Source organism: Halichoeres trimaculatus, unplaced genomic scaffold (assembly GCF_033239565.1).
Source record: "Halichoeres trimaculatus isolate MK-OKI-2021-1 unplaced genomic scaffold, fHalTri1.1 fHalTri1_scaffold_10, whole genome shotgun sequence".
Classification (NCBI taxonomy): domain Eukaryota; kingdom Metazoa; phylum Chordata; class Actinopteri; order Labriformes; family Labridae; genus Halichoeres; species Halichoeres trimaculatus.
Genome location: NW_027437187.1, coordinates 36,497,392 through 36,641,570, shown reverse-complemented (window position 1 = coordinate 36,641,570; position 144,179 = coordinate 36,497,392). Strand labels below are relative to the sequence as shown.

At 38.6% G+C, this 144,179-nt stretch overlaps 3 protein-coding genes across 6 annotated transcripts in view; 1 reads left to right on the top strand and 2 right to left on the bottom strand.

The window, feature by feature from the left end:
- Nucleotides 1–44,824, top strand: part of ppm1h (protein phosphatase, Mg2+/Mn2+ dependent, 1H) — a 45,606-nt gene extending 782 nt beyond the window's left edge. Inside the window, exons 2-11 of the mRNA XM_074678087.1 lie at nt 10,671–10,836; nt 15,041–15,397; nt 23,204–23,316; nt 23,418–23,502; nt 23,614–23,732; nt 31,225–31,288; nt 35,691–35,798; nt 39,982–40,133; nt 40,388–41,573; nt 42,186–44,824. Coding sequence (XP_074534188.1) covers nt 10,671–10,836; nt 15,041–15,397; nt 23,204–23,316; nt 23,418–23,502; nt 23,614–23,732; nt 31,225–31,288; nt 35,691–35,798; nt 39,982–40,133; nt 40,388–40,535 — 1,312 coding nt within the window. The 3' untranslated portion in view covers nt 40,536–41,573; nt 42,186–44,824. The remainder of the gene's footprint in view (nt 1–10,670; nt 10,837–15,040; nt 15,398–23,203; nt 23,317–23,417; nt 23,503–23,613; nt 23,733–31,224; nt 31,289–35,690; nt 35,799–39,981; nt 40,134–40,387; nt 41,574–42,185) is intronic.
- A 13,394-nt stretch (nt 44,825–58,218) lies between these two features.
- On the bottom strand, nt 58,219–127,051 carry mon2 (MON2 homolog, regulator of endosome-to-Golgi trafficking). 2 transcript variants are annotated; one of them, XM_074677134.1, is made up of 35 exons: nt 126,731–127,051; nt 111,199–111,262; nt 106,822–106,949; nt 98,952–99,083; nt 98,533–98,662; nt 96,336–96,433; nt 95,970–96,095; nt 95,681–95,875; nt 95,310–95,434; nt 93,531–93,670; nt 93,296–93,449; nt 92,796–92,986; nt 91,371–91,452; nt 89,195–89,376; nt 88,414–88,526; nt 85,992–86,096; nt 85,506–85,586; nt 85,346–85,419; nt 85,163–85,253; nt 84,959–85,060; nt 81,662–81,772; nt 79,591–79,766; nt 79,333–79,495; nt 76,781–77,074; nt 76,414–76,612; nt 71,316–71,959; nt 68,644–68,787; nt 66,110–66,127; nt 65,505–65,633; nt 61,830–62,020; nt 61,695–61,755; nt 61,496–61,619; nt 61,075–61,282; nt 59,048–59,130; nt 58,219–58,926 (listed from the first exon to the last, which is right to left on the bottom strand). In XM_074677134.1, exons 1-35 carry the CDS (start codon nt 126,836–126,838, stop codon nt 58,763–58,765), a joined length of 5,130 nt encoding a protein of 1,709 aa, XP_074533235.1. In that variant the 5' UTR covers nt 126,839–127,051; the 3' UTR covers nt 58,219–58,762. The 2 variants fall into 2 exon arrangements, with proteins under 2 accessions (XP_074533235.1, XP_074533236.1); XM_074677135.1 differs by lacking the exon at nt 66,110–66,127.
- A 4,029-nt stretch (nt 127,052–131,080) lies between these two features.
- Nucleotides 131,081–143,059, bottom strand: LOC141796944 (proton myo-inositol cotransporter-like). 3 transcript variants are annotated; one of them, XM_074678288.1, is made up of 12 exons: nt 142,989–143,059; nt 142,842–142,884; nt 140,334–140,791; nt 139,827–139,986; nt 138,378–138,583; nt 138,182–138,290; nt 137,923–138,086; nt 136,467–136,581; nt 136,242–136,367; nt 134,409–134,527; nt 134,179–134,331; nt 131,081–134,109 (listed from the first exon to the last, which is right to left on the bottom strand). In XM_074678288.1, the coding sequence occupies exons 1-12, from the start codon at nt 143,050–143,052 to the stop codon at nt 133,883–133,885; spliced, it is 1,944 nt and encodes a 647-aa protein (XP_074534389.1). In that variant the 5' UTR covers nt 143,053–143,059; the 3' UTR covers nt 131,081–133,882. The 3 variants fall into 3 exon arrangements, with proteins under 3 accessions (XP_074534389.1, XP_074534391.1, XP_074534390.1); XM_074678290.1 differs by lacking the exons at nt 142,842–142,884; nt 142,989–143,059 and adding an exon at nt 141,798–141,939; XM_074678289.1 differs by lacking the exons at nt 142,842–142,884; nt 142,989–143,059 and adding an exon at nt 141,798–141,933 and having other exon boundaries at nt 140,334–140,794.
- Between the last annotated feature and the right edge of the window lie 1,120 nt (nt 143,060–144,179).

Below are 144,179 nucleotides of genomic sequence, written 5' to 3'. Positions count from 1 at the left end.
GAGAAACATCATAAACATCATAAAGTTGGTGATTTTAAGGTCAGAGCTGGTGCTGACTCCTTACACATGTCTCATTGTGTCAACAGAAAAACTGCTCCCTGAGGAAATGAGGCTCAGATTGTAAAGTTACACACAACAAAAACAACACCAGTCCTCCACATTTAGCTCTGAAACATCACCTTTTCTGCAGATTTAGAGAAATATTTATGAAATATATTTATCAAATATTTTATATAAATGTTGAATGTTTTATCTGAATGTCAAATGTTAAAGTTAAAGGACACAAGTTAATGCACTGGCTCTGGATGTTCAGCTATGTTTCTAAACTTTTAGGTTTGTTTTTTTTAATTGTAAGCAAACATTTTTGAATATGTGCCACATTTCTAAAAATTTAGTCAAGATTTCAAATCTTGAGCAAAGATTTCTACATATGTAAGTCAAGATATCTAAATCTAGAGCAAGTATTTCTTAGTATTTGCAAAGGTTTCTAAATGTGTAGCCAAGATTTATAAACGTGTTGTCAAAATTTCTACATGTTAAGTCAAGATTTCTAAATGTTAAGTAAAGATTTTTAAAAATGTAGTCAAGACTTCTAAATATAAAGTCAAGATTTCAAAATATTTGGTCAAGATTTCTAAATATATGCTAAGGTTTTAAAATATGAATCAAGATTTCAAAACCTTAAGATAAAATTTCTAAATATTTAGTCAAGATTTCTAAATGTGTATTCAAGATTTATAAATCTTGAGCAAAGATTCCTTAACATGTGCTAAAGTTTCCAAATGTGTAGTCAAGATTTCTAAAATTTAAGATATTTTGTATACATATTTAGTCGAGATTTCTAAATCTTGAGCAAAGTTTTCTACATATCTAAATCAACATATCTAAGTCTTGAGCTAGGATATCTTAATATTTGCTAAGGATTCTAAATATTCAGTCAAGATTTCTAAATCTTTAGCAAAGAATTCTTAATATTTGATGAAATTTCTAAATATGAAGTCAAGATTTCTAAACCTTAAGATACTATTTCTACATATTTACTTGAGATATCTCAATCTTGAGCAAAGTTTTCTCTATATTGAGTCAAGATTTCTAAATCTGAAGCAAGGATTTCTCAATATTTGCTAAGGATTCCTTATGTTTAGTCAAGATTTCAAATCTTTTGCACAGATTTTAAATATTTGCGAAGATTTTTTTAATATTTGCTAAAAATTTCTAGGGTTTCCATAAGTTATTTTTATATTTAAAATTCTAAATGTTTTGTCAAGATATTAAATCTTGAGCATAGATTTCTATTTATTAAGTCAAGATCTCTAAATTAGAAGCAAGGATTTCTGAATATTTGCTAAAGTTTCTTAATGTTTAGTCAAGTTTTCTAAATCTTGAGATACGATTTCTACATATTTAGTCGAGATATCTCAATCTTGAAAAAAGTTTTCTACAATTTTAGTCCAATTTCTAAATCTGGAATAAAGATTTCTCAATATTTGCTAAGATTATTTATATTTAGTCAAGGTTCCTTACTGTGTACTCAAGATTTCTAAATCTGAAGTGAAAGATTTCAAAATATTTGCTAAGGTTTCAATATTTAAAATTTCTAAATGTTAAGTCAAGATTTCAAATCTTGAGCATGGTTTTGTAAATATTAAGTCAAGATTTCTAAATATGAAGAAAGGATTTCTAAATATTTGCTAAAATTTTTAGTAATCAAGATCCCCTAATCTTGAGGTCTGATTTCTAAAGCTTATATGCAAATTCACACCGCTGCCAGAAGCACCAAAATAAAAGTTGGAGGAAGCGATTCAGCCAAGTTGGATTTTGGGAAAGTCAAACAAAGTCGGCCATATCATCTGTTAGAAAGGAAACGTACCAAGTGCTGTGATGATATAATATTTGACAGATGTATTTCACTAAACCTGCAGGAAAGGTGATGTTTTGGAGCTAAATGTGGGGACATTTTATTTCAGAAGGAGGATCTTCTTTGATAGCGGACAGGTTTTATGGCTCTTTATTCACCTGTTCCCCTCGCTGTGTGCTCCGTGTTTGAAGTCTGTGAGCAGGTAAAACCTGACCCCGCTCTGTCAATATCATATGAAGAAGTCACCTGATGAAAAACAGAACATCCGTCCTTCATTTAGGATTGTAAATTACATCCTAGACCAGAACCCCAGTCCTCCAGTCCCCCAGTCAGACCAGAGACTGTGATGCTGGTCCAGGATCCATGTGGCTCCCTGGGTCCGCCTTCAAAGCTCCCGTCGAGCGGCTCTGCTGTTTATCAGTGACACATCACAAGCAGCAGTTAGTGCTGACATGAAAGCAGAGTGTGTTATAATCACAGCTGGAAACACACACACACACACACACACACACACACACACACACACACACACACACAAACACACACACACACACAGAAACAATGTGGTGACTTCATTTGCATGCAGGTGCTGCTCTCCAGACTCACAGAGACCAGCAGGGACTAAACAAAACCAGATTATGTCTCAGTTTATGATGCTCTGAAGGCCTGATCCATACGAGACATTAATTAGTATTCATTAAAAGGTAAACCTGATATATTAACACATCATAGTTTACAAACCAATATAACACAGCATGGTGTTTATAGACTTTAATATTAGCTTCAAAGACAAATGAAGCGTGTGACATGTAGATCAGAAAGATCAGTACAGAGAAACAGCAGCTCCAGAGAATTCAGACACTTCAGGGAAAAAGGAGGCAATGCAGTTTGGTCTTTGATACGATTTCTGTGATTAATTTTGTAGTGATGGTGGACACTGGAGCCTAACAGTCAGACAGAAAAAGGACAGAAGAGCAGAAGAAAGATAAACAGGAGAGAGATAGAGCACGAGCTACAGGCTAAAAGAGCTAAACTGTTTGTGCTAATGTTGTCTCCACCCCACAGTCAGCAGTTATTCTGCAGTGGTCTGTTCAAACTTGAGAGTCTATCAATAAAATGAAGAGCCAGGTTACGTTAGCTCTGCTTGGTGAGGTTGGAGTTGGTAGATGAGCTCTGGTAGGACAGAACCAGGATTCACTAACGTTACACGTTACAGACACGTCTCAGAGCACCGGGCTGTGAGGAGAGAGAAATATAGCAGCTGCTAAACTACGCTACAAACTGACAAAGTTAGCATGTTGGTACGTTAGCCTATGGATACATTGGAGCACCAGGCTGCCGATAGCACTACGTATAGCCGGCTACTACAACTATACTGATAAATATCTTACCTCAGCACACTGTATCCAGTAAAAAGTTGTCTTGAACAGATAAAATTTGTTTTGATCGGATCTCCTTTTAATTCCAAAACAAACACACACCTCACTGAAAGCTATTTTCGACAGTGTGCGTGAAACTCTGGACCAGAAGGTGGCGAGGAAGAGCAATTAAACAGATCCTCTTCATAACATCTTTAATTATAAAACCTGAAAATTATTTAATTTAATATGTGTATATCTCAATAAATCAACTTGCAATGCTGTGTTTAAGTCCAGCGTGGAAAATAGCCTACTCTTCCACTTCTTCACAGTCACAAGGATCCATCCCTGTTTTTTTTTTTTTTTTCTTAAACTTTAAAATCTCTGTCAATTTATTTACTTATTTATTTTTAGAATTATTTTTAAACTTCAACTTTTTTTGAAATTTTTGCAAATATTTTAAAACTTATATATATATATATATTTTTTGATTTTCTAAAATTTTAAAATCTTTCCAAATTTTTTTTTATTCAAATTTTTTTTGTATTTTTTTTTACTTCAGTTACTTCACCTTTTTTGAAATTTTTGCAAATATTTTTGTACTTAAATTTTTTGGGGGGGGGGGATTTTCCTAAATTTTAAGATCTCTGCAAATTTTTTTAATTTCAATTTATTTTGGATTTTTTTAACTAAAGCTTTTTTAAAATTTTTGCTAATATTTTAAAACTTCATTTTTTTTTTTCTTAAATTTTAAAATCTTTGAAAAAAATTTTTATTCAATTTTTTTACGTATTTTTTTTTTTACTTCAGCTACTTCACCTTTTTTGAAATTTTTGCAAATATTTTTGAACTTTAAGTTTTATTTTTTAGGTGGGATTTTCCTTAATTATAAAATCTCTGCAATTTTTTTTTTCAACTTCAGCTTTTTTTTTTAGTTTTGCATATTTTTTCGAACTGAAAAACTAAGACATCACATGCTTGATTTCTTGTATTTAAAGACTTCTCGTGTAAATAATTGGAATAGAATAGGATAGACTAGAATATACTTTATTTATCCCTGAGAGGAAATACCTGCAGATACTCATTTACAGAACCGTCACTACAGAGGTCAACAGTGCTGAACACACTGTGAGTCACTTCAGTTCAGTGTCCTGGATTCAGGAGCTCTCAGCGAGGAGTCTGTTTGTTCTGTGCCTCCCTCTTCACATGGACTCTTGCCTCCTCTCTCAGTGATGGGCTGTAATGATAGTGCGCTCATTTCCCACAGCTTAATTGTTTAATCGATGATGTGAGTTACTCAGTGAGAACGCTGTGTGCACACTCTTCCTCCGTCTATTTGCATCTAATGTTTCAACTCCAGCCGCTCTGCTGTTAACCTTCTGAGGAAGCACACAGCTCTGCAGCTCAGTGTTCCCTTATCCAGGAAATAAACACCACCAAATAACATGAACAGAGTCCAATCCAGTGTCCTATATCTGATTTTCCTGACTTTATTTCTGCTGATTGTGATTCCTTTTTGAGGTTTCTGTGTCAACCTAAAAGTGAAACTGCTGCCAGGCTTTACGTGCAGCTCCGTGCACATGCAGCAGCTTGGCGCAGCATCAGTCGGGACCGAGCCAAACCCAGGATTTGTAAACAGCTGGTGGAGCAGCAGGCCTGGTTGTTATAGCAAAAAATCTCCCTGTGAACGTGGAAAACCTGATCCTGTATGAGATGAAGTGATCCATACAGATCCACAGGAGGGACTCTGAAGGGTCTGATGGATCCGTTATCAAACCAAGACCAGAGTGAATCTGCAGCTTGACTAAAGATGCAGAAACACAAGCAGTCCCATAAGGATTAGACCAATCAGGCCAGTGACGTATGGAGAAAAAATAAAAGTAACTGCACTGCACCTCCAGACCAGTAGAGGGCAGAAAGCCTGTCAGCATAGAGGGTATTACGCTTGTGCTGGTTCAGATCGTAAATAAAAGCTCTGCAGACAGATTTGCAGAATCAATATTTGGAATCAGAAAAACTGTTTCAAAAAGCCCAAACAACCAATTTAAAGGGTGGAGATGGCGGAGAAAGAGACACTTTTCAGCTTTAAAAGGAACCTTTTTTTTTCATTTCTTTTTTTTTTTTGCATATACTTTTAAACTTCAATTTTTATTTATTTATTTATTATTATTTTTTTATTTTCTTGAATTTAAAAATCTCTGCAAATTTTTTAAAATTTTTTTGGAGATTTTTTTTTGCTTTATTTACTTCAGCTTTTTTGGAATGTTTGCAAATATATTTAAACTTCAATGTTTAATTTTTTTTATTTTTTATTTTTTTTTAAATCTCAGCATTATTATTTTTTTTTAGTGTTTAATTTTTTTTACTTGTTTTACTTAAGCTTTTTTTTTAAATTTTTTGCAAATATTTTTAAACTTCAATTTTTTCATTTTTTTTCTTAAATATTAATATCTCTGCAACATTTTTTAATTTATTTTTTTTAGTATTTAATTTTTTTACTTCATTTACTTCAGCTTTTTGAAATTTTTGCAAATATTTTAAAATTCAATTTTTCATTTATTTTTTTTTCTTAAATTTTAAAATTTCTGCAATTTTTTGATTGTTTAATTAATTTTTTCTATAGGCTGCTAACAGCTGATTTCACATGTAAACAATGCAGCCATGGTTACATGTAGGATCTCGAGACAAACACAGGAGGAAAAATAGTAGAAATATCACTGACTGAAGTTAACTTTTCCAGCCTATGAACATTGTTGATGTATAGTTTATATTCTGTAAAGGTTTGGGGGAGTTAGTTTCCTCCTACATGTTGGATCCTGTGCGTGTTTTCTGCGTTGTGTTGAGCTGATACTGGCAGATCCTCTGCGGTGGAATGTGAAATCAGAGTGTAGGACCCCACAGGAGGATCATCTCGTGCTGCTCTGCTGTTTTCCTCCTTCCTGCGCCTGACAGTGAGGCCTCTCTCAGCGTGCAGCGGGGTTATTCTGGGTTATTGTGCTTTTCCCCGTGGAGACGGGAAAAACAGTTCTCCTAGACGATGAACGGCCTCCGAGTGCGTGCACTCTCCTGTCAGGTCCACTGAGCATGATCATTTGAATGGATCACTGAGGATTGCTCAGTCCAGCTCTGCCCGCTCTTTCTTCTCCAGCACACTTTCAGGCGTCACTTTTACAGACAGGCTCCTTCATCGCTGCCTCGTCTCCAGAGTCGGTGTCTCTCACTGTGCTCACACACCAGCTCTGACCTTTCATTTATCTCCTCTGTGAGATTTATCGTTGCTGACTGTCCTGTGACCAGGAAACACAGAAAGGCCGGCTGGAAACTCCGTACTTTATCAAGGTCAGGCTTCCTGGACATGTGATGGATGGTATATTTCTGTGAATTCAAACAGGTTTTTATCCCTGAAGTTAGAGTTTATGCTCCAGTTGAAGTCCAGCAAAACTTTTAAAGAGGGGGTACTTTTAAAGAGGGGGTACTCTGCTTTTTCATATTGTAAACATGGATATATAATAAAGCACCAATACGAGATCCAGTCACAAGATCTTCACGAGACTAGCTAAAATGATGCAGTTGGGCTGGCCAATCAGAGGGAAGGGGGTTTGTGAAGTGGGGAGCCTTAAAGAGACAGTATCTAAAACAAAGCTTTTCAGACAGAGGCAGAAATAAGAGGGAAAAAAGTAGTTTTTTTTTAGCTTATGAACAGTAAAAAGTAGAGGTGGGAGAAAAAAAATCGATGTATCAAAGTATCAGGAGTTTTTGTTTAGGGATTTTAAATCTGGATTTTTTTCTTCCAAGAGTATTTTTTTACTTCCTAATTAAAATCTATTTTAAATCTTTGACAAAAAGCTGGGTTGGAAAAGTCAAGAAGTCCAGTTGCATTTTTTGGGGGGAAAACATGGCTCCTGATATAGTCTGTTGACATGTTAAAAAAGTAAACCAAAAAATTCGAAATCGCAATTTAAATCAAATCTGCACCCCAAAAATCATAAAAGAATCAAATTGGGAGAAAAGCATATCATCCCAGCCCTAGTAAAAATCCTTAAAAAAAAAACTCAATAGCCCCTCTTTAAAGTAAATACTCAAAATAATTTAGCAGGGAGGAACACTACTGATGAAAAAAACACGTCTTACAAATTTATATCGGTGAGAAAAATGACCCCAAATGTCACAGGGGCAAGCTCTTTAGAACACTTTTTGAAATGATGAGGTCATAACATGCAGTCTACCAATAGCTCCGCCCCTGATTGGAGGGGAGGGGGAGCCTTAAAGAGACGGTAACTAAAATGAAATGTTTCAAAGGGGTTTTTAAACACCAGGGAGAGAAATTAAGGATTATTTTGACTTGTAAATCATGTTAAGATACTAAAGAGGCACCAATGAAAAGTTAAAAAAAGCAAAGTACCCCCTCTTTAAACATGCAGTGAACTTGTGTTTCCAGTTGTACAAAAACTTTCAAAGCACTGTGAAAAATTAGCATGATGAAAAGAGGCCACATAATGCCTCATGAAGCGCTGCAGGGGCTGAGGATCACTGATCACATGATTGACATCAGCGAGGCTTTGGAGGAGAAACCATCCACACCCTGAGGCCGAGCTGTGAACAGGAGCAGGGCTGTCGTTTTCACTCGCTGGGTTTCATTTCTCCGTGTTTGAGACGATGGATTGACCTTAATTATCCTGTCAGAGCTGAACTCTGCAGCGAACCTCCTCCAGGACTCAGATGCGGTTTCAGGTTAGCTCTCACAGCGTTTGATGATGTGAAACATTAAACTGTAGTTAAAGCTTATAAAGAGGATTCACAGTCTCTTCCAAAAGTTTGAGAATCTCACATCAGAGCTTTAATCCAGATGACGACCAAGCTGGATTATGGTTTTACTCCAGAATCCTATTTTGTGTTTTAAACAGCCTATTCTTCAGATTTAATCCACCATGATAGCTGTAATCCCACCGCGTTATTAGCTGCCCCAGAATCTGAGCTTCCTTCAGTCACATTTTAAAACCAGGACCAGGTCCAGGAACAAGCAGCCGCACAAACAAACCGCTAATCTGTCACAGCGCAGACCAAACAGTCTGTGCTGCGGTTCGTCTTACAGACACGCTTATCGATCAGGTATCGATCAGGCTGCTGCTGAGGTTTCAGAGGGTTTCCATACAGGTGGGGGATCAGGAGAGGCTGAATAAATAAATGAATGAATGGGTGATAAATGGGAGGGAGAGCTCTGTTACAGCTGGTGCCAACAAGCAAGTCCAGGCAGGAGAGGAGGGGAGAGTCAAATCCTTTAATACCCCGCTTTAATGATTCTTAATAAAAAGTTTCAGCAGACTTTAACCACAGCTACACATGACTCCTCTTGTTGCATACCATCCCTGATCTCCATCCAGAAAGTAAAGGAGAATCAAAGAGGTCTGAATAAAGGACACAGAGGCAGAAAAGTGAGACCATCAAGCCTGGACTGGAGGCTAAAAAGGCGAGCCAGCAAGATCTGTGTCAAAGGGCTTCAGACTGAAAGCAAAGATTATTATTTTTATAATCTCTAAACAAACCAAAACCCCTCTTTAATCTACTGATCCCTGTGGGAGAGGGGAGAAAATCAAAGTGTTGCAAAAGTTTGAGCTGTATGAAATAACAGACACAACGTCAGCTGTCCTGGGTGAGGCCAAAGCTTTCAGAGCTCCTCTGACAACACAAGGGTCTTCAACCTGTGGCTCTGGAGCCTCATGCGGCCCTTAGATTCCTTTGCAGTGGCACCTTGTAGCTTTAAAAAAATCTTATTTGAATCAAGAGTTTTTATTATTCTTACAAAGGGTAGTGATGATTAAATACAGTAAAACTAAAATTCATGTGCAACAAATTTTTGAAATTTCAAAATTGGTTAAAATGTTTGCGTGTTTTTTAAGTTTGAGGATTTTTTGGCAAATTTTTTAATTTTTAAATTCAAATTCTAGATTTTTTAAATTTTTGCAATTTTTACAAATTGAAAAAATGGCATCTTTCAGATTTTTTTTCAGAGTTTTAAATTTAAAGTATTTTTAAATTTTTGCAATTTTTTGAAAATATTTATTGAATTTATTTATTTATTTTTTTTTCAATATTTGCAATTTTTTCAAACAGAAAAAACTAAGACATGACCTGCACTGGCTCCTTGTAGCTTTGAAATATTATTAAAATAAAGGTTTTTTTGATTTTTTCTTACAGAGGGTATTAATGGAAACGACACAGACACTAAGTAAAATCATGATTCAACATTTTGTACTAAAAATGCATTAACCCCTTTAAATAAAGCTTTTCATTTTTTGTCTATTTTTGCAACTTTTTGAGATATTTAGATTTTTTTTTTTTCAATTTTTTGACATTTTTGCAGATTAGGAAAAAATAATTCCCTATTTTTTTGGATTTAACAATTTTTTTTTATATTTGAAACGAGGCAAAAATTTTGAAATTGCATCATTCAGGTTTTTTTTTTTGTTTTACAAATTAATGACATTTCAGCAATTTTTTTGAAATAGCAAAATTTTGCACATTTTTAATTTCATTTTTTTTTATTTTGCAAATTTATTTTATTTTTTTAAATATTCAACTAATTGAATTTTCATAAATTTTGCTTATCTATTAAATCCATCACATTACAGATTTTTTTTTTTCCTTAAATTTGCAAATTTATTGAAAATGAAAAACTAAAAAATTATTTGTACAATTTTATTAACACAAAAGCTTATATAATTATTTAATAGATCATAAACTTTTTAGTTTTAATGTGAAGATAAAGTAGATTTTGTGGCTCCAAAATGACTTTAATCCTCGTGAGCTGAGGGAAAACGGCTCTTTGGAAAGTAAACGTTGCAGACTCCTGCTGTAAAGCAAACTTTCTGTACAGAGAAAATTCACAGAAGGGGCCGATAAGAGAATCCATAAAGAATCAGATCGATAAGTTCAGTGTGTCCACTGTTGACTCATCTCATCCCCCAGTGTAAACAGAAAACACCTGAAGGATCATAAAGCAGAGGAACAGTGTCTGTCAGGTGTTGTACAGGTGTATTGGAAGAACAGTATATGTGGGGTAAACCTGCAGCTGTCCATCGTATCGTAAACTCAGGTGATTTGGTTTCCGTGGCGATAAATGCAGAGATGCTCCGTCACTTTAAGAAAGGTTGAGTCAGAGACACAGCTGCTGCTGCTGCTGCTGCTGATGATGATGATCTTGATTGAAATGGTGTGAGTCAAGATGACAGCTGAGCTTTAAAATAGTTCATCCTCAGAGCCTCCGGGCTGTAGGATGTTTGTTTACGTCTGTGTGTGCAGCTCGGGTTGGAAACCGTTTCAGTTGCTCTTACTTTTAAGGATAGAGTCCCCGTAACACAGAGGTGTAGTTTCTAATTTCTCCTGTATCTTACTTTTTCTTTTGATACCCAGAGTTGAGTTTTCTGTCTGATTCGTGTCGTGCTCTCTGTCTTCAGGGTGATCAATGCTGGGAAAAGCACATTAAACGAGGACCAGGCCTGCTGTGAGGTTCTGGTGGTCAAAAGGAGACCTACAGGAAACTCCACGCCCAACCGGACCCCCACGGCCCGCAGGAGGTCTTCCCTGCCGAATGGAGACGGTCTGAACATCAGAGACTACCAGGTGGGTCAAACTGAGTGGGCTCTGCTTCCAGGAATAGAGATGTGTCTGTCCTCAACTGTTGTTGGCATCTTTCATCGTCCTGTAATTTCTATGGCAACAGAAAAAAGCTGAGTTAAATATTTCAGCTCAAAGATGCAGAATCGGATCAGCCTGAAGTTTTTTATGTATGTTTTTATTGACCGCTGAAACGGTGTCAGGGATCAGGGTTCGCTGCAGAGACCCACCGTCCCCTCTTCCTGCCCCATCAGCTGATTATTGGGGCGTACAACGCAGCGTCCTCACACGTCAGCGAGGTCTTCAGCAGCCTCAGAGACAGCCAGGTCAGAGCGTGCTGGTTCACTGACCGTCCGACAGGGAGGAGAATTCACCAACAAAGCAGCTGGTCCAAGTGATTTTGGGTTGAAGTCAATCTTTCCTCCTGGATCATGCTGCAGTTTATCTTTGCTCAGGTGCGCAGGAGGCTTCTGGTTTCCAAACTATTCTCAGCTGAAGCACCGAGTACCATCTGCTCTCCTGCTGCTGACGGTGCAGGATTTCATCCTGGAGTCGACTGCTGCACAGATCCTTCATTTCTGGGTCCAAACAGCGTTTTTCAGTATCCCAGCAAAAACTATCCACGACATTTAACGTCTTTGCTGTCAGAGAAAAGGCTCATGCATGAAAATCCTTTATAGTAGATATACCCAACAAGATCCCTCCTTCCCCTATTTAGTAAAAACTTAAAGAGATTATTTTTAAAGCAACTCTTTAGGAGGATGGATGTAAATTAAAATTGTCCTCAGATGCTTCTCCTGTGGATAAAATCCAAATAAAGTCTCCTCCAGATGCTCTACTGGGGAAGTAAATTTAATAATACATATTTTATTATAAAACCTACTTTTTTAATCCCTGTTAGCCATTCAGGAGCCACAAAATCTACTTTGTCTTCACCATAAAGACAAAAAACTGAATAAAATTTAAGTAAAAAGTTATCTAAATGAGTTTTTTGGATGTATAAAATTGAAAAAAGTGATGTTTTAGTTTGTTTTTTTCTTTTAATAAATTTGCAAATATTTCAAAAATTTTTAGAATTTAAAAAATTGCAAAAAGATACATGTATATTCAAATATTCAAATATTTGATAAATTTTTTGAAATGTAAAACATTTTAAATTTAATTAAAAAAATCATAAATTTGAATTAAATTCAAAAAATGAAAATAAAAAAGACGGAATTTTTAAAACAAAAAAACAATAATTTTCAAAAATTAAATTTAATTCAAAAAAATATTTTTTTAAAAATTGGAATTCTATAATTTTGAAAAAAAAAATCAATTGTTTGCAAAAATCAAATTTAAAAAATAAATTTAAAAAATGGAATTTTAAAAATTTGAAAAAAAAAATAATAATTTGCAAAAATTTAATTCAATTAAAAAAATGAATTAAAAAATTGGAATTTTGAAAATTTGAAAAAAAATCAATAATTTGCAAAAATAAAAAAAATCTTTAAACTTAACAAAATCTGCAAAAACTTCTAAAAAATGTGAAATTTCAAAAAATCTGCAAAAACTAAAAAAAAAAAAAAAAACATTGTTTAATGAAACATTCCCTGTTTAAATTAACTTCAAACTGAGAGTATCAGGGTTTAGAGGCAGCCCTTGCTCAGAACGTCCTGTAAAAACAAACTCGAACAGAATGAAAAGTGAACTCATCACTAACTGCTCCTGTCGGTCAGTAAAAACCATGTTCACACTGAATCCCCTCCCTGACAGTGGTTGTTTAATCCCTCAGAGACTAAAAAAAAACTCCCACAAAGTCTCCCTCCTGTCTCTGACTCGGTCTCTCTGATTCTGCTCATCCTCCGCTTTCTGCATCCCAACATGAAGACGCGCTGTGATTTCACCTGGAGTGACACCACGTGTTTATTTTCAGTAATACTGCTTCTTCAATTTCCTCTCAGCCCACCAGTGCTCTGCTCAGGTCCACTCACAGCCTCCAGCAAAATCATGCAAGTACCTCATGACTCACTGCTGCAGCGGGTCCAGACCAGTAGAGCTAGATCAGAGCTGTGCTGAGCTCTTTGTTTAGGCTCCTGCTGTAGGATCCACCCAGACCGTGTTCTTAGAAAGACCAGTTTTAGTTTAGTTTGTAGACCCGCGTGATAGAGATGACTCACACTCAGAAAGATGAAGTTTAATCCCTTCCTACAGGAAGTCAGCCTTTTTTAACGTGTGTGCTACAAATAGTGCTTTTTGTTTGTGAATAAGTGTTTTAAACATACAGTCTTTCAAATGACCACCAGGGGGCGCTTCATTGACTGCAAAAATAGCCAGACTACACTCAAATCTATGAGAAGACAAGTTGTCACTGTTTATAGTTTCAGTAGATGTTTTTTTGGTGGGGTCTCAGTAGCTTTAACTTTCAGGTATTTTCCAGTTTGTGTAACTTCTCTTCCAGGAACTTAATGGTTCCTGTGGCCCATTGTTTTCCACCTTTACACCAAAGCCCAATAATGATTATAAAAATCAGAAATAAAAGTAGTTGCACTACACTAATAAACCAGTAGAGGGCAGTAAAACAACAGCAAAGGTGACACCATAGAAGGAGACGGGGTTTGATGGTTTTTTATTACACTGCAGATGGATTTGTTAAGTCAGCACTTGAAAAGAGACAAACTCTAGAGACAAAGCTGTTTTAAAACACAAAAAAAAAACTGCTGGACTGAAATCGTAAAGACTTCAGAGAAAAAGCTATATTTGAGCTTCAAAAAGAGCCTGCTGACGGAGGAATGTGACTGGGATGCATCCTTTTCCAACAGCTTTTCAGAAATTTTCAAAAATGTATGAAAATTTGGAAATTTTAAAAACTTACAAAAACTTGGAAAAATAATAATAATTTAATAAATTTACAATTAATTAAACTATTTAATAAAAAAATATTTTTAAAAATTTTGATCTATTTTCAAAATTTGAAAAAAATGGATCAAAAAATTGCTAAAAATTGTAATTTCAGAAATTTGCAAAAGATATGAAATTTAAACAATTGGTAAATTTTTCAAATTTATTAAAAAAAAAAAAAAAAATATATATATATATATATATATATATATATATATATATATATATATATATATATATATATATATGTATATATTTTTTTTAATGAAATTTTATATAATGCAAAAATTTCATTTTTTTTTATTTAATATATTTTTTTACTATTTGAAAAAATTGGATACAAAAATTGCTAAATATTTTGATTTCAGAGATGTGCAAAAGATATTAAATTAAAACAATTGGTAAATTTGTCAAAGTTATCTAAAAATAAAAAAAATCTTTTTTTTTAATTGAAATTATATATTATGCAAAAACTTCATTTTTTTTAAATATTTTTTTTAACATTTGAAAAAAATGGATAAAAAAATTGCTTGATAATTTGATACCAAAAATTTGCAAATGATATGAAATTTAAACAATTTGTAATTCTTTTTTACATTATTTGAAATAAAAAAAATGTAAATCTTAAAAAAAATGAAATCAAATATACATATTTTGCCATTATGTCAAATTTTTTTGAAAAGAATATTCGAGTTTGATAATGTATTTTTCATTCCTAAGGATCATATTATTAAACTCATTTTTTGTTGTTTGCTTGTGTCTTGCCACATACCAAGCTTGTATATTAAGCTAGCACATTGTCAGTTAAATGAATCCATCCACACAGAATTAAAATCTGTATTTTTTTCAGATTTTTTGTCAAAGAGCCAGAGGTTGCAGAAACCTGGATTAGATAAATGAACCCAGAACTAAATTTGGACTCTAGTTCCTGCAGCGGAAAAGCAGCTTTTGAATTCACGTTTCACATTTCGTGACTTTGGACTCGTACTCTTGTGACTTTTTTTAAAGAGTTAGGACTAAAAGCTGAATACTGTTAAGAATAATGATATAAAATGATCAGTTTCACTTTAAATGGATTTCATTTCTGCAGACAGCCTCTGGTGGAAACAGTTTTTAACACATCAGCATCAGCTTCATATCGAGAGCTCACAGTTTGCTGCTTGGTGCTGAGTCACTGAATTCATCTGAAGTGAAATAAAGCAGCCACGTGTTTTCTTACCGGCCTCTACTGATCCAGTTTCTGGGATTTAAGATCCTGGTACTTCTGGTTGAAAAGCCAGGTTTAATCTCCACCTGAACTGATGGATGTCTTGTGTTTGGGTGTGTTCAGGACAGCACCGAGGACCTCACCCTCCACTACTGGGCGCTATTTGACGGCCATGCCGGCTCGGGTGCAGCCGTCGTCGCCTCCCGCCTTCTCCATCACCACATCGCCCTGCACCTCCAGGAGGTGCTGGAGATCCTCTGCACCCCCAACCTGCAGCCTCCGACGTGCCTCGGGGAGGAGCCCATCAATCACCTCCTCACCCCGACGTCTCAGCGGGCGCTCACCAGGGCCGCCTCTCTCAGGGGGGCCGCAGGGGCTCCAGGATCCCCCAACCCAACACCTACACGCTTCTTCACAGAGAAGAAGGTGTCCCACGAGAGCCTGGTGGTCGGCGCCATCGAGAACGCTTTCAAAGACATGGTAAGGAGCAGACCAAGCTGAATACACTCAGTTCTTTAATGTCCTCATCTCTTCTGACCCCGATAAAAAGTAAAAGGTAAAGACACCGCCTTCGCTTCACTAAACTTTTCTGCTTTAAACTCGATGAAAAGATTTGTTTCTGCTTTAAAAGTGAGCAGGAAGTAGATTTACCCTCCACACTTTGTTTCTGAGATGCAGGAACAGTTTCAGGTATCTGTTCAGGATTTCCTCTCTGCATTTTGAATCTCTGGTCTTTAAACCTTGATCAGGTGTGTGTGTGTGTGTGTGCATGTGTGTGCATGTGTGTGCGTGTCACACTGAAAGCATGTGGTGCAGTCAGTCATGAAGTGATTTACTTTCTCCTCCTCTCTGCTTCACGCGCCATCTGGCCACTGCGTAAGTGGATGCTGGAGACTTAACTCATGCAGAGGTCGAGAGTTCAAAACCGCGGCCAATCAAAACAGTGCGGCCCCGGCTGGACTGGCTGAGAGAGGGAAGGGGTCAAAGGTCACTGGCCTGCGTTTCACATTAGGGTTTAAAACTACAGGCAGGAAGTGATCTGATGAAGAGTTTGAGATTACGCCTCAGAGAAGGTTTACTCAAACAGGAAGTTGTGTCAGAGGGTTTGTAGAAAAAAAGCCCAGATCCAGATCAGAAGGAGAAACCTGAACCAGAACCAACAAATCAGCTTCACAGGAAAAGACAAAAAAAGTGTATAAAATTCTGAACATAATAAAAAAAACTAGTGAATAATTATTAGAAAAATAGTTTTTCATATTTACAAAATTGTACATTTCATCCTTTAGTTTTACGTTTGGATAAATCGCAAATACATTAAAAAATGGACATATTCATGATATCACAAATTTCAAAAATTTGCTTTTTAATTTTAGAAAAAAAACTAAAAAATGTTAAAAAAAAATTCTAGAATATTTTAAAATTTCAAGAATTTGCCAAAATTTTATAAAATTGCAAAAATAATAATGTTTGACCTATTTTCAAAAAATTAAAAAAGTTGGCAAAATTGCTTCAAAAATCAAATTTAAATAATTTGCAAAAAATTTGCAGAAATTCAAAGATAAAATGATATTTGCAAAAAAGAGTACAAATTTGCTAAATTGGAAAATAAATGGGTTTTTTTTTCGCAATACAAAAAACATTGCATCAATTGTCAAAAAAATGATATCAAAAAGAGTTTGCAAAAGTAGAAAAAAAAATATGCAAAAGTGATGCATATTTAGTTCAACAAAATGTTAAGGAATGATTTTATTTGCAAAAAAAAAGAAATTTAAAGAATATGCAAAAATTTTTTAAAAATCTAGCAAAAATCAGAAAAACATTTGAAAGCTTCATTGCAAGTTGTGATATATTTTTAATTCAACAGAAAGTGAAAGCATGTTTTTTTTTTGTTTTAATGTCTTTAATTAGCAATACCCTCTGTAAGAAAAACAAAAATATATATTTTAATAATAATTTTTAAACCTTTAAGGAGCCACTGCAAAGGAGTCAAAGGGCCACATGAGGCTCCAGAGCCACAGGTTGAAGACCCTTGATAATGACGCACTCTTTTCTCTTTTTAATCATGATTATCACCTTTTTTATACTCCAGCTGCTCAAATTAACATGGATCAGGCCTAAAGAGGGCAGAAAAAGCTTTATCACAGTGCATCCTGGTGTTACCGCTGTTTCACCACTAGATGGCGGTGTAAGGTTAGACATCATTACCAAACTGCTCGGCCTCTAAAGGAAGGGAGGTGCAGCTCTTCATCGTTTTTAAAGACTCTGTGAATGAAATCAACGGTTTGCTCTGAGGATTTATTTTGAATCAGAATATTATTTTAATTATGTTTGATTCTCTTTTCAGTTTTATAAAACATTCACTGTGTCGTATTTCCTCTGTCCTCTCGTCAAAGTCAACAACCTGCACTCTTAGCTATCAGACAACATCTCCTCTGCTTCCTGTCTCTGCTCTCACATACCTCTCTGGCTTTATCCAGCTCTGGATCTGCACAGCTTACCTCAGGTGTCCTCTCCTCCTCCTCCTCCTCCTCCTCCTCCTCCTCCCCCTCCTCCTCCTCCGCCTCCTCCTCCTCGCCTTCTCTCTTAAAGGGCCAGTGCACCAAAAATCACAGCTAGCTCTGCAGATAGTGTCACAGTGGATGTGCATCAAACGTTACAGCTCCAGAGCTGACGAACCCTGGTTCAGAGTGACGCCTCAGACGGCTGTGAGGCTCTTTGGGGTCAGGGTTTCATGGTTTTCCCTGCACCTGCTCCCCTCCTCCACTTATATTTATAATAATTATAATAGTAATAATTCGATTTATATAGCACTTGTAAAACAGAAGTTTACACAGTGCTTTGACAACAGTCAGGTTATAAAAACAAGGAACAAAGCTTCAGCACAAATAAATAAAAAAAATAAAACAAAAGTTAAATTTTATTATTTGTCATTTCTTCTAATTTAAAGTTAGATTTTGCACTTCAAATATTGTTTTAAAAACTGCAATTAGATGTTTTCCTTACACATTATCATGATTAATAACCAGGATGACAATACTGGCTCACACATTGGTGCACTCGTCTATGAGGCAGATCCTGGTCTGTTTCCCCACTGTTTATGTTTTTTTGTCATGCAGAAAAGTACTGTACAGTACTCTCTGCGTTCTCAGGACCTCGTTACGCTCTCTGTCCCAAACGCTCAGACAGAAAGTGGTAAAAGGCGTTAGGGTAGTCTGTACCCTCAGCCTGAAACCAGCTGCAGATCAACTTGAAGCTGAAGGAGCTGGTTTCTTAAATGTTTTTAAACTAAAATTAAAGACACAGAGGCTGGTTCTGTAATATGTCAGTGTTTTAGCTCAGTTGTTTGAAAAGTTGTGTCCTAGAACGTGACTTTAATCCATACTCTGTGTTTTGTTGACTGTTCTTTGTCTCTTTTTGTGTTTCCTGTCTATAACTTTGTGTTTTTGCTGCTGCCTGTCTCGTCCAGGTCTCCCTGGCTTTTTATCTCAACGGGACCAACTTGGTTAAATAAAGGGTAAAGAAATAATTTAATTAATTAATATTGGTCAAAATATTGGTCAATCATTTTGGCCTTTTGACTTTCTTATTTTTTAACCCTCATAATATGATTTTATTATTATTAATGTTAAAATTATTATTACTATTATTATTTCATTTTCTTTCTTTTTACTTTATCTATGTTTTTTTTTCTTTTTTAAAAATTATTATTATTCAATTATTATTTTTTGGAATTATATGCCTTTAATTGACTAAATATTAAATATTGGTCATAATAATCATTGTGGCCAGAATAGTGCAGTTCTCGTTAGCATGCATGCTAACTACAGGAAAAAAAATAAAATCACTTTTTCAAGCTTTCTGATTTTTTTTAAACACTCATAATATTAATTTACTCTGTAAATGTTTATTATTATTATTATTATTATTATTATTATTATTATTATTATTATTATATTTGTGTTTTTTTTTAAGTAATTAATTAATTTTTTTTTAGTTATTTTTGGGGCTTTTATGCTTTTAATTGTTAAATATTGGACATTATAGTTTTTATAATCATTTTGGCCAGAATGGTGCAGCCCTGGCTAGCATGCTACCTAAAACAAAAAATAAAGCCACTTTTTTCACACTTTTTTTACCTATTTTTATAAAGTTTTACTCTGTAAATTATTATTTTCATTATCATTATGAATAGCAATAAGAATAATGATAATTTATTTATTTCTTTATGAATTTTATTCCAATTTTTCTAAAGGTTTTTTTTTCTAAGTTATTGTTTGGGCTTTTATGCCTTTATGGATAGTAGAGAGGACAGTGGATAGTGGAGGAAACAGGCCGAGAGTGGCGTGTGGTAAAGAGGCCACAGGCTGGATTTGAACCTAGGCCGACCCTGGGAAGGTGAACCCCATGGAGCTGGACCTGGACCACTGGGCCTTCTGTGCTCCTATCATAATTATTATTACTGACATGTAATTATTGCTTTTATCTTCTGTCATTAACTCTAAAACCTGTTAATAAGTGAATGTTTACGGCCTTTTCCTGTTAGCAGGATATTAATCCACCGTATCAAAGTGACATTCGCTCATTTCAGAAAAGAATTCGCCCTGAGGTCTTTCCCTCGCTCCAAAACAGCTGATATGCAACAGATTTAGCTGATGTGATTAATTCTGTTAATTACCTGTCTTAATTTCCATCATCAAAGTTTTCCATCTTATCCAGCGTTGAACGGTTTTTCCCGCCGTCGGGCTTCTCTGGGTTTAGATCCTGGATGTTGTTTTCTTATTCTTACCTGACAATCACAACTTCACTTTGTCACATCGGCTGATATTTTGCTTTGATATCGTCTGATGAAGATTTTTTTACGACTTTAGATAAAGCAAAGTGCTGTTTTTGTTTCAGATTGTGGATTAGTAGAGTTGGATTTGTGCGTCTTGGTGTTACCCACCGTGTTGCCGTGTTGTGACTCCTGGCGGTAGACGTAGAGGAGGAAGGCGTCGATGTTCATGCAGACGTTTTCATTATTAAAGCCTCGCCCTGCAGCGCGGCGTGCTGGAGAAACGTACGGCTCAGTATGGATCCATGATTCATTCAGAGCGCGCTCAGTTCCCCCTACACACAGATTCCTCCTCCAAAACATCACGCCCTCTCACTGCTGAGAGCTGCCTGTTTATATGAGTGTGTGTGAGTGTGTGTGTGTGTGTGTGTTATGTAACCAGAAAGGACAATGCATCGCCTAAATATATCCATCACACACACGCATCTAAAAACATCCTGATTCTGTCTCTTTCACTACGTCTGCTGCAGAACAACGTAAACAAACCCACGAGTCCGTCGTCGTCGTCCTGCCAGCCGACCAATCAGAGCTGTTCATTACACATCCAGCTGACTGACACACACATACACACACAATGCATATGTTACATCCTCAGGCGTTCAGACTCCTGCAAAGTCTGCCGCTCTGCTCACGTTTTGATGAATGAACTGACGGGTTAATTAATCCTCTAATTAATGAACTGCTCACACAGATTTTTTCAAATCTCTCTTTTTTTGTTTAATTAGCAACAAATTAGTCTGGACTAATTAACTCCTGGAATAACCAGCGCTCCTTCCAAACTTCCTCTGCCATCCTTTAGCTCTGTGGCGCTGCCTGCTGCCTGCTGCCTGCTGCACGCTGCCTGCCGCCTGACGCACGCCGCTGCTGATGAATGGACTCATTATGGAGCTGTAATTGATAACAGCATCACAGCAGCTTTAAGCACAAAGGAAACGCGTTGTTCGGTATCAGGATCCTGCGTTTGTGAAATGTGGCGCTGCAGATAGTGAAGGTTTTTAGAGCTGAGTGATTAAAAACATGAATACGCTGAAACTCCTTTAGAAAGCTGTGCTCACACTGCAGACCTCACTGCTCAATGCAGGTTTATCTGGAGATCCTACATGTAACCATAGCTGCATTGTTTACATGTGAAATCAGCTGTTAGCAGCCTGTAGCATGTCAATGCTAACTGGTGCTAGGCCGGATGTTTCCCACAAGGTGAGGAGAAGGAGATGAGGATGACGTGCTGGTTCTCAGGTGTGAGCTAAGAAGTGACGACATGGACCTGTCCTTCCATCCATCGTTATTGGGAACGTAAGATCTATCTCCAATAAGATGGACGAGCTAGCCGTGCTAACCCAGCAACAGAGGGAACAAACTTTCTTACTTTTGTTTTCTTGTGTTGCTGCTGTGACCCCTGAATTTCCTCTCTGGGATCAATAAAGTATATTCTATTCTATCCTACTCTGTTCCAATTATTTACACAAGAAGTATTTGAATTCAAGAAATCAAGCATGTGAAGTCTTAGTTTTTCAATTTGAATAAATAAGCAAAAATAAAAAAGCTGAAGTAAACAAAAATTAATTACTAAATTTTTTTTTTCATTTTTTAATTTAAAAAACTTAAAAAATGAAAAAATTGCAGAGATTTTGAAATTTAAGAAAATCAAAAAATGTCAAAAATTGAAGTTTAAAAATATTTGCAAACATTAAAAAAAAGCTGAAGTAAATGAAGTAAAAAAATTAGATACGAAAAAAAATAAATTAAAAAAATCTGTAAAGATTTTAAAATGTAAGAAAATCAAAAAAAATGTTGAAGTTTCAAAATATTTGCAAAAAATTTCAAAAAAGATGAAGTTTATAAAAATTAAATACTAAAAAATATTTAAAAAATTTGCAGAGATTTTTGAATTTAAGAAAATAAAAAAAATAAATAAAAGTTGAAGTTTTAAAATATTTGCAAAAAAAAAAAAAAAAAGAAAAAAAAAAAGAAAAGAAAAACGGGTTCCTTTTAAGGCTGAAATGTGTCTCTTTCTACACCCTCTCCACACTTTAAATTGGATGTTTGGGGGTTTTGAAACGGCTTTTCTGCTTTTAAATGTTGATTCTGCAAATCAAATCAAATCAAATTATGATCTGGACCAGCACAAGCTTCATACTCTCTCTTCTGACAGAGTAGCATCATGCTATTCACAGACATGGCTAATGTAGCTAACATCAGACACCAAGGCCACATGTGAAGAGCTTCACCTGCTGTGAGCAGACAGGATCCAGGAGACAGAGACTGAACAGACTGCTGAAGAAGCTCAGTCCTGGACCCTGTGGAGGTGGAGGCTGGCTGACTGGACAATGATGGACAAGCTGTCAGCATCTATTTTCTTATGGAGCTTTTTGCACTTTCTATACACTTTCTTACTTTGGTTGATTACTGCTGTGACTCCTTACTATTTTGAAAACTTTTTTGAAAAAACATTAATTTGCTAAAGAATTCAGTTTCTGAGCAGGTTTTGCCCTGGGACATTGTTGAAGTGGTGTCTGTTAACTTCAATCCTGAAAGAACCAGGTTTGAAACAAAAAAAAGAATGAGAAACATTTCTGCTAGGTGTATTGGTTTTTTAAAGTTTGACCACAGCCCATCTGGAATGACTGGAGAGATGGATTTTTTTTTTTTTACCTATACCGCAGCCAGCCACCAGGGGGAGCAGTTTCTGTCCAGTCGAGCAAGATGACATCCATTTTTTACAGTCCATAGTTAACACATTGGCAACATATAATCTAACACTAAAATCTGCTGTTTCTTGATTTTCCACTTGAGACTGACTCTAGAAGTACAGGAAGTCACAAACACACCAAGACAAAAAGCAGAAATTAACGTATTTACAGCCTGGTTAAAAAAATGTCTCCTGTCTGAGCTGATTTCACTGTCAGCACACACTGTAGGGGGCTGAGTTATTTTCTAACTTGGCAGTTTAGAGGATATTACGATCGCAGGCTCGCCCATCAGAGGCACAGCTCAGCTCACGTGACTGACAGTCGCCCTATAGCTGTACCCGAAGCCCCGATCACTTCCAATATGGCCGTGATAGCCAATATGCTTCAAAAATCTGTTTCAGAAACAGACGGGTGGCGTCAGGGAGACTACATCCATTAATAGAACAATCTGTGGATCAGACCGACCGACAGGAGTCCAGAAGACAGTTGTTGACCCCCTCCACAAGGAGGGTCAGACCCTAAGTCAGGGTAAAGAAGAACAAGAAACAGGGAGAACTGTGGCTCCTGCCGACTGCGCCAAAAGAACCAGGAGCTGAAAATGACCGGGATAGTGTTTAATTAAACCAACTTTTCTGTTTTAAAATGCTTTTTATTGCTCTGATGGAATATTCAGATTTTGTTAGAATCACAAAAATTAAAAACAATGTGTGTGTGTGTGTGTGTGTGTGTGTGTGTGTGTGTGTGTGTGTGTGTGTGTGTCTCCAGGATGTGCAGATAGAAAAGGAGAAAGCGGTTTATAACATCTCAGGAGGCTGCACGGCGCTCGTGGTCGTCTGTCTGCAAGGAAAGCTCTACGTGGGGAACGCCGGGGACAGCAGGTGAGTCACACACACACACACACACACACTCTGCCATACTTAAATATTTACACGACACCCTTTTGGTGAACTTTTCGGTGTCTCTCTGCCTTTCCCCTCAGAGCCATCATCGTCCGAGCCGGCGAGGTCATCCCCATGTCGGCAGAGTTCACTCCAGAGTCAGAGCGGCAGCGGCTGCAGTTCCTGGTACGACAGAGTCCTCCTCACCTCCGTGCTCTCAGGAGCAGCTGTCAGATTGTTTATCTGTCCCCTGGGTGTGTCCCTGCTCTCCTCACTCCTCTTTCTGTCCTCTCACAGGCCTACATGCAGCCCCACTTATTAGGGAACGAGTTCACACATCTGGAGTTCCCCAGGAGAGTCCAGAGGAAGGAGGTGGGGAAGAGGATGCTGTACCGGGACTTCACCATGTCTGGATGGTGGGTTCACTCCTTCATCGATGCTTTAACTGACTGAATGTTTGGGTTTGTCTGAGTTAGAGTCTGGATGAGGCTTCTGGGTTTGATATTTGACGATCAGGATCAAGCAGCAGCCTGAGGTGTTGAAAACACACACACAGGCCTGTGTTCAGGCTGATTCAGAGTTTAAGTTATACACTTCAGATTTCAGTTACTGTGGGTGCAATAACTTTAACACTGAGTCTGTATTTTGGAAAAAGGTGGTATGTGTCCAAAGTACCAACTTTATAACGTCAGTTTTAACAAAAAGTTAATGTGTGCTGGAGATCTCAGTTTTCACGTCAGTCTCAAAACTCCAGAAAAAGTTTGGTCGGTCATCACTTTTTTCTTCATAAAAAGACGCTATGGGGTCTGGAATGTAACTTTCCAGCCAATCACCAGGGCATTATCAGAGCTTGGTACCAGGGGCTGCATTATGGGTGGGCCCAGAGATCCCAGGCCCACCCTAAACTTTTCCAATATTTTTTTTATTTTCAAATTGATTAAAAAAAAAAAAAGAAGCATGGTCATATTTTGTCACTTCATGGTTGTTTTGTTGTTGGTAGTGTTAGTTGCTCTATTATTAAAAAATAAGCCATGTCTTTTTAGCCTGCCGGAAAAAAATGTAAAAAGTTATGAAACATTCAGCTTCATGTGGATCAGGACATTATTCTGGAAAAGAGTGTTTATTTTTATTTATTTTACTTAACCGTGGTTAAAGTCCTCGATCTTACAGATAATAATGCAAAAATGCAAATCAAAAATTTAAAATAGAATAGAGTAGAAACTACACTATTTTTCTCTATTACAATATTCAGGAGCCACAGCAGAAAAAAAGAAAAGGTAAAAAAAGGTACAGATTTTTAAATTAAGGCTTTAAATAAATAGTTATTAAATAAAAAAATAAAAGATAATTATTTATAATTTATTCAATGAATTAATTAATTCTTTTTTTTTTAATAAAATAAAAATATTTTATTTTTTAATTAATTTTTAGATTAATTTCATTAAAAATTTAGTTTGAATTAATTAAAATAAAAATTATTATTGATAATTTTTAATAATAGGTTCTCAATAAAGCTGAAAAAGCAACCAAATCTGCTTTAAAACCACACAAAGTATATACTGTCAGTAATTTTTATTAGTTAAACTAATGATCTATAAACTTTTGTGACTGAAGGCCCAGCCAAAGTTTGTCTGGTCCACCCAGAACTGGACTCTTGGTTCTGTCCATGCTTAGTACTACTGAAGTGTTTTGGTTGGTGCCATAAGAGACCCAAAGTTCGGTACCAAACCTGAGTTACATGACATGACTTAATCGTTTCCATACCTGGTTCACCCCAAATAAAGATAAAACCTCACAGTAATCTCACAAAATCATGTTTTTTATGAGTGTGTGATCATGTCAGAGCAACGTCCAATGGAAAACCTGAGGTCACACCAAGACTGACTGGGTCAGATAACGAAGGAGTTTGGGTATTTTGGGCCTCCTGACTGTTGGTCTGACGGTTCAGGGTGCTCTTCATTTCCTCAGGGTTTGGTCGACTCCTGGCCTCCTGGCTTGGTTTCCCCCCCTGTCTGTTTTCAGCCGTCCTCTCCGCTCTCTCTGAGTTTCTCTAACTGGTGTTGGTGTCTGTGGATCGCCTCTGCTGGTCCGTCGTCCCACCCAGCGTGCAGACTGAGGATAATCTCGTTCAGTATGTGTGGTGGTAACTTCCTCCTCTCCTTCCTCCTGAATAATTTAAACCTGTAAACACGTTGTAGAGAGTAGCGCTCCTTTCTTTGTGCTCTCTGAGCATCGACTGTGGTTACAAGCCTTCAGAGGGAGAGTTATAAATGGAAATTATTCCTACGATTATTCCTCACATGCTTACGCGCTGCTGAATTATTAATTCTTTGCATTATCTGCGTCTGATTGATTTTCTGTAATGTTCCCTGAATGCAGATCGCCAACAGAGGCAATATGAGGCCAGCTCAGCGTGCAGCGGTTTAGAAAGCTTTGAGAGCCTCAGTGGAAGGAAGAGGACGAAGAGGAGGAGGAGGAGGAGGACAGGAAGTGGCCTTGACATTTCTGCTTGTGTGTGAGAAAAGGAGGAGAGGAGGAATCTGTGGGCACGGCGAGGACTCGGTCTTTATCTGAGAGAGGAGAGATAAGAAAGGTCAAAGAGGGAGGAAGAGAAACGTGTCCAGGAGGAGCTCAGCTGGTCTCACTGAGTACAGGTGCTTATGTTAGTTTTAATACGGCGAAAAGTAAACTTAAAGAGGGGGTACTGTGCTTTTCTCAGTCTTTATTTTGTCCCTCTGGTGCCCCCGTACCATCTTTACAGGATTTACAGCTAAAAAGAAACCCCTATTTTTCTCTCTCTGGTGTTTGAGCTGCTGTCTCTTTAAGGCTCCCTGTTCCTCAAACCCCCTTCTTTCTGATTGGCCAGTCCTGCCCTTCCTTTGCTATAGTCCAGCTAACATTCATTTCCTGTCTGATACCAGCTGAACTTTTTTATCTTTTTGAAAAAAACTTTTTGGATTTCATTTTTTTGTCTTTTTTTCTATATTAAAATAAAATGCTTTTTTAAAATTTTGCTAATGTATGAAATTTTGACAAATTTCCTTTTTTTTTATTTCTATAAATTTTGCAAATAGTTCAACTTTTGTTTAAGGATACAATTTTCATATTTTCTTATTTTTTAATTCTTTGAAAAATTATTGCAGATTTTTGAAATTACACTATTTTGCAATTTTTTTAGTTTTGGTCTTTATTTCAAATTTGCAATTTCTTGAAATTATATAAGTTTTGCATATTTATGAAATTTGTTTTATTATGCATTTTTCCTTTTTCAAAAAAATTAGAAATAAACAAAGCAGACACTAAATAAAATCATGCTTTCATGATTTGTTGGATTAACTCTATATCACATCTGTTAATTAAGCTTTAGTATATTTTTTAAATTTTTTAAATTTTTGCATATTCTTTAAATTTCCTTTTTTGTACAAATTTAGAAAAAAATCCATATTTTAAACAATTTTGCAATTTTTTTTGCAAATTCAATTTCTTTTTTTTAGTTTTTTTTACAGTTAAAAAATTACTTAAATTCCATCTTTATGGAAATAAATTGCAATTTTTTTTTCAATATTTGAAAATGAGGAAAAATTTGGAAGTTTTTGTAGTTGTTTCCAAATAACACAATTTTGGTAAATTTTTGAAAAGTTTTGCAAATAATCAAATTTTTTATAAATTTAGCTTTTTTACTCAATCTATGACATTACCAATTTTTAAATTATTTTAAAATATTTATATAATAAACTAATAATAAACTAACACATCACATGTACAATTTTATTAACTCAAAAATCTTCTTGGTTATATAATTATTCACTACATTATTACTGTGTTTAGATTTTTATTACACTTCTTTGTCTTTATTGTGAAGATAAAGTATATTTTGTGTCTCCTGAATGACTTTAATCCAGGTGAGCTGAGGAAAAATGGCTCCTATGAAAGTAAAGGTTGCAGACCCCTGGCTTATGCCTTTGGCGGGCTCTGTGTACGATCACCAAAGAACAAAAACAAAAACAAAAAAGAACAATTAACTCCCCAACAAACAAAGAGACATGATGAATGGCACAGCTAGGAGCTAACGTTATGCTAACTTAAGCTAATGTCAGAGAAAATCCCAGTCTGTCAGACTGCAGTGGCTGTTCTAGTGTTAAAGATAAGTTTATATTTCTTTACAGCAAAGTCACAATCAAAAAACTGACACCACCTGTTTTGTTTTATTTTGAAAGTCTCTGGGCGCTTTATGTCATTTCCTGTTTCTCTAGATGAGCTTTGTTTAAAGTGATGTGTTGGGATTTTTCCGTCAACGGACGCTTTAGTAAATGCAGTCTTCTTCCCGCTGTCTTAGTGTGTCATGCACATGCGTGCTCTGACGTGTGTGTGTGTCCATGTGGGTCATGGGTGCAGCAGGTGGAGATGTGTGTGTGTGTGTGTGTTTGGTCTTTACGTTGGTGTGTGTTTTGGTGCCGCTGGGTTCAGCAGATGTAGGTCAGTGTGCAGCTGGGCTCAGAACTCGCAGCCTGTCGTCCGCCTGCAGACGGCCTCTGATGTATTTTTAATCTGGTTCTACCCAGAATCCCGTTCTGCTGGCTTCACCCGGACTCAGTCTGGGTCCTTTCAAAGCCCGCCGCGGCTCTGATGTGAGATGTGATGTGTCATGTGGTATACGTGCGCTTCAGACGGTCTATAGGTGCAGAGGATCTATGCTGAGAGCCCGTGTGTGTGTGTGTGTGTGTGTGTGTGTGTGTGTGTGTGTGGGTGTGTGCTGGCATCCAGCTCCCTCAAAGGCATCCATGATCAAGGCCAGGCTCTAATGAAGGCATACAGGTCTACAGCCCACCTCTCCTCCCCCCTCCCCCCTCCCCGGCTTTCTTTAGGTCCCTTCCTCTGCGCGCAGACACATCAACCAGAATAGCTGGCGTTGGCGTTGAAGCTGTAATGGTCGTCACCTTGTGGCTCCAGACCTCTCAGAGTGATGGATGATGAGCGGGCGGCGGCGTTCGACATGATCCTAACAGCACGGGGATAAAGTGAGACGCTCAGGAGGAGGAGGAGGAGGAGGAGGAGGAAAAGGGATGAATAGGAGCAGAGATTGGAAGAAAAGGTGTAAACGCTGCTCAAGCTGTCGCTCTTTAACGTCCTCCTTTCATCATATAGACAGCGAGTGAGGAGAGGAGACATGAACGCCGCCGCCGTCATCACTGTCACACATCCCGCCCTCCCTCTCAGTACCTCTTTGATTGATGCCTGAGCGAGGACGCTGCCGTTTACAGCGGCCTCCTGAATGCATCACTTCTTCAACGTGAAGCACATCAGCGTCAGACAGGAAGCTGGTTTGAGTCTGAGCGTCAGTTTGGACGGGAGGGAAAGAAGCGCAGCAGGAGAAGAAGTTAAGAGCTGTTTCCAGGAGATGAGAAGTGAAGTGAGAGTGAGAGGAGAGAAGAAGTCTGTCAGAGACGGGAAGATAGAGATTATAAACTGGACTCTGGAAAGAAAACTAGAGAGAAAGATGTGAGTCTCTAAAGAGCTTAGAGCAGGGGTCTGCAACGTGAACTTTCATAGGAGCCATTTTTCCTCAGCTCACCTGGATTAAAGTCACTCAGGAGACACAAAATCTACTTTATCTTCACAAATAAGACAAGAAAGTGTAAAAAATATTCTAAACAAACTTAGAATCTACTGAATAATTATCTAAATGAAATGTTTTGAAATGAGTGAAATTGTACATGTGATGTCTTAGTTTTTTATTCCAAAAAATAAACTGAAAATTTAAAAAAATAAAATAAAATTTAAAGAATTGTTTGAAAAAAAAGTGCATAAAATAAAAAAAAATCACAGATGTAAAAAAAGAAGATTGAAACATTTGCAAACATTTCAGAAAATTTTAAAAATTTAAATAAAAAGTTGTTCTTTTTCAAAATATTGCAAAGAATTTTAAAAATTTGAAAATAAACAAAAAATAAAAAAATTATAAGATTGCAAAGATTGAAACAAATTTCAAAACCCCCCTTTGATTTTTATAAATTTGTATTATTATCATTTTTTAGTTTTTTTATTGCATTTGCAAAGATTTTATTGAATTCAAAAAATAAAATAAATACAATTAAATAATAACTAAAAAATTAATTAAAAAATGTGAAATTGCAAAAATTGAAACAAATTATCAAAAAACTTCAAATTTAATATATTTGCAATTTAAAAAAAAAGGTTTTTAATACAATTGCAAAGATTTTATTAAATTGTTTAAAAAAAATAAAATCAATTTTCAAAATGTGCAAAAACATAATCAAAAATCTTTGAAATTAAAATAAAAAAAAAAATAGGAAAAGAATACTTAAAAATGCACAGATTGATTGATTATTTCCCTCAATCCATGTGAATTTTATTTTTTAAAAAAAAAGATTGCAAAAAAATTCAAAAGTCAAATTTTAACAATTAAGAAAATATTTTTAAAAATGTGAAATTGCAAAAATTGGAACAAATTATCAAAAAACTTTAAATTTGATAAATTTGCAATTTTTTAAAAAAGTTTTGATACATTTGCAAAGATTTTATTAAATTGTTTTAAAAATAATAAGAATAATTATAAAAGTAATTTGCATTATTCACAAAGAAAAAATAAAAAATCTTTGATTATTTTTAAATTGTTAAATTAGGGAAAGAATACTTGAATTTGAACGCAATTATTGTTTTTTTTTTTCTGTCAACTCATTATTTTCTGACCTGTGCTTATGTCTTGCCACATATCAATCATGCATATTAATCTGGTACGTTGTCACTTGAATGAATCCTTCCTCACTGAATTAAATTCTGTATTTTCTTCCAGATTAGTCTTTTTGTAGATGTAGTTATCTTCCCAGGGCTGTAAAACTTGAGGTTAGCCACAGGTGCATGGAAAGTTGGTGGATGTTGATGTTGTAGGAGGTGAAGTAGAGCGGTGGCAGGCTTTATTGACAGATGGGATGAAGATTTAGTTCAACTAAATGTTAACACAGGATTTTTTTTAGTGTCAGTGTCTTTAATCATCAATACCCTCTGGAAGAAAAATAAGCCGCAGGTTGACGACCGTTGTTTCAGCAGCTTTATGAACATTGTAAACAGCAGAGGGAGGAAACTGGTCCACAGGTCGTGATCTGGAGCTGCAGCTCTCCTCTGTGTTCCTGTTTGTGGGCTTTGTTTGCCGTGCTGGTGCTCGCCCTGCACACTGTTAGAGAAGTGCTGAGCGCAGCAGATCGGTGCTCGCCTAAGGTGGAAACATATGGCCTCTCTGAGTGGAACCAGCAGTAATGTAAAAACCATCCCGGTCCCTGCTAGTCTTCCTCACAGCGTCTGAGAGCGCGGGGTGAGGTGTGTGAGGCCGGACTCAGACACACGCTGCTCAGAGCGATGACTGCGGGTCAGTTCAGCTGATACTTTCTGTTTGAATCTATTGTTTAATGACCTGACGTTAGTCTGCACGTTAATCTGCAGGTATGAAGTGTATCCTCACAGACACACACACACACGCACACACGCACACACACACACACACACACACACGCACACACACACTGTTCTCCACAGGCTGTCTTGCCGTGCTGCAGCTCAGTCTGGTCTCAGTCTGAAGGCTGTAAATTATTCATCCATAGGGGAAGTTTAAACACTGCTCCGAGAGTCGGGAATGTAAACGTGGATCTTCTTGCATCATTTAGCTCCTTTACGTTCTCCAGAAACACACACACACACACACACACACACACTGCCGGAGTGTTTCAGACGTGTACAGATGTCACATGGGAGACTTTTACGAGCTGAGGAGAGAATAATCTGAGGGTCTGTGATGTGCTCTGATGTCTGGGTGGGTTTTTATTTCTCTAGGGCACGTGTTCGCTGCCTGCCGTAAACCTCACACTCATTAAAGTGTCCTCTCTCCCTGTGCAGGGCGTATAAAACCGTCGAGGACGACGACCTGAAGTTCCCCCTGATCTACGGCGAAGGAAAGAAGGTGAGACAGAACTACTCCCACAGCTTGACTCAGAGCAAACCTCAGTTTTCTGCTGTGTTCAGCCTCCGCTGGAGCAGAAAGATGGAAATAATCGTTAAAAATCAACAATTAATGAATGACTCTCCTCTGTCACTTACAGGGTTTTAATGAGTTTGAGTTTAAAACAGCCATTTAAAGGTAGGATCTGCAGGAGTTTTGGTTACTTGTTGGTAAACACAACATTCAAACTGGGCTCCTCCTCCTTGGCTCAGTGCCAGCGGCAGCACACTCACAGCCTTCGACCAAAGTTACGTAAACACACACACCCAGACACCACCTGTAGCATCAGGTTTCTACAAGGGAGAGACCATTGTTCAACAGGGGTCTTCAACCTGTGGCTCTGGAGCCTCACGAGGCCCTTTGACTCCTCTGCAGTGGCTCCTTGTAGCTTTAAAAAATATTATTAAAATAAAGGATTTTATTTTTTTACAGGGGGTATTGATGATTAAAGACACTGACACTAAATAAAATAATGCAATACTGAATCACTTCATGCAAAAAAAGTTTTTTAAAAAAAGAAAGAAAATTTGTAATTTCATTTTTTTAAAGATTCTTCCAAACTAAGTAAAAAAAATCTAAATTCTTTAGAGGATAAGCCAAAATTTGACATTTTTACAATTATTTCAAATGTATACATTTTTATATTTTAGCAAATTTGAAAAAAATCTAAATTTAGGGAAATTTTGCACATTTTTAGATTCTTTTTTTTAATTTCTGAAATTTCAAAATTCTCTTTAAAATTTTTTGCAATTAAAAAATCTATAAATTTTGAAATAGATACAAATTTATCCATTTTTTATCAAAATAAAAAAACACAGATGTCACAATTTTATAAACACAAAAAATCCTTTCACTAATTTATTTTTTTTTTTAAATAATTACAGACTTTTATTTTTTTGTAAAGATCTTTAGAAAAATTTTGCAAATTTGCAAATTTATTTTGTTTTTTAAATTTACTCAAATCTATGCAAATGTATCAAAAATGAAAAAAAAAAAGTTTTGAAAATAACTTAAATTTAAAGGGTTTTTGAATTTTGCTTCAATCTTTGCAATTTCGTTTTTATTTGTATTCATTTTTTTAATTGTTGAAATTTTTACTTTTTTATATTCTTTGCAATAATTTGAAAAAGAAACTTTTCTTAATTTTCAAAATTTTCTGAAATGTTAGCAAATGTAATGAAACTTTTTTATACAACTTTCAGATTTTTTTTTATTTCATTATCTTGGCAAATTGTTTTGTGTCAAACTTGTCTTTAATCTTGACAATTTTTATTTCATTTTTTGAATTTCTAGTTTATTTTTAAACATAACAAACCAAGAAATCACATGTACAGTTTCATTCATTTCAGAACATTTCATTTAGATTATTATTCAGCAGATATTTACTATGTTTAGAATTTTATCCTCTTTTTTCTCTTTATAGTGAAGATAAAGTAGATTTTGTGGCTCCTGAATGACTTTAATCCAGGTAAACTGAGGAAAAATGGCTCCTATGAAAGTAAAGGATGCAGACTCCTGGTTTAGGACTAAACCAAGTCCATCACAGCTGGGAGTCATCATATTGTGGACGGAGGGAGGGGGTATAAAACTCTGTGGCTGTTCCACCAATCAGAAAAAAGTTCCTCTGGTAGAGACGCAGCGTCTTTTCTAACCAGGGGAAATATGAACTCAGACAAGCAGAGGTCAAAGGTCAGACCCCGTGTTCACCAGCTGAACTGATGTATGTAAAGTGGAAAACATGGCGGCTCCACCGCTGAGATCCTTCTGCGTGTTGTGACAGGAAACATAAATGAAAAGGTCGAGAGCTCCGCGCTCTGCTCATGACATTTCCCGTCTGCCGCTGACGCCCAACATGTGGCGCTGTGCGGCGTCTTGTCCATGTAGCAGTAAAAGGTCAGAGAGACGGGAACACAGATCGCTCTGATCTCCGTTTGGCCTCGTCTCGGTGTCAGACGCCGTCAGACGGTGGTTTCTGTTGGGCTGATGATCGAGGCGTGTCAGCCAGGGCGCCCTGTTCAGCCGGCCGTGCCCACGTCGCCTCCTCTCCTCTTTGAAGTGCGACGCAGAGATGGACGGCTTGATATTAGAGCGCGAGGGCTTTGTGCGAGGCAGAGGAACGGCAGAGCACTTCAAAGCGCGGCGTGCAGCTCGCCGGGCCCCAACGCTCAACAATTAATCCCAGGATGTTTCCCCTTTTCTGCCAGAGGAGCTTTGCCGCCACTTTTAAGCGCTCTGCCTTCCTCCACCTCTCCGGCTCCTTCCCTCTGCGTCTCTGCGCTGCATACTGATTCTGGCTCTGCGCTGCGAGGCCTCAGACGCCCTCACGCTCCTCGCCCTGTCCTCACGTGCCTCCCCTTCTCCGAGGTCGTACAGGGGATTCAATTAGCCCAGTTCCCCAGCAGCCATTTTGGGAGCGGCAGGGCGATCTATGCGTACGCCGGCGGTCAATAAGTGCTCTGTAAAGCTTTCAAATGAGCTCGATGGCGTCCGGCGCTCAGGGGACGGCTGTGAGGCGCTCAAAGAGGATGCTGACTCCGAGCGTGTGTGTGTGTGTGTGTGTGTGTGTTTCCTAAACGCTGCTGGTCCGTTCAGATCAGGACTCGTGCTGGGAGGAGTCTGCAGCTGTCGGCTCAGTTTCTCTGAGGATGTTTCACACTGAGGGCGTCTGCAGGGATGAGCGCAGAGCAATCAGGCTCATGTTCCTTTAAGAGAAGTCTGCACACGCTCAGTCACAGATTCTTTTAAATAATAAATATTAAAAGTCAAAGATTAATCAGAACTAGATTTTTCTCCATTTTTCCTCAGCTCACCTGGATTAAAGTCATTCAGGAGCCACAAAATCTACTTTATCTTCACAATAAAGACAAAAAAGGGGAAAAATTTTAAAATGTAGAAAAACTCTTGTGGATAATTATTTACACAAGAAGGTTTATTTTAATCAAAGAAATTAAACATGTGATGTTTTAGTTTTTTAATTTGAATAAATAAGTGAAAGTTTCAATAAATAGAAATTTTAAAAAATGTAAATTTTATAGAGGGGTTAAAATAAAAAATAATTTTAATAAAGTTGAAATTAAGCAAAGACGTAGCTTAACCAGAAGTTTTTTTATTATTTTAAAAATTGTACGTAGGATTTTTTATTTTTTTTCCTTTCAATAAATTGAAAATTAACAAACAAATATTTCAAAAATTTTGGGAATTCAAAAACAATTGAAAAAAAAGGAATATTTTAAATTTGCACAAATTTAATTGTTTTTTGAATTAAAATAATATATATCAAATTTGATTTTTTTTCTATTTCAATAGTTTAAAATAAAAAAAAAATGCTTGAACTTAAAATACATGCAAACATTTAAAAAAATGTGCAAAATAGAAGAAATATATTATTCATTTTTAATTATTATTATAAAAAAATAGGAAAAATATCGAATTCGTATTTTTTCAATTTCAATAATTTTCAGAAAAAATTTAAAATGCTTGAATTTAAAATATCTGCTTTTTTTAAAATGTGCAACATAAAAGAAAAAAAAGTATTATTATTATTATTTGTTTTTAAAATACGAAAAAATATCAAATTTGAATTTTTTAAATTTTAATAATTTACAAAAAAATAAAAAATGCTGGAACTGAAAAATGCACAAATTAAAAAAATGTGCAAATTAAAGAAAAATATTAATTATTAAATATTATTATAATTAATTTTATTAGCTTGTAGTTATTAATTCAGAAACGCTTTGGAAAGAACTCCTGAATTTCATAACACATATTGATTTTTTTTTCTTACCCCATCATGTTTTGTTGTGGCAAATTTTTTTCACATGTAGTTTTCTTCCCAGGGCTGTAAACTTGAGGTTAAGTTGGTGGGCTGTTCAAGTTGTAATAATAATATTTTTTCAAACCTGCAAGGAGCCACTGCAAAGGAGTCAAAGACTGCAGGTTGAAGACCGTTGGTCTAGAAGATTCCTCAGAAACATCTTTATAAAAAGGAAGCTGAGTAAAAAAATAAAGAGCTGGTTCGTGCTTTTTTTAGTCTCTATTCTGTCCCTCTGGTCCATCTGTAGTATCGTTAAACAATTTACAGCTTTACTTTCTGGGGTTTTGGCAAGTGATGGATGAGTACCGGTACCAGGAACCAGGTATTGGGCTGATACCAGCTTTATTTCCAGATATCAGGTACTTTTGAAGGCTTTGAAGACGTGTCATAAGTCAGAGTTTCTGCACATGCTCAGTCTGAACATCTAGGATCAGTACTTTAAATCCATGTTTAAAGGAAAATTCTCCAAATTTAACTTTACTCATTTTTTTTACCCTGCACGATGTTTGGTTGATTCTCTAACTCAGTCACTTCCTTCTTTTTTTTCAGGCTCGTGTTTTGGCGACCATCGGGGTCACCAGAGGTCTGGGGGACCACAACCTCAAAGTCCACGACTCCAACATCTACATTAAGCCCTTCCTGTCCTGCTGCCCCGAGGTTAGCGCCATGTTTATGATCTGTGATCTAATATGTGTTTGTCTTATTTTTTTGGTATAAATCATCTCATCAGACTTAACAGGAGCCACGTTCAGCTGATAAGACCAGAAAAAAGTCTTATTTCAGGATGTTAAAGAGAAAGACAACGCCTTTTTACTTAAAACAGGCTGAAACACGTAAAGGAAACATGGCTTCCTGTGTTTTACGTCCTGATCTCAGGTGTTGCTCCTCAGCAGTCAGCGTTAAACTCTGCTTTGACATTTAATGAAGAAGAATTTCGTCCCCTCTCCACCGTTTCTGTGCTCAGTCTCTTCTTCTGACCTGAGGATGAGAGCACAGAGGTAATGATGTAAAAAATGCCTTCAGCCATTAACGACTCGCTCTGTGAACTGCGTGGTCATCAGGCACATTAACATTTCCCGCCGGCCGCCGCTCTCTAACGACTCCGTTCCTTCCCAGACGCCTGCCGCAGTCACAGAGCGATTCTCCTGATCTTTAATTCATCGGCCTCCAAGTTCAGCCGCAGTTCAGCCTCGTCTCTGAAGCTGTTTTCACGCGTCGCCTCTCAGATACACGCAGAGCCTTTTGTTTCAGGATGTTAAATCAAACAGTAACATCCAGAGGACATCAAACGAGTCGAGTTACAAACAACAGGTCCAGTCGATTAATGAGAATTAAGAGAAAATCAGTCAAATCAAGAAATATGTCAAGAGTGACATATTTCAGTTTTTATTGTTTAACTGTGATGGTTTTGTTACAGGAATGCTGACTGACTGAAAGTTTGTGTATCTATAGCAGGACTCTGCAACTTTAACTTTCATAGGAGCCATTTCTCCTCAGCTCACCTGGATTAAAGTCATTCAGTTTTTTGTGTTTATAAAATAGTATATGGGATTTCTTGGTTTCAAGTTTTGATAAGATTGCAAATATTAAAAAAAGAAAGAAATATTCAATGTATCATTAATTTTAAAAAAATGTGAAAAATTGAAAAAAAGAAATTCAAAAAAATTCCCCAAAATGTTGACATTTTAAGAATTTGCCAAAAGTTAATAACTTTGCAAAAAAAAATGTTATTAAAAAATTTTTACTAAATTTTCAAAGAAATTGGAGAATACAAACATTTGCAAAATTAACCCCAAAACAGAATGAAATAATTTGCAAATTTTGCAAAATTTTCAAAGATATGAAATTTGCAAGAATTTACAACATAACACATTTTTTTTTGCAAAATTTTCCAAATTTTTGAAATCTCAAGAAATTGCCATAGTTCATACATTTGCAGAAAAAAAAGGTTATTCAAAAAAAACTTGCAAAATTTACAAAAAAATTACAGAACAAAAAAATGCAAATTTTACCCTAAAACAAATTTAGATCATTTGCAAAATTTGCGAAAATATGAAATCTGCAAAAAAAAGACAAAAATATAAAATCCACAAAAATGTACATGTGAAAAAAAAAGTTTAATGCAAAAGTTCCAAATTTTTTGAAATTTCAAGAATTTGCCAAAAATTCATAAATCTGCAGAAATTTTTTTTTTCAAAAAATGTGATTAATTAAAAAAAATGAGAATACAAACATCTGCAAAATTTACCCCAATACAAATTTTAATGATTTACAAAATTTACAAAAGTATGAAATTTCCCCAAAAAAAATTTGTTTGATTTTTTTTTCAAATTTCATTTGAATTTTTTTTGTCTATATACCAAAAATGACAAAAAAAAATCAAACAAGTTTGGCAATACGTTTTAAAAAGCAAAAATCTTTTAAAAAAATGAAAGATTTTTGCAAGATGTGATGCATGATAAGTTCAACGAAATGTTGACATTTACACTTACTTAGTCTTTAATCATCAATTCCCTCTGTAAGAAAAATAAAAATTCTTTATTCCAATAATATTTTTTAAAGCTACAAGGAGCCACTGCAGAGGAGTCAAAGGGCCACATGAGGCCCCAGAGCCACGTTGAGGCTAGTTTTGCCTGATTTACTGCATCAAACCACTTTTTGATTGTTTTGGCGTTGTCGGCAGGAACGTCCTCTTTCTAGTACTGTGTTTGGATCCAGCTCCCTGTGAACAGACAGCTTCTTTAGCAGGAACCTTTGGGTTTCACCCTCCATGTGGAGGGGGTCAATGACTGTTTTCTGAACTACCGTCAGTCTCTGGTCTAAACCATGATTGTGTTGTTGACTGAATCAGACTCAGGCTGTAGTCACTCTGAAGGCCTCAATGCTCAATACTGATTTTTTGTTTGGCTGTTCAAGTTAGGGCTGACAGTTTACGGCTCATCAGCTGATCAGAGTGTGACACCGTTAGTTAACTCCACTCAACTTTTCCACCATTTATCCCGACGCTGTAATCTGGAAGTCATGAGATTATCTTCATCATGAGATCAAATATGAGTCAACACGTCTTTCTGTTGATGTTGAAATCTCGGTTGTGAAATCGTTTCCCAGAATTCGTGTCTCTTTTCCGACTGATACCCTCTCTGCACTTCTCTCCTGAAAAGTTTGTATCAGGAGTTTTCCTAACAGACGTGTGAAGCAAACAAAGGTTTATCAGTGAGCTTCAGCAGAGCAGTCCAAGGTCAGCGGGTGTTTCTTCACCCTCTGTTTCTGTTCAGCTGTTAAAGAGAAAAACCTCAGGATGACTTCAGCTCTTTGTGAAACAGGCTGACTTCTCTGAACAAACTGAAGACACAGCGAGAGTCTGTGGAGTGAATTTATCACAGGGTTAAAACAAAAACTTGTTTCAATAGAAATAATAATAATGTTTTTTTATGTTGTTGTTCTGTTTCCTTTTTATTGTCTTTTTTCATTTTTTGTCCTTTTATATATCATTGTTCTGTTTTCTTTTGTTGTTATCCTGTTTCCTTTTAAAAGTCTTTTTCTTTTATCGTGTCCTTTTTTTTTGTCCTGTTTTTACTATTTTTCTACCATTCTTTTTTGTTCTTTTTTTTTTTTTTGTTAAGGTTTTTTTTTATTTTGTTTTGATACTAATTATTGTTCTGTTTCCTTTATTGTTGATTTGTTTCTCTTTGTTATATTGTTTCTTTTTTGTTGTTTTCTTTCTTTTTTTGTTTCTTTTTCTTGTTTGGTCTTGTTTCCTATTTTGATGGGGGATTTTGTTTTTTTGATTGCTATTTTGTTGTTTTTTTTGTTTTGTTTTTTAAATCCTAATTTGTTGTTTTTGTTTCCTTTTATTCTTGTTTTTTTTTTCTTTTGATGTCCTGTTTTGTTGTTGTTTTCTATTTTCATTGGAGTCTTTTTTGTTGCTTTTTTGTTTTGTTTTGTTTTATTTTTCTGTTTCCTTTTTTCTTGTTTTGTTTCATATATATAATCCTTTTTTTATTTATTTTTCACTGTTTTTTTGTTTTGTTTTTTGGCTTCCTATTTTGCTGTTTTTGTTTCCTTTGTTGTCTTGTTTTTTTTGTTTTTTTTGTTCTTCTGTTTGTCCTAGTCTTATTCTTAATTTTTTTCTCCTTTTTTTGTAGTTTTACTCTTTTTTATGTCATGTTATTTTGTTGTTGTTGTTGTTTTGTTTCTTTTTTGTTGTTTTGTTTCTTTTTTGTTGTCCCAGTTTCCTGTTTTTCCTTGGTTGTTTTGGTTTTTTAATTTTGTTTTTCCTTTTTATTTGTCATGTTTTCTTTTCTTGTTGTTTTGTTCCATTTTTTTTGTTTTGTTCCTTTTTTGTCTTCCTTTTTGTTGTTTTGTTTTTCTTTCTTTCTTCTGTTTGTCTTAGACTTATTCCTTATTTTTCTCCTGTTTTGTCATGTTTCTTTTTGTTGTTCCATCTCTTTTTTGTTGTTTTGTTTCTTTTTTGATCTCCTGTTGTTTTTTGTCACATTTTCCTTTTATTTCATCTAATTTTTTTTTGTCACTGTTGTCTTTTGCACTTCAGGGCCACCATAGCTCAGCTCGTCTGGCACCAACAGGCCTCAGTCAAAGTCTCTTAAATCTCCTTTATTCTTCCTCCTGATGCTCAGTTTAAACTCCGGCAGCTTCATGTTTACCTGTCTAAATGCTGCAGAGCTGCTGCGCTGTGATTGGCTGGTTAGAGTTAATGAGCAGGTGAACAGGTGAACCTGATAAACAGGAGGATGAACAGGAATTTCTCTCAGGGTTAAAAGTAAAACTTGTTTTTTACCACCTGTCTCCTGACCCTCTCCTCTCCTCCCTGCTTCTCCAGGTGAGGGTTTATCCTCTGGCTCAGTGCGAGCACGGCGCCGATGACGTCCTGGTTCTGGGAACAGACGGTCTGTGGGACGTCCTCTCCAACCAGGAAGTGGCTGAGGCGGTCACCTGTTTCCTGGCGAACTGCGACCCAGACGACCAGCACAGGCACGTCTGGCTGAACTTCCTGTCACCCCGTCTGCCTTTCCTTTCTCAGGGGACGCGCCGCGTCAGCTTGTTATGCAAATTTCAAACATTTGGATAAAAGTCGTTTCTCTGATGTGGAGGAAAGCGTTTGAGTCTGAACGCTGTGTTCTGTCTCGTTAATTTGAGGCGGTGAAGATCAAAGATTCAGACGTCGTGCTCCGGATGTTTCTCATTTCTCTGTCTCATCTTCATCTCTCATCACCGTGTTTCCTCAGGTACACGATGGCGGCTCAGGACCTGGTGATGAGGGCACGAGGAGTCCTGAAGGATCGAGGCTGGAGGATTTCCAACGAGAGACTGGGCTCCGGGGACGACATCTCCGTCTACATCATCCCCCTCATGTATGGGAACAAACCGATGTAGAAACCCTCGTCTCCGTGCTTCGGCGTGGGCTTCCTCTTCCTCGTCCGATGTCGGCGAGGGATCTGACACACTTCTGGTCCCGGTGTCATCCCGGATGATTCCTTTCCTCTTCTTCTTCCTGAAACTTTTAGAAACCCTGAAATGAAGCCATCTTGAATCCCGCTGTGGAGCGATGCCTGAGGCGGGGAGCGTGGACTCTCACGTTGCGGCGTGCACCTCAGGATTGCTGTTATTGCACAATATTTATAAGTGTAAAGATGTAAATACTGTGAGGCGTACGCTGTCTGAAGAGTGTGTGTGGTTGTGTGTTTACCTGTACAGTGTAAAATCTGACCTTCAGACTGATCCACGTCCTGGTTTTTAAACCCCTGGTTCCTCTGGAGCTCTGTAAAGTCCCCCACGTCACTTCCTGTCGCTGCAGCTCCTCTGACATTCAGGCGACACATTAACGAAGGAAACGCTGTTCGTGAGACCCTGAAAACCTCATCGTTCATCTCATTAATCTGACGCTGTTTTCCTCTGAAGCCGCGCTCTGAGTGAGAGGCAGCAGAGAGACAGGAAACAAGGAGCTGTTCTGCTGTTTTTAGTCTTTATTTTGTCCCTCTGGTGCCCCCGTAGTATCTTTACAGTAGAGCTTCTATGATAAATAGCTCAAAAGAATCCTCTCAGTAGACCGTCGATGAACGACAATGAATAACTTCAAAATAAAATCACTTTCCCATCCCGATTTATAAATTCTATTAAATTCACGTTGGTCCTGTGTTGACGTTTCTAGAAGCAGCTGTTTGTCTGAAAACAAAATCAGGAAGTCACCTCTAGTTAAATGTTTTAGTCATTTATGTAAAACGCTCTGAAACTTTATCTCATTTACATGCTGAGATTCTTAAACTTGTCAGAACGAGAGATAAACTTCACGGTGTAAAAATGATTTAAAGAAAAAAACAGCTGCTGAAGAAGCTAAAGGCTTAAACACTAGTTTAAAGCTCTACACAAGCTAAAGGCAAAAGCTGGAGGTAAAGGCTAAAATTCAAGCTTGAGGCTAAAACACTAGCAGAAGGCTAAAACTGGAGCTAAAGGCTAGAATTCAAGCTACAGGCTAAAACGGAGGCTAAAAGCTAAGGCAGAAGCTAAAGGCTAAAACACTATCTAAAGGCTTAAGCAGAAGGTAAAAGCTAAAACACTTGCTAAACACAAGCTAAAGGCTCAAATGCATACTAAAGGCTTAAACACTGGCTAAAGGCTAGAGCCAGAGCTAAAGGCTAAAATTCAAGCTAAAGGCTAAAACAGGGGCTAAGAGCTAAAACATGTGCCAAGGGCTTAAATATAAGCTAAAGGCTAGAACAGAATCTAAAGGCTTAAACAGGAGCCAAAAGCTAACACACTAGCTAAAGGCTAAAATACAAACTTAATGGTATAACTGGAGGTTAAGGCGAAAACACAAGCTAAAGGCTAAAGCACTAGCTAAACGCTTAAGCATGAGCTAAAGCCTAAATTGGAAGCTTAAGGCTTAAAAGTTAATTAAAGGCTATAACACAAGCTAATGGTTGAAACACTTGCTAAAGGCTAAAGCATGAGCTAAATGCTCAAACATGAGACAAAGGCCAAAACACTTGCTAAAGGCAAAGCTAAGAGCTAAACCACAAGCTAAAGGCTAAAACAGGAGCTTAAAGCTAAAATTCAAGCTAAAGGCTAAAACACTAGCAGAAGGCTAAAACTGGAGCTTAAGGCTAGAATTCAAGCTACAGGCTTAAACGGAGGCTAAAAGCTAAGGCAGAAGCTAAAGGCTAAAACACTATCTAAATGCTTAAGCAGAAGGTAAAAGCTAAAACACTTGCTAAACACTCAAACACAAGCTAAAGGCTCAAATACATACTAAAGACTTAAACACTAGCTAAAGGCTAGAGCCAGAGCTAAAGGCTAAAATTCAAGCTAAAGGCTAAAACAGGGGCTAAGAGCTAAAACATGTGCTAAGGGCTTAAATACAAGCTAAAGGCTAGAACAGAATCTAAAGGCTTAAACAGGAGCCAAAAGCTAATACACTAGCTAAAGGCTAAAATACAAACTTAATGGTATAACTGGAGCTTAAGGCTAAAACACAAGCTAAAGACTAAAGCACTAGCTAAACGCTTAAGCATGAGCTAAAGCCTAAACTGGAAGCTTAAGGCTTAAAAGTTTATTAAAGGCTATAACACAAGCTAATGGTTAAAACACTTGCTAAAGGCTAAAGCATGAGCTAAATGCTCAAACATGAGACAAAGGCCAAAACACTTGCTAAAGGCAAAGCTAAGAGCTAAACCACAAGCTAAAGGCTAAAACAGGAGCTTAAAGCTAAAATTCAAGCTAAAGGCTAAAACACTAGCAGAAGGCTAAAACTGGAGCTTAAGGCTAGAATTCAAGCTACAGGCTTAAACGGAGGCTAAAAGCTAAGGCAGAAGCTAAAGGCTAAAACACTATCTAAAGGCTTAAGCAGAAGGTAAAAGCTAAAACACTTGCTAAACAATTAAACACAAGCTAAACGCTCAAATACATACTAAAGGCTTAAACACTAGCTAAAGGCTAGAGCCAGAGCTAAAGGCTAAAATTCAAGCTAAAGGCTAAAACAGGAGCTAAGAGCTAAAACATGTGCTAAGGGCTTAAATACAAGCTAAAGGTTAAAACAGAATCTAAAGGCTTAAACAGGACCCAAAAGCTAACACACTAGCTAAAGGCTAAAATACAAACTTAATGGTATAACTGGAGGTTAAGGCGAAAACACAAGCTAAAGGCTAAAGCACTAGCTAAACGCTTAAGCATGAGCTGAAGCCTAAATTGGAAGCTTAAGGCTTAAAAGTTTATTAAAGGCTATAACACAAGCTAATGGTTAAAACACTTGCTTAAGGCTAAAGCATGAGCTAAATGCTCAAACATGAGACAAAGGCCAAAACACTTGCTAAAGGCAAAGCTAAGAGCTAAAACACAAGCTGAAGGCTAGAACAGGAGCCAAAGGCTAAAACATGAGCTCAAGGCTTAAAAAAAATCTAAAGGCTAAAATGTGAGTCAAAGGTTAAAACACCAGCTAAAGGCTAAAACACTAGCTAAAGGCTAAACCCAGGTTAATGTGTTTGTGCTAATGTTGACTCCAACCCACAGTCAGCAGTTATTCTGCAGTGGTCTGTTCAAACTTGAGAGTCTATCAATAAAATGAAGAGCCAGGTTACGTTAGCTCTGCTTGGTGAGGTTGGAGTTGGTAGATGAGCTCTGGTAGGACAGAACCAGGATTCACTAACGTTACACGTTACAGACACGTCTCAGAGCACCGGGCTGTGAGGAGAGAGAAATATAGCAGCTGCTAAACTACGCTACAAACTGACAAAGTTAGCTTGTTGTCACGTTTCAAAGCATAGCTCTACCTAACTGTAGAAGAAGAAAAGTTGAGTTAAAAAGGTGAAAACTTCCAGCGTGGCTTCAGGGGAAAATGGCTCCATCATTTCTTCCTAAACAGGAAGCTGTCTTTGTTTTGTTTGAATCATTTGCAGTTTAACGTCTACCTCATCATTTTCTTCTTTCTGCAGCGTTCGTCACGATGTTTGGGAAAAGCTCTGAAGTGTGAGGATCTGCAGTTTCACAAACACAGATTTTAATGTTTTGTGTTTTTTCAGGCCCCATGCTCATATTTCCACCTTTTCTGAAACCAGTCGCTCTTTCCCTCAGAGGTTAAACCTGTCGGCGTGATGAGCTGATGGCTCCTTCCCTCTCTCTGCTCCTGATCTTATTTTTTCTGGTTGTTTCATATTTTCTCTGTGGGAGCGTCTGACCGTGGTGGAAACTTGGATCCAGTGTATAAATGTAGATAAGTTTTCAGTGGACACTTCTCTCCTTTCTTTTCGTCTGCAGACTGAATCTGACTGAAACTGAAGATGTCGTTTGTACCGTTTGGTCGTTTAGTGACTTTAACATGATTTACAGGCTCTCTCTGATTTTTCTGCTCCATTAAAAACAAACTGAACGTTTCTCAAACTCAGCGCTCGTTCATTCAGACCGTTTCATGGAGGCTGTTTTTTTATGTTTAATGAGGAGTTTTACAGAAACTTTACCCTCAGCATCAGGTTAATTAGGTTCACCTGTTCACCTCGTTAACTCTAATCAGCCAATCACAGCGCAGCAGCTCTGCAGCAATTAGGCTGTACAAGAGAGTTTGGACGAGGTCTGGTTGTTGGTGCCAGACAGGCTGAGCTACGGTGGCCCTGAAGTGCAAAAGGCAACAATAACAAAAAAAATAAAAGGAAAACAAGAGAAAAGACAAAACCACAGGACATCAAAGAAGAAAGAAGAAAACAAAAACAAACAAAACAAGAAAGACAACAAAAAAAGAAAAAGTACAAATTAAAAAATAAAAAAGAAACAAAACAAAAAAAGGAACAGGACAACAAAAGGAAACAATATAAAAAAAAGGAAACCAGACAAGAAGAAGAAACACAACTACAATAAAAGAACAGGGCAAAAAAAGAATGACTGCAAAAAGGAAACAGGACCACAAAGAAAAAACAGACCTACAACAAAAAAGGAAAAACAAATAGGAATCAGAACAATAAAAAAAAGAACAAAGAAGTGGGACAACAACAAAGAAATGAAACCAAAAAAGGACAAAACAAGAAAAAACTGAAATAGAAAAAAAAGGAGCAAAACAAAAAAAAAGGAAACAGGTTAAGAAAAAAGAAAATGTTACCTGGAAAAAGAAACAGAATGACAACAGCAAAAAAAAGAACAACAAAAAGGAAACAGAACAATAAAAAACAGAAAAATAACAACAAAAAATGCAACAAAAAAAGAGAACTGAATCTGAAAAAAATGAAAAGAAAAAACATAAAAGAAACAGGACCACAAAAAAATAGAATGACAAAAAAAGAAACAAGTTGACAAAGAAGAAAACATGACAATTAAAAGCTGAAGAACAAGAAAAAGAAAGACTACAAAAGGAAACAGGACAACAAAAAAAGAAGAAGGAAAAAGAAACAGAACAACCACAACAAATAAAAGGAAAAACAAAAAAGGAAACACAACAAAAAAAAAGTATATACCAAATGGCAACAGAAAAGAAAATGTGATCAATCAATAAAGAAGACGCAAAAAAAAAAAAGAAACGGAAAAACACAAAGACACAACCACAAAGAAAACATGACAACAACAGAGAGAGAACGCATCTTTGTGTTTTTGTTGTTGTTTTGTTTTTTTTCCTGAAACATGACGATGAGCTCCCTGTCCCCCAGTGGTCTCCACAGTCCCCAAACCTCAGTCCAGCAGATCCTTCAGGGTGTGAGGATCAGGAGACTCTCCAGCAATGTGTTGAAGCTCCGCCCCCAGAATGAGATCATCACCAATCTGGCAAACTGACCCTTCAGGCCCAGAGACGTCTGTGGATCAGGGTGTCAGAAGGAAAGCCTAAAGAAAAACCACGAGGCCTGTCCCTGGTCCCTGGTCTGTCCCTGGTCCCCCTGAGGGAGCAGGTGTGAACAAAGGAGACGAATGTCTTCATTCCTCAGTGACACCTCAGGACTCAGATGTCACCGTGAAACCAAACCCTCCAAACACCAGAGGCAGAGGAGTGTGGACGTCATTGTTCACGGCTGAAGCCTCCTCAGTCTCTGTCAGAGACCCAGGGTGAAACCTGAACCCTGGCCTCAGGTATTTCAGGTGTCCCCCCGTGTTCCTGTGCTTTCCGACCCTTCCTCCAGAAAGCAGCGTCTCTGGGCGTGTGTTCCTGCGCCTGTGCTCATTTTTCGTCCCTGAATCATCGGGGAAGCTTGCGTTCAGCTGAAAACTCTCCTGTGAGGCTGACAGAAAAACACGGAGCTGCTGCTAAGAATAGCTGGAGTCTGGCAGCTCTCCCTGCAGGTTTCTCTCTGCCAGATACGACACAGGTGGTGTGAAAATACAGTTATTTTTGTATGGATACTGACGTGAAGCAGGAGCGTCAGGCGCTTTAAAGAGGCTCACACACAAACTGACTCCATGTTAAAAGTCGTATGAAAAACAGGCACAAGTGACATTTCTGTCACTGTCAGCGAATAAAACCAGATCAGCCTGAGTCCAGGTTTTCACCTTCACTGGTTTTATTATGGTTTTGATTAGAAAGTTATAGACATGCATCAGAGGGTTAAAATCTTTTCAACTTTCAAATATACTGAATAAAATGTGTGAAAATATTTCTTTTTTTTTTTGCAAAGCAGAAAAGAAGGAAAAATTATTTATGAAAATACCAAAAACCGGGGTTAACTTTCAAAGGCCTCAGCTGACCTGGATTAAAGTCATTCAGGAGCCACAAAATCTACTTTAACTTCACAATAGAGACAAAAAAGTGTAAAAAACTTAAAACATGGTAAAAACCGAGTGAAAATCTAAATGGGAAGTTTTTTAAATTTATAAAATTAAACATGTGATGTCTTTGTTTTTTTTTGTTTTTTTTTTAAATGTAATAATATTAATAATTTTCAAATATCACAAAAAAATGCTAATTAAAAAATTATATTCAAAACATTTGGAAAAAAATCAAAAAATTCTGAATTTAAAACTTGCAAAAATTTCAAACACTTTGCAATTTTTTAATTACAAAACTTAAATTTAATACAAATATAGCAAAATTTCAAAAGTTGCAAAAGTTTAAAATTTTTGAAATCACAAAAATATGCATAACTTAAACAATCAAGAAATAAAAATAAAATAACAAACAAATATTTGGAAACTTTGAAATTTAAAAAAAAAAGCCGAAAATCTGAACTAAAAAGATATGCAAAAATTTCACAGTAAAGAAATTTTAAAAACTGTAGAAAAAATTATAAAGATGAATTTTAATTATTTTCTAAAATTAAGAAAAATACTTTAATTTCATAACATAAAAATACACATTTGCTTAACTTATCTTGCTTTCTTGTTATCCAATTTTAAATCACCAAAAATAAAGCTAATTAAAAAAAAAAAAAAAAACAATTTGGGAATTTTGAAATTTTAATATACATAAAAAAGCATTACTTAAAAAATATGCAAAAAAAATCACAGTAAAGAAATTTTTAAAACTGTAGAAAAAATTTTAAAAATGAATTTTAATTATTTTCTGAAATTAAGAAAAATACTTTTATTTCATAATGTTAAAATATACATTTGCTTAACTTAACTTACTTTGTTGTAATCCAATTTGAAATCACCAAAAAAAATTGCTAATTTAAAAAAAAAAAAAAATAACAAACAATTTGGGAATTTTGAAATTTGAAAAAAAAAAAATCTTATCTTAAAAAATATGCAAAAATTCACAGTAAAGACATTGAAAAAATTGTAGAAAAATGACAAAAAAGGAAATTAAATTATTTTCAAAAAATTAAAATAATAATAATAATAATAATGATAATTTCATAACATAAAAATATACATTTTCTTAACTCGTAATGTTTTGTCGTTCAGGATTCAAAATAAATCTGTGTTGTTGTCACATTAGAGCTCTCCTGATAGTTCGACTCCATCTACAGCACAGGAAGTGACGTTCCCACCGCGCCCAGAGATCAGAGCTCACAGACATCTCTTTAGGCCACACCCCCTGATTCAGGATGATATACTCAGGACTTTATCAAAGGACTTTTTACTTCTGTAGATTAGTTCCTTCACACTTCTCTTCATCTTTAAAGTAAAACGTGTTGTTCTGGGATGAGAGAGCAGAGAGCTGGAGTCTGACAGGAAGTGCCGTCCTCTCCTCATTTTAATCCCAGTTTTAACCCGTCACATACACTCCTCTCCTTCCTGAAGCAAACCTGCCTACACACTCTGAGCTGAAGTCCGTGGTGGGACTGTTTCTCCTCATCCTCTGCAGGAGGTGCAGGAGCTACAGGAGCAGCAGGAGCTGCAGGAGCACAGGGCCATCTGGTTCCCACAGACCGTCCTACATCCTCCTCCAGTCAGGCCAGCTCTGATTTGGCTCTGCACTCCTACTCCACTGTGTGTGTGTGTGTGTGTGTGTGTGTGTGTGTGTGTGTGTGTGTGTGTGTGTGTGTGTGTGTGTGTGTGTGTGTGTGTGTGTGTGTGAGTGTGTGTGGTCCAGATTGGATGACGGCACTGATGACACAGTCATTCCTGTGGGTGGCTTGTTTTTCCAAGGTTACAGCTCTCCCACCCCACCGTGGACCGATCTGAGGGAGATGCTGAGTGAGATACTCGTCTCTGGACGAGGAGCCGAGGAGTCAAGGAGCCGAGGAGTCAAGGAGCTGAGGAGCCGAGGAGTCAAGGAGCCAGTGAGCAGAGGAGCCGAGGAGCCGAGCTGCTGGGGGGGGCGAGGGCGGAGGAAAGATTGTGATTTCTTTTCAAATCTGAGTGAAAAACAATCGTTGAGGTGTTGTTTCCAAATCAGATTTAATTCTCAACAATTAACATGAAATTAATTTGAGAGTCCAAACTTTCCTCCAACATGAAAACGTTTTTTTTTTCTATTATTTCTGTAAAAATCACTCAATGTGTCACAGACTGATGACATCACAGCTCACCTGTCCCTTAGGTGTCTCTGATCCAGATGATCAGTGGTCAGTTTTCTGCAGTGTTACCTGCTGTGTAAACATCAGCAAATTCTGCTTCTGACCAAGACCCCATTAGGGGGCGCTACGGGAGAAATATGTCAGGATGTTTTTATGACAGGATCAAGATCTGGATTTGATCAGGACTGGTTTTCAGATTCAGACCACTCTGACCTTAAATATGACAGAAGGAAGGAAAGAAAAGGATAGATTAGGGGAAGGAAAGGAAGGAAGATAGGAAGAAAATGATGGAAGATAGGGAGGAAAAGTGGAGGAAAGGAAGAAAGAAAACCATGTTTTTCATTTCCTTTCTCCCCCTCCTATCTACCGGGCAGATTGGAAGGAAAAAAAGGAAAGAAGAAAGGCAGGAAGTGAAGGATAAAAGAAAGGATGAGATAAAGGAAGAAAGGGAGGAAAGATAAGGGAAGGAATGAAGTAAGGAATTAAGGAAAGGGAGGAAAAAAGAAAGGAAGGGAAGGAAGGACAAGAAAGGAAGAATGAAGGAAAGAAAGAAGGAACCTGAGGTAGATAAGAGGGAAAGAAAGGAAATGACAAAGAGGGAAAGGAAGGAAAGGGTGAAAATAATGGAGGAAGGAAGTAAAGGATGGAAAGGGATGAGATGAAGGAAGTAAGGGAGGAAGGAAGGAAGGAAAGAAGAAGAGAGGAATGGAAGGAAGATTGAAAAGAAAAAGGAACAAGGAAAGGAAGAAAGGAAGGGAGGGGAGATAAAGAAAGAAAGACGGAAAGAAGGAAAGAAGTAAGAAATGAAAAGAAAATAGGAATTAAGGAAAGGGAGGAAGGAAGAAAGGAAGTGAATGGTGGAAGAAAGAAGCAACCCCAAACAACCCCAACCCCATTTTACCCTTAAACATTTTGATGTCTTCTCTTTTAAGCTCCTCTTTTTGTCTTTTTTGCTCAGACATGTTTTTTTAACCCTCTCCTGATAAAAACTGATTTACAGTCATCAGCTGTGGAGCTGTGGGTTTTGAACCAGCAGCCTGTGAACGGTCCAGATGGAGGTCAGAGAGACGCTGTGACCCCAGAGGAAACTCGTGGAGGTTTGTTGCAGACTCACATGAAGCTGAGCGGTGTCTTCAGGAGGGCGAGGCCGCCTGTGATCCCCATCTGAGCGGCTGAGCGGGCCCCTGGGGGCCCCGAATCTCTGCTCCTGAGTGATTTATCAGATTAATCTGATTTATCAGATTAATCTGATTTATCTGAGGGCCCGCTCAACCAGAGTCTGACAGGAGACAGGTGAGGAGGACAGGAGCTGCTCTCTGCTCCACAGAGACGCTTTCTTTCCACTCTGAGGTGATGGATGATGCTGGGTCTGACCCTGGAGCTTCGACATGAGACACTCTGTGGTGTCAGGCTGTTTGTTTACCAGGAGAACCAGAACCAGGACAAGAGGAGGGACCCCATCAATGTTTCACTGGAGTCTCCCTGGATCACGGCTCTGCAACCTTTACCTTCATAGGAGCCATTTTCATCTCAGCTCGCCTTGATTAAAATAATTACGTTTTTTTTATTAATGAAGTTGAACATGTGATGTATTGATTTTTTCCTTTAATAAATTTGCAAATATTATAAAAATTTAAAATTAAAAAAAACAGCAAAAAAAGAATATTCAGAAAAATTAAAAACATTTTTGAAATGTAAAACATTGCAAAACTTTCAAAAGATTTGCCATTATTTTAATTTGAAAAAAAAAATCAAAAAATTTAAAATTTAATAAATGAGCAAAATTTTCAAAGATTTTGAAATGTCAAAAAATTGCAAAACCAATCTTGAAATTTAACTTAAAAAATTTAATTTTTTGTTTTTTTTAAGATTCAGTAATTTGAAAAAAATCTTTAAACTAAAAAAAAAAGAGCTTAAATTTTAACATTTTTTGTAATGTTAAAAAAATTGCAAAAATTTCCCCCCAAAAAGTGAAATTTGAATTTAAAAAAATTAGAGTTCAAATGTTTTTTTGATTAGATAATTTGAATTTTTTTAAAAAAGTCTTTAAACTTTAACAGCTCAAATTTTTAAAATTTTTGAAATGTCAAAAATTGCAAACATTTTTAAAAAATGTTGAAATTTAATCTTGAAAAAAAATGGATTTTTTTTAAATCATTAGATTGCAAAAATAAAAAATAAATAACTAAAAATTAACTTGAATTTTTTTTTAAATGCTACCAATGGAATTTAAATTTTTTTAGAATAAATAATTTGCAAAAATTAAAAAAAAAAAGTCTTAAACTTAAAAAAAATCAGCTCAAATTTTTAAAAAATTTTGAAATTTTAAAAAATTGCAAACATTCAGAAAAAAATGTTGATATTTAATCTTGAAAAAAATCTGGACTTTTTTTTTAAATCATTAGTTCGCAAAATAGAAAATAAATAACTAAAAATTAACTTGGAAAAAAATGCTACCAATTTTGACATTTTAAAATTTCGCCAAAAAATAACAAAAACTTGCTACTACTTTTGCTCAACTCATCATGTTTTGTTGTTTTGCCAATTTTCTACATTTTGCTGTCTCCTCAGCGGTGAACTTCTTATCTTTATTTTTACCATAACTTTTTAAAGCTACAAGAAGCCCCAGCGGAGTCAGTATGAGGGTCCAGAGCCACAGGTTGAGAACCCTTTGCCCTGGAAGGTCAAAGGGAGGATCCAACATCGAGCGCAGGACTGCAGCCCCTGCACGGTTTCATCGACCCGGGCACGCTGCCTGCCCCCTGCAGCCAATCAAAGCTCATTACCCCACCCCCCACCCCCACCATGAGACCCCTGACTGCCCATGCTAATGTGACACAGAGCAGAGCAGATGCTGGCGGGCAGCAGAGAGAGGATTTCAAAAGGTTAAGTCACAACAGCATGACCCACATCAGCGCTGAGCTCAGAGCTCAGTGAGGACACCGCTGCTCCAGCGCCGTGGCTGGGGGGGGGGGGGGGGGGGGGGCAGGGTAGGGGTGGGGGGTGGGGGGAGGTCATGTGGTGCGTCTGTCTGTGCATACCATCGAGTTTTAGGAGCGAGGCGTCCAGATTTAGCATAATAATCAGATTATTAAAGCCAACAGTGCTGCACAGATTTACGTCTGAGCTCCGGCCCTGCACAGGACACACACACACACACACACTCTCACACACACTATCTGCTCCAGTGTGATGGTATGCAGCACTATCAACAAAGGAGGTTGGGGAGAGCCATGAAGCCAGCCTCAGTGTGTGTGTGTGTGAGTGTGTGTGTGTGTGTGTGTGAGCAGATGTATTGTAGGATACCTCTGTGGGCAGCAGGAGCCACGTCACTCCTCCTCTCATAGCAACAGTACAGTTGACCTACATGCTTCTTTACACAGCCCACTCCGCCTCAGGGGCTGCACAAAAACCATGCAGATCCAGAGCACAGCGTTTTAAAAACACTCCCCAGCATGCACAGGGGGGCACGCACAGCTGGAGCCTCCATCCTGCAGGGAAAAAGGACATCACGGTGCGTAAACAGTGACTGAGGCGGTGTCAGATTAAAAACTGCACACAACAAAGTGCTTTCCCCATCACTCCTTCTCTGCTTTATTGGATCAAATGTGGTACAGAGGTTTAAAATGCAAGCACAGGATGCTCCGGATCAGAAAGAGCAGCTCGACGCGTCCGAGCGCGCCCTCCCAGGCTGTCCGTCCCTTCCCGAGCTGGAGCCGGAGCGCAGCGAGCAGCGCTGAAGTGGAGGCACCAGCACTAGCAAGGCAGTAGCTTGCGCAGTCATCTCCATAGCGGGCAGAGTCACAACCCAACCAACAGCACAAACTACTACCTCAGCCAGTGCTGGGGAGACGCAGGGGGAGCGGGATCCAGCGACAGGTCGACACAGACAAAGAGAAACGTCGTGAAGGTTAAAAAAAAAAAAAAAGCTGCTCCGTGCGCGTCCACATTCCCACGCAGCTCCGTCCTCTCCTCTTCCTCTCCTTCTTCTGTGCAGACTTGAAATAAGAGGGAAACCCCGCCCAAGCGGACCCTCCGCTCTCCTCCTCCTCCTCCTCTCCCCTCCCTCCTCCTTCCTCCCTTTCTTCAATGCAAACCACAAACTGGTCCTCTCCCCTCGTATGACCCAGTGGATAATCCAAAAGCGCAGGCTCGGGGACCTCCGCGGGGACGCGCAGAGGGCGCATGGGTCCGTGCAGCCCGCAGGGATTAAAAGCCTGGATGTGGAGCGGGAACAGAGAGAGCAGCGAGAGCAGAGAGAGGGGTGGATGTGAGGAGATAAGAGGTGTTTTCCACTGCAGAGGTTTCCTTATGACAACACCACCTACTGCTCACTCCACCCATCCATCCACCCATCCATCCATCCATCCATCCATTGATAAACTGTATCATCCATGAAAACAGAGATGAGAATAAATCACGATTTTATATCTAACATCTTTATATCTATATGAAATAATGATTAAATGCCATAAAAACACAGTAACATGTTCATAACATGATTATTTCCTGTGTCCATGTGAGACTGAGTTTCAAAAAACTACTTTTTTTTTTTTTCCTGAAATAGATTAATTTGATTAAAAGTTATTAAAAACAGTTGAACCTTGAATGTTAGAGACTGGTACATGTGATGGGTCAATAACTGCATCAAAGATTCTTTGTTCAAGACAACTTTTTTACAAATACGCCACTTTAGCCTTTAGCTCGTGTTTTAGCCTTTAGCCTGTGTTTGAGCTTTTATCCCTTGTCAAAGCTTCTAGCCCCTGTTTTAGTCCTCAGATTGTTTTTCGCATTTAGCTCATGTTTTAGCCTTCAGCTTATGTCTTTGCTTTTAGCCCCTGTTTTAGCCTTTAGCACGTTTTAGCCTTCAGCTTATGTTTTAGCCCCTGTCTTAGCCTTCTGCTTGTGTTTTAGCCTTTAGCGCGTGTTTAAGCCTTTAACTAATGTATTAGCTCTTAGCCCCTGTTAAAGCCTTTAGCTCATTTTTTAGCCTTTAGCTTGTTTTAAAGACTTTAGCTTGTATTTAAGCCTTTCAACTTGTGCTTTGGCCTTTAGCCTTTGTTTAGGCTTTTATCTCTTGTTTTACTTTCTAGCCCCTGTTTTAGTCCTCAGATTGTTTTTTGTTTGTTTTAGCCTTCAGCTTATGTCTTTGCTTTTAGCCCCTGTTTTAGCCTTTAGCATGTTTTAGCCTTCAGCTTATGTTTTAGCCCCTGTCTTAGCCTGAAGCCTGTGATTTAGCTTTGAGCTTGTGTTTAAGCCTTTATCTCATGTTTTAGCTTTAAACTTATGTATTTGCTTTTGGCACCTGTTTAAACCTTTCGTTTGTATTTTAGCCTTTAGCTTGTTTTTTGGCCTTTAGCCTTTGTTTTAGCCTTTAGTTTCTATTTACCTTTTAGCTAGTTTTTTACTTTTAACTCATGTTTGGCATCTAGTCCATGTTTAAGTCTTTAGCCTTAAGCTCATTTTTTTAGCCTTCAGCTTATGTTTATGCTTTTGGCCCTTGTTTAGGCCTAAAGCGTGTTTTAGCCTTTAGCCTTTATTTTAGCCATCAGCTTATGTTTTGGCTCCTGTCTTAGCCTTTAGCCTTTGACTTAGCCTTGAGCTAGTGTTTTAGCCTTTAGCCTGTGTTTAGGCTTTTATCTCGTTTTAGTTTCTATCCCCTGTTTTAGTCCTCAGATTGTTTTTTTCGCATTTAGCTCATGTTTTAGCCTGTTTTCTTACTTTTATCCCCTGTCTTAGCCTACTGCTTGTGTTTTAGCCTTGAGGTGGTGTTTTAGCCTTTAGCTCATGTTTAAGCCTATAACTAATGTATTAGCTCTAAGCCCCTGTTAGAGCCTTTAGCTTGTTTTTTAGCCTTTGGCCTTTGTTTTCTGTTTCTGTTTTACCTTTGAGCTAGTTTTTTACTTTTAACTCCTGTTTTGGCATTAGTCCCTGTTTAAGTCTTTAGCGTGTTCTATAGACTTAAGCTCATTTTTTAGCCTTCAGCTTATGTTTATGCTTTGGCCCTTGTTTAAGCCTTAAGGGTGTTTTTGCCTTTAGCCTTTATTTTAGCCTTCAGCTTGTGTTTTAGCCTTTAGCCTGTGTTGTAGCTTTAAACTTGTGTATTAACTTTTAGCCCCTGTTTGAGCCTTTAGCTTGTTTTTTAGCTTTAAGCTTGTAATTTAGCCTTAGGCTCTTTTTTAACCCTTTGTTTAAACCTTCAGCTTGTGTTTTAGCCTTTAGCCTGTTTTCTTACTTTTATCTCCTGTTTTAGCCTCTATTCCCTGCTTTAGCATGTTTTTTTCACCTTTAGACTCTATTTTAGCCTTCAGCTTATGTTTTAGCCCCTGTCATAGACTTTATGCTGTGTTTTAGCCTTTTAGCTTGTGTTTTAGCCTCCAGCTTATGTTTCAGCCTTTAGTTTGTATTTTAGCTTTTGGCCTGGAATTTAACTATTAGTTGATGTTTTAGCCTTTAGCCCATGTATTAGCTTTTAGCTCATGTTTTAGCCTTTAGCTGGTGCTCTATCTCTCTCCTGTTTCTCTTTCTTCTGCTCTTCTGTCCTTTTTCTGTCTGACAGTTAGGCTCCAGTGTCCACCATCACTACAAAATTAATCACAGAAATCGTGTTCAGCAGAGAAAAACACAGATCTCTCTTCTCTCTACTAAACTTCATCAGCTGGCGTGGTGTTGTCATAGAGACTTAGATGTGCTGTAAATCAATCTGGTCCTGTTGGACCTGATCAGGAAGCTTAGAAGTAGCATTTAGAAAAAACCTGTATTAGCGCTGATAATCTCATTTTTAAGTGTGGAACTTAAAATATGAACAAAGAATGTATTCTGGTTATCCTTTGTGAAGCCATAGCTATAGGAGCTCCCCCTGGTGGCTGCCTGCAGCATCTGATCTGTTCGAACAGATGAAACACAGAACAATCGGATTAATGTGCCGGCGTTCGTTTTTCGGAGAATTTTTACTTTATCTTGTTTCAAAGATGTGAAGAGGTTTTAAAATAGGAAAGTGTCTTTACGAAGAACAGAGGAGAAGTCACAAACAAACAGGGAGAGTTGTTTAAGTTCCTGTGACCCAGAGTCCACTTTAACCTGAGGGATCCTCAGAGTTTCATCCATGAACTGAAGAAGACAGGATGTGAAATCAGTCTCACTGTGAAGTCGTCTGCTGACTATTCTCTTAACTCCAATCTAATATCTGATCTGAATCTGAAAGACAGACTGTCGGCGTTCACTTCCAGCCTCAGGCTCTGATGTTCCACTCAGGCAGAGGGAAGGGGCTGAAGCCCACAGAGCAGAACCACACCTACAAATTTAGGCCCCGTTTACATGACGCCGAAAACGGTCGATTCCGCAAACATTTCGTTGCGTTTTGGCCTTCTGTTTAGACGAGACCACGTTGCGTTTTCAGTGAAAACGCAAACTTTTGAAAACGCTCCCCAGAGTGGAAAGATCTGAATCCGCTCCTCCATCCAGCTTCGTGTAAACACAGAGCGGAGCGTCTCAGGGTGAAACGCTGACGTCACCGCATGCGCACTCGCAGTTTCAGGTGAAGGCTCCGCGCTCAGCCACATTTCCAGTTGAACCGGTAGCTGGCGGTAATACGCGTTATGGTTGGATTGCCGACCGTCTCACGCAACAAAACGGCAGAAAAAGAAAGAACAGAAGAAGTGACTAGTCCTCCTGGAGTCGTATGAACGCGGATCATTTTCACGCCGTCCTCATGTAAACGTGGTCGGCTTTTGAAAACGCAAAGGAAGAATCATTGCGGGAGTCTCCGTGTAAACTAGGCCTTACCTGGCTGCATGGAAACAATATCTTTTTTAAACCAGTGGTCCTGACACAAATGTGTTCAAATCAGAGAGCTGCTCAGTCAGAAAATTAAAAGACCTGTGTGTCAAAAAATTGAGAAGGCCTGTTAGTCAGAATATTAAGAAGGCCTGGAAGTCAAGAAATCAAAAGGCCTGTTAGGACGCGGTCACACTGGCCATTCCAAACGTGCTTTACAGCTGAAGTGTGCTTAGGCACGGCACGGTTGGCCAGTGTGACCACGTCCTTAGTCAGAAAATCAGAAGGCCTGTTAAGAGAGCATATTAAGAAGGTTCATTGGTCAGGAAATCAGAAAGCCTGTTAGTCAGAAAATTAGAAGACTTGTTTGTGAGTAAGAAAATCAAAAGACCTGTTATCCAGAAAAATATGAAGGCCCATTAGTCAGGAAATTTAGAGGGCCTGCTCGTCAGGAAAATTGGAAAGCCTGTTGGTCAGAAAATTCTGAAGGCCCACTTGTCAGGAAAGCAAAATGCCTGTTAGTCAGAAGATTAGACAGCCTGCTAGTCAGAAGAAGAAGGCTTGTTTAATAGTAATAAAATCAAAAGACCTGTTTGCCAGAAAAATATAAAAGTCCATTTGTCAGGAAATCAGAAAGCTTGTTAGTCAGAAAATTTGATGACCTGTTAGTCAGAAGATCAGAAGGCCTGTTAGTCAGAAAATTTAGAGGGTCTGTTAGTCAGGAAATCAGAAAGCTTGTCGGTTAAGAAATCAAAAGACCTGTTAGTCAGAACATCAGAAGGTCTGTCAGAAATTAAGAAGGCCTGTTTGTCAGAAAATTAGAAAGCTTGTCATTTAGAAAATCAAAAGGCCTGTTAGTCAGAAAATTCTGAAGGCCCTTTGTCAGGAAAGCTACAGACCTGTTAGTCAGAAGATTAGAAGGCATGTTTGATAGTAATAAAATCAAAAGACCTGTTAGCCAGAAAAATATAAAAGTCCATTTGTCAGGAAAGTTAGAGGGTCTGTTGGTCAGGAAATCAGAAAGCTTGTTGGTCAGAAAATTAGGAGGCTCATTATTTAGGAAAGCAGAAGGTCTGTTAGTCAGAAAATAACAAGGACCATTGGTCAGAAAATCAGAAGGCCTGGCTGTAGGTCGCAAAATCTGAAAGCTTGCCAGTCAGAAAAAGGCAAGGACCTTAAGTCTGATTATCAGAAAGCGTGTTAGTCAGAAAATCAGGCCCTTTAGTAGGAAGGTCTGATAGACAGAATGTAAAAAATACCCACTCATTTTTTCCCTCTCTCGACCCATCAGGGTTCAGGTGTTTCTAACGCTTTAAACCAAAATGAAACAATGATAAACTGTGTTTATAAAAAGCTCCTGGTGGTTTTTCAGGACCTGCTCATGTGATGTGAGTGAGCGCAGACGGCACAGATGATCGTAGAATCGTCTCGTTTATTGTATGCAGACAGTAAATCCCTTCTCAGATGGCTGGCTAAAGATGACGTGGAATGTTACAGTAAGATTTGTTTTCTTGCATAAAATCCTCACTGTTGAAAATGCTGCAAAAGTCTCTTCTGTTCATTCTGCAGATCAATAAAGCCCCTCTTTCTTTTTTTTGCTAATGATTTCATCAACAACATGTCACCACACACTGTACATCGATCGAGTCGGCCTCAGGACCAGAGAGAAACACACTAAGCCCAGAGGCAACACTGCAGTTATTTCAGTCTCTGAGGAGGACACAGCCGGTCTGGATGAGCGTGGAGGGCGAAGGCGTTATCAGCTCACATGAGAAGCAGACGATGGAGCGTGTGAAGGTCAGGGTCGTCGCCACCGCGGTCCGAGAAGGCCTCGAATCTTCTTCAGGGCTGCTTCATGTCACCGTGAGAGTTCATGTTCGTGCTCCTTTAAAGCACGAGGTCGAGAAGACACATTCAAGATTTCTTGGTTATAAAAAACACAGAGCTCCAGGAGCCGCCGGGTCACGACTCGCCGTTCTGGACTCTGGAGACCGGCGGCTGCATAAAGTCTTTAAAGGGCCCCAGGGCCTCCTTCAGGGCCGAGCTCACCTCGGATGAGGAGCAGGTGATGCACTCGACCAGCGTGGGGTACAGAGCGATGACCTGAGCCCACGTGTTCCCGTCCACTGAGCGCGAAGGGAAGAAGAAGAGGAGAGGAAGAGTTACTGGAGGCGATCAGAGAATCAGCTCTTTAACAAATCCCCACAGGTCGTCTGAAACGAGCTCTGCAAACCCTCTGATACTCACCGTTCTCTGGCTGAGTCTTTTTCAGAGAGTCCATCAAAGTGCTGATCGCTTTCAGGACGAAGATGATCTCCGTCACTTGTTGCCTGAAACCAATCAAAGCAAAGACTTCAGTTACCAACGGGCATCGATCATAGGCAGCAGATCCTCTCTGAATCCAGCTGCAGTCAGATCGACTGTGAGAAAAAACCTGTTTTTGCGTCACTCATTCGCAAACCCTCCCTCAGAAAGCCTGGTGATTTCACTAAGATACGTTTGAGAAGCTCTAAAAACCCTCAGACTGCTCCTTTCTCTCAGAGATCTCTGGTTTTATGTGATCAGCGCCCTGAAGTCGCCTGAAGCTGTTTTTGAGAGCCATAAGGATGTTTTAAGATGTTAACGTCTCTGTGGAGCCACAGCGAGCTGAAAGCTGGAAGAAAACCGTCTCAAACGTGACGGACTAACACCAACATTCATCTCTTCTTTTTCCTTCCTATGGGTAGGAAATGGGCGCAACCTGGAGCGCTCGGCCATTTCTGCCTCAACTTAAAGTTTTTTATCTGCATTTGACTCTGTGGATCAGACTTTTGAAGTGTGATGACATGGCTGGAGTAAGTTCTACTTTTTGAGGCCATAAAAGGGGTACCTCAAGGCTCAGTCCTAGGACACCTTCTGTTCTCAATTTAAAATGTTACAAAGCCTCATATCATTTTTATGGTGATGACTCTGTAAATTACAGCTCTTCACAGTAAAGATCAGGGGTCTGCAACCTTTACTTTCATGGGAGCCATTTTTCCTCAGCTCACCTGGATTAAAGTCATTCAGGAGACACAAAATCTACTTTATCTTCACAATAAAGACATAAAAAGGGGATAAAATTCTATACACAGATAAAATCAAGTGAATAATTATTGAAACAAGATTTTTTAACTGAAGAAAATTGTACATGTGACATCTTAAATTTCAATTTTTAAAGAATTTGTCCAAAATTCTGAAATTATAAAAATAAAAAAAAAAGACTATTCCAAAATTTCAAATTTTTTTAACAATTTAAAAATTGAAAACATCACAAAGATTTTAAAAAATTAAATGAAATAAATTTGCAAAATTAAAATAATGAAATATAATAAAATTGCATGAATACAAAAAATTGAAATTTCAAAAGTTGAAAATTTTTCAAAATTTTTAAATGTCAAAAATTGCAAAATTTTAAAGAATATCATGAAAATGAAAGAAAATCAAAAAATGTGTAGTTAAAAAAGTAACAATAAAAAAGTAAAATAATGTTTTTTCAAAAAACAACTTTTAAAATACAAAAAAAAATAAAAAATGTGGAGTGTTAAAATAAAAAACAAAACAGAACAATATTTTGCCAAAAAAATAAAAAAAAACTTTTAAAATACACAAAAATTAAAGAATATTGAGTTCTAAAATTCTAAAAATATAAAAAAAAGATTATGTTTTTGAAACGGTCAAGTCTTAAAAGTTGAAAAAAAAAATTTTGGCAAAAAAAAAGAAAAAAATGAAAAAAAATAAAATGTTGAGTTTTTAATGTTGAAAGAAAAGAACAGAATATTTAGTCAAAAAAATAAAGAAATCTTAAAATTTGAAAAAAAAACATTTTTAACCAATTTTAAAAGTTTTGAATGAATTCTTGAATTTCATACTGTATAATGATACTGTTGCTCAACTCATAATGTTTTTGTATTGCCATTTTCTTCAATTAGTTATTATAGGGGTGTAAAACATGAGTAGAGCGGTGGCAGGCTTTATTGACAGATGTGATGAATATTAACTTTAAAAAATGTTAACGCAGGATTTGATTTAGTGTCAGTGTCTTTTATCATCAATACCCTCTGTAAGAAAAATGACAATTCTTTATTTCAACAATATTTTTAAAGCTACAAGCTACAAGGAGCCACTGCAGAGGAGTCAAAGAGCCACGGGTTGAGGACCCTTGGCTTCTTAGGTTTCCTGGTGTGAATTGCGGAAAGTCTCACACTAACACCTGATTAGTTATGAGGACGTGTTCAGTGAATCCTGGGTTGTACCTGGGCAGGGGGCAGCGCCCGCTCAACCTCTCGTCCTCCACGTAGCGCCGCAGAACGTCCTGGGACCTCTTGAGGAGCACAGAGAGCGCCATGCGGGAGATGTACCCTTCCTGCGGGGTGGACACCTTGTTGCTGAAGGAGAACTGAAGCAGAGTCTCGAAGCACACCTTGGAGAAGTCCTCCCTCATCCTCACGTCGATCTCTGCCTCTGTGGATGGGGAACAGTCACATGATCAGAGCGGTTTCCAGGGAGTGGACAGATGGGGCTTTGCTGTCTGAGGAGCGTGTTGGTGCTGAGCCACGGGGAGGAACTCGGCAAACAAACGCGCTCTCCATGGTTTGATCTGAAACTTGGACGGCTTTGAGAGACGCAGGCAGATCCTGACGCTGCCAAAGGTAGAGACTGTTCTGGAAAGCTCACCTGTGAAGGAGGGAGACTGGGAGTGGATGGAGCCGCGGTTGAGCATGGCCATGATCTGGCCCACGAAGTCTTTGGGGATGAAGTTGGCAAACGGCAAAATCTCTGTGCTGATCAGCTGGACCACCTGGAAAGAAAAGAACACGGTGACGACGTTTCCTGCCTCACAGACACGGTTCAGGACGCCGGCGTTTGTATTTACCTCCACGTCGATGGTTTCGTTCTTCTGGAACTCCTGAATGGACAGGTTATCAGGAGGGATGCTGGAAACGGGAGAAACAAACAGATTAGTGCTCAGGTCTTTAATGCAAAGTGTTTGTGACTCTGCAGGTCGTACCTTTTGGTGAACAGGAAGTCTTCAAAGGCGTTGGCCAGCTCAGGCCACATGGTGTCAAACTTTCCAGATGAGGCGTGCTGGCGTGCGACGGGCAGTCCGATGGAGAGGACCTTGAGCAGGGAGGACACGGCGAGCTTCCAGGTGCTCTCTGACGGGCAGGAGTACTTCAGACCCAGAGGCATCCTCAAAGACTGGACGGGGAGAGAAAAGCTGAATCAAAACAGAAAACTTCTCTACGTTTCTTTCTTTGCGTAAACATCGATCTCTCAGCCGGGGAACAGCTGGCTTCCCCCAGGTTTACATTTTATAAGTACTGCCTTCATGTTTTGGAGACGAGAAAAGGGTCAGGGTCAGATCTGGAGTCATCATCCACGGGGAACCGTGTTAATAGCTCCTCTGAAAACCAACTCCCTTCAGAGACGCGGGGAGAGTATGGGAACGGAGCCGTTAAACGCAGGTGTCAGAAACTGGATCCGACGGCGAGCCGGAGTCAGCTGTGAGAGGTTTATCCTTCAACGACAGACACGAAAACACTCGCCACATGTCCGCTGTGAGCCTGACATCGATACCGTCGTGTTAAAGAGATGAAGTGAAGTGAGAGCGCTGACGCTTGTTTCCTAAAACCATTAACACTCATTTTATAGAATCTCTTAAACTGGACTCTCAGGAAGTGGTTTCTCCACAACATTAAGTTCAGTGAATTCTTCTTTCAGTTTGGTTTAAGACACGAAATGAAGACAAAAACATGCATCTCATTACTTCTACATGTTTTACTGCATCAAACCTGCTTTTGGTTGAAGTTTTGGCACTGCGGGCAGGAGCCAAGTCTTTTCATGAGCTGTTTCAACCAGAGGACCCAAAAACTTCCCTTTAAACAAAGTTTCTGCACTGAAAAAAAAACGAAATCTCATCAAGTGTTTTTGTTTTATTTTGGGTAAAAAATGTCCTTTTAGACTTAAAATAAGCCACATTCACCCGGTCAGTCCAGAAAAATGTCTCATTTCAAGTTATTTAGAGACAAAAATGAGGTTTTGAATCAATTAAAATGAGTAAAAAAATCCGCCAATGGGACAAGAAAAATGTGTTCGTCAAGTTTTTTTAAATGAAATATTATCACAAATAAGTCAACCTCTTTTTTAGCCTTTAGCTTGTGTTTTAGATTTTAGCCCATGTTTTAGCCTTAAGCTCATATTTAAGACTTTGGCTTCTTCTTTTTTTTAACCATTAGCTTGTTTTTTAGCCTTAAGCTTGTGTTTTAGCCTTTGGCATGTGTTTTGGCCTTTAGCTTGTGTTAAAGCCATTAGCCTTTTTTCTTTACCTCTAGCTTTAGTGTTAGACTTTAGCCTTTAGCTTCTGTTTTAACCTTTAGTTGTGGTAAAGCTTTTAGCCTGTGTTTTATACTTAAGCTTGTGTTTTGGCCTTTAGCTCCTGTATTAGTCTTTAGGCTTTTTTTTTAACCTCTAGCTTGTGTTTTAAGCTTTGCTTGCATTTAGTCTTAGCTTGTGTTATGGCCTTTAGCCTGTTTCAGCCTTAAGCTCCTGTTTTAGCCTTTTGGCTTGTGTTTTAGCCTTCAGCTAATGAATTAGCCTTCAGCTTCTGGTTAAGCTTTTAGCCAGTGATTTAGCCTTTGGCTTATGTTTTGTCCTTTAGCTTGTGTTTTTGGCCTTTAGCATTTTTTACCACTAGCTTGTATTTAAGCCTTTTGCTTGCATTTAGCCTTCAGCTTGTGTTTGATCCTTTAGCCTGTGTTTGAGCCTTTAGGCTGTTTTAGCCTTTAGCTCGTGTTTTAGCCTTGTAGCTTGTGTTTTAGCATTCAGCTCATGTTTTAGCCTTTAGCTTGTGGTTAATCTTTTAGCCTGTATTTTAGCCTTCAGCTCATGTTTTAGCCTTTAGTCTGTTTTAACCTTTAGCTCCTGTTTTAGCCTTTTAGCTTGTGTTTTTGCTGTTAGCATTTTTTACCTCCAGCTTGTGTTTTAGCCTTTAGCTTGTGTTTTTAGCTGAAAATAGTACATGAAAAACCTTTATAAAATTTCAGTTTTTTATAGTGTGTTGTAACATTCCCCAGATCTAAACTCTTTTTGAGGCTGTCGATTGTCTGACCATGAGGGTCTAAGACTCAGGTAGATCTTGGAAACACCACCAGACCACTAGAGGGCAGTAAACCAACAACAAAGGCCTTTTTAGTGAAAATGACACTACAGAAGAAGACAGATAAGCTTTTAGTTAGACCGTTAGCATGGAGGATATTCAGTTTGTGCTGGTTTAGATGGAGCTTTATTTCACTGCAGATAGCTTTGTTGACTCTTGAAACGAGACGAGCTCTTGACACAAAGCCGCCATAACCCGGTCTAAACCGTTTCTAAAAGCCCCAAACAGCTCAGAGCAGAGAAACAGCAGTCTGAGCGCTCTCTCGTCTAAAGCGTAAAGACTCAGAGATGGAGCCATGTTTGAGCTTCCTTAACCTGGATCTCCACTGACACGTTCAGCTGGAGGTCTCCACCTTTACAGGGTCACTCTTTGAACTGGAACACCGGGAGCTGATAGAGACACATTCACACCATCAGACTGTGGCTGTGGAGTTTCCCACAGTCCCTGGACCTCTGGGACAACTCCTGTACGGAGAGGAAATTGAACCAAGAACCTTCCTTATTGGTGGTATCATATCCTCTTTAATCAGATCATATGGTCTTTCCTTTCATAATGTATTGTAAAGCATCTCATGGTATATCTCACCCTGTAATATCATATCCTCCTCTTTAATCACATCATGTCGAATTAAACCGTATTAAGCCAGCCTCGCCTCAACGAGGGAAACCAGGAGTTAAACCCTGAACTTTCTGAAGAAAATCTGAAGACTGGAGGAACTGGAGGGCAGAGAAACACTCTTTAAAGTATTTACAGCTACTTTAAAGTCTAAAGTCAATGAACTGAATAAAAGACGAATAAATTTTCATCTGATGCTCTGGAAGCTCCCTGCCTTTCCCTTTTCTTTCATTGGGATGCAAAAAGCCTGACACAGTCTGTCCTTCATTCATCTGTTCGGTTCATTTATAAAACTAACTTCTTTAAACGGGATACTCCAGAAAAAACTGTCAGCTGATGAAAAAAGACTTAGCAGAAAAAGATTTAGCAGATATTTCAGACTTAAATCCGTGGCAACCAATCAGAATGAACCCCTCGCGATTCAGCTTTTAAGAAACCCAAAACTTTTCCTCCTGGTGTCTACACGAAACCATGAAACTAGAGTTTTCCAAAATCCTCACTTTGGCCGTAGTTTTCAGAAAACTTTTTTTTTTTTTTTAGTGAAGTAAAGCTGTGGTTTCGCGTGGACAACAGGCCTAAACGTATGAAAATACATGTGGTTCCCATGACCTTAGTGTGTTAGAGGAGGTCTCCATCTTTCTTCCTACATCAGGTTTTATTGCATGACTTCATCCTTTGGCATGTTTAAATGCTAGCAGTGTCTTAAACTCAACTTTTTGTAACTTCTCTTTAAATCTTGGAGCCTCACTGAGCCCGCAAAAACAAAAACAGGACTCAATGTGTCTTTAAGATCTTGATTAAGCTTTTTTCTTACCTACGTTGTTTTGGGAAAAATAACCTCCCAGTTCCCAAAGTTGAACCCAAAGTTTACTGCCGGTTAAAACCCCGCCCCCTCCACCCTGAGTGAATTACCTTGATGATGCTCTGCAGAACTTTCTCGTTGATCACGGCTTTGTGGCACGCTGTTTTATGGTACAGGTCCACCACCACCTCCAGGGAGCGCTCAGCAAAGGGCACATAGTTTAAGGCAACCCACTCAGCCTGCAGGATGTAAGGAGAGAGAGGATAAAACCACAGAGGACATGAATGAAAGGCTCTGATAGCTACGCTCTCTACTGTCTGAGTCACATTCAAAGCCGATTAAAGACACACTTTGTCTTTGAGGAAGCAGAAAAGACGTGTTTGAAAGCTCCAGGTTAGATTTCTGACGCTGGTTTGACGCTACAAAGTGTGTCTTTATAAAAAAAGAAACAGAACCACACATGTGCACCAAACACGAAACTGAACGGAAAGAACGGAAACGGCTCGGAGGCCGTGCACACAGCGGCAGGACCACCGTTAGTGGCAGGCAGAGAGGGGCAGCATGGAGTGAGTGGGAGACGCAGATGAGATGTGACAGCCTACCGTGCGGTGTTACATCTCTCATCCACCGCACAGGAGAGCTCGCCACCATTCAGCACAGCTTAGTAACACTAAAGAGGGGAGGGGGAGGGGCTGGAGGAGATGGCAGGACTCACCGGTGCAAACAGCTGGATCTAAAATGGTTATCCAGTGAGTGGTCCCCAGAAACAGAACGAGAGAGGATATCTGAATTAAACTGGTGTGGTGGGTTTTTGACTGAACACTCACTGCTAGCACCAAGGACACAGAGCGGGGGAGGGGAGGGGTGGGGGTCTGACCCCCTTCATAGGCAGTTTAAACTGATTCAGAGCAACAGAAGTGTCCAGGATGAGGATGAGACCACTAACGATTCAACAGCAGCAGCACACGAGACATGAAACACCAACAAGAAAACTCCCATCCCCTGCTCAGAGGCAGAGATGCTCTCATCAATCTGACTCTTTAACGATTCCCTTATCAGTTCCTTTAATAAAATTAAACCTTCAAGCAGAGTTGGTCTAGTCTCCACTCAGTCACATGACCAGCTGCACGGAACTCTCAATCAAGCTTTGCAACTTTTACTTTTTTGTCAAGATGCCCAAATGCTGCAGCTTGTGTGGAGCTGGATCCTCCTCTCCCATTCATTCTAATTGGAGGGAGCTGAAAGGGCTTCTTCAGGATTCACCGACTTTGACAGCTTGTCAAACGAAGACCGTTCCCCAAAAAACAACTTAACGCACAGCCTTTGTAAAGCAGGGTCCACTCTATCATCTCAGCAAATTTCAAACAGATACCGTTTATGGCCTAGGAGTAGATCGTTTTCATAGAAAGGGCAAAAATGTGGGGTAATTTTACTTTGAAAGGCAAATTGTTGGCCTCCTGTTCCAGATAGGTCAGGGGTGTCGGCATATAATTTGGGCGTCTCAATGAGACAAACGTTTTGATGTTGGTTTGATCTCTCTATGACATTCCTACTGCCCGTTAGAGCTGTTTTAGTGTGCCTAGGTGGCGCTACAGAGCACATTTAAACCTGTGTATCAGAATTGCACTGGGACCTTTAAATTTAGTCTTTAATTAAAGCTTTTTATCCACCGTCTCAACAGTGAAATGATTCATATATCCTTCCAATGTCAAGTTTAAAGCCTTTTGGTGACTTCTAGATCAAATGTGATTTTCCAGTCAATGTATTGAATAGGAATCTGCTGTGAGACTGTAATGTACAGGGGTCTGCAACCTTTACTTTTATACAAGCCATTGTGCCTCGCATCACCTGGATTTAAGTCAGTCAGGAGCCACAAAATCTACTTTATCTTCACAATCAAAACAAAAGAGTATATAAAACCTAAAACATAGTACAAATTGGTAAAAAATCATCTAAATGAGAAGTGTTTTTGTGTTGATAAAATTGTTCATTTGATGTCCTAATTTTTTAATGTAAAAAAAAATGAGCAAATGATACAATAAAGAAAATTACATTGTCGTATTTCATAAATTCGCAAAATATCTATGAAATTTAAGAAGTTGCAAAATTTTTCAAAAATTTTCAAATTGCGAAAGTTTGCAGATTTTTCCAAAGATATCATTTAAATTATTGCAAAAATTTAAAAAAAATATTGAATTGTCAAAAATTTTCAAAAAGTCATAAATTTGCAAAATTAAAAAATTGTCATTTTCAACATTTTCTACATTAAAATTTTAAAAAGGACAAAAAAGCATTTTTTACATGACATTAAAATCATTTGCATATTCTTCCAAAATTCTTTTTAAAAAATTGCAAATTTAAAAAAAAATTCAAAATCCCCAAATTTGAATTTTTTTTTTAAATTGAAAAAATTCCAAAAAATTGAAATTTACAAAATTTAAAGATTAAAAAAATTGCAAAAATCTTTATTGCAAGAGATGATGCTTATTTAGTTAAACAAAATGTTAAAGCATGGTTTTATTTGGTGTCAATTTCTTTAATCATAAATACCCTCTGTAAGTAAAATAAAAATTCTTTGTTTTAATAATATTTTTTAAAGCTACAAGGAGACACTGCAAAGGTGTCAAAGAGCCACATGAGGCTGAAGACCCTTGGCAATGCACATTTCTTTGTGAATTCATTTCCTCTGTAAAATATAAGATAAAAATCCTGAATTAGAATTTTCTTGGGGACCTGTTATTATCTGCTTAGCTAAGGTCCGGCTGCTTTGGTGTGATGTAAAGATTGGATAAGGGAATCGTTAAGCGTAAAGGCCAATGATGTGAATGGATTGAATCGTATCTCATCTATTCTCTATCCCCATCCCTAGGCAGAGCACATGCTTAATATCACAGGTTTAAAAAAGTCCCTGGTTACAAAACTGCATTATGAAAAAAATCTGTTTGAAGTTTAATGAATGAATTCATTTACGAGAAAATTCCCAAGTTTCATTTTTTTGTGTCATTTTTAGAAGAGTTAGTGAACATCTCTCTGTGTGCTGCTGCAGGAACCATGATGCAGAGAAGATGACTTCAGGTTAGAGGAACCTGTCCGTCAGCCTCATGAGGAGACACAATCAGGGCTTTATAAGAGGAGGAAGAGGAAGAGGAGGAGGAGAGGGGTGACTTTCTAAAGAATGGTCAGAGAGAAACATGAGAAACAGTGTTTGTAAAAAGACATCAAGCTCTGCGGAGCTCCTCTCCCCCCTACCTGGTTGTATTTGGCATTGGCCACGTGTTTGGTCTCCATCCGGCCGTACTGAGGAGGCTTGCAGGAGAACTCCACGAAGAGTAGCAGCTGTTCAAAGATGGCCGGGTACATGACCTGCAGGTTCTCTGGGCCCACACAGATGGCCTGCAGCGGGGAGGGAAGGGAGGAACAAACACTGCTGACATCCACCACGGGACTGCACATTGCATAATTTAACAGACTGACACGTTGTTTCCTGGGCTGAGAGGAGACAATATGAGCACAAACATCTCTGTGGGGATGAGGAGGGAGGGCTCTGCATTTCTCAGGGACACAACTGAAGTTATTACACATTAGGGACCGCATTATATTCATTTATTACCAGAAACAGGTTTAACCTCGTCAAGGAGGAACTGATAATTAGATAATTCAATCTGAGCTGAAGCTGCTGCTTCCTCACATGCTTTACTTTCTAAACTTGTGTCATTTTTCTAAACATGCTCTTATTTATGCTTCCTGATTTTCTTACAAGCTTCATGATCATCTCATAGACTTCCTGTCAGACTTTCACTTGTCCTGCACGTCCTGCATGCTTCACTCCAAACTCATTCTGCATGCCCTTTTGTCCTGCATGCTTCCTGCTCTCCTTGCAGACTTCCTTCTTGTTTGCCATGCTCCCTCCTTGTCTTAAATGCATCTTGTCAGGCTTGTTTACTCCAAACTTATTTGGCACTTCCTTCTTATCTTGCATCCTTCTTTCTTGTCTTGCATGTTTCCTTCTTGTCTTAAATACCTCTTGCTAGTATTTTTTAGTCCTCACTTATTAGGCATACTTCCTTCTTTACTATCTCTCATGCTTCCTTATTATCTTGCTTGCTTCCTTCTTGTCTTGCATCCTTCTTTATTGTCTTGCATCCTTAATTCTTGTCTTGCAAACTTCCTTTTTGTCTTGAGCGCTTCCTTTCAGCCTTGAATGCCTTTTGGTTGTCTTTTTTACTTCAAAATTATTTGGCAAGCTTCATTCTTGTCTTGATTACTTTTGCAAGTCTTTTTTACGCCTAACTTATTTGGAATGCTTTTTTCTTGTCTTAATCGCTTCCTTCTTGTTTTGCATGCTTCCTTCTTTCTTTCTTGTCTTGCATGCTTCCTTATTGTCTTGCACGGTTCCTTTAAGTCTTGAATTCTTCCTTTTTGTCTTGCATGCTTTTGTCTTGTGTCACATGTTTCCTTCTAGTCTTGTGTGCTTCCTTTTTGTCCAGCATACTTTGTTATTGTCTTGCATGGTTCCTTATTGTCTTGCATACTTTCTCTTCATCTTGAATGATCCCTTATTGTCTAGAATGCTTCCTTTTTGTCTTATATACTTCCTTCTTGTCTTAAATGCCTCTTGCTAGTATTTTTTAGTCCAAATGTATTAGGCATACTTCCTTCTTTATAATCTCTCATGCTTCCTTCCTATCTTACTTGCTTTCTCTCTGTCTTGCATGCTTCTTTCTTGTCTTGAATGATCCCTTATTGTCTCGAATGTTTCCTTCTTGTCTTAAATGCTAGTAGTAAATTGCTAGTATTTTTTAGTCCCAACTTATTAGGCATACTTCCTTCTTAACAATCTCTCATGCTTCCTTCCTATCTTTTTTGCATCCTTCTTGTTTTGCATCCTTCTTTATTGTCTTGTAATTTTCCTTTTTGTCTTGAGAGCTTCCTTTTAGTCTTGAATGCCTTTTGTTTGTCTTTTTTACTCCAAACTTATTTGGCATGCTTCCCCCTTGTCTTGCATGATTTCTTTTCGTCTTGAACGCTATATTCTTGCTTCTCATCTTCCTTCTTGTAGTGCATGGTTCTTGTTAGACTTGTTTACTCCCAACTTTTTTGGCATACTTTCCTAAGTGTAGCATGCCTACTTGTTGTTTTGCATGCTTCCTTTTTGTCTTTTATGCTTCCTTCTTGTCTAGCATACTCCCTTGTTGTCTTGCATGCTTCCTTATTTTCTTGAGTGCTTCCTTCTTGTCTTAAATGCTTTCCTAGTCTTGATCACTCCTTACTTATTTGGTATGCTTCCTTTTTGTCTTGTAGGCTTCTTGATAGTCTTGTTTACTTTCAACTTGTTTGGCACGCTTCCTTCTTGTCTTGTATGCTTCCTTCTTGACCTACTTGCTTTTTGCAGATCTTGTATTTGTCTCAGGATATTTTTTTTTTTACAAATCTCATTATTGTGTTTCTGTATCTTAGTTTGAATGAAACTTAACTATGACAGGTTTTCAAGAGCTGTCATTGACATTTCTTTCTTTCTCTTCAAAGTCTGAGAAGTTAATGTTTTCTTAAGTAGCATCAAAGATACTCTGGCGTTCAGATCGACTCTTTTTAAAGCAGGAGGGCAACTCGATGTGAGTCTAAAGTTTAAGGCTATAAACAAGTTTCCTCCCATTCTTTAATAAAGCTGGATCCTCTCTAAAGTTGTTTGTTTGTCAAATGTCAGTTTTGGAGTGAGTAAAGACGAAAACAGAGAAAAACCAGGGAGAGAAAGCAGGGATGAAGGCCAGACTCGATCTGAGCAGGTCTTATATAACCAGGACCCCCCAGAGTCAACATGAAACACCTTCAGTCCTGATCTCGGTGGTTTTCTCTGTTACGTAACGACTGAAATAAACAAAAAAACACCTTTCTTTGCTTTCTGTCGTCACGTCTTCACTCACCTTCTGCAGGACGTCGAGGGCGGTGAGCACGGCCTCCTGCAGGCTGGTCAGCACGGCCTCGGTGTAGGAGGGGAGGATGAAGGGCGAGGCGTCGCTGCTGATGGGCACGGAGACGGCGCCGTGGAGGATGACCCCGAGCTTCTTCAGGTCCTCCATGCTGAAGTTGGTCTTGATGTGCTGGTAGAGAGCCGGGAAGATCTGGATCAGCGCCGTCAGGAAAGGCTGGCTGGGGATGAAGGACAGCTTCTCCGTCGGGCCACTAGGGGGCCTCGTGCTGTCCGTTCCAGTGCGATACCACGTGTTCCACGCCGACCACCACAACGCAGAGTCTTCTAAGGCGGATTCCTCCCCTGGGGGCGGTGCCTGCAGCTCGGCGCCGTTGTACCGCGTCAGCCGCTCCACCAGCGAGTCTGATCGTACCAAAGGTCTTCCAGGACCGGACGCCGACAGGGGGTCGATGAGCACAGGGGGGACGCCCATAGCAGCGAGTGCATCACCGGCTTTATCCGAGTCCTTGTTGGGGGTCACAATCTGCAGGATCTCCTGGAAGCTCTTCAGCGCAGCCAGGGAGACCTCGTTGTTCTTGCTGAGAGCGGCGGACTGGATGTGGTTCAGGAGAACCTCCCAGGCCTCGAAGAAGTCACCTGGAGAAACGACAGCAGAGTGCGAAGGCGCCAATTAACAGTGTGTGTGTGTGTCAGCTGTAATTAAAACTAGACAATTAGCGGTTTAATATGTGAAAGCAACATGAGGCGGATCACAGAGGTTCAGAGAGGCCCCATGGGGGGCGCCATCAGCAGAACGGTGGGAGTATCAGTCCACGCTACAGCTTCCTGTTAATGAACTCTGTCAGCAGATCCTCTCCTCACAGAAACCGTGATTTCTCCTCCCTGAGACACAAGTTAAAGCTACGGTCTACGATTTGGAAGCTTTGTACATCTTAATAATACCGTTTATAGGGCTGTTATGGTCCTATGGTCCAATCTACACAATATAAAGACAAAAAAACCCGAAAAAAATCCATTCGGTATATCCGCTGCAAAGCTGCATGCGGGGTTTGGATAGATCCGTGAGTCCATCCAATCCGTCTCCCTCGCATCGCACCGTCATGCCCATGGTCCCACCTCCTCCTTCCCCACTACCCCTCTCACGTCAGCTAGCTGCTCAGCTACCGAAGCGTCATGACAGCTGAGTTTCTGTTGAACAGTGAAACACTCAGTTTGACATTTCAGGCGGAAAAATTATCACTTTCTCTAATTTCCTCACAAGCGGCCATGGATCCACCACAATCACAAACATTTCTCCCCCACGCCACAGTGCCTCACCACCACAACAAGTGCCTCGCTGTATCCACAAAAGAAATAAGTGTGATCTTACCGGCTGTCCGTTCAGCTCTTGGATTTTGGTACACACACAGCTCAGTAGATAGCTTGATGAGAAACCCGAACTGATCTGACCTGCTCACATTTACCTCTCCTTTCCTCCTGCTTGATTCGACACAGCTGAGCAATTAAGGTGCACATGAACCAGCTGACAGGACGGGCGCGCTCAGTTACACATAGGGCTAAACACAAACTAATTAGCTTTAACAGTCACAGGGAAACCGAGGCTTTGCTTCACGTATCAGCTGGCAAACAGCTGTTCGCCGCAACAGGTAATGACTTTGTTTCCCACATTGGGAGATGTCAGCTGAATAACTCTGGTTAGTCTGAGCCTGTACTGGCTAATGACTGAACGCTGCTGGTTGAACGGGTCGGCTCTGTCTATAGATGTTAGCATAGGTTAGCCACACATCTTTAGCATCGTAAACTGAGCTGGTGAAGACACGCTGAGAAAGGTAAAGCCCCGCCCACAGTCGGCTCTGCTCTGATCAGCTGGCAGTGGTAACACCAGACCTGCTTCACCGGCTAATTCATGGTTTTGTTGCTCCGGTCCAATTGAAAAAGCTAACACTGTGTGTTACAAGGAGGATGACTGTCTGTTTGTTACATTTTCTCCCGGCCGGCTTCTTGCTCTTTCGGAGGGGGCGTGTTGTTAGGTGGCGAAGAAGGGCGATACAAGCTGGGGGGCAGGATCTTGGAACATGGAGGGGAGGGGTGAGTGAGGCTGCGTTTTTCAAAAGTGTCTCTTTAGCCAAACTGGGTTTCAGATCGTAGACCATAGCTTTAAAGAGAAGATATATGGACATATATTTCAGAAGCTAGCTTTATAGCTTTATATACATTATGTTATCTTCTGTTTGGACGGATGTGACTACTTGTCGCGGTAGCCCCCGGCGGAGCTAATGTTGTGCTACAGGGTAGCTAACACACTCTCAGCTGTTATTATGGACGCTAAGACCACAGTCACCTCTAATGTGTGTGTTACTGCAGCAGTTTAGTTTGCTTGATAGAGGTCCCTCATGGTTAGGGATGGGTACCTTTCACATTTGAAATGATATGGTGCCGATGCCCGGTACCTAGCAGTCGGTACCGGTACTTCACGGTACCAATTTTTGGTACTTTTTTGTGTTTATGAGGTAATATTTCAATATATAACCTTGCAATGCTGTGTTCATGTCCAGCATGGAAAATCACCTACTCTTCCACTCCTTCACAGTCACAAGGATGAACTTAGGTATCTAAACATGGTACCTTTTGGTTTTATCTGAATCGGTGAATCTGTACCCAGTACTTTTGACAGAATTTGGTCGGTACCTATAAAAGTACCTAATTCGGTACCCATCCCTACTCATGGTACTGTCTGGAAAAACTAACAGTCCAGGCTGCACGCAGTTTTTTCTGCTCGGTATGGTCATATAACTCTGGTTAGCACCAAGCTGCTAACGTTAGCGTTATTTACCTGATGGTAACTGCAGTAGTTACTAATCACTCAGAAACGTCCTGCTGCAGCCGAAAAGTTTGGATTTCTTCAGGCGCCTCTCCTTCTGGGTCAGACTCTGGATCAAACTGGTCTGACTGAACCAATGTGTATGTAATGTAACACTGCAGCATGTTACCGGAGCGAAAGCCACACCCTCGTTCAAAGAAGTTGTAAAGGAGGCGTGAACAGGGCAGCTATTTATCATTTAGAGCTCCGCCCACAGAAACAGCTTGTTCTCAGGAGCGCTCAGGAGAGAGGGTTTACAGAGTGGCTGAAGTCCAGGAAATGACTGGATTTTGAGGCGTAAAACTCTAAATTGACTGTCCTGAGACCTATTTGAACTTGTTGAAAAGTTGCATAATATGGCACCTTTTAACTCTGACTCTGTAGTAGGAGAGTCCAGCTCTAATCTGACCTGCCTGACTTTCTCTGAACACATTTGAAGAATCATGAAATGAAAAACACCACATCCGCATCATAAACATAGACCGATGTTCGGTTACCTGGATGTTTTTAGCCGTACCTGTTCGCAGGTTTCTGTTTTCAGAGGTTTTCACAGTTTTTCGTGACGAGCTGATTAATTACGGGATTGTTTCCTGGCATTGACCGGCTAACATTTAAAACTGTGTAGGAGCCATTTCTGATTCAATCCTAATCTGATACAGTGATCTCACACTGCCAGCCATGCTGACTCACTGATCCTGGGATGTCTGTAGGAAGAGCTCGTAGTGCGCACTAACATGAGTCACTCTTAAATTTGGCAGCGATAAAAACATTTAGAGCAGTCAGTGATGAGAAATACAAATTCTGTCCATATGCTGCTTTACATTATGTACGCTGATATCACAGAGAGCTCGGCTGTTTCTGCACCTTTCACACTGACATACGAACACGCTTTAACGGTTTCTCCTGGCGTCACTGATAGACACCTGAGAGTTGTCTGCATAACAGAGAAACAGGTTTTCATTCCAAGAAGAAGCTTTAATAAAAGGAAAAGAAAAGTTTGAACTAATCTATTCTGGAAAATGACAGTAGAAGATACGGGTTTTGTAAAGAAATACATGTTTACGGTTAATATCAAGTAAAAAAAAGCCATAACACAAAAACAGCTGACTACAGAGTTTTTTTTTATTTATGTATCTATTCTTTTTTCCTCCTTTTGGCCTTTTTTTAATTTGTTATAGATGTTTAGAGGATTAGGACCACTGAGAAAAACATCAATTTTTTAATTACTTTATTTTTCTAACAAAAAAAAAAAATCAGAATTCAGACTTTTTTCCCAGAAAAAAACAAAACAAAAAAATCTTGGCCTTCATTTTTCCTTTTTTTCTTTGGCTTTCTTTTTAAATTTGTTTTTAATATTTACTAAAAAGATATTTTGCAGAAGGTCTAGTGAAACACATGAAAAAGCCCTAAATTAACAAGGACAAAAATAATGTTTTTTTTTTTTTTTAATTTCTCTGTTTTGTTTATTGAGCTGTTTGTACAGAAAAAGGATTAGGACCACTGAAAAAAAACATCTTTTTTTTCTCTAAATTTTCTGGAAAAAAATCCAGAAGTCTGAATTTTCCCAGACAAAAAAGTGAAAAAAATTTGGCCTTTTTTTTCTTTTGGCCTTCTTTTTAATTTATTATAGATGTTTACTAAAAAGATATTTGGCAGAAAGTGTAGTGGAATTAAATGACAGAGTCCTTAACTGACAAAGACAAAAATAATGTTTTTTTTTTAATTATTATTATTATTTTTTTTTTTTGTTTATTGAGTCATTTGAGCAGAAGAGGATTAGGACCACTGAAAAAAAACATCTTTTTTATTACTTTGGTTTTTTTTTGAGGAAAAAAAAATCAGAATTGTGACTTTTTTCCCAGAAGACAAATATATTTCTTTTTTACTCTTTTTTCAGCAGCCCCAATCCTCTTCCATTCAGAATAATAGTCCCACGAAAATAAATCCACATTTGAAATGATACAGACATTTTATCTAAATCTGATTTAGTATGTTAAATATCCAAATGTTATATTATCTAATCCATGTTTTGTTTTAACAAAAAAAAAAAAAAAAGGAAAAATTGTATCAAAGATGTCTTAAAACGTGATGTATTGACAGCGTTTTAATAAATAAAAAGATAATTAAAATAAAGAAATAAATAAAAAGAAGTGGTCCAAGCACTGCGCCTTGTGGAACTCCATATCCCACCCTGTGTCTGACTCTGAAACGAAGATTCAAACAGACTCACCTAACTGCTGGAGAAGATACCGCCTCGTGTTGAAAATACGGGCCACACCGGCGAGCGTGAGCACCCACGTCTCCGCCCACTGCTTCTCAGCTGTGTCACGTGAGTGGTGGATGAGGATGTTCCCGCCACCTGACTCGATCTTCTCTTTGTCGGCGGTGGTGGACGACGTTCTCACGCAGTCCAGGAGGTGGAAGAGGACCTGGGGGTGGAGGGGAGAAGGTTTAACTAGGGACAGACCTCAGACGGCCAAAGAGACGTGATAGGTTTATCTGTAAGTTTTGATACTGATTGCTGCTTTAAATCTTTGAATCTGTTTCGAAGCAGCTGAATGTTTAACGAAAAGAAACGACAGGTTTCTTTGAGCTACCTTCCAAACCACGATGTGCCACGTCGGCTGCTGCAGCAGAGTCCCGTGAGCAGCGATGGTGGAGAACAGCGTCTGCCCCGCGCTCTTCCTCACGGCGGGCCGCGGGTCGACGCACAGCTCGCCCAGCTTGGCGTACAAACACAGCCACAGGCAGTCGAAAGGCGGCGCCGGGTGGAAAGGCCTGTTCAGGGTCTCTCCTTTCTCCTTGGCCTGCTTCTGCTGGGCCTCCTCCTCCCGCTCCAGCTCCTGCGTGATGGCCTCGCCTCTTTGGAAGAAGTAGTCCGAAATGTTCCACTGTGGGTGAAAAAACGAGAAGGGAAGTGGGGAGAGCGGGTTGGTGAGATGCTTCTGGCGGTTTTGCGATCCTATTACCATAAAGTAATCTCACAGGAACTGGCACACTCCAGGGGAAGTAATCCTGTAAACCACAGATCGATACGAGGCTCTGCATGTCCTGAATACTGTATAGAGTATCTGTGAGATGTCAGCGGAGAGGTTAAGTGCAGTTAAATTAGATCAAAGAAAGCAAAACAAAGACGTATAGGCTATAAAGGTGTAATCAGGTTAGAGAAACTATATTTCAGCTTTTAAAGGATTACTGAAAAAATCTGATTTCATCCACACCGTACGGACGATGGGCTGATTCTTCAGAGTCAGTTTTCCTGAGGAGGTACTACAACCTCAGCTCTGACACACATCCACCCAGGACATCTCCTCTGCTGGCTCCTAAAAGACTTCTACTACACCTCCTATTGTTTAAAAAGCATTTAAATCAGACTCTCCGTTAGTCAGATTGCTAATTAGTGAGTTAAATAGTGTATTCTAAAGTGCGTGATCAACAGATGCAGGTGGATCATGTTGTGTTGACTCCTGATGAGGTAGAAGCGAAGCTAAATCAAATCGGTGGTGTTAGGGTGGGAGTTGAACGTTGTGTAAAAGAGCAGACCCTGAATGTAAGACCATCCTGTTTATCAATGACATAAAAACACCATAATCCAGATCAAGGGTCTTCAAACTGTGGCTCTGGAGCCTCATGTGGCTCTTTGAGTCCTTTGCAGTGGCTCTTTGTAGCTTAAAAAAATACTATTGAAAGAAAGGAATTTTGTTTTTCTAAGAGGGAACTAATGATTAAAGACAAGAAAATGTTTGCACTTTTTTGCACTTTTGGAATTTTTTTTAATTCTAAATTTTGACATATTTCTTAAAGTAAGAAAAATATCAATTTTTTGGGAAAATTTTGCAGTTTTTTCATTTTGCAATTTTTTTAAATAAAATTTAGCAGATTTCTGCAAATTTCCTTTTTTTTTTAAAATTAATAGAGTATTAGCTAACTTTTGCAAATTTAAGCAATTTGTGGTAATTTTCTAATACTTTTCAATACTTAATTTTTTAATTTTGAAAATTTTAAAACTTTTCGTTTTTTTAAAATTTTTTAAGTAAAAAAAAAAATTTTAACTAATTTTTGAAATTATTTTTTTTTCTTCGTATTTTACACATTTTGCAAGTTTATTCTTGTTTAACAACACTTTCTAAAATGTTCACAAATTTGGGGGAATTTTACAAATTAATTTTTTTAATGTAAATTGGCAAATTTCTGCAAACCCCCCCCCCCAAAAAAAAATTAGCTAATTTTTGAAAATTTAAGCAATTTTTTGTCATTTTCCAATACTTTTCAATACTTGATTTTTTATTTTGCAAATTTTAAAACTCTTCGATTTAAAAAAAGTAAAGAAAAAAAAAAAAAAATTCAACAAATTTTTTATTTTTTTCTCAGTGTCTCACAAATTTTGCAAGTTTATTTTTGTTTAACAACACTTTTTGAAATGATGCAAATTTGAGTAAATTTCAAAATTTTCATTAGTTTTCAAATACTTGAAATCTTTTATTTTTCTACTGGTTGCAAATTTTTGAAATTAAAAAAAAAATTGTCACATTTTTTTGCTATTTTTAAACGATTTTTTTGTTCCCAATTGTTTTATTTTCATATTTTTGAATGTTTTGCAAATTTATTTCAACATTTTCTTGCATTTATTGCTTTTTTTTTTGGAATTCTTAAATTTTTTAAAGGTTTTCAAATATTTGAAATTCAAACCTTTTTAAATGGTTGCAAATTTTTTAAATTTCTTTTTTTTTTAATTTCTGCGTTTTTTTTAAATAAAAACTAAGACATCACATTCATAGTTTCACAAATTACCCCCCCCCCCAAAAAAAAATAAAAACCTTTGGGTCTAGCTAAGTATTCCCTTGATATTTTACTATGTTGTGAATTTTATACACTTTTTAGTCTTTATTGTGAAGATAAAGTAGATATTGTGTCTCCTGAATGACTTTAATCCAGGTGAGCTGAGGAAAAATGGCTCCTATGAAAGTAATGGTTGCAGACCCCTGCTCCAGATCAATGTGTTTATTTGAACTTGTAAACTATGTGAAAGTGTTTTCGAACTGAATGTCCCCGAGCTGCATCTTTAGCCGACCTCGAGTTGAACAAACCACCTGTGTGAAACTCCGCCTGCAGACTGGAGCTTACTAAAACCAAACGTGTGTCCTCTCACCAGCAGGCCGATGGAGGTCAGGCTGATGTTCAGCTCCTGGTTCTGAAGTCCGAAGCTGCCGGCTACATCCACGACAATCTGGAGGCACGTGCAAGGCATTGTGGGCAGGAAATCCGTCACCACCAACTGCAGGCACTGGAAGGCTGTTCGGATCAACGACTCTCTGCAGGAAACAAGATGCACCACGTCAGTGCTTCGTTTATCCCGGCTGAAACTGGAGTGAAAACTCAGAGACAGTCTGCACCCTGCTCCTCTTACCCTTGATCATTACGGATGGCTCCTATGACACCCAGGACCAGGGGCCAGCCGGGCCCCAGGCTGTCCCCCTGGCTCTGGAGGATCTGCAGGACGCTCTCCAGCTGCTTCTGGCGGATGTCAGCGTGCAGCACGTTGGATAACTCCTTCAGAGGGTTCAGCAGCAGGAGCTGCAGCCGCTGTGGGCAGAAGATAAGGTGAGGTTTTCTCGTCTGCATGTGTGTGTTTAATCACTTGTGTTAACGCTTTAACATGCAGAGACTAACGCGTGCCCACAGCTCTCTGCCTGCTCTGTGGGAGAGTTTTCGTCCTTGGCATTTCTGCAGGACGAGCGCCGTCTCTGAGTCTCTGTGCTGCTCTATTAACCTGCGCTCCGTTCTCCTGCCCCGCTTTGATCCTCTCTGTGCCGCTCCCTTTATCTTTCCCTCTGAGGTGAAGGTCACAGCCTCTGTGTTCCTCAGGGACAAGGGTAAGTGACTGTGACATTTATGTTTCCCTCCTTTAAAGCATTCAGCGCGCTCTTATCTACAACCAAACACTGAAACAGAGGAGGAGAGCTCGCAAATGTCACACACGTTCTGGGCAGAGACACACACGGGATGAAACACTGAGTTTCTGCACCGTTACCGTCACACAGCTGCTCTAACTGTGTGTTAATGTCAGAGGGGAGGACACATCAGACCAAACATGTTAGCGCCCATTTCTGCACATGTATGTTTGATATTATTCTCCATTTGCTGTGTAGGCAGCTGATGAGTTTTCTTGATCTGGAGAATGGACTGAGGAAGTCCTCCACCTCAGGATTTTTCCACATTGGCATGCAGAGGAGCTGGGAGCTCGCAAAACAAATTTAACTTGCATCAACACTTTTTGCTCATCATTATTATTATTATCATTATTATTACTATGATTCATTTACCATTGCTTTTCTATCTCTTTATGCTGTTTTTATGTTGTTTTTGGGGGTTTCAAATTTTTTATTTATTTTTTTTCCTGAAAAAAGGTACAGATAAGTATAAAACAAAAATAGAAAGCAGGAAATAAAATTTATATGTCAACAAATGACATAAAAACACAATCAAAAGATATTAATACTTAAATAATATATATATTTATATAAAAATAATCAAATAAAAATTTTAATAATACATAAATAACAAGAATAATTTAAATCTTTGAAAATAAATAAATGACAAGAATTATTAAAATTATTAAAAATAAATAAATTACGAGAATGATTTAACCTTTTAAAATAAATAAATTACAAGAAATATTAAAATTTTTAAAATAAAAAAATTACAAGAATTATTATATTTCAATAATTTACAAGAATTATTTAAATTATTTAAAAAAATTAATTGCAAGAAATATTTGATCTTTTAAAAATTGATAAATTACAAGAATTATTAATATTTTGATAATTAATACATTACAAGAATTACTAAAACTTTAAAAATATAAAATACAAGAAAAATTTAAATTAAACAAATTGCAAGAATTTTTTTTTAATTATTAAAAATAAATTAGTTACAATAAATGTTGACATTTAAAAATTTAAGTTTACAAGAATTATTACAATTGTAAAAATAAATAAATAAATTACAAGAATTATTCAAATGTAATAAATTACAATTATTTTTTAATTATTTGAAATAAATAATTAAAATAATTATTTAATCCTTTTAAAAATAAATAAATTACAAGAATTAAATAAAATAACAAAATAAATATTTTCAAGAATTATTGAAATTTTTGAAATTAATGAACATATTTGTAATAATAATGAAAGCAAAATCAAAACAAAAAATAAATAAGTTAATCAAATGAATACATAAATCAATCAGAGAGTTAATTTAAGCCTCTTATGTTTAAATTGTGTTGAATTGTATTCCATGCATTGTACAGTGCTCTTGTCAGCCTCTGCTGTTTTTAAATATGCCCAAAAACTAAGTATGATTTGACTTTTTGTTGGTTTTTGTCTGTTATTGAATTGGCCTGTTAGTGTATCCACCCAGCAGGGGGTCACTGGTCTTCAGCACTGATATTTTGGGGCTGAAAACGCTGATCTACGTACCTGGTTTTGAGCCAGCGGAGGGTCGTGCTTGTACGCCAGCCCGGCTTTGATGAGTGCCGTCAGCGCCTCGGCCCCCCACTCCCTCATCCTGGAGTTGGGGTGCTGGCAGACCTGCAGGGACACACCACAAAGACACACAAATGCAGACTCATGCAGGCACTGAGGGGTCTGATGCAGAGGCTGTTGGAGCTCCCTGTTTCTCGTGGTCGTAGAGGGTGGGTGGGTGTAAAGAGTGGGTGATAAACTACAGACTGTGAGACAGAAACTGGGATCCCCTGAGAAAACAGGACACGCTGTGACAGACAGAGGAATCATCCACGTATAGAGACACACGGAGAGGCCGGGCTCAGAGGAAAATACACTTTTACTCATGTTTTAAGCTCCTCTTCCAAGTAAATCATCTCTGCTCCGTGGGGAGGTTTCTGCTTTTATTTCCTCAAGGGGAGCCAGCACAGCTCCAAACCCAGACGCTCCGTGTGTTTCTACCAAACAATTTGGCTTCAGCGATCCAGCTGGATCACACTTTAGATCTCAATCATCACCAGGATGAATCTGTCTAAACAAAAACACAGGAAAGGTGATGTCTGAGATATCAGAGCAGGGTGTACGATCAGAAAAGCCTGCAAGCTTCAGATTGGGCTTCGGAGACGATCAGACGATGCAATTTTTGGCAACAACATCAGGAGCAATCGGAGGGAAACGCACTGCGGACACATTTTGACACAGCGACCTCTCAGCTCCGTCAGACTGAGAGGAGACAGGGAACAGATTGGGTGGAGGAGAAACAGACAGGAGAGGAAGCCGAATGATTATGGAGGAGAGAATTAGAGCTTACCTTCTGCAACAGACAGGAGAGCGAAAAAGAGGAGAGATAGACAAAGAACATGTGAAGAAACGTCCAAACACACGAGGATTTGAGCATTTATATCTGAAAACATGAAGCTAATCATCCAAAAAGATTATAAATATTATTTCTATACTGCAGATGCAACTTTACATCAAATATCTGGAATATTTAAGAGTGATATTTTACCATTTTTAAAGCTGTCACATCTAAAAAAGTATTCACAAGGTTTATTCTTATCAACAAACTCTGATGCCATGAAAGATTTGCTTTAACAACTTCCTTTGTTTCTAAGCTGGAGGAGTTATTGATAGAGATGCACTGAAACACCAAAAGAAAATATTGCGCCAGTTATTAGTACCACTGCATTCATGGCTAAAGTCCTGTTTCCACCAAGCGGTCCGGTACGGATCAGTCCAGGTTTGTACGGGTCAGATAAAGCCCTTCTTGGGTACACACAGCAGCGTGTAAGCCTAATGCTGATAGCAGCGTTGGCTCTACAATACTGTGACGCAATAGCAACACGACACAGTGTACCCCGCTAATAAATCCAACGAAGAAGAAAAACACCACACAGTAAACTAAGAGCAACGATGGAAGACATCACAAGAAGTGACTATTCTTTCCACCAATCAACGGACCGCAGTGTCTCTAGCTCCAGCTTTTGGGGTCAGATTGGTATGTCCCAATCACCAACAGAAGGGTACCAAAAAGTGGGACAGTAAGGGACGGTACAAAAAGTGGGACGGTAAAAAAAGCGGGACAATACAGGGCAGTACAAAAAACTGGTCGGTATAGGACAGAGCAAAAAGTGGGATGATTCAGGGTTGTACAAAAAGTGGGAGGGTACAAAAAGTGGGACGGTACAGGAGGATACAAAAAGAGGGTCAGTACGGGGTGGTAGAAAAAGTGGGACGATGCGGGATGGTACAAAAAGAGGGTCGGTATGGGACAGTACAAAAAGTGGGACAGCACAGAGCAGTACAAAAAGTGGGACGGTACAAAAAGAGGGTCGGTACAGGACGGTACAAAAAGAGGGTCGGTACAGGACGGTACAAAAAGAGGGTCGGTACAGGACGGTACAAAAAGAGGGTCAGTACAGGACGGTACAAAAAGAGGGTCGGTACAGGACGGTACAAAAAGAGGGTCGGTACAGGACGGTACAAAAAGAGGGTCAGTACAGGACGGTACAAAAAGTGAGACGATACGGGACAGTACAAAAAGTGGGACGGTACAAAAAGTGGGACAGTACAGGGCAATACAACAAGTGGGACGGTACAGGGCAATACAAAAAGTGGGATGATACGGGACGGTAAGAAAAGTGGGATGATACGGGACGGTAAGAAAAGTGGGACGATACAGGGCAGTACAATAAGTGGGATGATACGGGGCAGTAGAAACGTGGGACGGTACAGGGCGGAACAAAATGTGGTATGATATTGGGGAATACAAAAAGTGGGACAGTAAGGGACGTTACGTGTCAGTTATCTGGGGACCTGTTGTGGAATTAGCCAATAGAGACGCCACAAAATGTGTGCTGTACTGAGACGAACTGAACTGAACTGAACCGCTTGTTGAAAACAGATCTTATGACTGTGTACTAACCTCACTAAAATCAAGGCATTTCAATAGAAAAATAAAAAGTTAAAGCTTCAAAGATGAATGCCGTTTTCACAGAGATGACTTTGGGAGCGCTTTAAAAAGGCATAATTGTTTTTCTGCACATCTTGTGGGGGTTGAGACATTGTTTTTCCTGACTCCCTGTCCATGACACAGAGTGTGCTCAGGCGTTTGTGCCTGAGAGCAAAGGAGAACTGTAAACATGTGACCATCCCGTCATGTAAACAAGATAAATAAATAACATAAGGCTATTTAGTCTGTTCATTAAAAGAACAAGGTAAAGACTTGATTTATGAGATCTGGTTCGGAGAGACAAGTCTATCAAGACCAACCATCACGGGTCATCTCTCGTCTGCGCATTGGGTACTTTGCAAACCACAATCTGTTGGTTTTTCTCTGATAAACAGAAATTTATCCACGCTGTAGACATGTAAGTCCTTATCCAGACAAGAGCGTGTGGGCCATGGTTTTTGTTTGCATCATCATTCGCGGTAATAGAAATCTTTCAGCCGAAGCTGAAAATGTACTTTTGGATCAGTGTCTGTTTCCGAATTTTCAGTGCATCCCCACTTATTGCTGTATCATGGGCTGGAAAATGTAAAAATCTGCTTTTTCTCAACCTCTTTTTGACTCAAAGGATTCAGGAGAGGGCGTGTTTCAGAGAATCATCAGACTGGAAAAGGTGGTTTACTTTCACAGGTTTTACGCAAGGGTCAAAGTCTTTCTATGCTAAATTATACCCAGGATGCATCTGTTTGAAAATTCTCTATCTGCAGCAGATATGACCTCAGTGCTGCCCCCTGTGGGCTGCAGCTCTAAATGTCAAACGTTACCTCCAGTAAGTGGCCGGTCAGGGGTCTCCATAAGATCTCGATACGATCCATGTTGACGAGGCCGGTTTCCAGCAGCTTGGCCACAGCGAACAGAGACGGCTCCTAGATAAATTAATATATTTATTAAACATTCAAACCTGCTGGAAACACAACAAAAGCACAGAGGTGTGTCCGGTGTAGCAGACGGAGCAAACCGGTGTTTACCTTGTTGTTCCCATACGCCATCTCCATGGCCTCCAGAGACAGCGAGCAGAGAGCGTTGATTAGGTGATGCAGGGACACATCGTCCAGGTACCTGCAGCACAAAAACCAATCATGCACATCAGGTACGAGTTCACATTTTACAAAGCAACAACACCGCTGTGAGGATGGAGCACTGGTCCTTACTGGGAGCTCTCAAACAGCCTGGACAGGATGTTGGAGATGACGGGCAGGTCTGTCATCACGGCTGTGGTCAACACCTGCAGACGCCACAGACACAAATGATGAGTTTAATTTATAATAAACATAAAAAAAACTTGAATCCTGTTTCCTTACGAAGACTCACCGTGCTGGGTCCCTCCACAGCTCGACCCGGCTTCAGGGCGCCACCCACCCCCGGCTTCAGCCCCAGGATCCAAACTAAGTGCTGCAAGAGAAGAGCGACACTGATGAGAGGAGAAACTACACCTACACCCAGCAACAAGGTCACGGCGTGCACAGACAGACTGGCAGATAATTACAGATCCTTAATGAGAGGAAATGCAAATGAGTTACAGCTGATTGAAGTTTGACTGAGCTCCTTTCTGTCTCATCTCACACAAACCGCTTTAAAAGGAGCAAAGAAAGACGTTTTGATGGTTTGCTTTGGGAGGAAAGTCTTTGTGAGTCGATCATTTCCTGCATCCTGAGCGTCATTAACGCCTCACAGCAGAGGGACTACACACACACACACACACACACACGGCTGTCTAATTAGATTAGCATGTGTACATACATATGAATGTGTGTGTGCTGTGAGGTGTAAACATGTGCTACCAGGTGGCGGTCGTACCTGCAGCGTAGCCAGCACCAGCTGCCAGGAGGTCCCCAGCACGGCCCCGTGGCAGTGAGCCAGGTTCAGGAGGGTCCGCATGCACTGGATGTTCTTCGCTGTCAGCTGACAGAGGACGCAGAAACAGAGGTTATGAACAAAATATACACGCCATCGCCATTGTCCCCCTCAGAGGAAACAGGAGGCCTGACCTCTACGAGCTCATACACCTCCTTCACGACCTGAGAGGAGCCCTGAGACAGAAACTCCAGCTTCATGTGGGAGTTGTAATTTATGCGGCTGCTGTGCATGTTGCATATTAATGACACAACCTTAGTTAATGCATTTCTTTGCATCTGTGTTAATTATTCATGCCTGGGAGTCTGTGTGCATGTTGGTACGCTCAGAGACGCTGCAGGGGCAAAGAAATAAGCCTGTACACTTTTTTTTTACACCGAACCTTATAAACTGTAACTGTAACACATGAAGACAGAAGAGTGTTTACTGTATTTGTGGAGAAGAGGAGAGGATTCTGGCACAATTTCCCAGAATTCCATGTTAAAGTAAACGAGAAGTGTAAAAACTGCCATTTCAAATGTGCACAAGCTGCAAAACACAGAGAATATAAAATCTTTAACATTCCCGATGAGCCAAGAGGAAGTCACAGGCTGTAACGCATTGGTTTAGACCAGGGGTCTGCAATCTTTACTTTCAAAGAAGCCAATTTTTTCACCTGGATTAAAGTCGTTCAAGAGCCGCAAAATCTACTTTATCTTCACAGGTGAATAAAATTCAATACATAGTTAAATTAAGTGGAAACTTGACTAAACTAGGAGTTTCAGAGTTTATAAAATGCACATGTGATGTCTGCGTTTGTTATTCTTAATAAATCTGAAAAAATGTAAAAGTTTGAAATTTAAAACATATGCAAAAGTTTAAAAAAAACTGCAAAATGATAAAAAATTGGGAAATAAAACTATGTCAAAAATGTCCGAAAAATGGAATTTCAAAAAATTTACAAAGCTTTCAAAAAATTTAAAGTTTAATAAATTTGCAACAATTTTAAAAATCTTAAAAAACAACAAAAAATAAATAAATCAAATTTTAAATTCTAAACATATTTCCAAAAATTAAAAAAAATATGTAAATGCCAAAAATTTGTAAAATTTTCAAAAAAAATCTGATTTCTAAAATTTGCAAAAATTCTTTCAAAACATTGGAGATTTGCAAAACTTTAGAGAAAGTTGAAAAAATTGAAAACGGTAAAAATTGCAACAATTTTAAAATGTCAAACATTTGCAAAAAAAAATAGTGAAATTTTAAAAACTTTGCAAAAATTTGAAAATAATTTTGAAGTTCAAAACTTTGCAAAAAATAGCAGAAAGTCCAAAATTGGAAAACTGCAAAAATTGCAAAAATTTGCTAAACTGTCTTACAATTGGGAATTTTTCGAAATTTGCAAAAAATTCAAAAAGTTTGGAAATTTCAAAACTATGCAAAATTTGCAGAAACTCTGAAAGTTAAAAAAATTCAAAGTTTTGCATAAATTTTGAAATGCCCAACATTTTCAAAATTTTTAACATTTGTGAAATTTTTAAAATTTGCAAAAACTCAAAGTATTGTAAATAGAAATAATTTAGAGAAAGTTTGAAATTTGAAACTGCAAAAATTGAAACATTTTTAAATGCTCAAAATTTGCAAAACAATTTTGATATTTTAATAACTTTGCAAAAATTTGAAAAAATTGGCAATTTCAAAACTATGCAAATATTTGAAGAAAGTCCAAAATTTTAAAAATGTAAAATGAACAACAATTTCGAAATGCCAAAAATGTGCAAAACTCTCAAACTATTGTCAAATTCAAAAAATTAGCTAAAAAAATTCAACAATTTAATTTTTCTGTTTTAAAAAATACTAATTTGATTTTAAAGAATGTGTTTATTGGATCACATGTGTTGGCCATATTGCTCAACTTTCCAGTTTTTGTTGTTTGCTAATGTCTTCCTACATATTAAGCATGTATATTGAGCCAACCAGTTGGCAGTTAATTTTAAAAGTGAGGATGTTTATCTGATAAAGCTCATTTTAGCTCAAACTGCAGCGGTCTAACTGGCAACACTCACAGCAGAGCAGAGGAGGAGGGGGAGTGAGAGTCGCACATGTAGAGAAGAGAAACTGAAACTTAACTATGGTCAAAAATATGAGATGCTGTAGGAAAATATTCAAAGCTTCAAAGTAGTGTAGGTAAAGTATCATGCTTTGAGCTTAAAAATAAATAAAACGATTCCTTGAGGCGGAGGAAATTTCTTGATCATTTTTTGTAACCATGGGACTAAAATTATTCGAGGAATTGTTTCAGAATCTACCTAATCTTTCTAATATAAACGTTTCCTCCCTGTTCTTGTTTACTGAGATGCTCCTGTTTGTGTGTTTGTGCTCTTACCACTACAGTGCCCTGCGGCTGGGCGGTGAGAGGCTGGCCCACAGCCACCACCTGCTGATGAGATTCACTGGAGGGGCTGATAATCTGCACACTCTGGCCCTGGATGGAGTAGGCTGTGGAGGATAAACACACACACACACACACACAAACAAACAGAACACACAAAAGGAGAGTGTTTCACTCAGAGTCAGTCATACACACGAGCTCACGACATGCAAGAAAAGATTCCTTAATTAACTCCGAAGCAAACATCCATCGAAAGTTGAGACCCAATTTGGCGGCTTTATCTCTACAAGCTAATATGCAAATAATGGATGTCTGAGCGGCTGCTTTCCGTGTGTGTGTGTGTGTGTGTGTGTGTGTGTGTGTGTGAGTGTGTGTGTGTGTTTGCATTCCCCTGACACGCTCTTCATGGTGTTCCTAATTAGAAGCCACAGAGAAAAGTGGATGGATTAAAGCAACGAGAACAGGGCAACAGGGACAGGTAGATTGCAAACAGTTTACACGTTAAGCTCAGTTTCTCAGCTCGTCGTTCCTTCAGGGAGGCGCGAGGAGCTCATTAGATTAGAATAAATACACATGACCACAGGCCCTTTCCACTTTGCTGGCTTTGCTTCAGTTATATATTGGATTTTTGGATCCAGGCTCAGAAAGTGTGTGAGAAATACAAACCAGGCTGCAGACGCTCTGCAGGCCTTCAGTCAGACACTCGGGAAGTTTGTGCAGCAGCTGGTTGGACAGTGAGAGCGTGAGAGGGTGAGATGTTAGCGACTTTCTCTACCTTTGCTGGAGAGGTTGGCCGCGTTGCTGCTCAGAACAGTCAGGGCGTAGTGCGGCGGCAGAGAAGCCTTGCAGATGGCGGTGATGAAGGCATCCCGGGGCGTCACGAGGCCCAGACGCCCACACAGCGAGGCCATGGTGAGCTCTGCCTTCAGGATGTTCTCCGTGGCCGTCTCATCAGTGCTGGAAGACAAGACGAGGGAGGAACAACAACAGGAGGGAGCGAAGAGTGAAGATCAGGCCATTTTTTCCAGTTTTTACTGAAATTCAAGCCGTGAAAGTTGGTGCCACCAATTCCTACAGGTGTCCCAAGATTTCTCGCTTCCTTCCAACATTTCTGTGTTTATAAAATCCTTTCCACCAAGCGGTCCAGATCAGACCAGTACGGTTTGAAACAGGTTGGATCAGTAAAGCCTGGTCCTGTTGGTGTTTCCACAGCCCCCTCTTGGTAGGCGGCGTGTAAGCCAGGTGCCAATAGCTGAAGCAGCTACGTACTACCGTGATGCCATAGCAGCGTGACACAGTCCCAACTAATAAATCCAATGAAGAAGAAAAATTTGACGCGGTAAACAAAGAGCAATGATGGAAGACATCCAGCAAAGTACTAAAAGTGGGACGGTACAGGTTGGTAATTTGGGGATCTGTCCCAGGATTTGTCAACAGAAACGCCACAAAATGTGTGCCGTACCGAGACGGACCGGAACTAAACCACTTGGTGGAAACAGGGATTAAAAGTAGAGCTTGATACACATACTTGAACAACAAAAATGATAAGTTGAGCAAATTCATCAATTTGTGTTTTCAAATAAGTGTATTTCTTCAAAAATTTTGCATTTTTGCTTTTTTTTTAAATAACAATTTTTTCAATACTTGCAGGTTTTTTCAGTACTTAAAAAAGGTTTGAAATTTCAGCAAACTTTTTAAAAATTTGCAAATATTTTGCAATGTTTTCATATTATAAAAACCTAAAAAAAAAAAAAATTCAGGGGTTTATTATCCTTTTTTAAATTTTTACAAATTTGTAAGTTCCCAAAAAGTTTGGTTTTTTTTCGCAAAATTATGTGATTTCTTTATCTGTTAAAATTTTTGCAAATTTTTGCAAATTTATTAGCAGACTTTTTGAAATATTTCTATATTATAGAAACTTAAAAAAGAGGAATTTTTGCTTTTTTATTGCTGGATTTTTTAAAATTCTTTTTCAAATAATTACAAAATTATAACATTTCCAAACAAATAAAATTTTGAAAAATGGGAAATTTCTAAATTTCTGCATTTTTTTTTCTTAAAATCTTTTGAATTTTTTGCAAATTTATCAAAAATAAAAAAACAAGATATGTAAAATCTCACAAGTTAAAAAAAATCCTTATTTTGATAATGACCCCTTAGATTTTAATTATGTATAGAATTTATACACTTTATCATCTATACTGAGAAGATAAAGTAGATGTTGTGGCTCTTGAATGACTTTAATCCAGGTGGGCTGAGGAAAAATGGCTCCTATGAAAGTAAAGGTTGTAGACCCCTGACTTAGACTTTCTGACTCTCTAGTGAGCGTTATCGAACAGTACTGTTCTGCAGAAAGTCGTGTAATGCTCTAAAAATGAGCAGGAAAAGACGATTCATGCAGAAAGAAAGACGTCCATCTCTAAGACAGAGGCAGAAGAAGAACCAGAGGCTGGACCCTCAGACCCCACCAACAGACTAAACGGAAGACAAGAAGATGGATCTATGGACTAATGAGTCAAAGTCTGAACTCTTTGCTTCATCATCGGGATTTCTGTACGCCGTACGTGGAGCAGGATAAGAAAAGGATGGATCCTCAGTGAGGGACATTAGATGGAAACATGGAGGAGGAAACAGGATGGTCTGGGCTTGTTTTACTGGATCCAGGGGTCTGGGGCTTGTATGGAGTACAGAACAAGAAAATGAGCCCAAACATCAGACCAAGCTCTGCCTGAACCACTTTAAGAGGAAATAAAAGGAGAAACAGTTTAGAAACATGGAGGGCTCTGTCAGCACAGTCTCAGTCTGCAGACTCAGACCCTATAGAGCTGGTTTGGGATGAACGAAGAGAAAGCAAAGAAACCGACAGAGGACGAACACTTAAAGAAACTTCTCCTGGAACAGGGTTGTAGAAATAAAGTCAGGAGTGTGTCCTGGATCAGTTTTTGACTCACCTGGCATCGAGCAGGAGAGAAAGAGCAGCCAGCAGACCACACCAGCAGGCGTTCACCATCTCCTCCCAGACCATGTGAGCTCCTACAACACAAACAGACAGCAGGTCTTTGACAGAGACTCTGTTTTTATATTTCTAATCTGTGAGACAAGGAGTCATAAAAAATGGCCACCAGGGGTCAGAGGAGAACTCTTAGCTTTGGAGGCAAAGACAGACTATAAGCAGTTAAATCCCTCTAAGGGTTCATACTTTTATATTCTGTTACTTAAACCAGGGGTCTTCAACCTTTACTCTCATAGGAGCTTTTTAGCCTCAGCTCACCTGGATTAAAGTCATTCAGAAGAAGAAAGACTCTGGTGTGTATAAAAATTGATAAGAAGCTTTTAAATGTACAAAATTAAAAGAGCCATGTCTCAATTTTTATAATAATAAAATACCTGCAACAGTTTAGAAAAAAATAAAAAATTTCCAAAATTTGCAAAAGTTCCAAGAATTCAAAAATGAACAATACAAAAAAAATAAAACTGCAAATATTTGCAAATATCTTTTAAAAACAAAAATAACTTAATTTCCAAAATTTGGGAAAAAAATACTTTTACAAAAAATAAAATGAGAAATTTCCAAAATTTGCAACAATTACAAGAATTCAAAAATTAGCAATAAAAATTGCAAAAAATTGCAAAATAAAATTTGCAAAATTTTAGGAATTTAAAAAATGAACAATTAAATTTAAAATTCCAGAAATTTGCAAATATTTGATAAAAGGAAAACTATTTAATTACAAAAAAATCATTTTTAACAAAAAGAAACACAGGAAATATCTAAAATTTGCAAAATTTTAGGAATTCAAAGATGAACAATAAAATTAAAAGTGCAGAAATTTGCAAATACTTATATAAAATGAAAATAACTGAACTCAAAAACTTTAATTTTTTTTTTCAAATAAAAAAATAAAATAAAATTTGTAAAAAGAAAATTAGCTTACATTAAAAAAAAAACTGTTCAAATTAAATAAAATCACAGAAATGGTAAACAGTTTGAAATTTTCAAAATTTCCAAAATGTTTTGAAAGAATACTTATACTTTGTCAATGTCTCAAAAAGTCATTATCTGTTATTGGCTTCTGGCTTTTCACATACCAAGCATGTCTTTCAAACACATTTGCAGTGGAATGAAAAAATTGATGTTGTAGGAGGTGAAGTAGAGCGGTGGCAGGCTTTATTGACAGATGGGATGAAGATTTAGTTCAACTACATGTTAACACAGGAGTTTTAGTGTCAGTGTCTTTAACCATCAATACCCTCTGGAAGAAAATAAAAACTCTAGAGGCTCCAGAGCTGCAGGTTGCAGACTGCCTGTGTTTAACTTAAAGCCTCAGTATAAGATCTGGTCCTCCTCTCTACCCCGTCCTCCCGTCAGTTCTCACCTTGTTGCGGCTGCCACTCCTGATCAGGATGAGTCTCCCTGAACTCAGCAGCTGCCTCCTCCTCCGCGGCCAGCTCTCGTTCAATCATGGAGGTGATGCCCCGCACCAGGTCGAGCAGGGCGCTGAAGGCCACGGACATGGCGTAGCCCTCTGGGATGGACGGGGGCTCCACCTTGTCCAGCATCTCCAGGCTGAGTGATGAAAGACGAGAGCAAAGGGAATGAGACGGAGGAGCACGTGTGCCTGGGTTGTTTACACTGATGCTTTATTCAAACAATGAGAAAATCCTGGGAAAGGTCGTCTGCATCCTCCAGCCGTTGTCATTGTTGGATTTAAAACCTGCAGCTTTCACCTGGAGGCTCTGATTTGTCAAACCACTGTTAATCTTTCTGCACTCAGAGCCTGGTTCTCTGAAGGTTTTTGCTGCTTTTGCATCTTGAATCTGCAAAAATGAGATTTAAACGACTTCTTTCAGTGATTTCAGAGTAAACAGGACTCACTACGTGGCCTTAGCGCTGCCCTGGACGCTGACGGTCATGAGGGGGATCCAGGTGCCTCTGTACTCAAACGCAGCCTGGGTGGTCAGGTTCCCGCTGACCCCTCCTGTGCCCTGACCGCCCTGTACTGTACTCTGCGTCCCAGATCCTGATCCTCCTGGAAGGAAAAACCAGAGTCAGACAAACCAGATTTCAGCAGGTTGGAGCTTTAGGGTGGGGTTCCTGTCTGTAAACCGACCTGCAGGTGCACTGACTGCTGCCGGGTTTCCAGCGTTAGGGACGATGAAGAGGGACTGGATGAAGGAGCCAAGAGCGTTGACGATGTCTCTGAACACCTTCGTGGAGTGTTGCTTCATGTCGTAAGACTGGCAGAAAGACCTGGGACAGAAAAGAAAAAAGGAATTTGAATTTCAGCATGTGATTGCATTTTCCTTTTTAATTTTGCAAATTTCCAGCCACTTAATTTCATTCCACGCCTGATGCTTTCATCGGCTGGTGAAGTGAATCAAAAGCCAGAAACAGGCTGAAACAAAAGTTCCTGGAGTTTCACAAACAATCATAAAAGTGCAGCTGCTGTGATATAATACGATAAATAGTAAAAAAAGAATTAACAGAAACACTTTAGATTTTTTAGATTCACTGTGTTGTCTGATTGTCTTAAAAACAACCCTAGCATCATTAAATGGAACCCTAAAATATTCATAATTAATTAATTAAAACAACATTTGGAAATAAACAACATTTTGATAAATAACAAATATATAATACAGACATTAAATTGTAAAATAAGGCAATATTATTATGAAATATTTTTTTTTATTATTTCTTAATATTTATTTATTAAAGTTAAATATATCATAATGATTATTCTGACAATTTCATACTTAAAAAAAAAAAGACTTTTTATTTATTTTCCAAGCTCTTAGAAACTAAAGAACATTTTTTACAAAGTCAGTTTTTATTTCATAATGTTTTTTTATCTGAATGTCTTGGTCTGAAAAAAGACATAATGAAATAAAAATTGACTTTGTAAAAAATGTTTTTTTTTATTTTGTAAAAACTTGGAAAATACATTTATTTTTAAAAAAGTATAAAATTGTCTAAATAATTCTGAAATATTTAATAATAATTAAATAATATTAATTATAACATTAAAGAATAATGGCCATATTTTCTATTTTTGTGTTATTTATCAAAATGGTATTTATTTCAAAATGTTGTTTTTCATTAAAATGACTGGGTCTAAAATAAAGAGGTTTTGAAATCAAAATCGACTTTGTATGAGAAGAATAAAAACTAAAAAATAAAAAAAGGATAAAAACGTGTCATAACAACGTTGCCTTATTTTACAATTTAATGGCCATGTTTATTATTTGTCTTTTTTTATAACGCTGTTTTTCATCTGAATGACTTGGTCTGAATAACGATATTGTGAAATAAAAATTGACTTTGTAAAAATAAAAATAAAAAAATTGTAAAAGCTTGGAAAATAAATAAAAAGTCATTTTTTTAAAAAGTATGAAATTTTCTAAATAATTATTTTGAAATATTTAATTATAATAATTTAATATTCAATAACAATTAAAATATTTCATAATAGTATGCCTTATTTTAAAATTGAATAGCCATATTTTATATTTGCCTTTTTTTTTTATCAAAATGGTACTTATTTTATAATGCTGTGATTCATCAGAATGACTTGGTCTGAATAACCAAATTATAAAAAAAAAAAAAAATTGTAAAAGCTTGGAAAATAAATCAAAAGTCTTTTTTGTATGAAATTGTCTAAATTATTATTATGAAATATTTAATTATAATAATATATATATAGTTATAATAACATATAATAATCTAATATTAAAGAATAATAAAAAAATATTTCACAGTATTATTGCCTTATTTTACAATTTAATGGCCATATATTTATTTTGTTTTGTTATTTATTTTAAAATGTTGTTTTTATTGATTTAATTGTGAATCTTTTGGGGTTACACACTATGAGGGCTGGTTTGTTTACCGTAGTAGATGCGGCTGCACACACAGCCGATGGACCGACTCCACGGCCACGGCTCTCAGCCACTGCGGCTTCTCCCCGTCCAGAAACTTCACCAGCAGAGACAAGAAGATCTCACACTCCGTCACCTGCAAAACAAACGCAAACATGAGCCCTGAGCTGAAGTTGGCACAAAGTCTGAACCAAAGATTGATCAACTTATTGAAACTGCTGTGATGTTCAATTACTTCAGCGCAGCTAAGCTCCTGGAAGCACCTTGAGCAGAACTAAGACAAAACTGCTAATCCAATGCTAATCAGACCGGATCAATTAAGTGAGGAGAATCCCCGACTGATATCATCCGGGCCCGCCAGCCTTCCCCGCCCCCGTCTCACCAGTAAGCTGTAGAAGTGCTTGATGAGGACGGAGACCACGCGCAGCAGCCTCATGCAGATGGGGAAGTACGGCTTCTCCACGGGCGCGGGCGACGCCGAGCTGCTGCTGCCCTGACGAAACTTGATGTTCGGGGAAAAGAGCTTGATGACGAGCGGACACACTCGCTCCTTGAGGAGGAAGCTGAACTCCTGGTGCTGGAGGAGGAGACGCAGAGAGAGGAAGACGTGAGAGGAAGACACACCTGGTGTTTTTAGTGCACTCTGTCTACCTGTCGTCGTCAGCACCTACCTGGAGGAAAACACCTGGAAAATCATTCAGAACAGACTCCAGCAGCTCCAAACCGAACGTCCGGGTCATCTCAGTCATCCCCACCAGCCAGTAGGGGGCGTCAGCGTTCACCAGCTGGCACAGATCCTGCAGGGAGGTGCATGGCAGCATTTTACACAATGAGGGTTTAAACAGTGGAGTCAGAGAGGTGCAGCGTGGGTAAAAAACAAACAGGGGATCACTTCTTCTCCCCTCACCACTGGAAGTTTAATTTTGGAGCCTACTCCCAGTTTTTTAGAGAAGTTAATCTCCTGAAACAGGTTTCAAACCCTGCATGAATACCAGCTGAGCATTGTGTGGAAGACTGCTGCCCCCTGGTGGACGTACCTGGAACAACATGTATGCATCTTTAGCACTGGGCCTCAGGGTGCTGACAGAGCGCCGGTTGGTGTTTCCCTGCACAGGAGGAGTCTGCTCCACGATACCTGAGGGAGGATACACATCATACTTTCATCATTTAACAAACTCAGAGTCTAAAGAACTAATTAATCAACTAATGAATGATTAATGAGCTGCTGATTGATTACTGGAGCTGTCACCAATGCTGCCACATCCCCAGGTCAGTAATAAACGCTCGTTCTGACACCAAGGATGGCTTTTGGATTAATTAAACAAGAAGGACGAACATTAAAACTTGGAAAGATAAAATTTACAGGAAGTTTCATGAAGCGAACTCAGCAGTAAAAACTCTGTTACACAAAACATTTTGTGGCATTTCCTTTGAAGATTGGATCGTCAGTTACTAGAGCTGGGATGATACTCTTTTCTCCCGATTCGATTCAGTTATCTTTTTTGGGGTGCTGATTCGATTAAAATTGTGACTTTTTTGATATTTCAGATTTTTGCTATTTTTAGATAACTTTTTGAACACCAGACCAAGTGAAAAAGTTATATGGTGATGCTGTCTATAGGCTATACCTGGAGCCATATTTTCCCCAAAACATACACATCACATGTGAGTCAGTTTTTAGGATTTGTTCAGGGGATCTGACATCTCAACTTTTTTACAACCCAGTTCATAAACAAAAAAGGAAACACTAAAATTTGAAAAAAACAGATTTTTTTTAACAAAAAAAAAATCATGATTTAAAACCGTTGCACAAAAAAACTTGATACTACAATACAACAATTCTTTTCTCCCACCCCTATCAGTTACTTAATAGACAACATGGCAGTGCGACATAGTGTATCCCGCAAATAAATCCAAGAAGAAAAACTCCCACAGTAAACAAAGAGCAAAGGTAAAAGACATCCAGCAAAGTACCAAAAGGTGGGACGGTACGGGTCAGTAATTTGGGGGATCTGTTGCGGGATTAGTCAAAGGAAATGCCACAAAATGTGTACCGTACCAAGACGAGCTGAAATGTCCAGCTTGGTGGACATGGGGCTTTACCGATCACCTTGACCCATCCCACTTTTTGATTCCCATCTGTTGGGGTGTTTTTTTAGTTTGTCTGTGTCAGGATGAAAGCTCACAGAGCTGAGATGCTAACAGCTCATCCCAACAATCAAATAGCAGGGCGCCGTTTGTCCCTTAGAAAAAAAATGTGTAAAAAAAAACTAGGAACACACGCAGACTTGAGATTGTTTGATTGACGAGATTTTGTTTATTTGTATTATTTATTTAGCTATTTTGATGCAAGATTTGTGAAAAAGTCCCTTTTTTAATAGATTTTTTGTTAGTTAAGGTAAGGGACGTACTTAAGCCACGTTTCCACCGAGCAGACCGGTTTGGTTCGTCTCGGTACGGCGCGCATTTAGTGACGTTTCCACTGACTCATCCTGGGACAGATCCCTAAAAACCGAGACGAGCCGTCCTACTTTTTTGGGACCCTTTCGTATAGGGACCAGACTGAACCGATCCGCTCTCGGAAGGTGGAGCTACACATTGCAGACCGTTGATTGGTCGAAAGAATCGTCACTTCCTGTGCGACAGCAGCTGCATTTCTCCTGGTGGCACACAGACTTCTCTGAAACAAAGCTTGTTCTTTGTATCAAAGAGCTACATGCTAATCACAGAGAGGACGAAATGCTGCATGTCTTCATCTGTGCTCTTTGTTTAATGTGCCGCGTTTTTCTTCTTCATTGGATTTATTTGCGGGGTAAACTGTGTGGCGCTGCTACGGTGTCACGCTATCATTTAACAGCTGCGGCTTTCAGCATCCGGCTTACACGCTGCCAAACCAAACCATGCTAAACCGTACTGAACTGACCCGGACTGCTTGGTGGAAACGCGGCTTTAGTTTTTCACAGTTTACTCTACCTCAGAATTAAAAAGGGAATTATCTTTAATTAAAAAAAAAAAGACATAATATATTTTGTAGTTTTTATTGTTTTTCAGTTGCAGAAATAATTCAAAGAATCTTGTTAAGTAATATTTTGTCTGCAAGCTCATTCTGTTAAAAAAATGTGAGAAAACTGCTTTGTTAACTCTGTCGGAAATCGTACTGAATCATGAGTTGAGTGTATGGTTACATCCTGTGCTTTATGTCTCTGGTCGTACATCCTATCTCCCGCCGCTCACCTTTGAAGCGCTCATCCTCCGCCACCATCCTCTCAAACACCACGGTGACGACCTGCCTGACCGTGGCGGCGGCTGTGTTGTTGGTGATGTTGTCCTTGGTGAAGTGGAGACGGAAACACAACACGATGGCCTGTGGCGACACAGACAGAGTATTATCAGAGCTCTGCTCACAGGAAATCAGAAAGTTTCTGATGTGTTGAGTTTGACAGTCTCTGATATCCTGTGCAGTCTGTTTTCATGTCAAAGAGAAGCACGACTGTTTTTATCCACGGCTGTTTTTATCCACGGCTATAAGACGACTCTATACCTACAGCTAAATAATACATGAGGGTGACTCACAGAGACAAACTGGGTTAAATGTAAACCTGAGGAGCAGGGAGCAGGTGCGTATGTGAGGTGTGAGTGTATTTCTGTCGTACCTTGGAGAGCACTTCATCATGGACGACTGTGTTGGTGGTCAGCAGAACCAGAACCGTCTGCAGAAGCTTCAGCTCCTCCAAACCGTTCTCCATCAGCTGCCACAGCATGTTGATGATGTTCCCTGCAGCCGCCTGACACACAAACACAAAAACACAATCATAATCAAACAATCTGAGCAACCAAAGCAAAGCTCTAATCTGAACTCTTGTGTTTTGAAAGAAAGAGTTGAGTTAAAGGCTCAATCTGAGGTCACACAGCTCCCCAAACTAAAAACACTCGTGGTCCCAGCTGGTGCAGCCCGCTTAAGGGTCAGGACATCCCCGAGTTCATCAGCGATAAATCTCGCTGCCAGGTATCATCCCGTCACTTGACGCTCACTGCAAGTGACGCTGCATGTCCTCTGCTGGCTCCAGCAGCCCGGGATACGAGAGTCTTCACGCAAGCCTCAGAGCTGCTCTTTTGAGGAACACGATCAGGGCGAGAGGACGCAGAAACAGACTCAACAAAAAGCAGATACTGAAACTTTTTAAGAGGGTTTAATCTCTCAGAAATGCAAGAGTTTCTAGTGCAGGTAAAACTGTTGAATGACTAGCAATAAATGGAGGTGAAGTACAGTTCACTTCTAGAAACTGGATGTTTCACACTTGCTGTGGATGCAAAAGCTTGATGAGTCATGTACTTCGTATTTCATGTCGCTGCGTGTGCAGGAAATCCGACGTACTCGAGATACTTTGGGTAAAAGGATCTTATTATGTGGAAAGTTCATAAACCCTGGTTAAAGTTTAAATGTGCAACTCCCTCCCAACTTCCTGCTCTAATCACGGCGCTATCATCCGTAAATGAAGGTATGAAGGATTATTTGTGTCTTAACGGCAGATGCGTGCCCATTTCGACTGCAGAAGCACTGCAGACGAGAAGTGGGGGAGTTAACAACCAAAATATGCAGTTTTTAACTTGATAACATGACTTTGAGGGATGGTAAATGACTCCCAGATAGAAGAGATCAGCAAGTAGACAGATATTAGGTGGACTAAAGATTAATTTCAAGCAATGACCAATTTTACAGTGGATCATTTGCGTGAAGTTTCACTTTCTTTTAATATAGAAAGTTAACAGCTTCCATCATTTATTTAGCTAAAAATGCAAATCATGTGTTGGAATTTGCAGTTTTTGTGCTGTCTGATTTCTTAAATGTCAAGTGGAGACATTCATTCCTTCTCCAACTATAGACCCAAAAATCTTAGAAAAAGTCTTTGTCAAAGATTTGCTCACTTCACAGAGAAACATAACTTACTGAATGAACATCAAATTGATCCACATCAAGGGCAGTCATAGATTTTATAGAACAAATTATTATTGTCTAAACTACAAAGATACGGTATCAGAGGACCAGCGCATAAATGGCTCAGCAGTTACCTGAAGAACAGATATCAGTTTGTGCAATAACAGAACAATAAGTCTGACATGCGACAGGTCACATGTGGGGTTCCACAAGGATCAGTGTTGGGTCCTAAATGGTTTCTATTGCATATTAATTATATTTGTAATGTATCAAAATAGTTTAATCTTATTCTGTTTGCTGATGACACCAACCTGTTTTACTCTGGTAAGAACCTGGATCATCTTATGGGTACAGTTGTAAAAGTTGGATGCCTTGACAAGATGGTTCAGTATCAATAAATTATCTTTAAATGTAAGCAAAACTAAATACACGATATTAGGAAATTGAAAAGATAATACAGGGGTAAAAGTTATGATAGATGACATGGAAATAGAACGTGTTCATGAATATAAGTTCTTAGGAGTGATTATAGACCACAAACTGTGTCGGAAACCTCATGTTAATTACATTAAAACCATGTAATGCCTGTTTGTCAGCGTCAATTGTGTTACCCATAAAAAAACAACCTATGAATTAGCAATGGTTGGCGCCAAAGTCACATGACCCAAATCAGCTGAGGTCCCATCCTTTTTGGTGGAAACCTTGAAGAAAGTGTGTCATGTTTCAGCTCCTCCTCCTCAATATTTCATCAGAATGATTGTCTGTACATGGGGCGCATTAACTGTTCATCAACTGTGTTACCAACATTTTCTGCTCTTCTTACTATAGATGGTATAAAGACCAAACTGTGAAGAAAAGGAGCAGAAATATGAGCTGATGGAGGTCAGGTGGTGGCGTGTTAAAGGTCTGCAGTTAGCACAAGGAACAAAACGTGGAGGAAATGTCGACTGTGTTAGCGACACTAAATGTAGAGTTGTAGAGAAATGCATCCAAAACTGGTGATTAACGACAATCAATAAGATTTTGTCCATCATGAATGAAACTGATGCTTGTTTTCACGACAGATTGGTCTCTTAATTATTCATTTAGGTTAATAAATAAATCACAAACCCTGTCGAGTGTCATGATAACGATTCACATCCACTCTTCAAAAAACCAACATCTAAATCCAGATCCCAGACAGTTCAAAAGGGTTTTCTGTCTTTGTTCTGGGAGTTTTGCATCAGCATGAGAGTGAATTTGCAGTTGGTGTCAGTATTTCATCAGAATTATCATCAGTATCTTTCAGCATTTCCCCTTCAGAAGCTCAGATTGTAAAACGGTGACACTCTTGGTCTTTGGGAAATGCACAGATAGGTTTTCAGTTCAGTGTCTGCGTCATTCCTGGACGACGTTTTCCTAAAGACGTTTAATAGATCCGCCCACGTCCCCCAAAGACACAAACTGACACAAACACGACAAACTATCTGACTCGAGAGAGTTTTAAGAGTCGATACTGAGGCCCTGGGGAAGCTTTAAACTCTGCAGCAGGGAGAGGCTAAGACGTGGAGTGGAGTTACGGTGCTCGGTGGATTGGAAAAATGTGAGTTGTAGAGGAGGTGAAGTGGAGATGTTGGAGTGGACGGTGGGGGACAACAACAGAGGCTCAATGACAAGAAAACACAGCTCTGGGAGTGAGGAGGTTTCTAATGCTTGGGTGGAAAGAAAGAATGATAAACGCTTTCCTCTAAGGCAAAAACACACTCCACAAACCTCAGCTCGCTAAAAAATCTGCATCACAGATTAATCCAAGCCACCCACCGCCTACTTGAGAAGGCCTCAATAAAATGCATTCAACATAATCAGCATATTTTGATGTTTTTAGCTGTTGTTCTTCCAAAAAACTCCAGAGTTTGGGAGAATTTCACACTGAGTAAAAGCACACAGCGTGTTAACTGACAAAAAAAGACCTCGGATGGCACGGCAGTCCAAAACACAAACATGTTTGGCTCATCGATGACGAGCTGAGGAGCTCACAGTGAGGTGAGGAGCTACAAAATCCCACATACACTCCTTTATATGTTGTGAAATGCATGGTTTGTCTTTTAGGACTCATTTAGTCTTTTTATTAAATCGTCACATCGTTTGAAAACCACGAGGAGTTCATTAAACCAACGTTAGCGTTAGCTGCTACAGATAGTGGTAGGGCAGAGGAGATGAACTGTTTGACCTGCAGGGGAAAAGATTGAGGACACATTTTTATTTATTTACCTTTTTGGCTCAATAAGTTCTTCATCTGATGACACAACAATATATTTTCTGTTATTTTGCCCAAACTGTGAATTCTTTAAGTGACGATACATTCATATCACTTTTTATACTTTATAAACGCAGCCTTGGTCTTGACTCTGGACGTGTCGAGCACTTCTGACCAAAGACTGAAGCTTTGAAAGAAAACCAAACAGTCGTTACAGATTATTAAAGTGTCACAACATGCATGGACCAAGTGGAAATAATGAAGCAGGTGAGTTTTACTCCCACATTCCCCTCCTCTGGGATGGATTAGATCAAAAAAGGGGCGTCAACTGCAGGACAGAAAGCATAAATTCAGGTTATCAGACCTAATGTTTGCTCCAGCTGATTGGTTATTGATTTGTCTCTTTGATCTAAATGAATTACCTTCAGATATCAGACAGGATGAGCTGGAGGTTACAGGCGACCTTAAATATGCATGCATGTGTAAATAAATAAATGTGCAGCTCTCCAGGAGCACTGATCAATACAAGCGAATCCAGGAGCAGCAGAAGCAGCAGACAGAAATCCTAAACTGTGACAGTTAAACTAAAATACTCTGTGACTCAGATTAAACCTGCAAACAGATCCTCTGACATCCAGGAAAGAAGCAGCTCTGATCAAAGAAATGTTTTCTGCAGCTGTGCTCTTCAGAAAAAACATTTCAGGGGTTATTGACTCGGCTCTCTTGGAGGTGATGATCACCTTGGGCGACTCTCTGAAGGTGAAAGACAGGGTGACGAATCTCAATGAGAGCCACAGCCTTTTATTGATTTAGTCTAAAACCATCAAACCAAAGAGGAGAGCAGCTGCCTGGAGGGGCCTCGATCCAGAGGCGTAACAATCTGGTCCAGGGTAAACACAATGAAGCCACTGACTGTATACAAAGATGAACAGTGAATGACAAACTTTATCGCAAAAGTGACACCAAAATAGCCTCCAGTGACAGACTTAATACGGTAACCACTGTCTTAACAAAGCTGTTGGTAAAAGCATTACAGCCCATTTTGTCAAGAAACTAATAGTTAAAACAGAACATCTGTGCATAAAACGGTATCACAACAAAATCATCTGAAACAGCAAGACTGTGGCCAAACTGCAAAAGCGCTTCAAAAAAATGTTTGCCAGTGTTTCCAATCACCACAATCCATCTTTGGGGAAGAGAGAGAGGGCCTTTTGTTTTTTGTTTGACACTTTCACTGTCTCACTCAGGCAGGGGCGAAAATCCCGTTTCATTGTTGGGGGGGACAATAAACAGTAAAATTTCAGAGACTGATTCCTAGGGGGGGGACATAAAAATAAATGCTGTAATTTTTGCTGTGTTGTTTTATATTGTGATATTAAACAGTGACTAGTCCCAAATATGGATAATCAGCCTAGATTTAATTTTCCTTTAGTTCATGAAAAAATGTTTTGGCATGAATGTGGAAGCAACACGTCCACAACACTATGAACTCAATAATTAGTATTTTATATCCAAATTAATGAAAAAAGTGTTGATTTTAATTGGAGGACAATAAGGGGTTAAAATTAACAGTCAGAATGGAATTAGAAACTGGATCTATTCAAGATCTAAGTCAAAGTCATGACTACTTTATTTTTAAATCAATAAATCTAGAATAGAACATAAGACTTTAATAAATAATGGCTTCATCTATGAATTCATAAATCTCACTAGAGATGCCTCTATCTCACTACAGGCATCTTAAATAGTTTTAATATTTGTGTCATAAATGAGAGCACGAGGATGTCAGCATGTCACCTGTCTGTCTTATCTGTCACAGCCTTCTTTGCATCATAGAGGAGAGGCTGTTTGCCAGCCAGCAACAAACGGTGTGATAATTAACTTATAAATTGTTCAGTGTTTTAATGCACTTAATCACGATCCTTGGCGCTCTGTAGTCTGTGTGTGCGCACCACATCGGATGGAAAGCTTAATCAGCGCCTTTTTAAAAAAAAAAAAAAAAAAAAGCATACTGTCAGACCTGGAAAAAGGAGTTGACATTTGCTTTTCATTTTCTCTGTGTGTCTGTTGAACAAGTGAAGTTATGATTGATAAGTCTTTCAGTGAAAGCTACTTACTTGACCGCGACCCTCCGCTCAGTCTGTATGCGTTTATTTGTGTGCGTGTCTGTGCGCGGCTGCAGCATCCGTGCAGATTGGATCAAACCACTGCGAGGATTGCGCGGGGAGGGGTGTTCGTGTGATCTTTCAATAGTTAAACTCGTCAATCATTGTGTTTTAAGTAGCATCACTTGTATTACAGCATTGAAAAAAGAAACGTTACTATTAGAAAATTAATTACAACTGGATTTTTTAGGGGGGACAACTTGATGGAAGGGGGGGACATGACCCCTGCGTCCCCCCCGGGATTTGCGCCTATGCACTCAGGTCTTTGAGCTCTGATCTGACCCTCAAAAACTCACCAAAATTGGCACACACCTCACATGTGTCAAAAAAATGTATTTCATACCAAACTTCACCCCTAACATCCCACTATTTTCTCTCTAGCAAAATCTAAGCACTCAAAAAATCACTAAAATGACAACAATGGGGGGTAGGAATGTCCAAGAGACATGAAACCAACGTCAAAATGTTCGTGTCATTGAGGTGCACAAATTACCCAATGAGCCTAAAAGCCCAATCTCGCACAGGAAGCCAGCTATTTGCCTTTCAAATTAAAACTTTTCTACATTTTTGCTCTTTCTTTAAAAATTATCTTTTCCGAAACCATAAGTGGTATCAGCTTGAAAATCACTGAGATGACAGATTGGACCCTGCTTTACAAAAGCTATTTGGGATTTGATTGTTTTGAAAACAGTTTTCGAATGGCAAGCCCTAAAAGTCGGTGAACTCATAAGAAGCCATCTCAGCCCCCCCTCATTAGGAATGAATGGGACCGGAAGATCAAGCTGTGCCATTTGGGCTTCTACACAAAAAAGTCAAAGTCCTACAGCTTAAAAATGACATGGATGGATTCCTGACTACATTTCCTACAAAAATATCATTATTTTATAGTGATTTGGGTATAATTGTGGCTTCTGTGAGGAGTTGTTTCTAGAACTTCTGTCATTTTCATTCCGCAGTGCAGGTGCAGCAATGATGATGTCACACACTCAGTAAGAGTTCTGTGCTGCTGCAGCAGTGATGATGTCACGCACTCAGTAAGAGTTCCGTGCTGGTCATGTGACTCACTAAAGGAGGGAAAATGCTGTGTTTTTCACACACACACACACTTTAAAAGGAATCAAACCTTGACAGTGGAGGTAAAACCAGCATGACTGCTGATCGCTGCTTGTAGCCATATTTTAGGCTTGATTTTAAGGTTCTCTCACTGTTTTTAAATGTCTTGATCGTCTTGCAACCTCCTTTTAATCTGACTAGCTTTTATCATATGTGCCTGTGAGAGCCCTCAAGTCTTCAGGTCAAGGATTGTTAACGGTACCAAAAGTTCACAAAAAGACCCGCAGTGAGGCAGCTTTTAAATATTACAGCCCTCGACTGTGGAACAGCCTGAAGACCTTTTAAAAGCAAATTTAAAATTTACCTTTTTAGTCTGGCTTTTAACTGAGTTTTACTTTTACTTATTTATCTATTTATCAAAATAATTTTGGATCCTCTTCTTCTTAAAGATTTATAATCTTAACCTTTAGTTTAATATATGTTTATCTTTTTATGTGTCTAAACTTTATTTATTTTCTTTTTTACTGCACTGCTACTTTTAGCTTTTTAATTCTGTATCTAAAAGTTTTAGTTTTACATTTTTTTTCTTTTACTGCTTTAGTCTTGTAATATTTTATTATTTTATGTGTTTCTTTTAATTTGGTCGTTTTATTTTTTTATAGTAAGTTTAACATTTTACTTTATTCAATTTTTATTAATGTTTTTTTTATTTATTATCATTTTTACTCTTCTTTTCTTTTCTTTTGTCAAGCACTTTGTGTTGCCACTATTGTGCATAAAAAGAGCTTCATAAATAAGTTTGATTGAAACATATTTTCTATAGATTATTGCACTGAAAAATAGCTAGTGCTAACACTAGCTGACAATGAAGCATCAACATTAGCAGATGAATAACATTAGGGTGATACTTTACTATGATACTTTTTTATAAGTGAAAACTCAGAGTACGCGTTCACAGGTTGGAAGTTCGACTGCCGTTCCAGTGCACTTTCATATGTTACAGGTGGGAAAAAACAAAGTTATGGGTTGCCTGGAGCACAGCATATTTGCACAGCGTATTTCGTTTGCATTTGAGGCGAACACGACATCAATGAGCTGCAAGTCAACCCCAAAAACCCGGTCACGGTCCTCACCTCAGACACGACCTCATGGGACATGAGTCTCTGGATGGCAGCCAGGCACAGCTGGGTGATCTTGGGCTCTTTGGTGCCACAGCCCATCAGGAACGGCTGCACGACCTCGGAGCTGTTCTCCTTCAGAGCTGCAGAGACAGAAAGAGCAGGAGTTTTCAAACTTTGCAGGAAATAAAGTTTATAAAGACGCTCTCATTAAACACACTCAAAGATTTATGCAGTCCTCAGAAGGAGATCGAATTTAGGAACTCACAGGATGCTGGAACTGAGTTTGAGTTGTTAAAATGTACGGAGGGTCTTAATACATTAAACATGATCAGGATCTCGTGTTAGGGACGTGGAGCAAATCAGAACGAAATAACAGAGACAACATTTTTAATAACTGAGGAAGCTCCAGAGTATTTTCCAAGGTTGAGTCATGTTTGATATTTTTAAGGTTAAAAAAATCCTCTTAGGTCTAAAATTATTTGCAAAGGGATTTTTGAAGCATGTGTGCTCCTCTCTCATCATAAAAAAGAAATCCTGTGCTTCATCATTTTCCCAGATTAGGTTTCTGTGTGATTAACACCTGCAGACTTCACTCATCAATCTTTTTGTCACACCTCATTACGCTGCTGTGGAAACTAACACATTAAGGCTGGAAACAAAGATAAATGAAGTCCTGGGCACAGAGCGGCTGCTCCGTTTACAGTCAGACAGAGAGACGGCCTACGCTGGAACTCAGGAAATGTCGACTATGTGTCGACTCTGCAAAACTGGACTCTGTAACAACGCCGCACTGGAACAGGGCACGTTTCATGTGTCAGAGAGTGTTGTAAAAAGACTCAATTCTTATTTCAAAAATCTAAAAAAGCATGTTTTTAACCTATTGGTTGATTTTATTTAAAGGAAGAGTCTGCAAGATTTTCCAAGAAAACAAAACATCAACTTTTACAGGAATAATCCTGCTCAGGTGTCACTTCTGGGTCTCTTTACATGTGTGTCAGCGTCTGTGTCTGCCTCGACCCCCTCCTCTGCCTGGATGTTGATGTTTTGGTTGTTTTGGGACATTTCTGGGTGGAGAGTAAGTGTGGTTACCTCAACCAATCACAGGGCTCAGTGCATAAGACTTAGCATGTTGACGATAGCAAGTGGAAGAAGCTAATCAAAGCAGCTACGATTAGCTTTCTGCTAACCAAGTATGAGTCAAATACTCAGTGGTGTAAAGGAACAAAGTAAAAGTACTTACTTAAAAGTACTTAAGTAGGTTTTGGAGGATCTATACTTAAGTTTCTATATTCATCACTTCTTTCACTTTTACTTTGCAAAATTAAAAGAAAAAATGTCACTTTTGCTCAGCTATATTTACATCATTACTGTCGTTACTTGCTACAAAATTAAATGTGAATATAATTGTCTTGTCATGTATCAATTATCGTGACTGTGTGTTTTCGGCGAATAACTGACGCTCTCATATCAAGCTGAGACTCATCTCAGTGATATTCCTCAGTGTCTACAGTGTGATGGAAACAACCCTGTCCACTGGCTATAGTAGATATACCGTCACGCCATCACCACCTGCTAGCTTAGCTTCAGAAGAAGACAGACACCCGTCGCCATATCTGGAAAACATTTTCACTTTTGTCTGGATTAAAGGTTCATCCTACAGAATGAAGTGCCTCCTGTTTGCTGAAAACAACAAAATATGGGCGTGCCAATACTCACAGGCAAACCTAAAAAACGGGAGCAAGGGGAGAAGGAAGGGCAAATAATCTTAGTTAAAATTGTGGGAGAAACAGCTACCTCTGGCTATTTTACTTCTTAGTAGTTAGTTTTACTTTTGATCCTCAAGTTTTTGTTTTTTTTAATTTCAAAACTATAAGACTTTTACTCAAGTGTAGGGCTGGTTATTGCTAAGAACCTCAGAATTTGATTCGATTTCGATTCTTTAGGTTGCAATTCAATTCAATTCAATTGGATATTGATTTAAATGCTTTGATTAACGATTTTGGTGCCCCGTGTGAACATATGTGGTATGTCACTTCACCTTTTGGAGCAATAAAACAACCCAAACATCAGACTTTAGAGCTGAAGGATCTGTCTTTATGCTGCTGCTGCTACTTTGGCTGCCATTCTTTTTGTTTGGTCTCTCGTGGCCCTCGTCCACACAACGCAAATAACACATACACTTCCCGCATATGCCAGGAGATGAATTGATTCAGAGGATTTGCTGAATCGATATTGAATTTGGCGAGGCAATGTTTCGATACATTGATTCGTCAGTATTTTTACCCACTCCTACTCAAGTGACTTTCACTTTTACGGGAGTACATTTCAAGTGAGATATCTGTACTTTTGCTCATGCATGGCTTTCAAGTACTTTATACACCGCTGAAGATACCCGTGGTTTGCTTGTGCTAACATGCTAAGTCAGGTGCATGGCTCTTGAGTCTCTCCCACATAGAAACACAATGCTACAGGCAGTTGCTGGGCTAGTGAGCGTGTTCATGTAGCTTCGGAAGACAAAGGAAGTGTTTGAGCTTTAAAAGGAGCCCATTGATTGAGGACTCTGATAGGGATGCATCCTCTTCAAACAGCTTTAGATCATCGTTAAAATCCTGATCTGATGAGGAGATTATGAGAAGTATATCAAACAAAACCAGGATGACTTCCTGAAGACTTCCTCTGTGTTTGAGCAGCTGCTGTAACCTGGATAACCTCTGACACGTTCAGCTGAAGGTCTCCAGTTTACAGGGTCACTCTTTAAACTGGAACACCAGGAGCTGACAGAGACACATTCACACCATCAGGGGTGGGAGAAAAATTCAAGAATCAACATATTGGGATTTTTTGTTTGACAATATCAAAATCAGGATTCTTTGTCAAAAAAATCAACTTTTTGGAAAATTGATTTTTTGGATTGGAAAAAGTTGCCACTTTTCTCCAGCAGAGGGTGAAATGTTTCTTTCTGACTCATGTGATGTGCATTTTATGGGGAAATTTGGCTCCTGATATAGTCTGTAGAAAAAGTAAAAAACGTAAAACGTAAATAACAAAGAATCGCAATTGAAATTGAATCGGCACCCCAAAAATCATAACAGAATTGAATTGTGAGAAAAGAATATCGTCCCAGCCCTAAAAAAACACTGTGGCTGCTCCACCAATCAGAAACGCCCTCAAAAGTTCCTGGAACTCTAGTAGATACTATGTCTTAAGGGGTAGATTAATTACCCCAGAACCAAATTTGATTTGATTTGATTTTTATTTGTCTCAAACAAGCACATAAAAACAAACAATATTTGTAATAGGAAAAAAAGAAAAAAATAGCACATAATGATAAAGTGCGAGTTCGAGAAGGGGCTGAAGGAAGCAAAGCTTATCAAGTTCAGCCCCTCCGTACACTGTCATATAATTTCATAATTCACACAATCTTAGTAAAATAAAACAAACAAGTTTAATATAAATAGAACCTTAGTTAAAAGCATGTTGATCGACTCAATTATTTGAAAAAATAAAAAAGATAATAAAATTATCTGTCCAGTTCTTTATAGGAGAACAAGAGTGTTTTTTTGTAGTTACTTTTAAATTGTTTTAAGTTAGTGCACATTCTTAAGTCCTCTTCTAGTTCATTCCACAATTTTACACCACAAAAAGAGATGCACATACTTTTCAGTGTTGAATGGATGGTGTGTTGTTTAAATTTAAAATTCCCTGTTAAATTGTATGCTGCCTCTCTGACCATGAACATCATTTGGATGTTGTTTGGTAACAACTTATTCCAGGCTTTAAACAAAATCTGACCTGTTTTAAATTTTATTAAGTCCCGGAATTTTAAAATCCTTGATTTTAGAAACAAAGGATTTGTATGAGCAAGGTACTCAGCATGGTGAACCATCCTTATGGCTCTCTTTTGTAAAATATAAATCTTTTGTAAAGTGCTTTTATATGTATTTCCCCAAACCTCGACACAATAGGACAGATACGGATCAATAAGTGCATAGTACAACATCTGAAGTGACTTTTGATCCAATACATGTTTAGTTTTACCCAAAACTCCAATACTTTTTGAAACCTTGGTGCACAAATATTTAGTATAAGGCTTCCAGGATAACTTATGATCAATTATGACACCCAGAAACTTACTTTCGTAAACTCTTTCGATCAAAATTTAGACCCTAGTTCCTGCAGTGGAAAAACTCCTGTGAATTGGCATAAATTTAAAATCCTGTGGAAACTGAAAATAGAGGACTCAGGACTAAAAGCTGAAACCTTCAGGGTTAATGACACCAAATGATCACTTTCTGTTCAGTGGATGCTGTATTTCCTGTTAGAAATAAAAGTGTGGTGCACCCTGACAGACTGACAGTTTGATGTCTGAGTCCTCCTCCTCGTACTCACCTGCCAGTATGTCTGTATTCCTGGCTGCGATGGTCTTAATCTTCACGATGCCCGACTCGGCAGCCTGCAGGGTGAGACACAGAGCAGACATTTATATTAGCTGTAATGTGTGAGTGTGAGAGGTGCTGATGGTGCAGCAGCACAGCGCTAACAGTGGCAGACACGGCCTCCCGTAATGACGGCCGCAGGGAGAAACGGCTGCAGAGAGGAGCAGCAGAGAAAACTGTTAAAAACAGGCTCAAACTGGAGAGGGACTGAGAGCAGAGGGTGATTTCCCAAGCGAGGTGTCTGGAAGGGTTGAGATGCTGAGATACGGCGTGGGAGAAGCAGGGATGTCAGAGGAGAGGAAGAGCAAAGGGGAGAAGATGAGGTGGAGGAAGAGTCTGCAGCAGAAAAACAGATACTGAGTATTTACAAGTCAAAACAACAACATAAAGCTACAGGGAGCATGTCTACATCTCTTCTCCTCCTCTTTATATTCACCACCATCACCTTTTCTCCAACCTCCTGTTCGTCGTTACAGCCCAGGAAACATTTTTCACACTGAAAAAGTCCAAGACGGAAGAAACTATGTGCAAATTTAGAGGAAGAGTTGTCCTACTGCAGAGGAAATGTCTCTAAAATGACCTTAAATTCACTTTTTCTGTCTCACAGGGACATCAATGCAACCCTAATGCATTCTGTCTCCTGAGCTTAAAACCTGCAGATGACGGCTTCAGAGCAGGTGTGCTGACTGACAGGCCACGGCTACATTATTCATCTCCTCCATCAGTCACCTCAGAGAGGACTCGTCGCTGACAGCTTCACGCTGAGCTCTCCACAGTCTGCAGACTGAAAACAGATCCCAACAGACTGTTTTTAAGAAAGAGAAAAACAAACTTTAAAGATGCTGTGAGGAGGATCTGTTTTAATTTAGCGCCACCTTCTGACCTGGAGTCTCACACACACTGGTGAAGACGTCTGAACAAGGCGTGTGTTTGTTTTGGAACAAATTTTCTTTGTTCAAGACAACTTTTTCCCAGATCCAGCTCCACAAGGTATTGATCAACAGTTAGGTAGAGCTAGGCTTTGAAACCTGACAACAAGCTAACTTTGTCAGTTTGTACCGTAGTTTAGTAGCTTAACAACGTGTAATATTAGTAAATCCAGTTTACCCTGTGTTTTAGCTGTTTGCCTGTACTTAAGCCTTTACCTTGTATTTTAGCCTTTAGCCCAGGTTTTAGCCTTAAGCTTGAATTTTGGCCTTTGTCATGTGTTTGAGCCTAAGGCCCACATTTGTAGCCTCTACTTCTTGTTTGAACATTTAGCCAGTAGTTTCAGCCTTTACCTCTTGTTTAGCCTTTACCTTGTGTTTTAGCCTTTAGCCCGTGTTTTCACTTTTAACTAGTGTTTTAGTGATTAGCCAGTGTTGTTTTGCCTTTACCTCTTGTTTAGCCTTTAGCCCTTGTTTTAGACTTAACCTTAAATTTTAGCCGTGTTTTTGCCTTTTAACTAGTGTTTTAGCCTTTAGCTTGTGCTCTATCACTCACTCTATTACTCTTTAGCTTGAATTTTAGCCTCCAGCTGGTGTTTGAGCCTGTGATTTAATCTTAGGGTTGTGTTTTAGATCTTGGCTGGTTTTTAGCCTTTAGCCTGTGTTTTAGCCCTTAGCTTGAATTTTAGCCTTTAGCCTGTGTTTTATGCTTTAAACTAGTGTTTTAGTGATTAGCCAGTGGTTGTTGCCTTTACCTCTTGTTTAGCCATTTGCCCTTGTTTTAGCCTAACCTTGAAGTTTAGCCTTAAGCCTGTGTTTTTGGCTTTTAACTAGTGGTTTAGCCTTTAGCTCGTGCTCCATAACTCACTCTATCACTTTTTAGCCTGTGTTTAAACCTTAAGCTTGTGTTAAAGCTTTTATCTGGCGTTTTAGCCTTCAGCCTGTGTTTTAGCATTAAGCTTGAATTTTAACTTTTGCTGGTATTTTAGCCTTAGGCCTAATTTTTTAGCCTCCACTTCTCGTTGCAGGCTTTAGCCTATGTTTTGGCCTTTAGCCTGTGTATTCACTTTTAACTAGCGTTTTAGCGATTAGCCAGTGCTTTTTGCCTTTACCTCTTGTTTAGCCTTAATCCTGTGTTTCAGCCTTTAGCCTGTGTTTTAGCCTTTAGTCTGTGTTTTAGCCTTAAGCCTGTTGTTTAGCCTTCAGCCTGTGTTTTAGCCTTAAGCTTGAATTTCAGCCTTTAGCTATTGTTTTAGCCTTAGGCCCAAATTTGTAGCCTCTACTTCTCGTTGCAGCCTTTAGCCTGTGTTTAGACTCTAGCCTGTGTATTCGCTTTTAACTAGCGTTTTAGCGGTTAGCCAGTGGTTTTTGCCTTTGCCTCTTGTTTAGCCTTTAGCCTGTGTTTTAGCCTTAATCCTGTGTTTAAGCCTTTAGCTGGTTTTTCAACCTTAAGTTTGTGTTTTAGCCTTAATCTGAATTTTAGCCTTTAGCTATTGTTTTAGCCTTTAGCTGGTGCTCTATCTCTCTCCTGTTTCTCTTTCTTCTGCTCTTCTGTCCTTTTTCTGTCTGACAGTTAGGCTCCAGTGTTCACAATCACTGCAAAATTAATCACAGAAATCGTATTTAGCAAAGAAAAACACAGATCTCTCTTCTCTCTGATAAACTTCATCAGCTGGCGTGGTGTTGTCATGGAGACTCAGACGTGCTGTAAATCAATCTGGTCCTGCTCAACCCGATCGGGAAGCTAAGAAGTAGCATTTAGGAATAACCTATGTTGGTGCTGATAATCTCATATTTAAGTGTGGATTAGGATCAGACAGATTTCTAGAAGAGAGACTTTTTCAAGATCACTTAGAAACTCCTCACAGGAACTTTAAATCAACCATCAAACACTGATGACAAATCAGAAGTAGCATCAGGGCAAACGGTGATAAATCAATGTTACATAGAGCTGCTGCATGATCTGACGACAGAGAGCTCTGAATGCTTTTTCAAACCATCATCATCATCCTTTAATCTCTGCTGCCATAAAAATCAGTATGAAATTTCAAAATGAGACAAATCTGAGTGATAACCAGGGGACTGTTTCCAGTCTAACATGATGAAAAACGAGCTATAAATAACAAACCATCCTCAATATTTGGCCAGCAGCAGGATTATAATTCAGCATGTCATCAGACCAACTCCCGCGTGCAGCCGCTGAGGGAGTCAATACTTCACAACCAGCTCAACAGGCAGTTACTTGGCAACCTCTGCTAACCGGCCTTTCAGAGCTCCTTAAAAAGTTAATCTTCAAAAAATGCTCGCCTCCTTCTTCTCCTTTGTTCCCCACACAAAGCCAGAGGTCTTTACAAGGCAGCAAGGAGAAAACAGAGGGAGCTTTTTTTAGTACAGGGTAATTACAACAATGCTGTGGCTGCTTTTGATATTCCCCACAGGCCCAGGCAATAACAAACTGCTGGAGATAGGACGGAGCGCTGAAAAGTGAAAAATCTGTGGACGTAGTGGGAGGGTAGCTGAAGAAATTCACTTAACAATTTTTAACCACATAGAGCAGACATTAGCCCTGTGTCTAAAACTGACAGAGACGAGACAAAGGGCAAATTACTTCCTTTCAGAAGGGATTTGAACCTCAGTTCATATGTAATTATAATCTTGTCAGTGTTTCATCATATGTTTGGGGAACTTCCTGGGAAACCTCTATCAAATACATTCAAATTGTGCTTGTCTACTACACATTACCAGTGATAAAAATGAAAAATACCGCATCCCCTAAATCTAAATTAGCTGTTTTTCTTGACATCTTCAAACTTTTCTAATATGATCCCTTATTATCTGCTCTCTTTGCATATTTCCAACAGGGACGATACAGTTTACCTTGTTCTTCTATTTACCAAACAAAACAGCCTTATGTTACTTATCTAATTTATATACTGGGATGTCATTTCTGTCTCTACATGGTTGCTACATGGTCTCCTGTTCTCTGTGTTGTGCAAGGTTCCACTACACTGCGTTCACAGACACAGGGACAAGTGGAGTCGGGAAAAATAATGTCCCAACCACCACAAGGAATGCAGAAAAATATCTCTGCCTCTTTTCAAAAGCATTCCCAGGGCTATCTCTGTGAAAGGACACTCCTATCCCACCTCCCCAAGCCTGTAAACCTAGGAGAAACACTGCTCTTAGCTGCCTCAGCTTGTGTCTCAGTAGAAACATATAGGACAGCATCATCAGCATAGAGCCGAAAACGTGAACTATCTAAAGTAGGGATGCACCAGTCAAACTTTACTGGTTACGATACAGATAGATACCTGGGCTTTAGGTATCGACCAATACTAATACTGAGCCGATACCAGTGTTAAATAATAAACTGCATGTCCTACTGTGGGATAAGACTGGTAATGTTTTGAGCAAAAGACATAAAATGGGTACTTATGGACTTACTGACGTTGATATTTATTTAAACTAGAAGTGTTTAAATGTTTCACAGAAGTTTGGTTAAAACAAAGCTTTACAGAAATGACAATTCAACTGTATTTTTTTACCCTGTAGACTAAATCATAGTTTAGTAGAGATAGACCAATATGGATTTTATTTGGGCGGATACCGATACTGATTATTAGTAGGCAAGGAGGCTGATAACCGATATTTGAAGCTGATATTCATTTGCAGTCAAAGTGAAAATATTGGCGTAAAAAGTTTTGAACAATACAAACTCCAACACTTAAATGCATTCAAATTCCCTCACGCATATGTTTATTAAACAGCTCCCAGGCTCAGCCGCATGTTTTATAAAGTTAAATGAAAACTTTAAAAAAGAAATAGCTAAAGTTTTCTACAGTAAATAAAGTTTTCCCATAATTTTAATGTAAGTGCAATAAAACTGGAAAGAATTGAGTTTGTGCTGCCTTTTCCAGGCATGTAATGCAGTTGAATTAATTTTCTGTTTGGTTTTACATGACTGATTTTAAATGACCATCTAGGGCTTCCATAGTGTTGACAGGGAGAAATTCTGTGCAAAGAGGCATCAGAGCCAAAACAACACAGTTTTGTGGGTTTCAGAATGGGTTTCATATCAGCCGCTGAATTTAAAAAAAGGCTGATGCCGATATACCCCAAATTGCCAAATATCAGCCCCAATAATTGGCCTGGACCAATGCCCAATCCAGCTTTAAGCGGCTGTATCAGGGCCGATATCCGATACCAGGATCGGATTGGTGCATCCCTTATCTAAAGCCCTGTTTCGGATCAGTACATTTTGGTACAGGTTGGATCCGTTAAGCTTGGTTCCACAGCCAAACGCTCCCCCTAGTGGTAGGCGACATGTAAGCCGGATGCTGACAGCCGTGTCAGTTACATAATAGCGTGACGCCAGAGTAGCACAACACAGTGAACCCTGCTAATCAATCCAACAACGAAGAAAAACGGCACACGGTAAACAAAGAGCAACGATGGTAGACATCCAGAAATTCTCGTGATTAGCATGTGGCTCTTTGTTACAGATACAGATTCTTTCTACCAATCAATTCTCTGCAGTTTTGTAGCTCCACTTTCTGGGATCGTCTTGTGTGGCATCCCAACAGAAGGGTACCAAAAAGTGGGATGTCTCGTCTTGGTTATTTGGGGATCCAAACTGTGAGAATGTGGGAATCAGGATGGCAGGAGACTTTGTCGTCAAAAAGTATCTCAAAATATTAGGGATGAACTGATCCAACCTTGAACCAGGTATCAGTTCCTATACAGACTCATCAAAGGACAGATCTATGCCACTCATTTCTACTCTCTTCTTTCAGTTAGCGTCTTTGGTATCAGGACTTCAAAGTCAGGTAAGTGCATCCCTGAGATATTTGATGAATAACTTCTTGTGTCAGCGTCAAACCAAGGCAGGTTAAAGTCTGCCGATGTGTTTCGACATTTCCCTCAGAAAACATTTTCCTGGTGCTGAAAGATTTATCTTTACAGCCCTCCACACTGCAACATGACATTATTACACTCTGCGCTAAAGCTCAGAGTCTTTTCAGCTGATATGAGTCACCAACAAATTCCACAGCTAGCAGCCCAAGGGCAGCGAGATACAGGAGCGTGTTTTCTCTTTTAGAGAGTCCACATTCACTGAAGAAAAGCTCGAGAGCCTTTAAACGTTTCTGAGTGATACGAGTCCTTGTGCTGATGTGAAGTGTGGATGCTGCAAAGCAGGGAACAAATTAACAGAGGAATCTAAAGCTGAGGGAGTTCTGGTCCGGAGGTGTTTTAATAAAGACGTTCAGCCGGCCTACATGTGAAATGACGGCGAGAAAGAGAGGAAACCATCCACGATTCAACTAAATTAAGATCTTCAATACTGTGATCTGTCCGCTGCACCTCTCCTCCTAAAGATGCATGTTTCCCTCTCTGGAGAAGCTGTGAATGAGTGAATAGGGAGCAGAAATGTCTCTAATTAGAGGCACATTGTTGGTGTTTCCTTTCTTCAACCTCAAGTGGAAGCAGGTGCTCCATCTCGAAATCACTGACAACAAATCTCTGCGTGAAGAGCCACCTGCAGAAACTTCATCAGGGATCATCAGGGAGCGTTTTTACTCTGCCTGGCTCACGTTGGAGGAAAACAATGACTGAAAATGTGCAGATAGACGTTTTTTCTTTCTGCTTCCTCATGCAAAGTGTTGATGAAGCTGTTTGACTCCTCAGAATGGACTTCCTTCTGAGAGAGTCAGCGTCATGAAGTCACCACATCTCCCTGGATCCTGCTTATGGGTTTCTTTGATAATATCATAATGTATTCTAGTTTGCTAACTAGCTAAGCTAAGCTGGTGGTGCTAGCTCTGCTATTGTTAGTTCCATGTAGCAGACCAGTTTAACTGCATTCACCTACAGACATAGGGATCTTCTGTTTAACCACATTGGCTAAATTGTGCTCAATCTTAGCTCTTTTTGAATGTGTTTTCACAACTTTTGCACAGTCTGATAGTCAAAATTAGACAAATCTGGGTGGAAAATATAGATTTTGATTCTGTGTGAATGGAGTCATTTAACTGCCTGATTAATAAACATGATTGGTAAGTGGACATTAGCAGACAACAAAAATTATGACTCGTGCATACAATCACCAAATATGTTCAAATTCAAATATACTTTCAAAAGTTTCAAAAATGTTTGGAAATTTTAAAATTTCAAACATTTTTCAAAATTATTGCAAATTTGTGGGAATTCAAATTTTTTGAAGTCTTTGAAATCAAATAAAATTTTTGAAACTGTATTTCAATTACCAAAAAGAAATATTTTTTGGAACAATTTTTGACATTTGTTTTTACATTTCAAAAGTTTTAATTTTTTTCCAAATGTCTTTAAACTTCAATTTCTTAAATTATTCAAATTCCAAACATTTTTTAAATTACTGCAAATTTGTTAAATTTCAAAATTTTTGAAGTCTAATTAAAGTTTTAAAAATATATGAAAAATTTTAAAAAAAAGATTTTTATTAAGATAAATTTTTGACATTTTTTTTACGTTTACATATTTTTACAATTTTTTTCCAATTTTTTTAAACTTCAATTTCTAGAAGTATTCAAATTTAAAAAAGTTGCAAATGTGTTACTTTTTTAAAAATTTTGAAGTCTTTGAAATCTGATCAAATTTTGAAAATGTATTAAAATTAAAAAAAAAAAATATTTAAAGAAAAATTTTTGACTTCTTTTACATTTTAAAATTTTTGAATTTTTTTCAAATGTTTTTAAACTTTGATTACTTTAATTATTGTGATTTTTATGTCAAAATCTGCAAATATTTTCATTTCTTTCTTTTTTTTTTTACTTTTCAATTACATTTTTTTTCTTATTTAATCAAATAAAAAAACTTAGTTATGACATGTTCAACTGTATTAAATTAAAAAAAAATCTTTTTAAAATAATTATCCACCAGATTTTAATTTTATACAGTGTTGTATAATCTTCATAGTCTTTATTGTTAAGATAAAGTAGATTTTGTGGCTCCAGAATGACTTTATGTTGTTGACACAGAAAACCTGTAAAGCTATTTTGAGTACAGAGATAATCCACACAGGACATGATAAGGGAATCAGTTAATAAGCAGAATTAATAAAGGCATTGGTATCAATAAAATCTTGTTAATATCCCTCCGTAGTGTTCACTGAAAAGGCTGCTGGACTCTCAGACACTCAAACCAAGGATTCAAACCCCAAAGAGGGCATTACCCAGCAACACTGACATGGCAGATTTCATAGACCTTTCTGGGGGACTCCTCGCGTCCCTGACCTTCCTCCTGCTGGACCTGCCTGTTCATGCTATTTACACTCCTGTATGGAAGACTCCTTTATTTTACCATCTTTCTCAAGAGCCTGTTGTTTTCTCTGTACGGCTAAATACTGAGTTTTTCAAAACCCTGAACAATGTCCTTGGAAGAATTTCAGGTTTTAAGTCCCAATAAAGTCTGACTCCACCACACAAGACCAATATTTTAACAAAATGGAGAACAGGAAAACAAAAGGAAGCAGCATGCAAACAGTAAAACTAATATCAGATGTAATTATTAGATTAGCCACACCCTGGGTTCACGACATATGTCATTTGTCTGAGTGTTTCCATGCTGCTGAACAGAAATTAAAAACCTGAGACAAAGTAAAAACGGATGTTACATTTTGTTTTCAGCCGCACAAACTATTTTCAGACAAGCTTGCATCAGACAGAGCTCAGGACTTTCACTTCCCCTCAGAGCCTGAAGCAGACTAACTCAGAGCCACATTAGTCAAGCTCATCACACATCAGACTTCCACAGAAACCTGCTGCCAGAGTCTCTAAACTCAGCACATTTCTGGCCCTGACGTGGCATATTATAAAAAAGGCTCATTCAGTCAGAGTCAGAGCGGGAGCAGTCGTGTCAAACTACCAAATCCCCGCTCCATGCTGCTTGTTATTTTGTCTCAGCGCGGCCTGAATGACCTGTCGACAAAATGAGACGTGCTTAGCGAGCCGTACACGGGCTGTCCATGATGCTTTCATTAATTCTGCAGCTTTTTCCCCAGACAGGCAGTCACATATCACGGCGAGCTGACAGCAGCACCTGACTCATCCACAGAGAGCCGCGGCCCGACCGCCTGATGTTTTGTTACACTCAGGCGAAAAGCAATCAGAGCACAACAAACAGCAAAGCCCCGGTGGTTTCACCGACTGCTTCTCAATGAAAAAGAGGCTCTGAGCGTGAAGCTGTGATGCTCGAAAATCAATGGGGCTCTTCTTGGCTCCTCTTAACCTCGAGAAACCACCGGCTGTGGTGCAATGTCACTGTGGGAGACGGGTTGGGAAATGGGGGGAGGAACTGGAATGTGTGGCTGGGAATGAACGCAGGGTTTCTTCATCGTTCTGTTTAGACGTATGGTATCAAATATCTGTGAGTGGGCTGCTTGCTGCACCTTCTCGATGACATAACAAAAAATATCAACCAGTCTGAGGTAAACGGTCAGGTGGCAATAACAAACAACAGCAGGGCAGAGCCAGGAGGGAGCGTAACGTGAGTCAAAGCTGGCAAAATGTCAGACACCAGTGTTTTCAACCCGTATTACAAATCACACCAGGGCCATAATCCCTTAATTTCTAACATGTGTGCGATGTGTCAGCTCTGCAGCACATCATATGCTACTGCAGGGATCAATATAATACCAAAACTGACCCAAACATATCAAAACTTGCTCACTAGCGCCACCTAGGCAAACTAAAACGACTCTCAATGGCAGTAGGAATGTCATAGAGAGATCAAACCAGCGTCAAAAACATTCGTCCCATTTAGACAAACAAATCATATGCTGACACCCATGACCCATCTCGAACAGGAAGCCAGCAAATTGCCTTTGAAAATAAATATGGCCAACTTTTTGGGCCTTGAACAAAAGTTATCTCCTCCTAGGCCATAAATGGTATCAGCTTGAAATTCGCTAAGATGACAGAATGGACCCTGCTTTACAAAAGCTCTGTAAGAATTTTTTGTTTGTCAAACAGTTTTTGAATGACAAGCCCTCAAAGTTGGTGAACCCCAAGGAAGCCCTTTCAGCTCTTCATATTAGAATGAATGGGAGAGGAGGATTCAGCTCCACACAAGCTGCTGCATTTGGGCCTTTAGACAAAAAAGTAAAAGTGGTACAGCTTTAAAAATGACATGGATGGATTCCTGACAAAATTTACTACAAAAGTATCTGACTTTTGAGAAGATTTGGTCAAAATTGTGGCATCTATGAGGAGACGTTTCAAAACTTCAGTCAAATTCACTCCTGAGAGGGCAGCAGTTGGTGATGACGTCACTCAACGACAAAGAGTTCCGTGTCACTGATCATGTGACTCACTGAAGGCGGGAAAATGGAATGTGTAACACATATCACATTAGGGATGAAACCTTGACAGGGGAGGTAAAACCGGCACGAGGAACAGGGGCATGACGACCCAGCCAACGCTAATTGCAGCTTTGATTTATTTACATGTTTTTAAAATCACTGAGTCTGTCTCTAAACTGATCAAGAGAAGACAAGAAACGATGAGGTTGTCACATAAGGATCTCCTAAAGCCTGGTTTACGCTTTACATGTCCGCAAGGTCCTCGGTCACTTCGCCTTCTGGGGTCGGATCGGTATGTCAGGTACCCCAATAGAAAGGAACCAAAAAGTGGGACGGTAAGGGTCGGTAATATGGGAACCTGTCCCAGTTTTAGTCAAAGCGCAGCGCGTTTGTGCGTTTGGAGCGTTCCCGCGTTTGGAGCGTTCCCGCGTTTGGAGTGTTCACGCGTTCACGCGTTCGGGCGGTAGACGCGATTTCGCTCGCGTTCAAAATATTGAACTTTTGACGCGAATTCGAGTGAAGGCTTGCCGTGGCTGCCAATCAGAGATGACATTCCCCCACGACGTCATTCATTTGATGATGTTGGGGGAGGAACCCCCTCCTGCTCCGGCTCCCGCTCCGGCTCTGGCTTTTATTTGGAGCTGAAAATCATGTTAAGATCCAGGGACACCAGGGGGCAGAATACGGACTTGAGAAAGCACAACACCCATTCTTAAAATCAGTACAACTTGCGGAAGTAAGGCTGTCCATCTGGATTTTTAATGAATTTTTCTGCTTCTAGGAAAACCAAGTTAAAGGATATACTTCCTCAGGTTTAAGTGGATGTTCTGTGGTTGATATCAGGGTGAATTCCCAACAATAATTGGGATTTTGTACCTTTTTTTTGGGAACCGACGAGGCGCTCTTTGCAAGAGCAGTGTCCCACTTCCTGTCCGAACCTCCTGCTCTGCTCAGTTTAACCAAAAGAATCACCGTACACAACATCTGTTTTAAACCGAATCTTTGATGTCAGAAACTTTACAACAACAAACAGCTGATTTTCAGTTAATTAACATCCATATCCCATCATGCCATCTGTAGGAAGAGTCGTTTCAGTGACACATCTTCACCCAGATCATCAAACAGACTCAGCCTGAGGGATGGCGGCACATAGGACAGGAAACACGGGTGACAGTAAATCATTCCCTGAAGGAGACGCTACACGAAGGCCCCTGACCTTTGACCTGAGACGAAGGATCTTAACGTCCTGCTCGAGAGCCAGTCACTGGGTTCAATCAGTCAGCAGTGAGACAAACACAAAGGAAGCAGGAGCAGAAAAATGTCTCTGATTGTAATCTTTATCTACGGTGAAACCTGAGGGACAACAACCTCAGACCGGCTCCGTGGCCTGATGTGTATCACCCTGCTGTCGAATATTTCCACCGCTCCAAAAGCACAAAACAGCGTTTCATCTCCTGACCCGAGCGTTACGTATGAGCGGCTGCAGCGAACTGACAGTACCTGGGAATTACCGAGCATTAAGGTGAGGAGACTGACTGAATTACATAACTCCTGGAGAGCGTTATCGCCTCTGTGTGCATTTCAGAGGTGTGAGCGACAGAATAACACCTACATGTTCACACCTAGAGTTAATACAGAGCAGTAAACCCTGATAGAGTGAATGGAAGTTGTGTTTGCTAATTCTTTATGTAACTATACACTTTTTTGTCCAGATATAAAGTTTAAGGCTGTGCTCAGGAGCTGAAAGCAGAGAGGGCCGTGCCATCTGAGACGTGGAGTCATAAAAACTGGGCTGGCCGTTGTTTTCGATGTGAGGATCCAACAATGCAGACTGGCTGTAAGAGGGGCTTACATTGCACCTCCTTGTACAAGTCTGCTCTAAAACTAGGCCATGATGTCAACCACACAATGAAGCCAGTCAGTCATTCAAGGAAATACAAGACGCTGAAGCATGAATTACTCTCTGGAAAAACTGGATTCATGTCGGATACAGACAGAGGTCTCTGATGAAAAGGTTAGAAGAAGCATAAACTCCAACACGGTGAGGAGGAAAAGTGATGCAGATTCTCTCATTTGCATTGGTTTTATCTGAAGTTAAAGAGGCTGTGAGGAGGATCTGTTAAAATCAGACTGCAGCGCCACCTTCTGGCCCGGAGTCTCACACACACTGTCATGAAGACGTTCTGACTTTATTATTTTAGAAGTTAAGTTCTCGTGCTTTTTCTAAAATCTCATCACGGCCTTGCTCCTCCAGATATTGATGCTCTTATTTAATTTCAATTTCATATTCCAGCTCGATCACAAACATCCCTGAAAGCTTCCTTTTCAAATGTTCTTTGTGTCTTTTTATATATAATATAATATATATAATATAATATAATTTTAAATTTGAAATAATTTTTATCTGAAGTTTTTTTTTTTTTTTTACCAATTTCATTCAAATGGATTTAATTCTATTTGATTTCAAATAAATTCATTTTTACTCATTTTATGCTATTAATTTTATTTGTACTAGTTTGGTGATATTAATTTATTTTTATCATATTCACATTGTTGCTTTTAATCGGGGATGGGGGAGTACTGATACCTGGTATCGGTACCGGGCCCATATGGACCTCATTTTAAGGTATCAGCACTCAAAATGGCGGCTGATACTCAAGGCAGAAAATTCTTACATGGCGTAAGTCCTCCTCTCCAGTAGTTGGCTCCGCATTACTGCGGTTTAACACCACAGCAAATCAGGTCCTGTTCAGACAACATGAATGAACCAAGGGGAGTTAAGAGGGAATCTGTTTTATTTTGCACTTCAGTTTATTGAAAAAAATAATAATAACCAAAATCTCTGAGAGTTAAATTTTATTGTACGTTTTTTTTTTTTTTTTTTTTTACTATTTTTCATTATTTATTTATCTTTAAATATCATTATTATTATTATTATTATTATTATTATCAATATTATCACACTTTTGTCAGTTTATTTAAAACAATTCATAGATTTAGAAAGAATTCTTTGTGTTTCATTTTGAAATTAATGTCAGAGTGACTGCCATCTTTGCTCAAAATAATCTGTCACTGTTAATAGTAATTTTATGTATCAAATGTAGTAGCAGTAGCAGTATTTGGAATTCATGAATACTCAAGAGAGAGTACTTTAACTGGTATTGGTTTGAAAGCTAAAAAACAATGGTTTTGAACATCCCTACTGTTTTAAACAGTTGCATATAGCTCATAATGATGCATTTAAAATATTCTTAAAATTGCCTCGATGGACAAGCGCTGGTCACATGTTTGTTTGTCAATTATGTGTCCACAACACGCTGGGCTGAGAAATATATGTACAAATTTATGAGTTGATTCACTGCTTCAGAAAATTAAATGATAATGTAACTCACTCAGTTTACAATGAACGACACAAGGTTCATATCTTGTTACTGGAAACACTGGTAGAAAAGTTTTTATTTATATTTTAGTCAGTGAATTGTGATTGTATCCACTGTTTGTTGTTTGTTGATTCTGGTTATTGTTTGTTTCTATGTATATAGAATAAAGTCATACCTGACTGAAATCTTTTCACTCCACATCCCCTGATATTTTTACTGCTAATTAAGTCATACGTCATCAGACTAATTGAATTTGATTCTGGGCAGTGAATATCTGAGCACTGTGTACACCCAGGTACAGAGAACAGGATGTAAACAAAGCAGGCCTCAGCAAAGAAACTAAGAGTATAAATGTGTTTCTAACAACTTTTCGTAGCGTAAATGTATTTTTCTCTATGTGTGACACATTTTCAGCCTTGAAAGCTGTTGCTGATGTTTTGACGTCACCGTGTATCCTCACCTGTTCATTCAGGTGTGAGCTACTAGTGACAGACGCTGTGTAAACACAACATGGGTCAGATAAGTTCAGCAGAGCTCGTAGCTTATCTGTTAGAGGAAATACTGAACAACACATCTATAATAACACCCCTCTGATATTATTTTTACAGGTGTGGTCTGAAGGAGGCCGTGCAGGTGACACAACTTTAAAGTTAGCTGCTCGGTCTAAGTTAGGGTGACCATATTTTGATTTCCAAAAAGGAGGACAACGGCACTGGCCTCGAAGCACAATATATATATATATATATATATATATATATATATATATATATATATATATATATATATATATATAGTTTAAAAAATTGATATTTTTTACTACATAACTACAAAAAAGTACCGAAAATTTGTACCGTTGAGTACCGGTACCGATTGCCAGGTACCGGGCATTGGTACCATATCGTTTCAAATGTGAAAGGTACCCATCCCTAATAACACCATGGACAATGGCTTCAGTCTTGGTGCGAGCACTACTAAACTTTTTAGCAATGTCAGAGTCAGGAAATGTCTTTTTTAGCAAGGCACTGGTGCAATCCATGGACCTGTAGCTGTTGAGGTGTTTTACAATATGAAATGCCATTGCACCCTCCGCTGCATTTACAGCAACCTCTGTTTGCCCGGGTCTAACAAAGAACTCAGTCAACTTTGCAGAAGAACTCTCACCTCACACAGCTTTTTTATGTTTTTCGGTGTCCATGTGAGCTTTGAGATCTCCAGCACCTTTATTGGACAGTGAGACATATGTGCCAGCTTTGCACACGGTACACTCCGCATCCCATTTGTCCCGACCGGAACGGTATGTCGGAATTTTTTTTTTGCAGTTCATCTGTGAAGCTGCACTTATGCTTAGGCGTCTTCCGTGCAATACAGCTCCGCTGTCTAAACAGCCCCCTGTCTTCTCCGCTCTCCGTCTATGTCTCTCTCTCTCTCTCACCTTCTCTCTGACCCTCTCACTCTCTATGTGTGTGTGCACGCGCAGAGCAGACCTGCCCACAAGGCAGCCTCTCGGTAAGTGATGCGCATCATAGTATTGTTTGCAAGCGCCTGTCAATTTACGGACGCGCGTAATGGTCCTTTGAAAATCAGTGAACACCGGACATTTTCGTGAATTTATTAAACCCGCCCGGACACCCCGGACAGGACGTAAAAAGTGGACATGTCCGGGCAAAAGAGGACGCTTGGTCACCCTAGTCTAAGTTAGAGTCAGGGTCCCTGATCACAGGAGGAGGCCCGGAGTCTCTAAACCTGAGACAGACGCTTTGTTAAACACACAGGACGAGGTTTACAGAGGAGAAACTGAGCTAAACACAGAGACTGAGGCTCAGGGAGGCTAACTAGCAGGCTAACCTCTTTGACTGGGGGGAATTTCTTCTTGCACTCCATGGACAGGGAGCGCAGATCCGTCTGCATGTTCTCCAGCAGTTTCTTCACCGCTTCGGGACTGCTGGTCGACATCTTCGACGGCGTCTTCGACAGAAATCTCAAGAAACTTCACTGGATAGAGAAAGCCCTCCACCCATCCACCACGGGGGGATAATCCGTCTGTGCTTCACTCGGCTCCCGTGGAAAGGAGAGCAGAATCGCCGCGGTCCATTGACACAGAATCCCACTCCTCTGCTGTGGTGAGCAGCGATGACACCGGCATATGTTCGCGGGGCTCACAGCGCGGTTCCACGGAGCAGCATTATCCCCCTCCCTCCGTGTGTCCCGAAGCCGCTCGCCTACAGACTTTATTTCTTTATTTTATTCAGTTTTTCTCTGACTGAGGAGTCGGGCTGCCATCAGCCGTCAGCTACACTTTCATTCCCACAATGCTTCGGTGGACAGTGACACGTCACACGGACTTCCGTAAACAGACTGGAGGAGAGTAATGTGTGGAGCTCCCCCTGCTGGAGGAGAGTGGTACAGCCTGCTCACAGGAGCCACGTAGGAGCTCTGCACGTCGAAAAATACACGAAGACACACACTCACACACACACAACGCCCTAAGGCTCTAGAGGAAACAGCAGACAGGAAGGGTTAGTTACGGTTAGTTAAAGTCACCAATTCAAGTAAAAAAATACATAAATTAGAAAAATTAAATTTCATAGTAGGGGAGACTGGGGACAAATGTGACATTTTTGACGTTTTTATCTCTAACTTCGAGCTCTTTTGACCAAGAATCTTCAAACTTCTGTACAATCTGGTTTCAAGTATCTGCCAATAAATCGCCTATTTGATGCCGTGTAACTCAAAAAGAAAATAAAATCTCAAAAACAAGGAGTGAATTTTTACAATTGACCCTTTAATCAGGGTTACTTGTGTAACATACACTGAGGTAAAAGATAACATGATAAAATAAGGACCAATATAATTTTTTTTTAACAAAACTTTAAAACAAAATTACTGCGGTTCTGCAAAATCTAGTGAATAACAATTTAAACAAGTTTTTTTTTTAATTTATGAAATTGTACATGTGATGTCTTAGATGTTTACATTTCATAAATTTGCAAAAATGTTTAAAAAAAAGATTTGAAATTAAAAAAACTCAAAGAAAAAAGAAAATTGGAAGAGTTTGCAAAAATTTATATAATTAAAAAAAATCAAAAAGTGTAATGAAAAAAATTTGATGTCTTAGATTTTTATATTTCATAAATTTGCAAAAATTTTAAAAAGATTTGAAATTTAAAAAAAAAAAGAAAAAATGGAAGAGTTTGCAAAAATTCATTTAGTCAGAAAAAAATCAAAAATTGTGAAAAACTTTAAAAAATTGAAATAAAAAATATGTGGTCTTTCGGCATGGCCTGGCTTTTTTGAACTCATAAAACACTTTGTTCTAACTGTTTTAACTGTATAAAAAAAGTTTAAATGATTCAATTTAATACTAAATGTTTGAGTACATCATCTAAGTTGTTTGAAGTCAAAGAAGAAGAGGACGCTTTGCATTCAGTTTAGCCAGACTGGACACAGTGGCTAGGCTAGCCTAATGCTAACCAAGTTAGCCGACTGACAACAACAAACTACTTACTGTAATATTGATATCAGGCTGCAACTTTGAACTGAAACTGAAAGACCACAATATTCATACATCTTTTTTTAATTACTGCTAAAATTTTATTGTCAATGAAAACAAAATACATCAGTCTGATGAAGAGATGCCTCATTAGAGCAGAAACTGGTGTTAGAAAACAGAACATACCAGTCTGAGACAAGTGGCACTGATGGAACTGGAAAATGCCACAAGCGAACTGGCATATTCCACTCAACCACACGCGGCATGCACATCCTGAAGTATCCGATGGACAATGCAACGTGCTGTAACATGTTTTAACAGAAACTGAAGGTTGAGCAGCAGCAGAGGAAGTCAGAAACAGATGTTAGCATGGATGTTGTTTACACAGGCTGTTTAATGAGAAGTGCAGACACTGTAAACAGAGCGCCCATCCTCCACCCTCAGGCTGCAGGGTGACAGACAGATGAAGCACACAAACACACCAACACGCTGCTCAACAATGAAGAAACAGAAGGTAACACATCATTTTTGTTTGTGTGCATTAAAGCTGCTCAGAAACGAGGAGACATCTCGTGTGATCTGCTTGTCTGACAAACATCGTCACCCAGAGGAACAGAGCTCCTCCTCAGGGAGAGCACAGGCTGCTACGTCGACTTAAACCCGTTTAAAGTTTGATGAAAGGGTGAGGAGAAACATCACTGAGAGGAGAGGAAGGATGAAGGCAAAGTCTGATGCTTTTGGATTATTCAGCCTCTGTGTTATTTTCACTGATAACATCTCTCCAATCAGAAACCAATACTCTACAATTCTCTCTACAGTTCATGCAGGATTGAGACATCATCTCTCCTTCTTTTCATCCTGACTGATGTCTGAACATGAAAAGGAAAAACCCTGAAGTGTTTCTTCATTTTTCTGCCGACTGTCTGTACTTTGAAATGAGGAGAAACGACACCTTGACTTTCTCTCAAAGCATTCCCACCGACTGAAAAAAGCTTTTGTTCAAGTATTTCAGATTTCTGAGTCCAGTTAAAGAGACTTATCGCTCCTTATTTCTGAATCTTACTGATGTAAACGAGCTGTGTGTGAGAGAAAGGTTTTTGCCCTGTATTTTTAGGCCGTTACAGATTGACTCAATTTTTTTTTCCAATGGAAAAGGACACAGAGCAGGGGTCTTCAACCTTCACTTTCACTGGAGCCATTTTGCTTCTCCTCAAAGTCATTCAGGAGCCACAAAATCTGCTTTATCACAATTACTCACACACTTGACTATTAAGACAACACAGTATATAGAATTCTATAAAAATCAAGTGAGTAATTATCTAAATGATAGGTTTATTTGACTTTATAAAATAGTATTTGTGATAACTTAGTTTTTTTATTTTGTATAAATTTGAGAATATTTATCCAAAAAAGAAAGAAATTTAGAAAATTTAAAATAAAAAAAAATAAAGAAAATAATAATAAATGATAAATCTTAATGCATTTTCAAAAATTCCCAATTTTTTTTTTCAAATAAAAAAAATTACAAAAATGTCAAATACTGTCCAAATTTAGATTTTTTTTTTCAGACTAAGGAATATTTGCAAACATTGTATAAATATGAAGTACAGTAAATTTTTGAGAAATATGCAAATATTTTGAAAAAAAAAAACAGATCAAATTAAGCAAATTTAAAAAAAAAAAAGAAAGAAAACTGATGATAAATGGTAAAACTTAATGTACTTTCAAAAATTCCCAAACTTTTTAAAATATAAAAAATTGAAACAATGTGAAATATTGTCCAAATTTTTATTATTTTTTTCAGTCTATCAGATATTTGCAAAAATTTTAAAAATATGAAAAACAATACCTTTTTTAAAAATTCAAAATGCTTAAAATAATGCTTTTATACATTTTTAAGAATTTGAAAAAAAAATGAAATTTCAAATGTATTCAAATTTAATCATTTTAGAAATTCACAAAAGAAATTGGAAAAAATTAAAAGTTTTCAAAAAATAAAAAATGGAAAATATCAAAAATTTGTTAAAAAAATTACTTATTCTTTAAAATTTTAAGATTTATGATTTTTTATAATGATGTATATAATACTTATAATAATAATTGTAAAAAAAAAATGAAATTCAATTAATTAAAACATTTTTGAAATTTTTGAAAATTTGAAACTTAAAAATGTACAGAATTTTTTTAATTCTTAAAAGAATACTGAAATTTGTTGACATTTTTGGATGACATTGCTAAACTCATCACTTTTTGGTGTTTGCTAATGTTTTGCCACATATCAATCATGTATATTAATCCAGCACGTTGTCAGTTAAATGAATCCATCCACACAGAATTAAAATCAGTATTTTCTTCCAGATGAGTCTTTTTGTAGATGTAGTTATCTTCCCAGGGCTGTAAAACTTGAGGTTAGCCACAGGTGCATGGAAAGTTGGTGGGCTGTTGATGTTGTAGGAGGTGAAGTAGAGCGGTGGCAGGCTTTATTGACAGATGGGATGAAGATTTAGTTCAACTAAATGTTAACGCAGGATTTTATTTAGTGTCGGTGTCTTTAACCATCAATACCCTCTGGAAGAAAAATAAAAACTCTTTATTTCAATGATATTTTTTTAAAGCCACAAGGAGCCACTGCAAAGGAGTGAAAGAGAAACGAGGACAGAGGGAGCAAACACAAACGTCTGATAGAGAGCTTTTATTGTGTGGATGATATGAGATGACAGTCATTAGATGACAGTAGCAGAGGCACTGATGGTGGATAAAGAAAATATGAAAGCTTCTTATGGAACAAAATAAGGGTCATTGTAATAATAACTCCCTACTTCAATACTGAAACTTTAACTTTGAATAAATAAAAACAAAGTCCTTGGAGTTTTGCTTAAAACGTGAGCCTATGTTTGATTCACCAAGACAGGACAGAATAAAGACTTTAAAAAGTACAATCCCTCGTCTTTAAGGAACATTTATCAGTAACCACTCCAGAAAACGTAACTTGAAAACACTTTTTAAGTTATCAGGCGATAAACTGAGAGAGCACACCAGAGAGAAGGATGTCATTCTGTCAAAGCTGATCAGGGTCGTCATTATCTCAGCTGTGAAAACAGGAATAAAAACATGTAAATGTGTTAAATATGACATAAATATGACAGAAGCAGAGCAGAGAAAAATGTAAACCCACTTTAACGTGACGCTGTACTTACAGCTATATATGAAATCGAGCTGTCTGTGTCCATCGCTCCGTACTGTGAGGAGCTAACGTCTGCAGAGCTCTGGAAAGTTGAAGAGGGAGCGACTCGTTCTGTCAGTCTGATTTATTAAAATCTTTTTTCTTATCAAAAAAAACGAAAACACTATTTGTGTTTCTTAAAGTGCAGAACTCCCCCTTTATACACGATAGCAGCAACAAGCATTAACTGCATGGTCCCTCTGCAGCCCAGAGTAAAGGTTGAAGACTTTCTTCAGGTGTTTAAAAACAGGAATGTGCGCTTTAAAACCTGACAACAAGCTAACTTTGTCAGTTTGTAGCGTAGTTTAGCAGCTGCTATATTTCTCTCTCCTCACAGCCCGGTGCTCTGAGACGTGTCTGTAACGTGTAACGTTAGTGAATCCTGGTTCTGTCCTACCAGAGCTCATCTACCAACTCCAACCTCACCAAGCAGAGCTAACGTAACCTGGCTCTTCATTTTATTGATAGATGCTAACACAGGAGCTAAAAGCTAAAACATGGGTTAATCTGTTTGTGCTAATGTTGTCTCCAACCCACAGTCAACAGTTACTCTGCAGTGGTCTGTTTAAACTTGAGAGTCTATTAGCTTGTGGTTTAGCCTCTAGCTCGTGTTTTAGGGTTTAGCCTGTGGATTAGTTATTAGCTTGTGTTTTAGCCTTTAGCACATGTTTAAGCTTTTAAGTCATGTTTTAGCATGTAGCTTGTTTTTTAGCCTTTGGCTGGTGTTTAGCCATTGGTCTTAGCTCCTGTTTAAACATTGCGATTGTATTTCAGCCATTAGCCCCTGCTTTAGCCATTAGCTCCTATTTTAGCCTTTAGCTTGTGTCTTGACCTTAAACTTGCATTTTAGCCTTTAGCGTGTGTTTTAGCCATTTGATCCTATTTTAGCCTTTAGCTCTGATTTTAGCTATAGGGCTCCTGTTTTAGCCTTTAGCTCCTGTTTTAGCCTTTAGCTTGGATTTTAGCAATGCTACTGTATCTTAGCCATTAGCGCGTGCTTTAGCCATTTGCTCCTATTTTAGCCTTTAGCTTATGCTTTAGCCATTAGCGTATTTTGGCCTTTAGCTTGTGTCTTAGCCTTAAACTTGTGTTTTAGTCTTAAGCTTGTGTGATTTAGCCTTTAGCTTGTGTTTTATCCATTTGCTCCTATTTTAGCCCTTAGCTTAGGTTTAAGCTGTTAGCTCCTGTTTCAGCCTTTAGCCTGTTTTAGCAATGCCTTTGTATTTTAGCCATTAGCCTGTGCTTTAGCCATTTGGTCCTTTTTTAGCCTTAATATCGGGTTTTTGCCATAAAGCTCCTGTTTAAGCCTTTAGCTCAGGTTTTAGCTGTTGGCTTGTGTTTTAGCCTTTAGCTTGTGTTTTAGCAATGCCTTTGTATTTTAGCCATTAGCCCATGCTTTAGCCATTTGGTCCTATTTGAGCCTTTAGCTTAGGTTTTAGCATTTAGCTCCTGTTTTAGCCTTCAGCTTGTGTTTTCTACCCTTTGGCTTGTGTTTTAGCCATGGGCTCATAATTTAGCCTTTAGCTCCTGTTTTACCCTTTAGCTTGTGTTTCAGCATTGCTATTGTATTTTAGCCATTAGCCCGTGTGTTTCAGGATGAAATTTGAATTGTTTTTTGATGTTTTGCCCTTTTTCTACAAATTGTTGAAGTTAGAGCTAAAACCTTTTAAGTCTAATAGAATGAAATCTCAAAACTTAGTTTCTTGTGGAGCTGAGCCGGTCTGCAGGATGTGAAAGCCTCGCTTCTGTCGGGTTTCTCTGCGCCCCGCTTCAAAACACTCCCAAAGTGTCCCCTCAGGGTCAGTAGAAAACACATTCTTGCTTCTAAGATCACTTTTATAGTTTGGTTTGCGTTTCATATAAAAAATGTCAGAAAGAAACCAGACAAGACATAAAAATAAAATGTCAGAGTGTTTGAAAAAAGGAAAGAGAGGAAAGGAAACAACAGAACGATTTGTTGAAAAAATAAAGTCATTCCTGCTGGTTTGTCTTGATTGTATCATCATTGGCAGGATTATTAAGGATTTGATTGGCACCAACCTCTCCTCAGTTTTCCACCCTGAAACATTTCCCGTCCTTAAAGTGAAGACAGAGGGAATGATCGCAGAAAAGACGACTGTGCAAAACAACAAAAATAAAAAAAAGACGTTCCCAAAGAGCTGAGATGAATCAGGAAAATCCATCACCGGAGAACCTTCAGTTCATGTTCCACCACCAGGGGGCAGCAACCACCCTCTCCTCCTGCATCAGCAGACCACAGAAAAGCCAGAGGAAAGTTCCCAGACTACTCTACGTCAGACGCCTCGCCGTCAGAGGGGAGGTAGTTGTTTCCTGTTACCCGGATGTAGTGGACGTGGCGAGTGTCGCTGGGGGACGACGCTCCACAGGAGCACAGCGGACCCATGAACAGGTTCTCGATGTCCTCCAGCTGCAGGCCCTTTGTCTCCGGGAGGCAGCCGTACACGAAGACCAGACCCAGGATCACGAGGCCGGTGTACATGAAGAACGCACCTGGAGGAGACGGACACGGGTTCTACACCTGTTCGTTTATGACCGTTTGTGATGCACGATGAGTCTTACCGTAATACGTGAGGAACTGAGCGACGTGGAGGAACGTCAGAGACACCAGGACGTTAAAGATCCAGTTCACTCCAGCTGAACAGGCGTTTCCGGTGCTGCGGGCCCACAGGGGGAAGATCTCTGAGTTCACCGTCCACGGCATGGTGCCCATCCCTCAAACACAGAGGAAGAGACGTGTTCATTCGTTGACGAGTGTGTGTTCGACTTACGACAGTGAGGGGTGGTCCTACCTGGAGCAAAGAATGCCAGGTAGAGGATGAGGCCCATCAGGATGATCCAGGAGTACGATGTGGGGCAGTAGTTGTAGGCCCAGATGGGACTGTTGGCCTCCTCGGTCTGGTTTGAACACCTGGAGACAAGAAAAAACTTAATTTAAAGGTTTTTGATTTATTTATTTTAAATAAATCTCAATAATCCAATTTAAGAAACAGAGTTTGGAGCCACGACCACACTCTGAAATTACAGTGGGGGAAAATAAGTATTGAACGCGTCAACTTCTCATCACATTTATTTCCAAAGATGTAATTCAAACAAAATTTCTCCCAGACATAGGTATCAACTCAAATAATCCACACATGAAAAGAAATCACAACATTCAGGTCCATAAATAATGATTATGGTGAATTAAGTACGATAACACAGGAAAAAAGTATTGAACACGCTAACTGAGACTCATCTAATACTTAGTGGAGAAGCCTTTGTTTGCAATGACAGCTTCCAGAAGCTTCTTGTATGTTTGAACTAATGGCCCACACTGCTCAGGTGGGATTTTGGCCCATTCCTCTGCACAGATTGTCTTTAAATCTGGAATATTCTTTGGTGCCCTCTGGTGAACCCTTTTCTTTACTTCTTTCCACAAATGTTCAGTTGGATTGAAGTCAGGTGATTGACTAGGCCGTTCTAACAGCTTGATTTTCTTTTTCTGAAGCCATTTGAGAGTCAACTTTGCCGTGTGCTTTGGATGGTTGTCCTGCTGGAAGGTCCAGCCACGTCTCATCTTCCTCATCCTGGTGGATGGCAGCAGATTCAGATCAAGAATTTCCCCATACATGGCTCCATTCATTGCTCCGTCAGTTATATGAAGTTTGCCAACACCATGAGATGAGAAACAACCCCATGCCATGATGCTTCCACCTCCAAACTTCACTGTTGGTGTAGTGTTTTTTGGCTGATGTGCAGAGCCATTTCTGCTCCAAACATGGTCTGTAGTATGACAGCCCAAAAGTTCAGTTTTGGTCTCATCTGACCAGACAACATTCTCCCAGTATTCTACAAGCTTGTCAAGATGCTGTTTAGCAAACTTTAAACCAGCTTCAACATGCCTTTTCTTGAGGAATGGAGTCTTGCGGGCTGAGCGTCCATAGAGGCCATGGCGGTGGAGTGCATTGCCTATTGTTTTCTCTGTAACAATTATACCTGCTGCCTCCAAGTCTTTCTGGAGCATTTTCAGGGTGGTCCTTGGCTGGTTGAGTCCTCTTCTGACTATCTTTCTGACTCCCTGGTCAGAAATCTTCAAGGAGCTCCTGTGCGTGGCCTGTTGATGGTAAGGTGGTGCTTCTTCCACTTGTGAATAATGGCCCCAACGGTGCTGACTGGAATATTCAGGTGCTTTGATATAAGTCTGTAACCAGTTCCATTCTGATGCTGAGCAACAATCAGGTTGTGAATGTCTTCAGAGAGCTCTTTGCCTTTACCCATCATGAGGTGTGTGCTATTTAACTGCTTGGGGAAAAAAACACCTTTTTTATAGGACCATCAATTTGCTCTAGCCCAGCTGATGTTGGTTTGCACTAATTGGAAGTTCAAGTAATAACTACTGACAGATTTCAGGTGGTATGGTGCATTTCCTTGCCAAAGTATTCAGCCTTTCCATGGTGTGTTCAATACTTTTTTCCTGTGTTATCGTACTTAATTCACCATAATCATTATTTATGGACCTGAACGTTGTGATTTCTTTTCATGTGTGGATTATTTGAGTTAATACCAATGTCTGGGAGATAATTTAGTTTGAATTGAATCTTTGGAAATAAATGTAATGAGAAAAAAGTTGACGTGAGTCTAACCTCCCCCAGGCGGCATGATCTTTGGACGCTTCGTTGACGGAGACGCAGGAGGAGTTGAACACCGTGGAGTCGCGTTCAAGGAAACAAAATCCACAACCTGGATCCAACATGCAGAGCTCACAGGACCTGGAGGATTGAAGAGAACAACATTTCACTGTCGCCATCGACGGCTCAGATATTCAGAGTTAAGTTTCTCTGATTCTGATAAAATCATCACACTCTTACCCGTACGCTCTGCAGGTCGAGTTCTGAGGGACGGCCGGGTGGAGGGTGACGGGTGGAGAACTCTGAGCGGAGAGCAAGAACCCGATGCCCAACAAAGCCAGACTCAGACCGGTACCTGCAGGAGAGGAGGTTAAAAAGACGCTGAGTATGGCCTTAAAGGAGCAGTCACACTTCAATCCTAAAGTCTGGATCATTTGTCCTGAGTGATCGCAAGTGAAAGTCAGCTCTCCAATAACTCGACTCTTCACTTTAACTCAAAGTTTGGTCTGATTGTTACATCGTGGAGCACTCCACTCTGAGACCTCCACTGTCAGAGGGAAGTGACGGAAGGATGTGGAGTTTAACTCAAAATAAATAGATAAATGAAACCCCCCCCCCAATTATTTCCTCTGCTGAGTCACATGACCAGCTGCACGGAACTCGGAACTCGGAACTCGGGAACTCCTAATCACTGTGACATCACCACAGAACTCCTAATCAGTGTGTGACATCATCACGGAACTGCAGAGGGAGGATTCAAATCCTGAAATTCACTTAAGTTTACAAACAACTCTTCATATGGGCCAGAATGTTGACCTAATCTGTGTAAAAAATATATATTTTTGTAGGAAATTTTGTCAGAAATCCATTCATGTCATTTTTAAAGCTGTACGACTTTTACTTTTTTGTTTAGAGGCCCAAATGCAGCAGCATTAGAGGCAGGATTAAGTTTTCCCATCTGTTTACATGGAGGGAGCAGAGAGGGCTCACCTCAAGTGTGCCTAGGTGGCGCTACAGAGCATATTATGGGATGTTGGGGGTCAAGTTTGGTATCATTTTTTTGGTGATGGCAAGGTGTGTGTGCCAATTTTGGTGAGTTTTTGAGCATGTTTAGGGGGTCAAATTAGAGCTGAAAGACCGGACGAAATAAAAAAGAAATGGCTCCTAATAAGTGAAAAATCGCTCGCCACCTGATGCCAATTCTATTGTTTTTTAATACATTATTGGCTGAAGTAGGCCATCTAGTGTCTTGAAGTGGTTATAGCAATAATTTGAGCCATACACTGCATGTAAATTTTATTTTATTTTCTTGTTGGGAAACATTTGTCTGTTTAGTATTTTGACATTTGAAGTTTTTAGTATTGAGACTAACTGTGACATGTTGCTGTGATTAAAGTTGAAATTCTGGTTTAGAATCAAAGTTATAACAATATATTCTAATTGCTAGTGTATAAATCCAATTTAAGTTGCAAAATATAATTAAAAAATCTGCCAATGAGGAAAAACGTGTTCAGTTTCTTGAAATTAGAATCATTTCCTGATATAAGAAACCAAACGAGTCTAAATACGAAACTAAACAAGTCTAAATAAGACAAGTTTTACTCAAATGAAGAAATAAATACTTGCGTCATTTTCATTTTTTGCAGTGCAGAAGCATCAAAAATGTCACATGACTGACTCCTGTGACTTTACAAACCTGACAGGCTGCCCAGCGTCAGCTTCCTGCGGCCCACTCTCTCCACCAGCCACACGCCGACCATCGTGAACACGAAGTTGCTTGCAGAAGTTGCAGCCGCCAACCAGATGGCCATCTTCACATCCCGCACGCCTCCCATCTGCAGGATGGTGGCGCTGTAATACCTGGATGAGAGCGGAGATCACTTTGCATGGCGACCTCAGAGAAAGTGTTTGAATCGATGGGTCAGGCTTTGATTTCAGCCATATGAGACACCTACATGACCGTGTTTATCCCCGCCAGCTGCTGGAACATTTGCAGACCGCAGCCGACGATGAGAGCCCTGCGGGTCGGGCCGTGACCCAGGATCCTCAGAATCACCGGGCCCTCTGAAGACCCGGTGAAAAACACAGAGAGGTGTTAATATATCACTCCTGGTTCCTGTTTTCTCTCAGTGCCAACAAACAGCTCCTCACCTCCTCCTGTTTCCCTCTCCTCCTCCTCGATGCTGGCTTTGATGGTGGCGTACTCCTCGTCCACTCCACCTCCTCGGATCTGACTGAGAACGTGATGAGCCTCGTCGTTTCTGCCTTTTTGGAGGAGCCAACGCGGGCTTTCAGGCAGGAAGAGGAAGCCCACAAACTGCAGCACAGCCGGGACGACGGACAAACCCAGCATGTACCTAGAAAAGGACAGAATAGAATGTGCTTCACTAATCCCCAAAGTGAAATTCAGGTACAGGAACTTCAGGCACTAAATTTCAGATATTTTAATGCTTTATTTTAATCTTTAATTTCATCCGATAGATTTGTATCTTATTATTTTTATTTTATTATAATATCTAGTATTATTTTAAAATACTTGAATTTATTTATTTATTCTTTTAATTTCAGGTACTTCATTTATTTCAGCTGCTTAGATTTTTACTTTTGTTATTTTATAAATTGTATTACTTAATTATTTTTTGAATCTTATTAAATAATTTAATCTTTTTCATTTTTTTATTATTTGAAAACTTAAATTTATTATTTTAATCTCGATATTTTTTTATTTTAGGTACTTCATTTATTTCAGGTACTTCAATGTTTACTTTATTTATGTTATGTATTTTATTATTTTATTATTTTTTTATCTGATTTAAATAATCTTATTTATTTTCTGTTATTTAAAAACTTGAATATATTATTTAATCTTAGTACTTTATTTTTTATGTCAGGTACTTTATTTTTGGTACTGAATTTATTAAAGATACTTCAGGCACTTTATTCATTTCAGGTACTTTTATTGTTACTTTAGTTATTATATTTATTTTATTGTGTTACTATTTATTGTCTAATTATTTACCTTGTTCATTTTTCAATTGTTTAAATACTTGAATTTATTAATTTTTTTTTTTATTTGTTAGTTTATTTATTTATTTATATTTTAGGCAATTCAGTTATTTTGACACTTTTATTTTTACTTTCTTAATTTTATATATTTCATTATTTTACTATTTATTATTTTATCCAATTATTTTTTAAAAATTTTATTTAAATTCCTCAATTTATTATTATTATTATTATTTCATTATTTTATTGATTTATTTTTTTATTTTAGGTACTTCATTAGATTATTACTCAAAACACTCTTTCTTCACTTGTGGATGGATTTCAAACTACTTCACCAAATTATAAATCTTGTTACAATCATTCTTTATTTATCTAACTCCAAATAACAAAAAATAAAGAAGTGTCTCATGACCCTGAGAGTGAAAAGTCTGATTCTGAATCAGTCACCACCACAGTGCTGAGCAAAAACAGAAAAAAACTCCCTGAAAGCCAGCAGAGTAACACATTTAAGAAATTTTAAGAGAAAATGGAAAAATCACTGGAGATTAATCAAATGTTCCTGGTAATAAGCGACACACGTAAACCTGTGTTTACCTCCAGCCATCGTGACTCATGTAGCTGAAAGCTCCGTCCACCACGCTGGCTATGAACTGGCCTCCAGTGATGAAGAGCGAGTTGATGGTGACGAGCTGGCCTCTCTGGTGAGGAGGGGAAACTTCGGCGATGTAAACTGGAACGGTCATGGAGGCGATGCCTGACCAGGGAAAGGGTTAAAGGCTTCACACACTGATCTGCAGAGTAAACACTGTGTGTGTGTGTGTCAGGGCTGTTTGCATACAAATAACAGCTGATTGAGTGTTAACTGCCTTGATTCTTAGTGAGGCACAAGACGACGGGTTAGGCAGACTTTAACTCACTTCACCATGTAACAGAATATTTAACAGACCTACTGGTCAAACCGGTTACCTGAGGTTAGAGAAAGCAGACACATCACTGGTGTTTCAGTGTAAAGTGTGACCCTGTTAACTGGTGACTGGTAGATTAAAAAATAAAATGTAGAGTAAAAAATTAGAGCTGGATAAACCTGTAGTAAAAACTCACCTATGCCCAAACCGACCGTGATTCTGCCCACAAGAAGAATCTCCTTATCTGGGGCGACGCTCAGGATGACGCCTCCAGCACTGAAGATGAAACTGGCCAACAGGATGCAGACCCTTCGCCCAAACCACCCGTTCAACGATCCCCCGCTCAGCGCAGAGATAGCCGCTGCTCCGACCGTACTGGAAACCAGCAGCTCCTGCCACAGAGTGTTCAGGTTCATCTCCTTCTTGAGGAGCAGCATGGCCCCCGACACCACGCCGGTGTCGTACCCAAAGAGGAATCCTCCCAGGGCGGAGAAAAAAGCCAGCACGTAGACGAACCTCGGCGTGGAGGAGGCATCCTGGCCCAGGAGGTTTCCAGACGGAGGACCAGTGAGGCTCTGCTGTCCATCATCGGGTACGTCCTGGTCCCTGCTGCCCATAAGGATGTTTATGCTCTTTAGACTGTGTTTGTCATGACTGCTGGACCAAAGAGGAGACAGAGTCACACAAGGAGATGGATTATTACCGGTAATTTAGCTCCTTAAAAATAGTTTTTTTTTCTCATTTTACACTCCAGGAGAAAACAAATTTACCACTGTACATTTGATCACAACTCTTTAATTTTAATATAAGTTTATTTTTCACTAGAACTCTTTAAATTCTTTCTAGTTTTTGTTTTTTCATTTTTCTAATTCTTTATTCTGTTTTTAAATAATCTCAGATGATTTTCAATTCAATTCATTTTATTTGACTCATATCAACTTTGAAGATAGCAGTACATTATTCAATAGAATTTTTTTCATTTTTTTTTCATTTTTCTCAATATTTACTTTTTTAAATTGAACTCTAATTTATTTTATTCAACTTTAGTTTATTAAAATTTGTTTTAACTTTATTTTATCAAAATTTGTTTGATTCTTTTTGAATTAAAATTATTTCATTTTATTTTAGTTTGTTAAAATTGTTTCATTTTTAATTTTTTTTAATTTATATTAACTTTGTTGTTCTTTTTCTTAATGCGCACACCTGTAATGCTGCAGCTCAATTATTTTTTCCCTGGCTATCAACAAAGTGTTATCTAATCTTATCTTATTGTCACACATTTTATTTTATTACTTTATGGTATTGATTAGAGCTCATTATATTGATTTTTAAGTATTTTATTGAACTCCTCTCACATGCTGCTGTGACTTCGTCTCGTTTTTTTTTTTTTTTTTTTTTTTTTTTTTTTGCACGCTAAAATGTATGAATGTATCCGGTAATGTCTTTAAATAAAGACGAGAGAGTTTGAGTAAAACCAGGTGTGTATTTAAGCCCCGTGGGCTGATGAATTCTTTACAGTATTAGCTATCTCAGTCTCAGTTTAAAACACAGCCCTTAAAGACAGGACAGGGAAGTATCAGCTAATCAAACCGCTGTCAGCTTAATGGCTAACTTAAAAACCCGATAACATCACGTGACCCGAGTCTGCGGCTTCCTGTACCTCGTTTCTCCAGATTCAGCAGATTTCAGCATCAAGTCAGGTGAGAAACTGTCCTTCAGAGGCTTAAACCCGAGGATTTAAAAGGAAAAATGTTCTGTTTACAACTTCACCCTGTGGGCTGCCATGTCTGCGTGACGTCATCACAAAGCCAAAACAGGAAGTTACTTTCGCAAATTTAATAAAAGGAATTAAAATATAAAAATACATACAAAATTAGAGAATTATTAAAGGTAAACATTACCATAAGAATTAATAAAATAGACTACTTTTATTAAAAATCCCGATTAAAAACATAAACGAAGAAAAAATATATATTCAAAAACGTTTTATATAAAAATATTTCCAAATCAAAAGCTCGTATATTCATACATTTACATCAATAGCATGTCATTTTACTTTGAACAATTCTTTTGGATACTCAATCTCTTATAATCGTGCAATTAAAACAGCAGTCTTCACTATAACGTAACAGCACGGACACGATTCTCGGGCCAGAACCAAACCCTGTTTAATTTTTTTAATTTTAGTAAATCGTCCTTCATTACGGAATACTATTTGCTAATAAAGGGATGAAACATCATAGTTTTGAAAGAAACACAATTCGGCTGCCTCATTTCACTAATTTTTACGATGAATAAGTAGTTTGTTTGACTTTCAGCATTTGCATAAAGTTCCAATATAATCAAATCTGTTTAAAATGGCAAACTTAATAAATTAAAAATTGAAGTAGCTGGTATATGAACGATAAATATGGTAATTAATGATTATGATACTGCGTTATAACATTACTGTGATGATAATATATCTATAGGCTATAGATTGAAGCCACAAGAAACATATACGTGACTCTTCAAACAAAGTGTTAAATGTGTCCACATGCAAAGTTTTACCTTCATCTAGACGTTTTGGTACAAGTAGGCTATTGCCTGGAGCTACGTAGACACCAACGTACTTCACGGCTTTCACAGCAGACAACATGTAAGACGTCCGCAGTGTTGTTCAAAGAAATAATTGATTAATTGTGTAAAATAGCTCAAACTTTACCTCTTTGAAGCTGTCCGTAGCTCCTCCACTTCCAGCTGCTGTCCTGTACAACAAACGGAAGTTTGCTCACTTGTCCCTGATCATATGATTTGACTGGGAGGAGGAGAATGAGCACGCCCACTAACACTGTAACAATAATGAGCTTACCTGTTTCTTCAGGTGATCCTGAACAGGGGTGTAGTGCTATGGTAAACAGTGCCGGAGCACACATGTGGCTCCTTTCCAGAGTTGTGTAACCACCATGAAAAGTTTACTAAGTGTTATGTAAGAATTTTTGTGTTTGAAATGTGCTCAGTATGTTATGTTAAGACTAAATGTTAGGATATTGTTTTTTTTTTTTTTTTTTTAAATGCTGGTGTACAGATGAAACTTAGCAAAAACAACATTAACAGATCACTGACACTGACAAGAACAGCACCAAATTTATGGAAGCCCATTTCTGTCGAGTAGGCTACAAGAAGATAAACTAGCCAAATAATTGAAATAAATAAATAAATAAATAAATACATGAAATATCAAACTTTGGAAAAACTGAGCAAGTGTTATTTTTTGAGAATACTTTAGAATGTATAGTTAATATCAGGGGCGTGGTGTAAACAATGACCACCAGCATTAATTACAGTCCATTATTGTCCAAAGCTGACCTTTAAGTACAGTTAATTATACTGTCAAAGCACCTTAAACATCAGTTATTTGAGTTTGTGAAGCTACACACTTGAGCTACACACTATATAATAACAATAATAATGATAACAATAGTAATAATAATTTTACCTTATCCCCGTATTTATCTTAGTGTGCCATACATTATTATTAAAAATAACAATTATAATATTATATTTCTTCTTTTATTTAGCACAGTTTAAAAACAAACATACAAACATCCCCCCAAAAAATAAATATGTTAAGACACAATAGAGAAAACAAAAACCTACCAAAAAAGAAATGCGGTACTCTACGGAAGCGTATTGCATTCACTTGAAGAAAAAAAAAAAAACTCAGGTTTTTCAGATTAAATTAAAAAGTTAAGGATAAGGCATATATGTGCTGAACAGGATCTCTGATCCGTGCGGGACACAGGAGCCACCACACATCCACAGGAGTCGTCTGCAGGTTGGAGGTTCTCACTGGATTTCGAAGAAGCTCGATTCTTCAAGAAAAAAAAAATTACTCCTAAAAACAGGAGGAAAAAATAACCACGAAAAACAGCAGGTTGAGGTTCTCGCGGGATTTCTAAGTATGTCGATACTTCAGGAAAAAATAACTCAGAAAAACAGGAAAAAAGTAATCTGAAAACAGAAAAAAAATTACTCATAAAAACAGAAATAATTATAACAA

What these genes read in the sequence shown, in the direction of transcription:
- mon2 (XM_074677134.1), bottom strand. Translation starts at nt 126,838, where the DNA reads ATGTCGACCAGCAGTCCCGAAGCGGTGAAGAAACTGCTGGAGAACATG. An exon ending in ATGATGAAGTGCTCTCCAAG is followed by an intron (nt 98,663 to 98,951) that starts GTACGACAGAAA and finishes GTGTCGCCACAG; the next exon opens with GCCATCGTGTTGTGTTTCCG. An exon ending in GTATCTTCTCCAGCAGTTAG is followed by an intron (nt 71,960 to 76,413) that starts GTGAGTCTGTTT and finishes TCGTTTCTCCAG; the next exon opens with GTGACTTCTTCGAGGCCTGG.
- LOC141796944 (XM_074678288.1), bottom strand. Translation starts at nt 143,052, where the DNA reads ATGTGTGCTCCGGCACTGTTTACCATAGCACTACACCCCTGTTCAGGA. An exon ending in CACGGTCGGTTTGGGCATAG is followed by an intron (nt 139,987 to 140,333) that starts GTGAGTTTTTAC and finishes TTCCCTGGTCAG; the next exon opens with GCATCGCCTCCATGACCGTT. An exon ending in GGAGAGGGAAACAGGAGGAG is followed by an intron (nt 138,291 to 138,377) that starts GTGAGGAGCTGT and finishes CCGGGTCTTCAG; the next exon opens with AGGGCCCGGTGATTCTGAGG.